Below are 144,179 nucleotides of genomic sequence, written 5' to 3' on the forward strand. Positions count from 1 at the left end.
GGCTGTCTTTTGTACTTCTTGGCATTCCCATCATTTAACACAGTGATAGGCACATACAGAGTAGGCACCTAATAAATGCCTATTGACTGACCAATGCCCTTACTAGTGATAGTGTGACAGACTTGGTAAACATCTAAAGCAAATCCTCCTCTAAGTCTCCCATATTGCAAGACCAGACAGTTCCCTAAGTAATAGGTTGTAGTATAACTAAGCTTTGCCAGGTCAGTGAGTATTTATATTTTCCCTGGTGTATGTGGGAAGCACTATTGAAGTCTGCTTTAGGATAAAATAATTGGGTTTACAAATATTCAGTTCTCTTGCATAGAGTGCCCACTAATTGGTGTTGGTTTTGGTACTGGCAGACTATTAAGGGGAAATGGTTGATCTTAACACCCTTGTGTAAATGATTTGTTTTTATTATTTTAAGTTGGGTACAAAATCCATAGCAGCATTTTTTAAACATACCATTAAGCAAACTTGTCCCTCCAACCTTATTTGGTTTTGTAACCCTGTCACTTTTTATTTAAATATATTTCTAGAACTCAAAATTATAGTCTATTCACTTCTTAAACAATTCATTCTGCATAGTAAACCCTCAACAAATATTTGTTTCTGGATGGGAAGAATTATTGAAGGCTACTTTGGGATACAGCCATTGGATTACAAATGAATGGAAGGCAGATCAGCCAATAAAAATCCACATTTTACTTTTCCTGATCCCTTTTATTTCTTCTCTCCCCTTACCACCAGCATAACCTCTCTTTATATTTGTTATACTGTGGTCTCTTTGAAATACACAAACCAGCTCTAATTAGAAATTGACTCAGATTTCACCCAGTACTAAAACTGAACTCAAAAAAGTACGTTTGAGGTGGGGCCAAGAACATCATTACTTACTTCAGCAAATCTTTTAGCATACACATATTTCCTAGTTACCAACAGAAGTGACAGCAGAAGTCCTAAAATATATCTAAGGAAAGGCTGCTCCCCAATGGCTATATCCTATATACCAAAAGGAAGGTCCAATATCATAGCAGTTGTGCCTGCTTGGAGAACTTACCATCATATCTCAAGGACATTTGGTGAGACTCAAATGTCCCAAATAGGATCCAAATTAACCATTTCACCTTCACCTTTTCTAGTGCATGAAACAAATGTCTTTCATTGGGAAACTAAATCCTAGATCCAGACTCTGTTAATAGCTAAATGGCTCCAGTTCAAAAAAAAAAAAGAATAGTTGAATGACCTCACTTTCAAGTCAAATCAGAAATGAAGAAGCAGCTCATTGCACATACTACTTAGCATTATTATGTGGTGCTGAAAGATTAAACCAGAAGCTGGTTTGCTTTAAAAGGTGTGTAAAATCCCAGCCCCTTAGACATTCCTGCAGCTATACTAATCATTGGGAGTAATTCCTCACAATAGTCTTTTGCAGAGGTTTTTTTTTTTTTTTTAATCTAAGTGCCTGTCATTTGTTTCACACCCATTTTGTTGGGAAAATGCAAACACAACTTAAGCCAGAAAGCCTCATCATGGAGGGAGATGCCAGGTGAAGCTCTAACCCTTTTAGCTACACAATACTTAGGGGATTAGTAAATCCATTGCTTGAACTCCCAACTACAGAATCTCTTCCTAAAAGTAAACTTAACTGAGCCCACTTTAAAATATTTACTTGAGTAGAACATTCACTGGTTTCAACATAATCTTGCTAAAGGAAATCATGGAGTTAGATAATTTATTAAGGAAGGCAGTGCAGTAGGATGGAAAGAGCCATGAATTACTAGTCATGAGATCTTGGTTCTAGAGCAGAGACATTATCATGTACACACACACACACACACACACACACACACACACATACACAATGTTAGGTCTAGAAAACCTCTAAAAATACATAAACCAGCTTTAGGCAAGAATTGACCTTTGATTTAACCACCAATAGGTACTGGTGCCTAATATCTTGTTTGATAATAAGAACCAGGTTACAACAATTACACACCCATTCCAATGGCTATGCAATCCACCCCATAACAGAGGATATTCTGAAGACATATCACATTCCTTGTGGTTCTCAGGAAGCTAGCTATAGCTGATCCCTAACTCCTCCCCTTTTGTGAGTAGCACGAATTAACTCATTAGTCTAGAGATAAGTAGTAGTGTAGATTTATCCAATTAGATTCTTATAGTTCATGTCTCCACTCTCAAAAAGATTCATTGGAAGGAATCGCATGAGCATGGCATAATGGAGTTGACCTCCCAAGCAAGATTTAACTAGATAGGTAGATAGATGAGGGATAGATGGATAGAAGGAAGATAGATAAATAGAAGGATAGATAGATAGATAGATAGATAGATAGATAGATAGATAATGTGCATATAAATACACATACACACACACACACAGAGTTCTTTACTCATAATCATGGACTCGAAAGGAAAAAAAATCAAATATACTAAAGCCAAACTATAAATCCACCCCAAAGTTCCACCAATAGACTTCAAGTGCTTATAGTTGGACCTCCATGTTAAAAGCTCCACCGAGAGTTATCAGGCATCTCCCAAAATGTCTAGCTCACAGTCAAATCTCCAGGACAATCAATGTCTATTAAATGCAGTTTTCAGAATCCAGGAAATTTCCCCATTACTTTTCCTCACTCACTGCTCTATTGCTACCAGTACTTCAGTGGTTAATACCCCAATATTATTTAACCTATTGATACTACATTTATCATCAATAAGCAATTAATATAAATTAGATTTTACAAAAGGATATTTTCTGAAAATATATAGAAAGAATCAAAGTACAAAAACATCCCTCCTCTCCCAAATAGGTCACACTCTCCTCTCTACCACCTCAGTCCCTAGGAAGAGTGAGCTCCAATTTCAAGTAGCTGTTACTGAACATTCACCCCACCAAGTTCATTTTTGGGTATGGCATTGCCACGGGATAAGTTGCTCCCTTGCCTGAAAGACGTAATGTCTCAATGTCCAAATAGAGTCACTGCTGGTCTAGATCAAGAAGGTGACTCTTCAATGTTGGAATGGCTCCTTATCCAACTTGGGTACAGCAGCCAGGATCATCTCTGCCATGAACTCCTGTTCCTGGACCTCTGGAGGTTTTTTTGATTTTTTAAAGGTCCCAAGATCACAGCCTGGTCTACATCTTGCTGTTTATTAACCTCAGCTCAAGAAACAACAAATGCAAAGAGATTGTTAAATAGAGATGCCATGTGGTCACAGTTATGTTGGCCCAATGGCAAGAATACAACAATTAAAACAGTCACCTCTCCCCAGACCCAGACATTTATAGCAATTCTTTGTCACTGGCCACCAGAGAATATACCTGTAGTTTTTCTACTGCAGACTTTTGTATGACTTCTCTATTCCAGCTCAGCTGCCAACTAAAAGGCATTTCCCCCCCCCCATAAACAGACAGAAAACATGCAAACAATACTTGTGCATGCTCTGAATGGAGGGCAGAACTCTTTATGTTATGTATCATCATGTACTTCCAGAAGGAGGATCACCAAGCCACCCACATGGATTGACAGCATTCAAAGCCCTTTCAGCCTATTCCAGAGTCTCACTAATGTCTGCTATCCAAAATACAGAGGGGATTGATAAATATAGGGACAAGAGTAATTCATAAATAAATAAATGGTCAAAGGATAAGAACAGTTTTCAAATGAAGGAATACTAACTTGCAACCATATATTATCCCAAACAATAAGGGAAACACAAATTAAAACTCTGAGTTTCTACCTTACCATCATCAAATTGTCAAAGATGGCCAAAAAAAAAAACCAAAAAGGAAAAGGAAAATGATGATTGATGGCAAAGCTGCAAAAAGACAGGCACACTAATTCACATTTGGTGGAACTATGAGTTGATGCAGCCATTCCAGAAAGCAATTTAGAACTAGAACCAAAAAGACATTCTTTGACCCAAGAATTACACTACCAGGCATATATCCCAAAGAGAAATGAAAAAGGGAAATAAGCCTTATGTGCAGAAATATTCATAACAGCACTTTTTATTATATCAGAGAACTAGAAATAAAATGAGTATCTGTAAATTGGGAAATTGCTAAACAAAGTATGGTATATGAGCATAATAGATTATTATTATACTGTAAGAAGTAATGAACAGGATAGATTCAGAGAAATCTTGGAAGAATGTACAAGTGGTTGGAATTACATTTTTTTCCCTAAACTATTCTTGGTTTAAACATACTTTTCAACTTCTTATCACTGTCCACATCCCAGGTTTGCACAGTCCTATCACTTGAAGAAGTAAAAAATTCTTCTTTTATTTTGGGATACCAGAAGCCAGTACTAAGCATTGTCCTGTGATGCTTGGTGTTGGCCATGTCTCAATATACTGGTCTCCTTTCACACATTCCATCATTAGGAGGCCATCTCTGTCAAGCACTTTGGCCTGAGAGTTTTCAGACACCACAAGAATCACATCTCTTGTGCTGCTGTACTGTAGTGACTTAATTTGATGACAATCACAGGGTTGAACAAAGGGAAACCTCCATCCCCGCAAAATCCCAAAATTTAACATCATAACCAAATTCTCCTGTTGCAAAATGGGCACCTGAAGGGTCTAGATCTAAGGCGAAAATTGTTTTACTGCCATGCTGCAGAATGATTTCATGAGAATCAGGAATTTTTTTGACAGGGTTTCAGTCATGTCCAACTCTTTGTGACCCCATTTGGAGTTTTCTTGGCAAAGATGCTGGCATGGTTTGCCATTTCCTTTTCCAATTCATTTGACAGAAAATAAAACTGAGGCAACAGGGTTAAGTGACTTGCCCAGGGTCACACAGATAGTAAGTGTCTAAGTCTGGATTTGAATTCAGGTCTTCCTAACTCAAGGCCCAGTGCCATAGCCACTGCACCACCCAGCTGCCCCTAAGTTTCACTGCCAAACAGAATATGGAAGCAAAGCCCAGGGTCAGAGTGCATGGCACTGTTCTGTAAAAAGAGTGAGGAACACTAGGGCTCAAAAAGAGCTGGATTTGGCAAGAGAGGCTAAGAATGACAGCAAGGGGGTTATTTTTAGCTGTACTGGAAGAAAGACAGGGTTAAAGAAGAGATGCTTCCTTTGCTTGGTATGGATGGGATGATGATGAAGCAGCAAGGCACCCTGAGGGACTTATAAATAAAAAGGCAGCCTGTGCCAGGCAAGTCAAACCGCTGCCACTACCTTGACCTCCATCTCCCTTCCAACTCAGATGGAGACAGCCTGGGACCCAGGCCCTAAGAGCCTTGGGAATATCAATGCTTCCAGCCTCATGTTCCACAGCCATCATCCCATGGAGCCTGGAACCTGCTCCTGTAGATGCTACAACTGAATCTACTGAAGACCCAAGAAAGAAAGTTCTTTCCACCAAAGTCCTTGGCACTATCAAATGGCTCTGCATCAAACACTGATATGATTGTATCAGTTGAAGTGAATTTGTAAAAGGCATTACCATCTGCTTTACTGATGCTTGCAAGGACTATGGGACCTTTCCATCTGACTTGCAGAAAAAACCTTCCTTATGGGCCTTTTTCATTAGAATGTGAGCTCTTTGAGATCAGGAACTGCCTTACTTTTCTATCTGTATCACCAATACTTAGACAATGTTTTGTACACAGTGAGACTTTACTCATTATTTACTTATTCACTTATTCACAGTAACTGTCAACAGAAAGAGGGATGAGCTACTTAGTTCACTTTTTGATTTAGAGTCAACAGACTTGGGTTTGAATCCCATTTCATACATTTACAAGCTTTGGTGAGCCAAAGTCAATTCTCCTTAGTTTTGTTTTCTATAAAGTGGAAGTGACAATATTTGAACTACTTAACTCAGAGTTTATGTGAAGAATATGTTTTGCAAGTCTTCAAGTGTCACATAAATGGAAATTGTTATTTTTGCTAATTAGTACACAGTTGTGAATGCAGGTGCAAAAGTGTATCAAAGTGTTTTATCTATTTCTATATGAAGGAAGTTCTCGCTGAATCATATCTTCAAAGATAATTGCTTTAGAAATGGCAAGACACCAGCCAAATCACCTTAGAATTGAAGAACTTTGAATTAAAAAGTTTTAGAACTTAAAGGAAATAGAGATATTGGTATAGATGTAGATGATATAGATAGGTATAGATATAAATGTTTGTATATGTAATTATAAACATGTTGTATATATACATATATAAGATATATATAAAAGTATATAGTGTGGGTATATGTATTGTGTGGATAGAGATATGTAGATTGATAGATAGACAGATAGATAGGTGACCAACAGATTTCTCTGTGAGTGCAGGCTTTATCTGTATAAGTGAGGAAGTAGCATTCATCCTTTGGAATTTGGAGTGTTTGCCCTAAGGCATGACCATTCTTCCCAGACCACACTTTCGTCCTCCCACCAGGTGAACCAAGGAAGTACTACATGCCCTTACCACAAGCTTCTACTTTACCCCTCACTCTGGAGGCTAGGGCTTCCCCGAGAAGCTTGCCAACCTAAGCCACCTGGAGTCTGGCTTATCAATGATTCCCTAGCCTAGAGGTAAACAATTCTGAGTCTTTGCTGCATCTGTCTCTGCTATTTAGGAGCTTAAAGGAGTTACTAATAAAGTTAAAAGCATAAGTTTCTCTCTCAATTGACTCAGGTCCCAGTTGTCTTTTTTTTCTTTTGCTCGGGAAGGGGAGAAAGGATTAGAAGAAAGAAAATAATGCCTTGCAGACAGAAAAGTTTCCCTCAGTCTTTTTTTCTCTACCACAATACTATTCAATGGCTCCCTCTATTATAATCTTCCTGTATGCAATTAATTAACACATGAATCACAAAGAAGTTATCATCAGTCTATTTTACACGTAACAAATCAGGAATTAAAAATGACTTAAAGAAATAAAGAAATCATACAAAATGCTTGCCAGGGGCATTGAAAAAGGGAGGAAAGGAATTAACCCTCTCATCCTTTTTTATAGATCTCAAAGATCTATAAAATGCCAGAAATCTCAATTTATCCCAGCCACCTCCATGAGCATTTGCTCCTAATGAGGAAGAGCTTGGGGGCCCACCATGAACTAAATAGTAATGGCCAGATTCTAGTCTCCAAAATCACATTACAAGGCACCTGAAGGGCTTCTGCCTCTCCTGCTGTCATTGAGTTCCAGCTGCTGTCATTGTGCCTCTCCAGATGCAAACTCCACTTGGATTCCTCATTCAACCCTGCATACCTTACTCCAGAGGTAGACCTCCTCAAAATTTTGCAGTTATCTCCTATGTCTGCCAAACAAACTGCTCCTCCTGCTCCTACAATGCTCAGTTCAAATTTTCCTGACATGACAGAGGTAAGCCCCAATACTCACACTCTCACAGTCATGACTGGTTCAGAGCTTTTCCTGGTAGAAAGAAAACTACTACCTGCCCATGACTGTGATGTCCAGAATTCATACAGGTAAGTTTCTGAGCTCTTCTAGGATCACAACGAAATTAGTCTGAATATGCAGTTATACGTAGAAAGCGACGTCCTTTGAGGTCTCTTCCTTCTCTTAAATTCAATAATTCTAAGGAATGAGCCGATTATCCTTTCCACACTTATGATTATTTGCTTCCATTTTTGTCTGGCTGGTTCTTTAAATGCCTACCTAGGTTTAACTGAAAAATAAATGGACTTTTCCATTAAATCCACACAGCTCAGATCCCACAGGAAAGTCATCAAATTATTTCCAAACCAATAAATCATTTGTGATCAGGTGAGTCATGGCAGTGTCCTGGCTACATGAAGGGCCACATTTCACAAGCTTAGGGTACTCAAATTCAATTCCTTTCCTGACAGCCTTTCTGAGTGAGTTTGTCATCCCATTTTTGCCTTAGCATTTGTGTGTACAGCCCCAGAACACCAGACTTTATCAGGAAAATCTAGAGTTCTAAAATAACCAAACCCTAGACATCTGTGCAGAATCTACTGATCTAAACATCTTCACAATTTAGGGAGTCCAGTGATTTGAGTAAGACTAGAGAAGCCAACAGACACCCAAATGTAACCTCAGGTGATCCATGACCAACCCATTTCACCCCCATTTAACTCCCAGTAATTCCTGGGAGTCATCTGTCATTTCTCTGCACCTCTTTCTGTCAGTCCATCTGGAGAACTGAGAGGTGAAAAGAAATTTGACCTCAGGGATAACCAGATGGGGCATCTGAGAGGGTGTTCCTAAAAACATGTCAGAATAAGTTATACATAAGCAGCTGGAAAAAGAGAGATTTTCTTTTAAGTGTGTTAAGAAAACAAATATTTGTAGAGCTGGCTGGATTTTGATTTTCTGCTAGTATCAAAGCTAAAGCTATCATGGTCCCATTTATGTTTAAAAAAATATTCCATATTTATGGACTTCTCCAATCCATTTCAGCCTGGAAATTGGCGTAGAATTCTAGCACAGTATCTTTCAAAAATATTCCCTTCATTGTTGCTCTTTGTAAGGCCAAAGTCCTAATTCAGGGGATGTTGGTTTAGCAAAAACAGGTTTTTTGGAATGCCACTTGTCAGAATAGAAATTTACCTGAACAAGAGCTAGTAGTGGTTAATGATAGCAGAGAGAAAGCATACCATAGTGGAACTGAATGAGATGCAATAAAATAGAAATGCATTTATTAAGTGCTTACTATATGCAGAGAGCATGGAATACAAATAGGAAAGCAAGATAGTCTTTGCCCTCAGAGAGATCACACTCCTGGAGAAGACAGCACATAAAAGAGAGATCAGTCGCCTTTAATTGGAAAGGCCTGGTGATACTTAGGTTCTGAAAGAGAAGGTGATGGGGTAGATGGCAAAGCCCCAAAGACCTTGAGAAGAGATGGAAGGGTAGTTACTCCTCCATCAAGAGAAGCATGAGTCCAAGGGAGAGAGGGAAGAGGAACTCTAAGATACCTTCAGCAGAGATGGGGATGGAGTACATTGTATAAAATACAAGTCTTAGTATCAGGAAAACCTGTGTTCTGGTTTCTGCCTCTGACAGTATATGACTCTGAGTAAGTGACTTAATGTCTCAGGCCCCCAGGCCTCCCTAATACTCTTAAGTTACAGAGCATCATGCTCTATGTTAGTGGAGGGACTTCCCTGAGTCAGTGAAACCCCTGGTCTAATTCAAGGGGAAAAAAATTGTTAAATTCACAGTCATAACTAGGGTAGGGTAACCGGAGCCTTCCTTAGGGCACCAAAATTTAGAGGGTGCTGATAGTTCTTATGCTTCTTTAGCTAACAAACTACTAGGCGTAGCACCTATTTGGCAAAAAAAAAAAAAAACCCTTCCCAGCTTTATGCAGCACTGATCTCCCACCCAGTACCAACTTCCCCACTGAGTCCAACCTGAGGTCTCCATTTACCTACCACAGCGCAGTGCACGGAGGCCTCTCCCCAATAGACCTTCCGTCCCAAGGTCTAAGGTTTCTTATGGTCACTTAGCATCCTGGCATATTGCTCGATGAATGTACAAGCTGAGGGTTGACAGGACATTGTAAAGCTAATCGATTATACCAAATGGTGAAAGACATTATGGATATACCATTGTCATAAAGGCTAGGAAAGCCCCAGAGACCACTTCTGTGATACAGATACAGGCAAGCCAAGAGACATGCTCTGTAGAATATTTACATTTGGTTTCCATGACTCTGTGGGTCCTTAATGCACCAAGGAGACTAGTTGAATCTAGAAACACCAGGAGTCAAAAAAAGAAGATTGCAATACCCAGAAAAAAATCACTCAAACTCCACATTTTCCTGGAAGTTTCATAGAACCAGGAGGCAAGTGAAGCCATGAGCAGAATATGTCCACTACCACTACACAACTAAAGTCCCTGCCAGGCCTACCACCATCTGCAAGCCAATAAATAGGTACACTTTAGGAGATCACTCAGTGGTTAGTCCACAATATTTAACATAAAAATATTTTCAGTACTTGACATATGTTTCTTCGTGTCTCTGTGAGTTGCATTTGGAAGCAGTAAACACACTGTCACCTTTCCTTTATGAAAAATAAATAAAGCAAAGAGTGTATGGAAATCGATGTGAAACATAAGTACACTTGAGTTTTCCTAGATATGTCATAAAAGTAAAATTAGTTAGGGGCAGCTAGGTGGCACAGTGAGTAGAGCACCAGCCCTGGAGTCAGGAGTACCTGAGTTCAAATCCAGCCTCAGACACTTGACTTGGGCAACTCACTTAACCCCAATTGCCCTACCAAAAAAAAAATGTGAAATTAGATGAGACTCAATCCAATTGGTTGTATAGGAAATATCTAAGGATATTAGTCCTATTGCTCACACCTTGAGACTGCAGTCATATCAACTTGGACAAACTGTTTTCCAACCTAAACCAAATTTACTTGTGCCTTAATAGTCACAGCTAGTAGGCAGCTAGGTGGCACAGTCGACAGAGCACCTGGCCTGAAGTCAGGATTTCAAATCTGGCCTCAGACATTAGCTGTGTGACACCAGACAAATCATTTAACCCTGTTCGCCTCAGTTTCCTCACCTGTAAAATGAGCCGGAGCAGGAAATGGCAAATCATTCCAATATCTTTGCTCAGAAAACCCCAAATGGGGTCACAAAAAGTTGGGCACAACTGAACAACGACACCACCACTAGTCACCACCTATGTCTCGTGGTACATTGGAAAGGGTTCTAAATTTGGAGTCAGAGATGGTAGGTTTAAATCTTGTCTCTGACACATTACTTAAGTAACATTGGGCAAGGCATTTAAATTCTGTGGACCTCAGTTTCCTTCTCTATAACATAAAGGGGTTGAATTATATGATCTCTGAGGTTTCTTCCAGTTCTAAATCTAGGGTTCTACAATTTTCTTTATTAAAGACAATCTTGAGTGATAACCAGCTAGTCTTATTAAGAATGAGGAAAGAAAGGGAGTGGAGACAGATCCAGGAGGAGGAGGGGAGGAAACAAAAAGTATATGGCCGATAAAAAGGAGATTGTAGGATAAATCGATTACCTAATAGCATATCCATCAATCAACAAGCATTTATTAAGTGCTTGCTATGTATCAGACACTTAAGTTACCCTACTATTCTCCTGATTTGAGGGAACATTTCACCACTACAATTAACATGCTTCCCAGATTAATAGAAAATCTTCATTCTAAATTTATGCTGTCATGTAGAATGCTTGAACGCATCCTCCAATGATGACTTTCAGGTTCCATCCCCAAAGTCTACCTTTCTTATGAGTTATGGCATGATTTTTAGAATAACCCACTACAGTACTTCCAATTGAAAAGCTTTATTGCACTAATTTTATAAATCTTCAGAATTCATTGCAAGAATAGGTTGGGGGAGGGGGGAACAGGAGAATAGTCCAGGGGAATAGAAGAGGAAAAGGCTATTCCTCTCTTCCTCAAAAGGAAAACAATCAGGGCCAATAATTAAATCCAATATTTGCATGACCAAAGACTATTCAGTGGCTTAGCAACCACCAGAAAACCAAGCACCTCATTAATATTTAATTATATTAATGGAAACAATAAATAGAGTCCCATTCAGGATTCCATGAGTATTTGAAACAAAAACTGCAGACTCCAGTCTCTCACACAATTGACATGCCTTTCATTCCAATTTTCAGAGCTTAAGGTGGGAAGGAATGAGGCAAAAGCAGGAGACGTTTCCAGACATGAGCACTCAAAAGTCCATTGCCAAGATGAAGGAGCAGCAGCTTAATGGGCAGATACACAAAGCTCAGCCCAAAAATGGTGTATGTAGTCATCCTTTTACCTGCAACTGCTTCCCCCTTAATCCAAAGCCCATGGAAAATTCAGCTCAATTCAAGGCTGGGCAAGGAGGAATTGCACAGAGGATGCTCAGAGATTCTCTGAGTGATTCTGGAAGAATGTAGCTATGTGATTCAGCTCTGTGAGGGCTTAATGCTTTATTAGAATTATATATCATAAGCATACTACCTTCCATGGACTGACAGACAGCAAATCCTCATACCACAAATATAAACCCCAAATTATCCTGGAGAATTCAACCAATAAATTGTACTGGAACCAAGCCATCATCACAACATACACTGAACCATTGCCCACAATCACCTGGATATAACGAGATTCATAAAAGACTAAAAATGGTTTTAAAAATTGGTGTTGCCATACCAAACGACATAAAACTCCTCACCTACATGAGACAAAAACCTATCAAAATATAGACCTAACAGAGAGGATCAAAGTCATTGAGAAGAGGATGAGGTGCACGTGCTATAGTCCTATATGCTACTAGAAGGATATCATGCTTTTGGTGAGTTTAGAGTTAATGAGCTTACATCCCAATACTTTTATTCAATTATAAAAATCAGATATTATATCCATTTGTGCAAAAGAGCATAGACCATTTGATATGAAGGAATAGTATCAGAATAACAACTTAACCCAGGATTGTTTCTATCCGAATGCTATCAAAAATTATGAGGAAAAAAAGGTGATGATAATGATGATTGATAACTGATGATCTCTAAGCTACACAGAACAAAAAGTTCTTGAGATACATAAATATAGCAGAAGATATCAAAATCATGGGGCAACAGGATGAATTACATCTCATCCTTGTCATTCCATCTGGTACTGGAGTTGTACAAAAGATACATTCAACAAACCTTTAGAAGATGAACTTACATCCTAATATAATATTTACCTATAAAAATACTTGTTTCTATCATTTTGTGCAATAGTCACTCAGTCAATAAATTTATTAAGCACCTCCTATGTGCCAGATATATACCAATAGTCCAGAGAACATTTAATATAAAAGAATGCTAGAATATCTACTTGTCCCAGAATTAATCCTGTCTGAACTCTATGGAAAAATATGAGAAACATTATTTTCCATAATCGCAATAATAAACAACTTAACCAGCTTCTTGTCTAATGAAAGTCTAATCCAATGGGTTTTTTTTAATTTTTGCATTAAATTGTATTTTTTCAGTCAACGGAAATCTACCTTCACTTACTCCCTCCTCCCCTACTCCCATTGGAAAAGATAAAAAGCCAGAACCCATGTTAAGACATGTACAGAAAAACAAACCGAATTCCCTCATTGGCCATGTCCAAAATATTTATGTCTCAATCTATATCCTGTGTCCATCACAACTCAGTCAGAAGATGGTTAGCTTGTATCATCATGAGTCCTCTGGAATTGTGGTTGAGCATTGCTTTGAACTTGTCTTTCTTAAGCAGAGGTATCTAATTTATTAACAAAAAAAATGATACTGCTAAGGACACAGATCAGTTATATATGTTTGTATTTTACATAGGGAATTTACAACTTGCATTGCTCAGAAAATTAATAAACATTTACTAGAATACAATAAATTAGCTGAGAAGCAAAAAGGGTTTGCCAAAAAGTCCCAGGGATGTAAAGAACAATTCATTAGAGAATCAACGACTACTGAATGAGCCATCCAAAAGCACCAAAACATTTCCACCACTTTTATGAATTATCATAAAACCTTTAATTTAGTCCCTCACTCATGGCTTAGTCATATGCTGCCAATATATAAAACAGAGCTAAGGTGAGTGAGAATACTAGAGAATTTAATGTCTACATGATAAAAATATTCTCTTTTTAAAATCAACCTCCACCACAATACTGTCTAAAAGAATTAACATAAAACAGGGCATCTTGCAGCAAGATAGTTTAAGCTTGATATGTTTGCTAGTCTTAAATCCATTATCATCATTGCAGAATAGACCTGAATATAGCTTTTATGTCAAAGAGGGGGTCGTTCCAAGACAGTATATCAATCAATTGATGTACATGGATGCCATCAAGTTATATTCTTCCACTGAAAAGCAAAATACCTTGATCTTTTCCCAGAAATCCAAACTGCCTAATGGGAAGAACACATTTAGGATAAATGACACCCATGTAACATACACATTTTGGAATGGATGTCTGATTTAGAAAGTATCAACATAAAAACGCACTTACTGTTATTGAAGTGCATCATCCCAAGACAGTTACATAAAAAAGGAGTGAGAAGGCAAATATATGCTCTCAGAGCACAAGATAAGCGGGTTAAAAATTCTAAAAATGTTTTTGATCAAATGTACCTCGTTTTGCAGACCAATAATAAATGGTGATCATGTGTTCACAAGATTTGTCAAATGTAATTACAACTGGGCTTATAGATTAATGCAGATTACGCAGAGAAATAATAGAAACTGTGAATATGTTACAAAAAATGCAATAATTTAGCATTGCCAAATACCTAACAAGACACAACCTGGTGGCCAGAATTACATGTCAAATATTTGTTATTTTCCATAAATTAAGAGATAATAAATTCCTGGGGCATCTGAGTGGCAGAGTGGATACGGTGCTGGGCTCGGAGAAAGGAAGAAGTGGTTTGCCATTTCCTTCTCCAGTTCATTTTACAGATGAGAAACCGAGGCAAACAGGATGAAGTGACTTGCCCAGGGTCACATAGCTAGTAAGTGTCTGAGGCCAGATTTGAACTGAGGAAGATCAGTCTTTCCGACTCCAGGCTGAGCACTCTATCCACTGAGCCACCTAACTGCCCTATAATAATACTAAGACAAATAATAATTGATTGATTGAAGACTACCAGTGAGTAGGAACCCACTACCTACTAAGGAAGCTCATTCCATTTCGGGACATCTCTTATATGGAGAGATTTTACTGACCACACCTAAATGTCCCTCTTTGCAACTTCTACCCTCTACTCCTACTTCTGACCTGTAGAACCAAGCTGAACAAACTGAATCCTTCTTCCATGTGATAGCCTTCAAACATTTACATAGAGCTCTCATGTTCCTCCTGAAGCCTCTCTTCTCCAAGCTAGCCATCCCCCATTCCTTCAACCAGTCTTCACATGACATGGACTCTTTACCATCCCAGTTACCCTCTTCTGGATACTCTACAGTTTATCAATGTCCTTCCTAAATAATTCCAACCAAACCAAGCAATCATCTGGATACAGAGACTAACACAGGATGTAGAAGGACTAGCACCTCCTTATTCCTGGCTCTTGCCATTCTGTCCAAGTTGAGACCACTGTACAACTTGACCTTGAACCACCAATGACTATCCTTTGGGTCTCATCATTCATAGAGAGCTTCAGAAGAGAAAGACAGATATGGGGAAAATGAAGAAGAGAAAGGCAGATATGGGGAAATGAAGAACTAGTGAAGAACATCAGATGTGGATTTTTTTTAAACTAGGGTTTAACATACTGTCATCTTGTCCAGGGTGGAATGATCATAACATGGTATTATGGATCAGTTTAGGGGGATGGTATTACCATATAGAGCATGGAGGGCGAATGTGAATTAAGTGACAAAACGCCATTGTTTCTAATCCTTTGAATTATTGTGTGCCTTGCCCTACCATTTTTTTCTCTGGGTTTGCTTACCTAACACAGGTGTACTTGTTTAATCTTTTCAATGTAAACAATGGGGATGAACAGGAAATTTATCGGCCAGCTAAGATTTTTTTAAAGACTCCCACAGAAAGAAAAGGGCAGGTACCTGAGGATGAACCAAAAAGAATGACACCAGTACATAAGAATGTCAGGAAAGCTAAAGTCTTCACCAAGCTGAGGCTTGAAATACAGGCTAATGACAACAAAAGGAGCTGTTGTAGCTATGTTGAAGTAAAGAACAGATCAGAGAAAAGATAGGGCTGCTTCTTTGGGTGGATGGGACAAGAGAAGGCAGAACTGTTCAACTTGGGTTTGGTTTTTGTTTTCTCTATCCAAAGGAATGGTCTTCAACCTGTTGAGAATACAATGAAATAAAAATGATTAATACTAACTGGTGACATTTATATACCTCCTTAAGGGATCTAGAACATTTTCCATCAATTATCTCATTTGCTCCTCATGACAACCCTGTGAGTTAAATGCTATTACCATCCAATTTTATATGTAAGAAAAGTGAGGTTCAGAAAGGTTGTGGCATCCTGAGTCAAAGTGCTAATACCTGTAAAAGGAAGGATTGAAATCTAAGCCTTTCTAACTCTACGTCCAGTATTCTATTAATGAATGAAGGCAAGAATGAACAAATCAATAGGTGAAAAAAACCACTTATTCAATGCTTCCTATGTGCAAAGCATTGTGCTAAGCCCAGAGAATGCAAATAGAAAAGTAAGACACTCCCTGCTCTCCAGGAGCTCACATTCTAATGAGGGAGACAACACACATAGAAGGTTTCATCTTCAAGTCAGGTGGAAAGGTCCCACGGTCTTGAGAGAACAGCAGCAAAGCAGAAGGTAAGTCCTCTTTTTTTAATGCCATTTCCATTGATAAAATCAGTTTTATTTAACAGGGCCAAGGACTTTGGTGGCAAGAACTTCTTTTCTGGGTTTTCAATAGCAGCCATAGCACCTACAGGAACTCATGCCAGGCTGCATCTCCATAAGACCAAGATGGCTGTGGACACTGAGCTAGAAGCACAGGGATGCCAAATAAAGCATATGAAAGTTTTCACACCTACCTTTTAAGTGCAGATGCATTGGCAAAGCTAGGAGGGGATTAACAGCCTTTTAAAAACCTGCATATTTCATCAGGCTCTTGAGTTTAGGGTCCTGGACTATTTCCATTGGAATCTGAGGGGCGATGGTATTCACAATGGTAGAGTTGGTTTGGCTCATGCTACTTCCTATCTCTCCCTCAGAGTGTCTTGCTGCTTAAGTGATGCTGATTTGCTTGCTCTGTGGGTGGTGTTGGTGGGGATAGCTGGCCCCTTTTCCCATAGGAGTTGCGTCCCCAGATGATTGCTGCTGGGGTTGATCTGGAACCAGGTCTGGTGGTTTGAGGGACATTGATGTTCCTGAGACTCTTGGGTTCAAGGTCCAAGGAGAGATAGTAGCCAAGGTGGTGGTAGCTTGACTTGACTGGTACATGCTGCCTCATTTTTTTCCTCAGGTTATCTAAGCAGAAAGAGCAAGACCCAAGGAATACAGATGGACAAATGTCCATCCTTCAAACTAAAGGTGCATGAGATTGTCTATTTCTAAAACATATTATTAAAGCAAAGCCTTGGGAACAGCAATCTCCAAAGTGGAGGCTATGTACCTGAAAGGGTTATGGGCATGGGAGTATGCAAACATCCAACAGAGGGTGAAAAGATGAGTCATATCCCAGTTTTCTTGCATTAGCCAATCATGGGGCTTGTCTCCAGTAGGGCCTACTACTTCCTATACCTATTATCACCCAACACTTCCCTCTCTTCCTCCCCCACACTGATCTCCCACCATTCTGCAAGCTCCCAAATGCCTCCGATTCAGGGCAGTTATAACCTAACCATGACCTGGGCTTTCACAGCAGCTACTTATAATCCTAAGAAAATCCCCTATCCTCCCAATCATACCCACGCACAGTTCCTGGATCAAGGTGTGGCTACAATAGTGTTGCAACAATCTGCTAGCAGCTGCTGTAGGGGTGTAAGACCCGGCAACAATCAGCACACAGAAGACTGCCAACACAGGTTCTTTTGATCTGCTTTACTAAGGAAAGCAACGTTAAAGAGTTGACAATCTTGCTTTAATCCAGCATGCAAATATCATTCACTTAGTTCAGGGGAAAAAGTCAGCACCCTGAACTTCAGAGCAAATACAAACAAATTACAAACATCAGACAGACCAAATACAATTCATAGTTACCAAGAAAACCATCAACATCTGAGTTCAGCCAGAAGCTCAACAATGGCTGGTCCAGAGTCATGCTATACTCCTGCTGTGAGTCAGAGCTCCAAAAAAAGAAAGCCCACCTCTGGTTTTATATCTTTTTCAGGGTCAAGGGTGAGTCACACATGCGACTCAGCCACATGACCTAAAATCGGCACAAAAATGTGACTTAAACCCATGTGGTCTAAAAGCCTCTAATATCACAAACGTGTCACTCAAACCCATGTAAACTAGGCTTTCTCTTGAGGCAAGGAGGTCATCAAGGACTTCTAATTTAATCAAGGAAATAAAGGCCAAATTCTTCAAGGGCACTTGGTTGAATTAAATGCTAAGAGCCCATTTTGATTGCCAATACAAGTAGCCGCTCCTAAGAGGGCTCTAGGATGAGCAGACAGAGAAGGGGCTGTAACCTGTATTTCAGATCTTGTTCTTTCATCCATAACCCACCTCTTCTTCTAAACTTTCCTATTTCTATTAAATGTATTACCACTTTTCTAGTTATCCAGGTTTACATCTTTGGTGTTCTCCTTACCTTCTGACCCTCATTCATTCCATATATCTTGTTATTTCTGTCTCCATAATATCTCTTACGTCTGTTCTCTTCTCAAACAGACACAATTCCCATCACTTCACCTACTGGGTCTTCCTACCTCAGGTCTCTCTGCCTCTCAGAAACCCTTGTTTCTTTCAAGAATCAGCTCCAACGCCACTATCTTCATGAAGCCCTCCAATAGCCATTCTCTTGTTCCCAGCTCCTAGTGCTCTCTTTAACTAATACTTACCTTGTATTTATTCTGTATACATTCTGTACATATAGAGATGGATGTGCATACATGTTCTCTCCATGATTAAATACAAGCTTCCTGAGGGCAGAAATTCATTTTTTTCTTTTTTCCTTCAATGGCTAGTGTAATATATAACCTATAATCATGAGGTTAAGAAATATATGTTGATTGATTATTGGAGAGAAATTCCAAATTGACAAAACTACAGATCAATCTGAATATTTGAGAGATTCTTCTACTTGGTTTCAACATCTATAAACTTAGTTGAATTCTCAAATTCATGAAATAAGCCCCAGGAAGAATAAGATGTATATTTTTCTGAAAAAAATTATAAGAGAAGAGACATCCAATACGTTGCAAAAAAAAAATTATACTCAAGTATTGGGGAAATGAAAAATGTTCACCATAAAGCATTTCTTTGGCAGATGTGAGCAAAAAAACAAAGCATCAAAAATGTTTCTCCACTCTTTCCCCTCAAGACTACGTATGCCAACATTTTAGCAACAAGGAGATTTGAGAGTTATCTCCTAACAAAATATTTAAGATAGTTGTTGAAATGAAAGCTATTATGCATTTTCCCTTTCCAAGAGACAAATGTCTGAAATTTGCTAACTTTTCTGTGATCACAAGTGGTTTGCATTATTATGCTCTCTATCAGCTATTTCGGAGTGGGAGAAATGAATACACAGTCTTCCCCATTAGAGGTAAAGGTGACTTTTTAAAAAATTGTTCATATCCATTGTTTTTCATCACTTTTTCAATATATAATTTCCATTTCCTCTATGTAAGAGCCATCCCTTTTAACCAAAAAAAAAAGAAAGAAATGTTCAGTGAAAGTAAATAATATATCAACCAAGTCTGACATGAAATTCTATGATCCATACCCACAGTCCCTCCCCTCCATCTGCCAAAAAAAGAATTCTCTTTCTAGCTTTCCTTTTGGGTTTCATTGTTTACAAATAGGAATCCTGATGACTTATATAGATTTATTTTATATGCTGCAAATTCACTGAATTGATTAATTATTTCAATTGTTTTTTGGTTTACTCTCTTCAGAGCCTGGGGAGTAGGAGGAACAGGTCTAGATTGTAACAGGTCCATGATCTTGGATAGGAGAAAAGAAACTTTTTTTTTATTTTCACTAACATCTAACTAGAATTTAGCATTTCCTTCCATTACGCATGTAGACAAAAACAAAAACAAAAACACCTTATTCTGAGGAGTTTTCTATAGGCTTCACCAGACTTCCAAAGAAATCCATGACATTAAAAAAAAGGTTAACACCTGATTTGAAGCTATAAATCCTTATTAAGGTATCTTTTCAAAAAAAAAGCTATTAAAACCAGACATAAAATGCTTAAGCACCCCACAGTCTTTAAGTATAAATATATACACGCATATAAGTATATATGCATATGTATATATGATATTGAGTTGGCTAAATTCTATTTATTCTTCTATTAATCTAAATATTTTATATTTTTGTTGATATTCACCCGTAGAGAGATGTGTGTTTATATATGTGTGTATTTACATACACACACACACACACACACACACACACATACACACAGCATCGGGGAGGTACGTTTAAGAACTTTTTTACTGATAGGAGACCCTTTAGAGAACACCTATTTAATGATCATAAGATTTAGAGCTGAACATGATCTTAGAAATCATCTGGTTCAATACCCTCAGTTTTACAGAATAAGAAAAAGAGGACCAAAAAGATGAATTGACTTATGCAATGTCACAAGTAGAAATTGCCAGAGCCAGCATTTATGCCCAGATACTCTTATTTCTTGTAGCCACTTAGAAACAAAACTAGTATCCTAAAAAAAGAAAAAACCAGGATGCATTTAAAATCTAGTCATGCCAGACTAACCTTGTTTCCCTTTTTAATATTTACTAGACTGCATATGCATGGAGCTGGTGGAGATAGTTAATGTATTGATTGGCAAAAATAGGATACAAAAATATGTGGCCTTCAGGGATCCTTATGTACAGGCCCCTGTTTCTATTTGAGTTTGGCACCATGGTTATATAGTGTGCGCATGCGTGCACGCACGCGCGCACACGCACACACGTATCTCTCCAAAGGCCATTTCCATGAGACTTCCCTTATTAATGAAGATGGATTATTCAATGATCTGTACCTATGGGAGGGGCAGAATTGGCAAGAGCTTGGGAGAAGAAGGATCCTAGTCTTCTGGCTTCCAGCTTCGAGAGAGAAAATGTGTGTTTCCAAATCCTCTTCAAGTCCCTGAAGGAGGAGAAAGACCCTAGGATTAAGCCAAGCTCGATATATGGACATTTTCGGGTTGTCAGCTCTTGTATATTTCATTTTCTTGCCCAGTTCTTCCTCTCCCGTCAAAGACCTAAAGAGATTCTGGAACTGCCAGCTTTCTCTCCCAAATTCACATCTCTTTTCTCCCCAGTGGTCACCAGCTCTGCCCTTCATGTTGGCAGGAACATTAAATAATCAATCTCTACCAATGAGAAGAGTCCAATACAAATGAGCTTTGAGGTGCACACATACACACACACACACACACGTATATATACACCAACACACCCTCACACATACATATGTGTATATGTATGTATAAGTATATAAATACATGTATATAATGCGTATATATACAGTATGCTTATAGCCTAACTAAACATTATCATAAAATAATTGGACTGTTTTATATTAAGGCATCTGAGAAAAATGTCTTGTCATATACATGTACATCTCTGTGTGTGTATACATACATATATATTTAAAAGAGAAATAGTTGATACTTGTATATTATTTTACATTTTGCATTTTATCTCATTTCATCTTACAGTCACTCCATAAACTCAGTCGTACAGATATTTTATAGGGAGACAAACCAAGACCCAGAGAGATAGGGTCCATTCGTCCACAATCATGCCTCTAATAAATGACAGAAGAAGGTCTCTCCTACCTTCAGCTACACTGCCCTTTCCACTGTATCCCCACTGCCTCTCCTATAACGAGTAATGGGGCCAGTTTTCTCATGTGACTTATGGGAATCAGTCTTATGACTTCATGGTAACACCTAGTACACAGGGAAGCCAAATAAAGCATATGAAAGTTTTCACACCTACCTTTTAAGTGCAGATGCATTGGCAAAGCTAGGAGGGGATTAACAGCCTTTTAAAAACCTGCATATTTCATCAGAAAGAAAAAGCAACTGGATTAGTGGAGTGTTTTCCACATTGCTGGCCAACACTGTATGTCTCTTTTCCATGCCAAATTATTTTTTTAGGGTGAGAAAGGGGGGCCATTTTCGAAGAAAAAAAATAATTAGGGATTTGTTTTGTAATTGTTTTGTTCTGCCATAATAGTTCAAGCAATGCTTTCCTTAATTCTAGGGTGAGAACTATTTTTCTCATTCACAAAACATGGAAATCTGTGCAAACTTTCAGCGCTGTGACTCAGCAGCTTGGTTAATCTTAGTAGACTCTAGCTATAGCTAGAGTGGAAGTTTCCACATGCTTGCTAATAGCCTAATCACCTTTTCCAGAAATAACAAATTAATCTGTATAGCTAGATTTAGAGCAAGAGCTGTGAGTTCCTCCCTAACCTTGTAGGGAGTCTCAACAAATTGTATGCCATATAATTGTATCCTACTCCTTTTAACTAACACTTCTTGAGATTCTACTGGGGGGAGGGAGGGAACTGTGGAACCTGATAGGGGGAAGCAAAGATAATTAGGGTAACAGCAAGAGCTAACCTTGCATAGAGTTTTAAAGTTTATAGAGCGGTGTATGTGTATGTGTATGTGTGTGTATATGTGTATGTATGTATAATCTTAGCTGATCCTCACAGTAACCCTAGGAAGTATATGCCATTAATACCCACCCCCCTTTACAGGTGAGGAAATTGGAACTGAGAGAGTTTAAATGATTTACCCTGAGTCACACAGCTAGTAACTAAGTCAGGATTTGAACAGTGTCCTTCCTCAACCCAAATTCAGCACCCCAGCCATTATGCTACCTATCTGTCTCCAAAATTCACCCTCTGACCTCAAGAAGTTTATAATCTACTATGGCAAAAGAAAAATAAGACATTATATACCTAAGCATGAAATGAAATAGAATGTGATATGTGTAGACAAAACCAAGTGATATGACCATTTTGTTAGAGGAAAGATTATTTTTGCCTAGAGAGGATCAGGAAAGGCTTTGTAATCCAAACGCCATTTAAGCTAATCCTTTAAAGATTAGAACTGGTAAACATGTGAGGAGAAGGCATTTATGGTACATGGAGTGGCATGGAGAAAGACTCAGAGGTCAAAATGTATGAGGTATAGGCAATGGTGTCTAACATTCATTGGACAATGGTACAATATTAATTAAGGTGGGACCTTTTTACTGTTTTAGAATGCTAAATTAATTAAGTGTCTTTGATTGAGTCTAACTAGATGCTAAACCCCAGGCCCAAACCCCTAATTACTAGGTGCTAAGCCAAATGGGCATGAAGCCCCCAGGACCCTAAGGGGAGTTGCTAAGACCAGAGCCAATACTACATGCCTAAGTTCTGGTCACTCGGATGACATTTACTGTATAAAAAGAGAGAACAGAGTTGTTTCCTTGAGGCTCTCGCTCCTGGAGGAGTGTTGATGTGGAGACTCTGGGCAGCTGCTCTAAGGGCCTCCCAACTCATCAACCCAGATGTTGATGGTTTCTTGGTAACTATGAATTGTGGTCTGGACTGTTTATATCGTGTATGTTTGTAACTTGTTTGTAATTGATCTGAAGTTCAGGTTGCTGGCTTTTCCTCCTGAAATACGTGAGTTTATATGTATATGTTGGATTAAAGTAGGATTGTTAACTCCTTAACATTGCTTTCCCTAGTGAAGCAGATCAAAAGAACCTGTGCTGACAGCGTTCTTGCTGTTGGGCTTGTATTGGTCTTTCACCCCTACAACAGCTGCTAGCTGAATTGCTGTAACAAATGGTGAGCCCTTGAATGATGAGTAAGGGGGGGTACATGATGAGGACTATACATTAGGATGCTTAATCTGGCAGGCATCATGTATAATGAATTGGCTGGGAGTAACAAGGAAACTGGTAAGGGAAAGACAAGATGAGCAGGTATTAGAAATAGTCCAGGTAATGAGGGCCTACACCAGGGTTTCTCAAACTTTTTCCACTCACAGGACCTCTTTAGCAATTCTTAAACTGTGGGTTGTCGCCCCATATAGACTAAAGGGGTAGCAGTTAGAGTGGAAAGATGATGAATACGAAAGAGATATTTCTGAGATATAATCAATAGATTATGGCGACTGAATGGATTTAGGGATGGAAGAAGGAGAACTGGAAAAGTTAATATTAAGGTATCAAGGAGTTCTGTATTACTAGCAAGAACAATGTTGAAATCATCAGGGGATCTGATTCAGTCAGGCCAGACTGGGTCCCTTTCCCCAAAGGCAGCAGAGGGGACTGGTAGACAGAAAGCTAGAATGATTAACATAGACCATGATTGTGCCCCACTGAACACCAAAAGAATCCTACCACATGCACTCACTCATATACCTTACTCATGGTTGGGTGATTCAAAAAGTGCCTAGGGTCTGCTTACACTAGATTGATGCATTTTAAAAAGATGTTAGCTCCCTTTGTCCTCCTAAGTTATAATATGATACCAGACCTAAGTGTTGAAGACTCTCAGATCTATCCTATGGTTCTGGATCCTGGAATAACCATACGCAGTCTTTCTCCCTTTAGAAACTAGAACCATCTAAGACTTGGGTAACCTGGCAAAGCTGCTTAACACATGTATCCAAGTATCCTTTTTGTATGTATGTAAATCTCAATGGTTGATATATTACCAATAACCCTCATAGCTAGATTTAAGGAATGTGGGGCTCTCTCTCTAGTCCTTGAAGTTTAGAGCCAGACTAAACAGGATCCAGGCTCTTGAAGGAGGTCAAAAGAGGTCATCCCATCATGGGTTAGATAACCTCCTTTCTTTGTGGTCATCTTCAAGAGGCAAGGGCATGGGGAGGAGGGAGGTCAGGAACACAAGAATTAGCCCTACAATCACTTTATTAAGTATGAAAGTGATGTGTTTTTTAATTTTTATCCAAATTAAGGGATGTAAGGGCAGAGACACTTGTTGACTGACAAATCTTATCTCTGGATCCAGCTGGGCTTGTGAAAATGGCAGCGTCAGCCAACACTGCACACGCACAGTTTCTGAGGTGCCTGCTGGCACCTGCTTTACAAAGAATTCCTGCTGTTCACAGGCCTTTCCAAGAGCTTTTACTAATCTCAGTTACGGCAATGTGGGCCTGTCAGCAGTCTTAGAGCTCTCCGTGTTCAATGAGTCAAATCAGACTGAGAAGGAGGGGTTTCCAGGGGAAATGGCCACAAATCTCTTTCTTTACTACAAGACACAGACTGGGATGGATAGGGGGGCAAGTTAACTTGATCACTTGAGCAGCTAAGTCTAAGTGGGCAGCATGAAATAGGCTGATGTCAGAGTAGAGCAAAAAGGGTGTTGACCTTAGAGTCCCAGGACTTGAGTTCAGATCGTAATCCTGCCTCTTGCTGTCTAAATGACCCTACATGCTATATAACCACTTTGAGCCTCCATTCCTTCATCTGTGCAATGAGGAGGTTAGACTAAATTACCTCTAAATTCCCTTCCTGCTCTGGAATTGTTATATATAAGCCAACAAAATTCCTTCGGAAACAGAGGAAATACCAGTAAAACACCTGCCCTTTTCCTCCCTACCCCCTACTCAGCCACAGAGGCAGTGTTTTCTGAGGCACAGGCGCTGCATACCAATGGATTGGAGAAAAGCTAACTAGCATATCCCTTACATTCAAGAAGAGATCTAGGAAAGCCTCTGAAGCCTTTTAAGTTGGGCTATAATAGGAGAGGAAAGACTGAGAACTCTCACCAGGGAAAGCTTGAGGCAACACCTACAGGACTGGGATAGGATAAACAATTGTCAGCATAAACTCAGAAAGGAAAGATTAAGCGTCTGACAAAGGGAAGCTTCAGACACAGAGCTCCTGGATTTGGAGGAACATTTTTAGAACATATAGTAATATAGGAAAAATAAAAGTCTCATATCATTAAGAATGACCTGGAAGGTTCAACACTTTACTTTTATCCCTCCTCCCCAAAAAAGCATTAGAAATCACATACTAACCCCTGTGATACTTAATGTTTTCTTTAAAGCTAACAAGTAAAAAAAATTTTCTATACTATATCTAGCAAGGGCAATAAAGAAGGAATAGAAATAGCAATCTGCTTCATCCCACAAATGACTGGAAAATTCAGTAAAATGACCATTTTTTAAAAAAAAATAAGCGAGGAAGGGGAAGGGGCGGAAAGAGATTAGAAACCAAGCTATATAGGAGATACTTAGCCTAAAGATGAAAAAATTTGGATCGAACACACTGTCTTCAAACATTTTAAGGGCTATCAAGGCAAAAATAAAGAGAGGAAGGAAAGGAGAAAAAAAGAGAGAAAGAAAGAGAAAAAGGGAGAGAGGGAGGGAGGAAAGAAAGGAAGAAAGAAAGGAAGAGAGAAAGAGAGAGAAAAAGAGAGAGAAAGAGAGAGAGAAAGAGAAAAAGAGAGAGGAAAAAAAGAGACAGACAGAGAGATAGACAGAGAGACAGAGACAGAGAGAGAGACAGACAGAGAGACAGAGAAAGAGAGACAGAGAAAGAGACAGAGACAGAGAGAGAGAAAGACAGAGAGACAGAGAGAGAAAAAGAAAGAGACAGACACAGAGAGACAGAAGGACAGACACAGACAGAGAGACAGAGAGACACACACAGAGAGACAGAGACAGACAGAGAGAGACAGAGACAGACAGAGAGAGACAGAGGGAGAGAAAGACAGAGACAAGGGAGGGAGGAAGGAAGGAAAGAAGGAAAGAAAGAAGGATAGAAAGAAAGAAGGAAAGAAGGAAAGAAAGAAAGCAGGAAAGAGAGAAAGAGTAAGAAAGAAAGAGAGAAAGAAAGAGAGGAAGAAAGGAGGAAAGAAAGAGAGAAAGGAAGAAAGAAAGGAAGAAAGAGAGAAAGGAAGAAAGAGAGAAAGGAAGAAAGAAAGAATCCCCCTAGGACAACTTGAGAGGACCTCAGAAAAGACTCCAGGGACTGAGATTTGGTCTGAATGAGTTGTGAACATCTCTAGGTCAATTCTACTGATTCAACAAACAGTGGGCTCTGAGAGAAGCAGACTAATCCTCAAGAAATTTCACCTCAACTTTCACATCATTCACAGCCTCAGGAACTTTCACCTCACCAGCCTTTACCTCACAAACTTTCATCTGATGAAGAGCAGACACTGAGTGAAGGAAGATGAAGGACCCCCTGCTGTTTCCGAAAGCCATGCCTAGCAGTGCTGACCAGATGTGATCCCAGGCCCTGGCTGTGGGCAAGGAGAAGCAGGCATAAGCCCAGGTGAGTGCCATACCACAGCTTGGCTGGGGCTTGGGGAGGAAGAGAGGAGTCTGTGAGGTTGAATTCCTGGACAGAATTTAGAAAACAACAGTAAAAAGGACTTGAGGTCTAGGGCAACATTACCCACAACTCGGGATTAAAACTTAATAATACTAATATTAAGCTGCTAAAAATAAAATAAGACAAATTAAAAATGAAATGAGTAAGCAAAGGAAAAAGAACTCAACCATTGATAGCTACTTTGGTGTAAAAGATGATCTAGGTTCATATTCAGAGGAAGATAGTGGAGTTAAAAAAAAGCCCCTCCCACCCTAAAGAGTCTAGATGTCACAAGCCCCAAAAGAAATTTTGGAAGAACTTAAAAGGGAATTTTAAAATCAAATAAGAGAAAATGAGGAAAAATTGGAAGAAAAAAAGCAATTCAAGAAAATTATGAAAAGAAAGTTAGCCAATTAGAAAAGGAGATACAAAAATTTAAGGAAGAAAATAACTCCTTGAAAACTGGAATTGAATGACTTTATAAAACACCAGGATATACCATATTTCCCCATGTATAGGACGTACCTTAATTTTGGGGCTCAAAATTTGAAAAAAAAAATGTATTACATAAAGTTACTGAACTCAAGTTTTATTCATCTGCTCATAGCTTTTAGGCATCTTTTGGGCAAGTCTGGTGCATGTATGCATGCTTAGTCCATCCCATTTCATGAACCTGAAGCACCAATTGTGTCCTCCTTTGAAATCAGTAACTTCTTTTTTATCAGCAATTCTTCTTGCCTCATGCTGAACCGTCTTTGTGGACACAGGTATTCCAATTTCCCTCTGCTCTTCAATCCATATCTTCAATTCCCTCTCTAAATCAGGCCATTTTGCAGACTTGACTCTCATGGCCTTCTTCTGCCATGGTGTTTTCAGTAGGGTTTCTTCTTCCTGTAGCCAGTCTCGGATTGTTTTCTCAGTTGGAGGAGGACCAAACTTATGTTCAGCAGCATGATTTCCATTCACTTTTGCAAACTGGATCACTTTTAACTCGAATTCAGCACTGTACAAAAATCTTTTCTTACCCATTTCTGGGCAGAACGTCACAAAACGTAACCTAATATGCCGGTAACAAATGGAAAACAATGAGCGCACAGACAAGTTGGAAAAAGTGGGAAATGCAAGTAAAAAAATTTACAACAATGAGTGCAAAAACAAGCACAAAAAAAGGGGGAAATGCAAGTAAAAAAATCTACAATCACTGTATAAGACACCCAGTTTTTAGACCACAAATTTTTCAAAAAAGGGTACATCTTATACATGGGGAAATATGGTACTAAAACTAGAAAAAAATAGAAGGGAATCTGAAACATCTCATTAGAAAAACGACTGATCTGGAGAACAGATCAAAGAGAGACCATATAAGAATTGTCAGTCTACCTGAAAGTTATGATCAAAAAAAAAGAATCTGTAACATACTATTACAAGAAATTATTTTTAAAAATTATCCTGAAGTTCGAGAAGAAGATGGTAAAGTAGAAATAGAAAGAATCCACTGATCATCACCTGAAAGAGATCCTAGGAAGAAAACTTATAGGAATGCCATAGCCAAGTTTCAAAACTCCCAGGTTAAAGAGAAAATATTGCAAGTAACAAGGAAAAAAAACAATTTAAATACTGCAGAAAAACAATCAGGATTTCACAAGACCTAGAAGCTTCTGCATAAAAGACCATAGGTCTTAGAATATTATATTTTGAAGAGCAAAGGAGCTGGGGTTGCATCCAAGAATAATTTCTTCAACAAAGTTGAGTATAATCCTGAAAAAAAATGGACATTTGATAAACTGAAAGACTTGTAGGTATTTGTAACAAAAAGACCAAAACAATGCAATATAAAAGATCCCTAAGACGTATGAGGAAATCATTAAAGACTAATTATGAGGCACTGATAAAGGTTAAACTGTTTACTTATGATATATGAAAATTTATCAGTATTCTTGAAACTGTCTTCATTACTAAGGTAGTTTGAAAGAAAGGTTGTGGCCAAGTTGTGCATGGTAAGTAATTCTAAAAAGCAAAATTGGGTAGGAAAAGGTTAAAAGGAGCAATTATCTCATAAAAACAGGGTATGAATAGAAGTATGTATAGAATAATGTTACATACATGTATGTGGATAGATAAATAATATACATGTAAAAGGATTTGTTCTGTGATGTTTGGATTCAAAGGGCCACACTTGAGGACCTAGAGAGCCACATGTGGCCTCGAAGCCACAGGTTCCCCACCCCAGTGGATACCATATACCTCAATCCATTATACAGATGAAGATGCTCTAGTTGAGATTCAAGTTTCAAAGCTAATTCATCATAGGATTATAGATTTTGAGCTGGAAGGGAATTCAGAAAGCATTTTGTCCAACTGTCTCATTTTACAGAGGAGAAACCTCAAAGCTAAGGATAGCTTTCCTAGAGCTAAAGATAGATTTTCTCAGAGTCACACAGCTACTAAGTATAAGCTAATAAGCAAGATAGGAACATAGGTCTTCCTGTCACCAGATGGAGAGCTCTATCCACTTGCCATGTTGTCACTAATTAAACCAGACGACTCCTAATATCCCTTTCAACTCATGGATTCTATAATTCAATGATCAATTTTATTTCCTAAGGAGAATTTCCTCCTAGAAGGAGCCATGTGCTGATCAATGAGCACCACTATTCTAGGATTTTTTTTTCAAATAGCTATATTTCTCATTTTATGATAATAAATTTGTATTTTATGTGAATCAATTTCCAGGAGCCTGATCACCTCTGAGAATATTGATAAAATCAAGTTTCTAAAGCAATGCATCTAAATCAGAGGTCATCATACAAAGACTGCTAGCCAGTGCCACTCCACTCTCTCATCTTATAATTGCAACATTCAGCATCAATCTATTTTTTAAACTAAATAAATAAAAATAAAAGATAAATATAAATAAATAGAGATTAGCTGAGTAATTTATCTTTTACTGTCAGTAGACACACCTTTAATACTTTAATACGAAATATTTATGTCCTTTAAATGAGGTAACAAGATTGGATTAGGTGAAAAGGGGAAAGAATGGGGCCATTTTCTTTTTTTTATCATCATCATTATTATTAATTTTGAGAGGCTATTTTCTCACCTTGGCACTCTTTATTAAATTTGAAACATTTTCAAAAGCCATTATATCCTACTTTAACAAAACTCTATTCTTACATATAAGAAGAATTTTCAAAAAAAAGTTCATAAATTAATTTTGATCTAGAGGTAAAAATGGCAATATATCAAAATACAAAGAAGCCCTTTCTCTCTTCTGAGACAGCATTTCTATCATGGTTTCTATCGGGAAGTGATTTATCCCTTGAGAATATTTTAATTTTATGAAACCAACCAAATGTTGAATCTAACCAGCTGCTTAATATGTCACAAATGTGCTATGCTGCCATAATAAATACTGATGGATAGTAATCAACCACTATTTAAGTAACCAAGAAAGAATGACTGCATAGATTTTCTTTTTTATTTGGTAATGTCATAGAAGTACAGAATCTCAGAGTTAGATTTGAAAGGAACTTTAGAGACCAAACCATGCCCAAATGGGGGCTCCCGCTAGAATATCATTGACAAGTGGTCATCCAAACCTCCACCTAAAAATGTCTGGTCACAGAGAATTCACTAACTTCCAAGGCAGCTGTGCCTACCTTTAGACAACCTTAATCATTGCTTCCTGTTATCTTCAGCATAAAATATAAATTTCTTTGTTTATGACTTAAAGCTAATTAAAACCTGGCCCCTTTCTACCTTCCCAGTCTTCTTATGCATTCCTCCTTTCCATGTACTCTACAATCTAGTCATCCCAGTTTATTTGTTCACACATGATGATCCATCTCCCATTTCTATACCTCTGAATTGACTGTCACCTAGACCTGAAATGTTATCCTTCTAACCTGCCACCTCTTAGAATCCCTGACTTCCTTCAAGACTCAGCCCATCTAAGACCCCCATCTAAGCAAGAGACTGTTCCTTATCCCCCTGGCACCTTGTCATCTAAGTTTACCTTCTTTCTACTAAACTTTAAGCTTAGCTTAAAACTATACTAAGACTTTAGGCTCTGTCTCTCTCTCTGTCTGTCTCTATATACGGGTGTGTGTGTGTGCATATATATAATATATATATATATGTATCTATTTTTATATGAGCCATCTTCCACATGACAATTTATCTCTCTTCTTTCTTGAATGCAATGAGCATCTCTCTCGTAATTCATTCCTAACTCATAGGATCATGGATTTAGAACTGAGGGACCTTAAGAGTCATCGATTCCAACCCCGTAACTTTACAGATAAGGAAACTGAGGCAAAGAAAGATTAAATGACTTTCCTAAGATGACATGGTTAATATCTAAAGGTAGAGTTTTAACTCAGGTCTTCTAGACTCCAAGCCCAGTGTCCTAACCATGAGACTACCTTGCCTCTCAAATGATCATCGTAGAGCATGTTCTCAAGTCACTTTGCCATATACACTGCTTCTCAATGGCTTTTATAAGCTTACTATCAGATCTGATTCCTTTAAGAAAACATCTCTGCATAGGGATTTTTGCAGTCTCATTTAATTTTCCTTGAAAACAATCATGTTTTTAGGGGAAAATAAAACTAATGTGAAACATGATGACACATCATAAAATTGAAATTAATACTCCAAACCATCATTGATGGAAAGCTGCTGCAAGAAGAAAATGCCCTCAATGTGTTACAAAAAATAAGCCCATGCAAAATGCAAACCATGTGTGGTGCAGTGCATTAAATGATGTCTTCAACCCAGATTGATTCCCTTGGGCTCTATTCAGACGGATGTTACACACCCCAAATGCATATTTAATTTTGTGGTCTGTGCCCTGAGGACCCATTTAGATGAAAATTGGCAGCTCTGAGAGAGTCTGTTCTAGACCCTTTGGCAGGAACTCAACTCAGGAGACTTCATAGGGTGGGGAATGGGGATGGTGGGGGAAGTAGGAGAAGGGAGAGACAAAGGCAAAGAAGTGGCACTTGTTGTCCCCATCCCTGTTTGCCCGTGGCAAAGTGAAGGAACATGGTCCAGAGGAAAATACAGCAACCTTCACGCTAAATCCAAAAGAGGCCCTGAAGGTAACAACATCCCAGTGGCCTAATTCTGCCATACTGAGATATAGGGCTGACCTGTCTCATAATGGTGAAGTAGGTGAAATCAGCCTCACCTCCTGTTTTCATGGGTCCTTTCTCCTGTCCAGATGTCCTCACTCCTTGAGGAGTGAACAAATCATTACTTGCTCTTAGTGATCGGCAAATACCCTGAAGATATATGAGCAAATAAAAGTTTAAATTATAATCTCTCAGGAGAACTTTTTTATTTTAAAGGAGGGCCTTTCAATGTTTCTACTGAGGATATTTTAATTTTAATAAAGGTTTTTTGAATACCAAAAATTCTTCCTTTGTTGTTGTTCAGTTGTTTCAGTCATATTGAACTTTTCCTGATCCCATTTGGAGTTTTCTTGACAAAGATACTAGAGTGGTTTGCCATTTCCTTCTCCAGCTCCTTTGACAGATGGAGGAAATTGAGGCAAACAGGATTAAGTAACTTTTCAAGGGTCACACAGCTAGTAATTGTCTGAGGCCAGATTTGAACTCAGAAAGATGAGTCTTCATGACTCCAGGCCTAGTGTTCTATCCATTGTGCCACCTACTTACCTGCTAACCCTGCTACAGGGGAAGCTGAGGCTGGTGGATCCCTTGAGCTCAGGAATGCCAAGCTGCAGTGGGCTAAAACAGTCTAGTTTGTCTACTAAATCCTGGGAAACAGAGTGGGTCAAAGCTTCTGTGCCAATAGAAATGCTATTCACTGTGAGTCATAGCTATACTTCCAACCCACTGGCAAGTCCCCCCAAAAAAAAATGCCAAAAAAGGCTCAAGGGAATAAATGTCTAATAACAGAAGTTCAGACATAATAATAAACAGTGGGGGAGATATTTGGAGGTGTGGGGGCAGGGGTGACTAGAAGGTCAGCCCCATGAGTTATACTTGCTCAGGTCAATACTAGCACTTTGAGCGATGAAGTATGGTAGGAAGAGTAGCATGCTAGGTGTCTGATCCCTGCTCTGCTCCTAAGGAACAACCCTGGGAAAGTCACCTAACCTCCTTGGAATTTGATCAACTATGAAATCAGGAAGCAGACTATAATGTTCCCTCCCAGTCTGATGGGGAAAATTGGGGGAAGGAGTACAGAGAGGAGTTGCAGGTTAGGATAAACATGACTTAGTCATCAACCAAAATATAGATTCTCTGACTCAATCCCTCACTGGCTTGACAGCAAAGATTCGGTTTGCCCTTGAGACTTAAATAGTAGCCTGTGCTTAGTGAGACAGTAGCTTTAAAGTAGATTCTTGCCCCCCACTTCCTATCCCCAGATGGTGAACTAGTTCTCTGGTCCGAGTGTGGGCTTGGCCTAGATTAGGGGCTCTTAATTTTTTGTGGGTGTCAAGGATCCCTTTGTCATCTGGTGAAGCCTATGGACTCCTCAGAATGATATTTTTAAGAGTGTATAAAATAAAATATTTAGGATTACAAAGGAAACCAGTTTTGCTGAAGTAGAGTTATCATTAAACTTTTTTTTTAAGTTTGCGGGCCTAGATCAAGACCATTTCAATAGACCCCCAGAACAGTCTCAGAGAAACCTGGGAAGCCTTATACGAACTGATGCAGATTAAAATAAGCAAAACTAAGAGAACAAGTTATACAATAACACCATTGTGAAGACAAACAACTTTGAAAGACTGAACTCTGATCAACACACTGACTAACCACGATTCCAAAGGACTCATGATGAAACATGCTACCCATTTCCAAACAGAAAGGTAATGGACTCAAAGAACAGATTGAGACATGTTTTATTTGGACATGGCCAATGTGGGAATTTGTTTTGCTTGACTATACATATTTGTAAAAAGGTTTCATTTTTCTTTCTTTCTCAATTGGGAAGATAGGAAAAGAAAAGATAGATTTTTATTTATTTTAAAAAATTAAAATTTAATTTAAAAATTTAAAACCAATACATCCCCAGAAGGCCAAATTAGTTCTCAGGGTACCATTTTTTTAAATGACAGAATCAAAAAATTTTATCAAATAATTTTCATTTAGCATACTTTCAAATGCCCTCAACAGCTGGTCTCTGGACATCCTCTAGCTTGTAAAAGTCCCTCCTAAAACATATCACCCAGAACTGAACAATGCTCTATAAGAGATCTGGCTGGGGGATGGGGGTGGAGAGAGTACAATGATACTGTCATCACTCTAGTTTTGGACAACTACATGTCTATTAATATAGTCTAAGATCACAGTAGTTTTTTCGCTCATTATATCAAACTAGTGACTCATATCGAATTTATATATCATTAAAACTTTCAGATCTTTTTCATACCAATGGCTATGTTCCCCCAAACTATTCTTAAAATAGTTTATTTTAACCTACTTTCATAATAATTATTCCTATCAAAGTTCATCTTATTAAATTTAGTTCATCATTCTAGCCTCTTGAGACCTTTTTGCATTCATAATCTGTCATCCGACATATTAGCTATTGCTTCTAACATCATACTATCCAAGTCCATGGTGTATTTTTATCCAAGTCATTGATAAAAATGTTAAACAGAAGAGGGTCATGGACTACCCCTATTACTTTAGTAAAAATTCCCTCCCTGTCTATATTGTGACAAGTCCTGAATAATTTCATATCAACATCAATCCATGAATTAACATTATGAATCTGATGATTCAGCCATTGCACACAAGATATAGGGGACTTTACTGGTTCAAATGCAGGCACATGATGTATATAGTGTTCCCTTTATCTACCATTTTAGTAACCCTACCAAAAAAGAAATGTTGATTTTAATGAACCCATTTGTGTTGTTATTGTTGAGTCGTTTCAGTCATAACCAACTTTTCACAACCCCATTTGGGGTTTTCTTGGCAAAGATACTAGAGCAGTTTACCATTTCCTTCTCCAACTCATTTTATGGAACTTAGGTAAACAGGGTTAAGTGACTTGCCCAGGGTCACACAACTAATAAGCGTCTGAGGCTGGATTGGAACTCAAGTCCTCTTGACTCCGGAACCAGTGCTCCATCCACTGTGCCACCTACTGCCTGTAATGAATCCACGCCTGCTCCTAATCAATTCCCTTTCCAAGTGCTCAAAAACCAGTCATTTAGAATTTTTCCAGGAATGAATGTCAATTTCACCAGCCTAAAGTTCTCAGAATCTACCTTCTACCCCTTTAGAAAACTGGTACTTACATAGCTCCAGTCCTGGGATCTCTCTCTAATTCCCTGTGATTTTTTAAAGGATCATGGCAGTTTAGCAATCACTTTTATAAGTTCCTTCAGTAGCCTTGAATGTAATCCCTTTGGGCCAGAAAGCTTTCATTTCTCTAGGTAAGATTTTTCTTACCATCGCTTTGTTTAGCTGGGGTTTTAATTCTCTCCTTAACCTTTTTGTTCTATCCTCTTTAGTTCGAGGATGGTTCTTGATAGAGAACAGAAACAAAATTGGAGTTGAATACCTCTGTCTTCTTTGAAACATCTGTTTCTGTCACTTCATTCACCCTAAATAGAGGGCCTACTTCACCTTGTCCCCAGGAGAGCACAAGAATACCTTTTTAATATCCTTAGCATTTTCCAAAAACCTCAGCTCCTAATGGGTTTTAGTCTTCCTGAGACTCATTCTCAGCTCTTTTGTATTCAGTACTTTATTATATTCCCTTTACTCCCATTTTTTAACATAACCTTTTGAAACTTGAGCCAGTTATAGAGTTCTTTATTCAGTCACATTGTTGTCTTTAAAGACTTCCATCTTCTCTTCTTTATCAGGATCATTTGCAACTATCTTATTTAGAATGGCTTTCTTGATAGCTACTGTTGCCATTTCTCTCGAACTGAATTTTAGACTCTCATACCATAGAATCTTACTTATCTTTTTTCTAGACTTTTTGGAAACCTGTTCTCCTGAAACCTGGAATGCCTGCCAAATTATGACACTCTAAGATGACATAGTTACTTCTAAATGAACTCTAAGATAACATGATTACTTCCTCTCAAGGTTCCCATTCTTTCCAATCAATTAATTAGTTGTTCCGTGGTCAGACCCAGGTCAAGAATAACAGTTCTCATCACTTCCTCTAGCTTCTGAAAAATACATTTCTCATCAAGGAAAGTTAAGAATTTATCAGCTGTTATGTTTTCAGCAGAACAAGAGACAAAGATTGGATCTGTGATTTCACTGATATGAGGAACTCAAGTTGAAGAAATTTCCTTTATCAATTCAAATCTACTCCATCTTTATAACTGATAGTCTTAAAGAGTGTCCTATAGAGCTAAGAGATTAAGCATTTTGCCTAGTGTCACACAACAGTAGATCACAGAGGCAAGATTTGAATCTAGGTATTCCTGCTTCCAAGGTCCAGACTATAGACTACACCACACTGGTGCCGACAAATTTATGAAACATTGGAGTCACACATCACAATAATATCTGCCTCTGTGTCACAAACTCATCAGTCTCTTACCACTGACCTATCAATCTATAGCACACTCCCACCATGTTATCACTTTTGTTTCTCATTTCTTTTCTCTTCCCCTTAATTCTCTCTATCACACTTCTCTCCTCAGCTCCATGGATGTATATATTTTCTTGACATAAAGTGCTATTTGACCATCCCATCTATTTAATCTGTTCTTTTTGAGGAAAGTATGCTCTTCCACTGACATATTCAAGTCATGAATCCCAACCCATCAAGTCACCATGATATCGGTGAGGCCATCCTTAATTCCCTATCTTAAGATCTCTAATTCTCTTCATTAATGCAATTAAATTGAACAGATTGTCCATACTCTGCACACTTTTGTATAGACACCTAAGGCTATGAGTATCATCACTGTCCCTCTTCTGAGATAGCTCCCTTTGACTTGGTGGGCTTCTCTTTCCATGGTACTTGGTTCAGCCTCTATACCTGGGTTCTTTCCTCCCTTCCCTTTCTATCTTCGATTTGAAATTTAAATTGGGCTGAGATGACTGCTTGTAAGCATAGTCAGAGCAAAAGGAATTGGATAATTTTAAGGTACATTGTTATCGTGCTAGAGTTGAAATCCCCCATCACAACAATATCCTGCCTTGGTGATAATTTGATCATCTGTGTCATTAACTCCCCATCAATTTCTTCAAGTTGACACAGCAATCTATAACATTCCCACCATAATAACACTCCTGGTTCTCCTTCCTTATCTCCCAGTATCACTTCTGTTTTTCATTCCTTTTCTCCTAATATCAATTCTATTTCTCATTCCTTTTTCCCTCCCCTTAATGCTCTCAGCAAACTCAACACAGGATGATATACCTATGCCTGTTCTAAGAATGTACCTGCCATGCAGTTCAGAACATTTGCAACAGTGGGTCAGAGTACTTCTCCCCTGTCTTGGTTGGAGAGACACTGACAAATTTTTATTCCCCAACTCTCCTTTTTAACCAGAAGTCTCTGATGTTAAATCACTTTCTAAATAATGACAATTTCCAAGATTGCAGTTTCCAACATTAGTCACATTTTAAATGAATGTTTCCCTCTTTAGCAAAGCTCTAGACCTCTGGCTGAGGTTTAAGAAGACCCCTGATCTTATCAGCAACACATTTACAAGCCATTTCTTAGAGAGGTTTATTTCTGCTATTGATTAATCTCATTCAGCATTAATTGATTCTTTTTAATGGCTGAGGTTGATTCTGACCTTGTTCCAAAATTGTAGGGACAATTCCTGTTTGGAGAGCATAAGATTAATAGGCATTAACTAAACCTGGCAGGCAAAAATAAAGCATACACAACTTCAGGATGAGTTTTCAAGTCACCACTTTTATTGTAGAATATAGGCTTTGGATTATCAGAGAAAAAAAATATTTAAAGAGTAAATACTAAAAAGGTACAGTTCATTTGTCTTCCTAAAAAAAAAAGGTTGATGAGTTTTAAAGGGAGGGAGGGAGACAAAGAAGGAGAAGGGAGAGGGTAGGGAGAAGGAGAGGAGGAGAGGGTGATAGGGAGAGAGGGAGAGAGGGAGAGGGGGGCAGAGAGGGAAGGGGGGGGAGAGAGGAGGAGGAGGAGAGAGGGGGGAGAGGGAGGGAGACAAAGAGGGAGAAGGGAGAGGGTGGGAAGAAGGAAAGGAGGAGAGGGTGAGAGGGAGAGGGGGGCAGAGAGGGGAGGGGGAGAGAGGGGGAGGGGGGAGGGGGGCAGGGGGGAGAAGAGATGGGGGGAGAGGGGGGAAGGGGGGAGGGACAGAGGGGGAGGGGGGAGGAGTGAGAGAGGGGGGAGGGGGGGAAGAGAGAGGGAGAGGGAGAGAGAGAGAGAGAGAGAGAGAGAGAGATTGAGATTTAGAAAAAAGAGCTTAATAATAAGGCTTGTTTCATGTCTAATTGATGGAAAACACAAGTATTTATTGAGAACCTATTATACCACTTAGCAACAAGTATGTTGCCATGCAGGATACATTAACAAAAACACAAGTATGGTCTCTGCCCTTAAGGAGTTAATTTACAATTTCATATGGGAGACACAAGACAAAGAAAGCAATAGCAAATATAATAGCTTACATTTATATTACATTTACTATGTGCCAAGCGCTTTATAACTGTCATCTCAATTTGACCCTCACAACAACTCTTGGAAGTAGGTGCCATTATTATTCCCATTTACAGGTGAGGAAACTGAGGTAAACAGAGGTTAAATGACTTGCCTAGGGTCACACAGCTATTAAGTGTCTGAGCTCAGATTTGAATTCAGATGTTCCTGACTCCAGGTCTGGTGCCCTATCAACTGTACCACTTAGCTGCCCCCTGATAGTACATAATATGTGTATATAATAATGTATATTAAGTGTGTGCCAAATTGTGGGGTATGGGTACTCAGAGTTATAGGGGTTTCAAAAACAGGGAAATCAGGGAGGGTTTGATCAACTGCCTCTTTAGAGGATGAGAAAAACCAGGGCCAGTGTAGAAGAGAAAGGAGAGAATACCAGCAGTGGGGAATAAGATGGATAGAAGCATGGAGATGGCAGTGACCGTGCTGTCTTCATGTGACAGCAAAGAAGCTGACTTGACTTGAATAGATGATGTCTGCTGAGCAACAGTGGGAAGTATGGTTGGTTGGGTTTGGAAGCCAACAGGAGTAATCTTGATCATCTGGAAGTGGTAGGGGCGGGGGCCAAAGGAAGATTTCCGAGCATGATAATGACTCTATTCCATGAACGTAGTATTTAAGGAAGGTTTATCTGAGAGGTAGCATGGAATAGTGGATAGAAAGCTACCCTCAAATTTTATTATTTTAATATTACTCATGGGGTTTTCCTGTCAAAGTTACTGTAGTGGTTTGCCATTTCCTTCTCCAGCTCATTTTACAGATAAAGAAACTGAAGCAAACGGGGTTAAGTGACTTGCCTAGGGTCACACAGCTACTAAGTGTCTGAGGCCAGATTTGAACTCAGGAAGATTAGTAGAGAGTATGTCCTGCTGCATGGCATAGCTTAAAGTTAAGCCTCTCTGCCACTACAAAGCAGTGACCCAGGAGGTATCTCTCACTATGCCAGCAAATTTGGAAAACTCAACAGTGGTCACTGGATTGGAAAAGATCAGTTTATGCCCAAATCTTAAAGAAGGGCAATGCTTAAGAATGCTCAAATTAACAAAAAATTGTACTCCTTTCACACACCAACAAGGTTATGTTTAAGATTCTGCAAGCTAGGCTTCAGCAATGTGAACCAAGAAATACCAGAAGAGCAGGCTGTTCTTCAAGGAGGCAGAGGAACTAGAAACCAAATTGCCAACATTCACTGGATTTTGGAAAAGGCAAGGGAGCTCCAGAAAAAAAACATATACTTCTGCTTCATTGACTACACTAAAGACTTTGACTGTGTGAATCACAACAAAATGTGGCAAGTCCTCAAAAAGATGGGAGTACCAAATCATCTTACTTGTCTCCTAAGAAACCTGCATGTGGGTCAAAAAGCAACAGTTGAAACAACTGACTGGTTTAAGATTGGAAAAGTAGTATGACAAGGCTGTATACTGTCACTTCATTTAATTAATTTATATGCTGAGTACATCATGCAAATTGCCAGGCTGGACTAATCAAATGATGGAATTAAGGAGAAATATCAACAGTCTCAGATATGCAGATGATACCCCTCTGAGGGCAGGAAGTGAAGAAGACTTAAGAAGCCTCTGGACAAGGGTGAAAGAGGAGCACATAAAGGTTGGCTTGAAGCTTAACATCGAAAACACTAAGATCTTGGCAACCAGACCCATCACTTCCTGCCAAATAGAGGGAATAGAAATGGAAACAGTATCAAATTTTATATTCTTGGGCTCAAAGATTACTGCAAATAGTAAATGCAGCTACCAAATTAAAAGACACTTGATCCTTGGAAGAAAAGCTATGGCAAATCTGGACAACGTATCAAAAACCTAAGACATCACCTTGCCAGCAAAGGTCACATAGTCAAAGCTATGGTTTTTCCAGTAGTAATGTATGGCTGTGAGTTAGATTGTAAGGAAAGCTGAGTGCCACAGAATCAATGCTTTCAAATTGTGGTGCTGCAGAAGACTTTTGAGAGTCCCTTGGACACCAGGGAGATCACATCAGTCAATACTTAAAGAAATTAATTCAGGCTGCTTATTGAAAGGTCAAATACTGAAGCTGCAGCTCAAATACTTTGGCCACATAATGAGAAGACAGGACTTATTGGAAAAGACTCTGATGTTGGGAAAGACTGAAGTCAAAAGTAAAAAGGGATGACAGAGGATTAGATGGATAGATAATGTCATGGAAGCAAAGAACGTGACCCTGGAAAGACTGGGAGATAGAGGAAGATAGAAGGGCCTGGTGTGCTATAGTTCTATAGGGTCATAAAGATTCGACACAACTGAATGACTGAATAAGAACAACTTAGTATCTCAGTGCCACAAGCCACTCTCTAAGACTATAAATTGCAGAACAGATGCCATGTTACATTGGTGGCCTTCCCTACACCAGTGAAATCACAAGCCTGCCAGAAAGCTGTCAATGATGCGTGGGATTGATTGGAAAGGGAAGAGCCCAGAGTCAGAGAGGCCAGGTAGGAGTCTATGGCAATAATCCAGATGTGAGGAAATAAAGGCCTGGACCAGTTAAGTCAGAATGGAGAGAAAAGGTCATAAACAGGGGGATTTTAAAGAAACATCAGCAGAACTAAATAATTAACCCAGTTTGGGGAATGAAAAAGGGAGATGAGTCAAAGATGACTCCAAAGTTTCAGGTTGAAGTGACTAAACTGAGGCTTATGGTATATTTCGATCCATGGTGCTTTTTTTTTTTTGTCTAAAAACTGACTCAACATAAAGACATTGAGCAACTCATAAAACTCCCCCAATGTCTGAGTTCTCTACATATTTTAAATAGAGATACAGTCAACTCTTGTTCATCAGTGGTAAAGGGAAACACAGAGCAATGACATCAGAGGAAAACCTAAGTCTTGGTCACTTCCTGGAAGGACCCTGGCCTTGAAAGAGAAGTTAAAAAGAACGTAACCCGAAACCGAGAATTGAATGTCAACTCTATGATTCAATTATTCAAAGATGATATTACACAGTCCAAGCCTCTATATTAGATTACTAATAACAAACGGGAAATCTGGGGATCTCGTTCGGCTCTTCCAAGGTAGCTCAGTGGATAGAGTGCCAGGCCTGGAGTCAGGAAGATTTATCTTCCTGTGCTCCAATCTGACCTCAGATACTTACTAGCCATATGACCCCAGGCAAGTCACTTAACCCTGTTTGCCTCAGTTTCCTCATCCGTAAAACGAACCATAGAAGAGAATGGCAAATCACTCTAGTATCTTTGCCAAGAAAACCCCAGATGGGGTCAGGAAGAGTCAGATCTGATTGAATAACAACAAAGGATCACGTAGCCTATTCTACCTAACAGCCCTGTTCCAGCCCTCCTTGATTCTCCTGTCTTAGGAAATTCTCCAGTACTGAAGGTCCATACCACGTGATTTAACACATACTCCAGGACCCCCTTTATTGGAGGAGTCATTACTTTCACCTTGATCATTCTAGTAACTGGGGGAGGTAGCAAGGAGTTAAGACCCATGATTTCATCACTATAGGGAACTCCCAATAAGGCAACTCCCTCTACTAATGCAGATCAGAAATTCTCTTTCAATTTGTGGTCTTAGAGAAAAATTTTGGTTACTGAGAGGTGGTTTGCACAAGGTTATGAACATGTATCAAAGGAAGGACCTGCACCCTGGTCACCATGATTCTGAGGCTGGTTTTCTACTACTCCACCACCAGGTTACCTTAATGATTAATCTGAATTTTGCTACTCAATAAACATTTATAGCCATGAGCTTTCTGTTCCTGAAAGCTCAGAGTTGGTACCCTGACATTATAATTGAATGGACCAGAGGGCACCGCTGAACCTCCCAGCAATGTAATAGAAAGCAGGGTTCATAGGACCACGGATTTAAAGCTGGAAGAGACCTCACATCTAGCTAAAACCTCTTATTTTCTAACTGAGGATGCTGAGTCCCAGAGAGGTTGTGAGTGTCTTGCACTGGTAGTAAAACTAATAGCTGATGGTTACAAATTTCTTCTTAAATCCTGTTTAATAGACAGTAACTACACTAATTTTGGTGTTTTAATATGTCTTATAAAAGATAGAGTGCATAGTTTTAACCAAGAAAGCTGTTGTTTGGGAGATCCAGTCCTTTTTTGGAAGTTGGAATAATGAGGCTATTTTTCATAGGCAAAATCTAATAAGGACATTAAACACTTCCAAAACTCTTTTTGTATAACGTGTTGACAAGGTCCAATTTAATCCCTTCCACATTAGGCCATCTTGGAGTCCCGGAGGAGTAACTGCAAACCATGCTAGGATTTTCCTATCCCTGCTCCATAGCAGGACCTGAAGTACAAGCATTGGTCTTTACACCTATAAATTTGTGTGCCCCATTGGCACTTATTAGTAGTAGCAACAGACTCAGTCCCAAAACATAATGAAAAACAACAGAATTCATTTAGAACACCTGTGTCAGGAGAAAGAAGCAATTCTTGTTTCAGACTTCATCCTATTGGATTTTTATAAAGTATCATTCATATACTTCAGGGTCAGATGTTGACCCAGGTTCGATTCAACTAGGCAGGACAGCAGAATTTGTGTAATGGTCACAGATATGGGGCAGTTAGGTGACACATTGGATAGAGCCCCAGGCCTGAAGTCAGGAAGACCTGAATTCAAATGTAGCTTTCAATATTTACTCGCAGAGCGACTGGGCAAGTTTCTCTTTGCCTCCATTTTCTCATCTGTAAAGTGGAGACAGTAATAGCACTGACCTGCAGGGTTGCTGTGAGGATCGAATGAGGTAATAATTGTAAAGTTCCCAGCACATAATATGTGCTATACAAATGTTAGTCACTACTACCACCACCACCACCACCACTGCTTCTGCCACCACCACCACCACTACTATTCCTACTCCTACCACTGCTGCTGCTACTACTACTACTACCACCACTACTATTACTACTACTACTAGTAGTATGATGTTTTTGTTGTTATATGGAGTTGGAAAAACTTTAGATATTTCCTTATCCAATCCCAAGTAGCTAGGTGGTGAAATGTATAGAGTCCTGGAGTCAGGAAGACTCATCTTCCCGAGTTCAAATATGGCCTCAGACGCTGACTAGCCGTGTGACCCTGGGCAAGTCACTTAACCCTGTTGGCCTCAGTTTCCTCATCTGTAAAATGAGCTGGAGCAAGAAATAGAAAACCTCTCCAGTAAAACCCCAAGTAGGGTCACAAAGAGTCAGACACAACTGAAAAATGACAGAACGATGACAATCCAACCACCTCAGTTTACAGATGAGAATCCTGAGTGCCAGAGAGGAGAAGTAATTTGCCCAAGGTCACACAGGTAGTAAGCAGCAGAGCAGGTCCTCTGACTCTGTATCTAGCACTTTCCACCTGCTTTATGTCATAAAGATGGCAAGACTAAGACCTCAACAGACACCCTGATAATGATTATCCAGGGTAATGAAGCCCTTTGAAGTCATTCACTTCTTTGAACGCCCGGCACCTAGCACCTTGCACATGGTAGGCCCTTAATAAGTACTTATAGAATCAAAGTAACAAAAAGTCATTTGCAAATTGTTGAATTAGAATTTAAATATAGTCTATTGTGTCACAAAGGCATGTGTTAGTTAAGTACAACACTATACTTTGATGCTGCATACATAAGCTGTTAAAACATTGACTGAACTTGTGAGGAAATACAAGTAAAATAAATTCTAATATAATTTTGGAAATTCTAATGCTTTCATTAATAGACCTTTATAATTCTAATAATGGTAGAAGACTTTAGTTCATACGAATTAGGAAATTAAGAATAGTAGAATTAACCATAGAAGTACAAACAGGAGTCTTATAAACTTACTAATTGCTTTCCTAGCTTTGGATATTAGCTGATAAATTTATCTATACTCTACAATAAACTGACTCCAAGTGGAACACCTTGAAGGTTTAGAACAATTATATTACAGGGATCCTTTCCTCCAGAGAGATAAAGGTAATAATTCACTTCTGGGATCCTGAAATCATTTATTTCGCCCCATCTTTCTGCAGCTATTCACTAACAAGAAGTGTTTGGCCTATCAAGCTTAAGTGAATTTAAACCATTACTACTTCATATCTCTGAGCCTTGGTCTTTTCATCTATAAAGAACGGGGATTGAACCAGAGATGTTCAAGATTTCTTCAAACTCTTAACATTCTATGGCTATGTGAATAAAGTGTCTCCAAAAATTGTGACAGATTGCCTATTTCAAAAGAAGCAACATAAGACCATAGATTTCTAGATTTAGATCTAGAAAGGAATTCAGAGGCCAGCAAGTCCATTTCCCTCATTTTACAAATTAGGAAACTGAGTCTGAGAGAGTTTAAGGGACTAGAACCAGGATCCCAAAGCTAGAAAGTGAGGATGTAAGTTCAGGTCTTCCTTGATTATCCATGATACCACCTGGCTAAAGAGTAGATAAGAAAGTGGCCTTGAACCCAGGACAATTTGAGTTTGAATTGTTTCTTAACACCTATTGGCTGTGTGACCCTGGGAAAGTCACTCAACCTCTCCATGGTGTAGGTAGGTCTCTAAAACTATACCTTGAAAAAATGATTCTGATTTCCATTAGTAGTGGGAGTTTCATCTTCTGGGAGTTCACTACATCAATAACATCAGGTCAGGTCCCCATCACTCTCAAGCTCAAATGCTCTCTCATCATTTGTTCCTTGCTGTTTGTTAATTGTTTTGAGACATTCTTAGGAGCTTATTTTTTCACTTACTGCAACTGAGACAAAATATACATATCTGATAAAAAAAACCATGCCTATCCTTGGATTTGTTGCAAATTCTGGGTAGCAGAAGGATTAGGAGAAAACTATGACTGTAGCCCCACTAGAGATAGTAAAACTAAAGAATGCAGCTCAGGAAGAGGGAGTTTGTGATTCACATTTACCCTATAGATAGCTTGCTTTGTATATATTTGTTTGCATGTTGTCTCCCCTATTAGACTGGAAGTTCCTGGAGGGCAAGGACTACCTTTTGCCTCTTTTTATATATCCTCAGACACTCAGCACAGTGCCTGGTCCATACTAGGCACTTAATAAATGTTTGATTGATTGATCCAAACAACTGGTGGGATATCCCCATAAATGCCTGAGTCTGATGAAGACGAAGATCCAGGCTTCAAGGAAGAATGGTGAGGGGAGACAGGGGGATAACGAAGGGGAATGATCACTTATTACCCAGATTCTGAAGCAAATGAGAGAATATTATTCTTCTAAAGGATGTATATTTATATCTCATTTGTATGCTCAAGGCACCAAGGGAAGCAGAGAAAATCTCCCAGCATATCAGGTAATCCTCTACAAGAAATTTACAGAAATACATGGTCAAGAATTGCACCAAAAGATAAAAAAGTAGAGAGCTGGCAATCTGCCCTGGCAAAAGGACTCTGGCCATTGACGAATCAGACACAGACCCAACCGAGGACCCTACAAAACAATCAAATCAATATGTCCTCAGAAAAACCACAAATTCCAGGGAACAAACCATAAAAGAGAATTAAACCAGGAAAATCTTCCATAAATTTACTGGAAGTCTTACAACCTTAAAGTCTCTCTCTGCAGCTGAAAATTCACTGCCTGGTCATTTGTTTCTTAACTGAGGGGCTATAAAACCCTGGTTGAAAGCAACAGCTTTTACTGATAGCTCAGCAGAGATTACATGGGGTCAGTAGGAAAATAAACAATGCTCTCCTTCCCTAGACCTCTGGGGCAGCTGGAACATTTATTATATTTAACCATTTGGCTAGGTAGTAGTGCCCAGAGCATATTGAGTCTGGCCCAAGTGCCACAAAAGTTATGTTAGAGAATCCCTGCCACGCCAGATTCTCAAAGGAATGTCTCTATAAAGTTACTCTTGGCTTGGACACATCCATTAAACTCTCTGCGCCTCAGTTTCTTTAGCTATAAAATGAGGGGGTTGAGCTGGATAATCTCTAAAGTCTTTTCTAGTTCTCTTGCCATGATACTACTGTGATCCTTAAGACACTTCCTTTTTCCCTTTCCCCAAATGTTTCCTAAGAGAATGAATCTATAGTCCCAAACCTACCCTACACCACTACCACAGTCACCAACCACCAATTTCCCTCCACCTTAAGTCTGGCTGGTGATGAAAGGAGAAAGTGGGAAAACAGAAGGAAAAGGGTGCACCCACAGTGCAAGGGGTAATGAAGAAGAAAAGAAAAAGCCTGAAGAAGCTTTTTGCCTTCAAGTTGTATTCTTCAATCAACAAGCATTTATTAAGCTTCTGCTCTGTGTCGGGCACTGTGCTGGGCCCCAGATATATTGTGTTAGGCTCCTGTACCAGATAGATGCTAACAAAGACTTGGATGTCAGATAGAGAGGGAGGTTTGAAGGGACGTGGAGACAGAGTGAGACAGACAGAAAGACAAGAGAGCTACCCACCCCCTTTTCCCCCCTCTTTGAAGAGCTGGCCAAGATAGGACTTGGGGGAGAGGGTCAGATGCTAGAGATTTCCATATATAGTAGCCTTGGAAGTAATAGTTAATCAAAGATTTGTTTGCTTTTCTAGTTTTTAATAAAATTTTATTCTGCAATATTGTGAACTACACACCTGTAAACAGAGAGTGGTCACATCAGCAGGGATGCTGGTAAATGTTTAACAACTAGCTCTCCGGGGGGGGGGGGGGGGGGGAAATGCACCACAAGACACGCTTTTAAGTTTAATTTGCATTATTGACATTTTCTCCATCACTTTCTTAAGTCAACAAAAAATAAATAAATAAATCTAGCCCCGATTCCTAACGTTTGCCAGTTTCGGAGAAATAAATGCTCACAATGAATTTACTTGCCCCAAGACTCCTGTCGTTCCTACTTCAGTCTCTCCTCTTTTGTCAAAATTTTGTCCAAAAAACACTTCCATGTTACCATGTTACCTCCTCTACCTTTTCAAGGATGAAATTGTTATTCAAGAAAGTTGCAAATTTATCAACCCCTCTATTTTGGGCAAGGTCTCAGCAGCAAATGTCCACGTAGTTGATCTTTCCCAACAATACGATATCTTTCTTCTGTGACAGGTTTATGACCTGTTTTCTAGCAAATTTTTAGAGGGCAAAGATCACACCATGCTTCATTGCATCCCCCACAACACCTAATGCAATCTTATGCACATAGTAGGTGCTAAGTAAATATTTGCTTTTGTAAAAAGGCATTTATTAAGTGCCTACTATGTTCCAATGCTTGAAGGTTTGCTTTACAAATAAATTTTATGCCATTTGATCCTCCCGACAACCTAGGGAGGTAGGTGCTATTTTTTATCCCGAATTTACAGATGAAGAAACTTGAGACGGGATTACTTGCCCAGGTCACACAGCTACTAAGTATCTGAGGCTGAATTTTAACTCAGGTTTTCATGCTTCCAAGTCCAGGGTTCTATCTATGGTACCACATGGCTGTTCAATTTTAAAAGCTTCTGTGTGACCTTAAACTAGTTATTAACTTAACCTAGCCTTAATGTCATTGGCAAAAATGGAAAGATTAACTCATTAAGATCCCTCCTGGTTCTAAATGTCTGTGTTCTATAATCTAGGTATAAATTAATCAAAATTAGTCAAAATCACCTAACAAATGGCCACTGTGTGCAGAAGTGTTCAGGAATTAGGAAATATTTAGTCTGGAGTAGAGGCAACTAAGAAATTTATTTTTAATTTATTATTTAATTTATTTATAAATATATTATAAACTATATTTAATTTATTATCAATAGTCTTTCAATTAGATGAAGAATCAGAGATTTAGAACTATGGAGAGGTTTACCAGTTATCTAACCTAACTCCCCCATGTTAAAGATGAAGAAACTGAGGTCCAGAGATTCATGTGAATTTCCTAAGGATACAATAGAATCAGGATTTGAACCCAGATCCAATGACTCCAAATACAATGTTCTTTCCACTGTACTTCACTATCTTCCAGAAAGAGTGAGCAGCCACTCTCTGCTTATCAAGGACAAAAGAAAACAGGCAGCATGAAGTAGATATAAGGGAGAACTTCCCTGAGGTGAGTCAGGCTTTAGAACACAGATGTCAGTACTTAATGCAGTGAGGAGACTGCCATCCCATAAAGTATTTTAAAACATTCTGGTTTGTGTAAGATGGTTTAAATATGATCCCATCTGAAGACAAGGGGATAGATGACATGACCATTCTAGGTCCCTCTCAATTCTGTGATTCTATGAGAAAAATCCCTTGGAGTACGCCATGTTGGGTCCTGAAACAGTCATCTGTACTTAAACCACATTGCCTTTCAAGAGATCCCACAGATAAAGTGCTCAGGCAGAGATCTGGGCTCCATTCCCAGCTCTATCACTGACTTTGCTGTGGGATACTGGGAATGTCATTTGATATCTCTGCGTCTCTGCCTCCCTATCTCTATATGAGGATAATGTCTCCCTTATAGACCTCACCTGGATATCAGGAAATACCAGCAGGTGATGAGGGGAATATGCTTTTAGCTCCTTTGAGAAAAACACAATGTAAATCTGTTTGTTTTTTTTCTCCTTTGTCCTCTTCTCAGGCTTAATTTTTTTTTTTGTATCTCCAAGTCAATCCATACTGGTGCCCGTCCCGCAAGAAACACTATTCTCAATTTTCAGGCTAGTCTTGGGAAAAATACCACAAACTGGTCTTTGAGCATCTCTATTCCAGAACAGAAGCCAATGTTCCCGTTTTTAAGATTATAGTTTTTAAATGGGGAACCAGAAGTGGAATTTCTCTGCTGGTTTGAAATGCATGGATTGTGTGAGACAAAAGAGTAGAGGAGGGAGGGAGGAGATCCAAGAACCTAAGCACTTTAAAATGGCTGTAAAATTCACCACCTGTAGCTCTGGGTTGTTTTCAGTAATAAAAACTGAAATTATCAACAGCCAAATAAGTTTGAGATTTTGATTGCTAAAGACGTGGAGATATTTTTTCCCTCCTTAACTGCACAAAGCCCTGTTTTAGACCCTGTAATGAGAAGTTCTCCCCATGTGTTAACAAAAAACCCAGGTTGAACCACCTGCATGATATACAGGCCTGGCTGCCTGGTTAGCACAGATGCTACCAACCCATCAGCTATTTTTTAGGGGTTTGTCACGTGGGACAAAACCCCTAACCATTTTTTTTAAAGAGACTCAGATTATGGAACCATAAAGGATAAAAAAAGATATTGGCCCTCAAATATGGGTAGGAAAATATGGACTTATAGTTATGCTACTACATATTTTAAAAACACACACACCAAAATCCTTCTAGAAATTTTAATTTAAACCCACACAGACATTAAACCTCACAGGTATCATTTCTAGCCTTAGCCTGCCACCTACTGGACAGTATGGGAACACTTTAGCTATAAGAAAAAATAGATTGGCTTAAATAATACACAATTCCTATTTCTATAGATACTTAAAGGTTTGCAGAGTAGTCAAAGCTCACAATTCTTTGAAGGAAGTAGTGTGCTTTGATCTCCATTTTACAGAGAAGAAAACCAATACTGCAAGAAAATAAATTCATAGAATCACAGCATTTTAGAGTTGGAAGAGACCTACTCCAGCAGTCCAACTCCTAGTGAAAGGAATCCCCGCAACAACATATCCAACCAGTGTTCATTCAGTCTATGCTTGAAGACTTCCAAGGAGGGGGAACCCATCACCTCTCATAGCAGCCCATTCCACCAATTTTTCTGACATCAATATTGAATGTCTCTCTTTGCAACTTCCACCTATTACTACTTTGACTCTGTCCTCCATGGAGAAAAAGGGAAGAAAGGAAAAGAGAAGGGGAAGGAAGGAAGGAAGGAAGGAAGGAAGGAAGGAAGGAAGGAAGGAAGGAAGGGAGAGAGGGGGAGGAGAGGGAGGAAGAAGAAGGAAGACATTTACTGGCTTATTAACTTTCATTGGACTTCTATGGACCTTAATATTCTTGACTAGGAGATTCCCTAGTAATTCTCCCAAAATGATAGGAAACTTCATTACAGACCTTTTGGGAGCATTATAACTCCATATGGTAGTGTTGAACACAGCTATTATTACTGATAATTCATCATTGGGCTCCCTCATGAGCTTCTCTTACCCAGGCTAAACATCTCCAGTTCTTCATATGAGGTTAACTCAAGGTCCTTCACCATACTGGCTGTCTCCCTTGGAACATTCTGTAGTGTATCAGTTTTTCTTAACCTTTTGCCTCAGAACTGAATACAGTACTCTAGACAGGCTGAGAAGGGCAAAATAAGGTATGACTATCACTGCCTTGGAGTTATCGTTCCCTTAATGCAACCCAAGATCCATCAGGTTTTTTTGGCTTCTGCAACCCATTGCTAACTCCTACCGAACTTGCCCCACCAGATCTTTCTCAAACTGCTATCTAGTCACATCCTGCCATTTTGTACTTGTTGAAGTTAATTTTTGTACCCAAGTGTAAACCTATATTTATTATTCCTATTGAGTTTCATCTTACTGGATTCAGCATAATGTTCTAGCCAAGGGTCCCCAACTAAAAACTAGGGTTTTTTTTTTACATTTTCAAATAAAGTTTTATTGTATTTTAAAATGTAAAAAACATTATTAGCTCTCGGGCTATTAAAAAACAAAACAAAGCCAGGCAGCAGACTGGATTTGGAATCCTGCTCTAGCCTCTCAAATCCTTTTGGCTCCTGAATCCTAGCTTTGCGTCATTTACAATAGTGATGAGTCTGCCATCTATGACTTTATCCAAGCATTGATAAAAATGTTAAACAGTACAGGGCCAAGCACAGCCTCCTGCCACATTGACAATGAACCATTAAGAACTATTCTTTGAGCTCAGCCATCCAAGCAGTTCTGATGGTATTATCATCAAGTGCACATCTCTCCAAGAGATTTTCTCCAAAATAATAGTATGAGATAAGAGTTTTGCAAAAATCTAGGTAAACTATTTCCCACAGCATTCCTCTCTTTTATTAGGCTACTAGTCCTATCCAGTAAAGGAACTGAAATTAGTCTGATGTGGCTCATTCTTGATGAAGCCCAAAGGCGCCCTTTGTCATCATGGCCTACGTAAGATGTTCACCACTTTTTAATGATCCATTCCAGAATTTTCTGAAGAATCAAAGTCAAGTTCACTGGCCTATAGTCTATAAACTATGCTTACTTCTCTTTTCTGGAAATTATAACCAGAACTGGAAATGTAAAGGAGTGTTTTCAGTTGCCTCTTAGTCAATTGGAGAATGGCTAAACCTTTTCTGATACATACATGAATATATCAGGATATTACTGTTTAATAAGAAATTGTAAAAGATGATTTTTTGGAATCTTGGAGAGTATGAACTGACATAAACTGAAGTAAGCAGAAGCAGGACAACAACACTAAAGAAAAACAACTTTGAAATACTTAGGAACTCTGAAAAGCAATAGTCAACCATGTCTCCAGAGGCCCTTTGCTGAATCATGTTACCCACCTTCTAACAGAAAGGTGATTAACACAAAGTACAGAGATATACATTTTTAGACATGGATGCTACATGAATTTGTTTTGCATGTCTGTGTTCATTTGTTAAAAAGAGGGTTTTTTTTTCTTTTCTTTTTCTTAGTCAATGGGGGAGAAGAGAAAGGAGGGTTAGCAAAAGTGGTGCCAAAAAAAAAAAGAGGGCCATTGTAAGATTTTTTTTTAAATGCACAAAGCAAACAGAAGTTTAGAAGAAGCCCAGACTAGCAGGATAGTTTTGAAGTTCTTAAGTCTTTCAAAGTGATTTTTCTGTATAATGTTTTTATTATTATATAAATTGTTACACAGGTTCTCATTTCACTCTGCCTCATCTCATTGAGGTCTTTTGAGGTTTCTCTGAAACCTTTCATTTCATCATTTCTTACAGTGTAGTAATAATCCTTCATTTATCATAATTTGTTTAGTCATTCTCCAATGGGTGGGTACCACCTTAGTTTCCAGTTCTTTCCTTCAACAAAAAGCACTGCTATAATTTTGGACAAGTGGGACCCTTTCTTCATTCTTTGATCTCTTTGGGGTATTGACTGATTAATAGTATTTCTAGGTCAAAGAGTATGCATGGTTTAGTCAAAATTTTTTGCACATAGTTCCAAACTGTATTCCAGAATGGCTAAACCAATTCACGGATCCATAAATGGTTCACTTGCTGGTCTGTTTTTGCACAGCCCCTCCAACATTTTTTGTTTTCCTTTTTTTGTTATCTTTAACAATCTAATAGCTAACATTTATATAGCACTTCCTATATGGAAGGCCCTGTGCTAAGTGCTTTACAATTATTATCTCATTTGGCCCTCACAACAACCCTGAGAGCTAAGTGCCTTTATCATCCCCATCTTGCAGCTGAGGAAACAGAAGCAGACCCAGGCCAAGTGACTTGCCCAGAGTCACACAGCTAGTGTGATGGGCATAATGTAGAATCTCAGAGTTGCTTTAATTTACATTTCTCTCATTACTATTGTTTAGAACATTTTTCCTGTGTGGATAGTTTGGACTTCTTCCTTTGAGAACATTCTGCTCATATCACTTAACTATTAGGGAATAACTATCATCCTTATATATTTAAAGCAGCTATTTATATATCTTAGATACCAGATTTTTATTAAAGAATCTTACTAAAAAGATTTTTTCCAGTAAGTTGTTTTCCTTCTAATTTTAGCTACATTAATTTTTCATGTGTAAAAACCTTTAAATTTTACGTAAGCATATATGCTCATTTTACCTCCTATGATTCTCTCTATCCCTTCTCTGGTCATTAGTTCAATAGAATCTTCCTTTATCCATAGTTGTAAAAGATGTTTTCTTCCTTGATCCTCTAATTTTTTAATACTATGACCTTTTATCTTGAGGTCATCTATCCCTATGGAGCTTACTGTGGTATTTGGTATGTGATATTTGTCTAAAAGTAATTCATTTTTTAATTTAATATTTTATTTTTCCCAATGCCATGTAAAAACATTAACATTCTTTTTTTCTTCTAATTTTGAGCTCTAAATTCTCTCCCTCCATCCCCTTCCACCTTATTGAGAAGGCAAGCAATTTTATATAGGTTATTGTTTCAACAATCCAGCTAGCAGCGGTTGTGGGGGTGGAAGACCAAGCCAAGCCCAACAACAAGAACGCAACCAGCAGGCTGCAAAAGCACAGATTCTTTTGATCTGCTTAACTAAGGAAAGCTACTTGAAGAGGTTGATGAGCTTACTTTAATTCAGCATACAAATATCATTCACTTAGTTCAGAGGAAGAAGCCAGCACCCTGAACTTCAGAACAAATACAAACAAATTACAAACATCAACAGACAGACCAAATACAGATTCATAGTTACCAACATCTAGGTTCAGCCCAGGAGCTCAGAACAAGGGCTGGCCCAGAGTCACGTGCGCCACCACTGCTGTGGTAAGAGCTCCAAGGAATAGAAGGCCAACCCCTGGTTTTATATCTTTTTCAGCATCAGGGGTGAGTCACACATGCGACTCACCCATGTGACCTAAAATCGTCACAAAGAGGTGACTTAAACTCACCTGGTCTAAGAGCCTCTAATGTCCCAAACCAATCACTCAAACTCATTTGTAAACTAGGCCCTCCCCTGAGTTAGCCCCACCTTGGGCCCCACCTTAGTTACCAATCCACACCCACATAGGTTTTACACCTAATTGGGGTTTGGGCCTGGGGCTTAGCACCTAGTAAGGCTCAATGAAATACACTGAATTACTCAAAGGAAACAAACCAAACTTTTCAAGGGCACTTGTTGAACTAAGTGCTGAGAGTCCATTTTGCTTACCAACACAGTTATACATGTGTAGTTATGCAAAATACATTTCCATGTAAGTCATTCTGTGAAAGAAAATACAGAAAAAAAAACAAGAAAAATAAAGCAAAGAAAAAGTATTTTTGATTTGTATTCATGTTCCATCAGTTCTTTCTCTGGAGATGGACAGCACCTTTCATCACAAATCCTACAAAATTGCCTTGGATCATTGCATTTCTGAGAATAGTTAAGTCATTCACAGTTGATCATCATACTGTATACAGTGTTCTCCTGGTTCTGCTCATTTTACTTTTCATTAGTTCATGTAAGTCTTTCCAGGTTTTTCTGAGAACACCCTGCTCACCATTTCTTATAGCACAATAGTATTCCATCACAATCATATACAACAACTTGTTCAGCCATTCCCCAACTGATGGACAACCCCTGAATTTCCAATTCTTTACCACCACTGAAAGAGCTTATATATATACATATATATATATATATATATATATTTGTACAAGTATGTCATTTTCCTTTTTATTTTTATCTCTTTGGGATATAGACCTAGTAGGGTATGCATAGTTTTATTTAGCCCTTTGGGCATAGTTTCAAATTGCTCTCCAGAATGGTTGAATCAGCATACAACTTCACTAACAGTGCATCAGAGTTTTAATTTTCCCACATCCCCTGCAACATTTGTCATTTTCCCTTTTTGTCACATTAGCCAATCTGATAGGTGTGGGGTGGTAGCTCAGAGTTGTTTTAATTTGCATTTCTCTGATCAATAGTGATTCAGAGCTCTTTTTTCATATGACTATGGATAGCTTTGATTACTTTGTCAGAAAACTGCCTGTTCATATCCTTTGACCATTTATCAATTGAGGAATGGCTCTTATTTCTTTAAATTTTACTCCATTTTCTATATATTTGAGAAATCAGAGAAACTTGCTGTAATAATAATTTTTCACAGTAATAATTACCAACTATGTATTTCCCTCTGTCTTATTTCCCCCCTATTTATCTTACTCTCTCCTATCACTCTGTCCATTCTGAAGTACCTAAATGTAATTTCTGCCAGAAAGCTTTCTAGTTTTTCCAAGAAGTTTTTGTGGGAACAGTAAGTGAGCTAGATAACACATGAGGTCCTTTTGAGCTCTTAGATTCTTTGGGTACTTTGTGGGTTAGCATCAGGGCTGTGGTGGAGCCAGCTCATACTTACTCATGAAAGCCTGATTGTTAAATTTTCAGCATAAGCGTTTTCACCTCACAAGTCAGTAAATAACACAATTCAAGTCTTGATTTATTGTTGTGTTGACTGCATAGTTTTTTTTAAAGTGATAGGGAAAGTATTAGTAATCAATGAATAGTCAATAAACATTTATTAAGTGTCTACTATGTGCCAGGCACTATGCTAAGTGTTAGGGAATACAAAGAAAGGCAAAAGACAATCCCTGCCCTCAAGGGGCTCTCGGTCTAATGAGGGAGACAACACATTAAGAAGCTACAAAGGTTGAAGGGGGGGAAGGGTGGGGGGTTAGCCAGGTGGAAAATGATGAAGTGGCTTCCCTGGGCCCCCTCCTTAAATGGAGGATCTGGGAGGAGCTCTCCAATGTCTACCCTCTCCAATCAGAAGGAGGGAGGGAGGAATGCCAGGGCCAAATGTCAGGGCCAGGGGGTACTTAAGCAGGTGCGAGTTTCAGAACTGATGCAGTCTTGCAGGAAGATGATTTACTGAAGACAATGATGAAGTCTAGAGATCAACCAAGTGGGAAATAATTCGGATAGTTTTAAAATGTTTTATACAAACATGGTTTGGGGTTTTACCAGCACAACTCTAGTCAGCCTTTTCTCTAAATCATAGTTCATTAGTTCCCATAATATGTTTACTTTCACTAGGCAGTCAGAGAACATGTAATTCACAACAACAGTATTTAATGAAATGACAGTTAAAAACAACAAAATATTCTCCCCATAAACCTTGAGCTCACTCTCTCCTACACACACACACACACACACACACATACACACACACCACATTCCACTCTAAGTTTGACCATGTATACTTTACATTTGCCCATATTCAATGGGGAAAATGGACCTGCAGAGGAACCATTTCATCCTGTTTGCCTCAGTCTCCTCATCTGTAAAATGAGCTGGAGAAGAAAATGGCAAACCCCTTCAGTATCTCTGCCAAAAAAAACCACAAAGAGGATCACAAAGAGTCAGACACAATTGAAACAGGAATCATATCAGAGGCATGGCCACCTGAACAGGCAACTCACATCTTCAACTCTGCAAAGCTGTCTTCTGATGATGTCGCTGCTTTTTACCGGACCTGATCCTCCCCCTAAGTGTTAAATCTGAGTTCCAACTAGTTGTCAGCAATCTATCTTCAGAGTGACTTAATACCCCATTCAACACACCTTACAGATGTGGACATGTGAGAGTAAGCTACTTTCTGCACAGAGGGTCACAGCTCTGATCCCCATCCATCATTCCCTAGAAAGTGCAATGGTTAATCAGCTTCTCCCCCTACAGCCTTTATAGCCTGCTTTTCTGCTTCAGTAACAGCCCTCAGCTGAAGTACTATCATCACTTCCACCTGCTGCTCTCTCCTCTGCAATTAATAAGCCTCATCCTTGGGAGAATGGTTCCAGCTCTCCTCAGTCAATCCCCTGGGTTAATGACTATGAAGTTTTTCAGGCCACTTCAGTTATTCCTGCTGACCAGTGACTACAAAGGTCTTCCCCTCAACCAGGTGGCACAAGAAGGTAACAAGCCAGGCTAAGGCCATGCCTGCTCTTTCACCCTTCTTAAAACCCTTCTGTTTTACTTTATAGGTCTTATCTTGCCCCTGTCTAAGCAAATACCAATTTCTCTACTTCCTCAAATTAAAAAAGTTGGGGGTTGAGTGTTACTGTGGTGAGGAAGCTGTTTTTAACCTCTCCTTCATCATGCTTCTATATTCTGTACAAGAAGTAACTATTGTAGGGCAGCTACATGATGCCGTGGATAGAGTACAGGACTTGAAGTCAGGAAGACTCATCTTCCTGAGTTCAAATCCAGCTTCAGACACTTACTCTCTGTGTGACCCTGGGCAAGCGATCTAACCCTGTTTACCTCAGTTTCCTCACCTGTAAAATGAGCTGGAGAAGAAAATGGCAAACCCTTCAGTATCTTTGCCAAGAAAACCCCAAATGGAGTCACCAAAAGTCAGACACGACAGAAAAACAACTGAAAATTACCATGCTAGGTACTGAAGGTTTTGTCTCACTTTCCCCCAGTCTGGTCTCTCTATATATGTTTTAAATTTCTTCTAACAAAGAATCAACTTTATTTTCATTTGAGAAAATGAGAAACTTCTTATATAGAAATAAAGGAGCAATTATCTCTATAGCAGAGGTTGTTGTTTGTACTTTGGTCTTGAAGAGGATCATGACATCAGGGAGATGATGCCATGACATGCAAGTGAATTGGATTTAAGTGAAGGAGGGCTGTGCAAAGTCACCAGCCTCACTTTCTCCTCTGGGGTCATCTGGGTCCAGTGGCAAGATATAGATCAGGATGACTAGAGATGGCCCTCCCTTCTATAGCAGGAATAGGGTCAAAGACCAGACCCGTGACTTCATTGGTTAGGGAACTCTCAGGTGAGGAATTCCTTCTGCTAGCACAGGTTAGCACCTTCCCTGAAACATTTAGTTTGGAAATGTACTTTTAGAATTATTATGTTCCAGTCTCTTATATAACTAACTCATAGTACTTGATAGTTTCTATTCTATTCCCAATGTAGTCATGTTTGGTAGTATGGTTTTGTAATTCCTAGTAGTTATACTCTGTGTATAAAAGGCTTCCCCTTTTCATAATGTACCTTTAACGTGATAGCTGTGAAATATAAAGATGAAAGAGGAAGTTGATAACGACAGCTATTAAACCTTTCTAAGATGAATAGTTTAAAAGGTTAATGCCAACAATTCTGATCTTACACAAAGAGCTTCTTAAGAAATAAATGAATGAAAACAGAAAAATTGAGCAGAACTGAATCTTAAAGAATGCCTGCTCTATGAACCACCAGTCTTAAGATCTTTCCATCTCTCAAAATCACAAGAAATTCATACTCTATCATCAGCCTATCCCCCTCCTCTGGCTTCCAGACAAGGAAGAAAACCTTACTCCTACAATCCTCATGTACAAGATAAGAATTTTACCTAAACAAGATCCAAAAGCCTGATCAATTGATCAACAAGCATTTATTAATATGTTTATTATTTCTTATAATAATTTCAGTATCCAGCACTGTGCTAGGCACTTGGAATACAAAGACAAAAGATGAAACTGATCCTGCCCTCAAGAAGCTTACATTTGATCAGTAATGCATAGATTTTCTGACCTAATTTTGGCTCTGTCCATACCGCATGTCTCACAACCAGGATTAGGACTAACTACAAAGAAGATATGTCATGGAAACTGTACTGAACAATTCCCCTTCCTAAAGCAGTGGTTACTGTGATCAAAGGGCTTTTCCTGAGCCTATAGTATACACAGAACCAACAACTAACATTTATTTCAATGAGTGTTCACCTGAGGGGGAGAGAAAAGAAAGAGTTCCCCATTCCAATAATTTGCATCAGTATTTAATCGAATTACGTACTGACAGTATTGTCTTGTGCATAGCCCACACTGGGATTCAATTTCTTCTGCCTTATGAATGATCTGTTTACTATCCACCTCCACAAAAAGAACTGACAGAATCTCAATGCAGACTTTTTTTTACTTTATTTTTCTTGAGGGGTTTTTTTTTGGGGGGGGGGTCTGCATTTTCTTTTGCAGCATGGATAATATGGAAATATGTTTTTCATGACAGCATATGTATAAATTATAATAAATTTCTTTTCTTTTTTTCTAAATAGAATTTCATTTTTTCCAATTACATGTAAAGATGATTTTTGACATTCATTTTTTATTTGGGGTTCCAAATTTTTCTCCCTCTCTCCCTTCCCAAGATGGCAAGCAATCTGATATAGGTTATACATGTGAAACCATGTATAACAATTTCTTGCCTTCTCAAGGGGTGGGACAGAGAGGAAGAGAGATAATTTGGAACTTAAAATTTTTATAAATGAAAGTCAATTTTTAAATTTTTCACACATACTTGAGAAAAATTTAATTTAATAAATGGATGAAAAAATAAATGAATGGATAGATTAATTAATGAATGAGTTAATGGCTGCTCTGTTTAGTCAAATGATATTTTTGGAACCATGTTCCACAGCAAGGATTCTAGATTTTCTTGCTGTCATTTTCAGGCCAAAATACACTGGATGGCTTTCGTTCTTCACTTTTTCAAATGAATGAGAAATTTAGCAATGAGCTAGAGAAGGTGGCGGGGATATCCAAATGGGCTTCATTTTATCACAGAATAAGATCATAACCTTGAAGCTGGACTAGACCTTGGAAGTCATCTAGTACAACGTCCTCATTTTACAGAAAAGGAATCTAAGGTTAAGGAGAGGTTAAGTAAGCTGCCCAGAGTCACGTATATAGAAAGAATCAAAGGCAAGGTTTGAACCCAGGTCCGCTAACTCCAAAGCCAATGTTCTTTCTACTGGAAACTGAGGAAGAGAAAGGTTCGGTGACTTGCCTATGGTCACAAAAGTAGTAAGTGACAGTTGGGTTATGAAAGTAGCTCCTCACCATTACCCAAGTGATAAATGATCAAAACACATGAACAGTTTTCAGATGAAGTATTCAAAGCTATCTATAGCCATTTTGAAAATGCTCTAAGTCACTACTGATTGGAGAAATGCAAATTAAAACAATTCTGAGGTACTACCTCATACCTATTAGATTGGCTAATTGGATAGAAAAGGAAAGTGACAAATGTTGGGGGGACATGGGAAAAATGAGACATTAATATACTATTGCTGCAGTTGTGACCTGATTCAACCATTCTGTAGAGTAATTTTGAACTATGCCCAAAGGGCTATAAAACCATGCATACCCTTTGACCTAGTAATACCACTACTAGGTCTGCATTCCAAAAGAGATAAAAAACAACTATTTATAACTGCTCTTTTCTGGGGGCAAAGAACAGGAAAATGAGGGGATACCTGTCAATTGGGGAATGGCTGAACAAATTGTGGTATGTGATTATGATGAAAACTATTGTGCTATAAGAAGTGATGATCAGGATGCTCTCAGAAAAACCTGAAAAGACTTACACAAGCTGATGCAAAGTAAAATGCCCTGTGTACAAAGTAACAGTAATATGAGGAAATGATCACCTCTGAATGACTAGTCTCAGCAATACAATAATCCAGGACAACTCTGAAGGACTTATGATGAAAAATACTATCCGTCCCCAGAGAAAGAACTGATAGTTTCTAAAAGCAGTTTGAAGGATACTTTTTTTTTTTACTTTATTTTTCTTGAGGGTTTTTTTGGGTCTATATTTTCTTTCACAACATAACTACCACGGAAAAGTTTTGCATGACTACACATGTATAACCTATATCAAATTGCTTGCCTTCCCAATGGGTGGGGAGAGGGAAGGGAGGAAGGGAGAGAATTTGGAACTCAAGGTTTTGAAAATGAATGTTGAGAAGTGGGAAAAAAATAAAATAATAAATAATTTTTAAAAGAAAAAAAAGCAAGTAGCTCCTCTGCAATACTGCTACTAGGCCTGTATTCCAAAGAGAGTAAAAACGAAAAGGGAAAGGTCCTATATGTACAAAAATATTCATAGCAGCTCTTTTTTTGGTAGTAAAGAGCTGGAAATTGAGGGGATGACTATCAATTAGGAGGTGGCTAAACAAGTTCTGGTATATGATTGCAGTGGGATATTATTGTGCTATAAGAAATAACGAGCAGGATGACTTCAGAAAAACCCGGCAAGACTTACATGAATTGATGCAAAGTGAAATGAGCAGAACCAGAAGAACACTATACACAGTAACAGCAACATTGTATGTTGATCAACTGTAAATGACTTAGCTATTCTCATTGATAAAATGATCCAAGGTAATTTCAAAGGAAATATGATGAAAAATGCTATCTGTCTCCAAAGAAAGAACTGATGATGTATGAATGAAGGTTGAACCATACTTTTTTTAAAATTTCTTCATTTTTCTTGTTGGGTTTTTTTTTTGGTGTGTGTGTGTTTTCTTTCACAACATGAGTAATATGGAATTATGTTTTACATAACTGTACATGTATAACCTATCTCAAACTGTGTGACTTATCAATTAGGGAAGAAGGGAGGAGGCAGAGAATTTGGAATTTAAAATTTTAAAAAGAATGTTAAAAACAGTTTTAGATATAATTGGGGGGGAAATAAAATATTAATTTAAAAAAATAAAATACAGGGGCAGCCAGGTGGGGCAGTGAGTAGAGCACTGGCCCTGGAGTCAGGAGGACCTGAGTTCAAATTTGGCCTCAGACACTGGACACACTTACTAGCTGTGTGACCTTGGGCAAGTCACTTAACCCCAATTGCCCTGCCTTCTACCCTCCAAAAAAATAAAATAAAAAATAGTAGCTGTTCATTAGGATGATGAACACAAGAGAAAATATTCCTAAGGACATTAAGAGCAATGTAGGGCAGCTAAGTGGTGCAGTGGATAGAGTGCCAGGCATGGAGACAGGAAGATTCCTCTTTGTAAGTTCAAATCCAGCCTCAGACACTTATTCTCCGTATAACCCTGGGCAAGCCACTTAACCCTGCTTACTTCAGTTTCCTCATCTATAAAATGAACTGGAGAAAGAAATAGCAAACCACTCCAGTCTCTTTGCCAAGTAAACCCCAAATGGTGTCATGAAGAGTCAGACATGAGTGGGAAATGACAACAAAGTATTTTTAAATTAATTTTAAAATTCTCATCTTTTCAAATAAAGTATTCTAAATTGAAGAAGACCAGTTGGTATGGAAACACTCCTCCCAGTAACCCTCACCTAGTATTCCCACATAAGTTTGTGACTGTGATATCATTTGCACTGTTTTCATTAATTTCTGTCTTTACTGTTTGAAGTTTGTTTGCTTGGACTTTGTTTTGCTTTCTGAGAGAGAGAGAGAGAGAGAGAGAGAGAGAGAGAGAGAGGAAGGAAGGAAGGAAGGAAGAAAAGGAAAGTCCTCTTTCTGCAAATTGCTGTCCACTGTACCAAATATCTTGTTTGCTTGGTTTTTGGTCTGGACCAGTAATTTCATTGATGTTGTGAACTCCCAGTGATGAAATCCCCTCTATCAACATAGAACAGCAATTATTCTTCAGCAAGTTGCCTGAGACAGTAAGAGATTGACTTGCCCACAATTACACAGCCAGGATATGTCAGGACTTCAATCCAAATCTTGACTGAAACTTGCCTTCATAATGGATACTTTTCCATCCTGTTTTTCCCTTATTAGCTTTTTGAGTATGTTAATATTCAGCAGACCTTTATGGAGTACCCACTATGAGGTATTCGGTTCGGTCCTGGGGGAGATACAAAAACAAATAACACACAGTCCTACTCTCCATGAGCCTACAATCTAGAAAGGGAAATATTAAATGTATATAAGTAGTAATAATACAATAAGGTAAAAACAAAATAACTTCACAAGAAGGTGCAAGGAAACAGAGGCTGAGATAGTTCATATGCCCAGGGTCACACAGCTAATAAATATCTGAGACAGATCTTGATCTCAGGTCTTCCTGACTCTAAGCCCAGCACTCTAGCCACTGTGCCACCTGGCAACCTGAAAGCAGGTGCACCCATTGTGGGATTCATGACCCAGAGATATAGTTTCATGCTTTACTGACTGAGCTGACAAAACCTATTTTGAATTACATGTAAAGTAATTTACATTGTATATGTTGTGTCTCAACAATCACAATCTGTGTAATTTTAAGCTATTAAGGCTTTAATGCTTTTTTCAACACAACCCTAGGAAGTAGGTTGTGCAAGGATTTATTATTTAATAGACACAAGAACAGAGGCTCATGGAAGTACCACGATTTGTCTCCGATTGGAGAGCAAGGTAGAGTCAGAGCAAGCTGCAACTTCAGGCTAGAGGTTTTCCCAAGCCTTCGTGAAGCATCATATAGTAGAAGGAATTTTGGATTTGGAGTCAAAAGGCCCAGCTTTGAATCCTGGCTCTGCTACCTACAGAATTACTGTGAATGAGTCACTTAACAGTTTCCTCACCTGTAAAATGAAAAAGTTGAGCTAAAAAACCTCTAAGTTCCCTTAGAGAACTAAATCCTAATCTGTCTTCCAACAGCATTAATGATTTAATCACCTCTGTGGCCAGTGTTAACCTAATACACATTATTGATTCAGTTTCACAACAAAATATAGTTCCCCAAAACTTCACAAAGTTTCTTTGAGATGAAAAAAACTAAAGTTATTTAGCCTGGAAGAGAGAAGATGATTTAGGAAGATGTAATAACTGTCTTCAAATATTCAAAGAGCCGTCAAACAGAAGGAAGATTAGATTTGTCCTGTTGTCCCTAGAAAGCTACACTAGAAATAATGGATAAAAGCAGAGAGAGAGCTCCAGGTTCAGCATAAGAGAAAATGTCCTAAGAATTAAAGTTGTCCAGAAGTGGACTGGGATCCCTTAGGAGGCATCACATTGCCTCCTCACAAGGAATGTTCAAGCAGAGATGCGGTAATAGCATTAAGGTTTGCAGAGCACTTTACAGATATTATCTCATTTTATCACAATGTGAGATAGGTGCCATTATCCCAATTTCACAGATGAGGAAACTGAGGCAAACAGCAGTTAAGTGATTTGCCCAGGGTCACACAGTTAAGTGCATGAAGCAAAATTTGAACTCAGATCTTCCTGATTCCATATCCAGCACTTTATCCACCTTTATTAGGGATAGGGAATTTCTATTCAAGAACAGAATGAAATGATGGCTTCTGTGGTCCCTACCCACTCTGAGATACCATGTCGTCAAGGGTTAGTGAGATTTTGAGTTCTTTGGGACAGGGATGGTTGATCATGGAGAAACTTTGTCCTGTGTGTACTTATGTATTTTCCCATGTACCCCCTAGTCCTTATTTTCATATAATTGTACTGTACTTGAATAAGGCAGACGGAAGCGGTATTTTGTGTCTGCCACTATTCATTTAAACTTAATTATCTAAGAACTTCCTCTCTTGGACCTCATTATAACCGACTCACTGATCCTTTAAGGAAGCCTTTTCTAGCACCTAGCAAGAAAGGCTGTGTGTGCCAGTAAGTACTATTTTGATAATGAAGTAATAACATGAGGTTTGTGATCCATCATAATACACTAATTCCACTGTAGCATTTGCCAACACAGGATTCCAATTTCACTGAAAGATTAGTCAGAACCAAGATCAAATGTCTGTCTGGAGGACAAAGCTGTTGGGTCTGCATTATTGAGTTGCTTGGAGCCAAACTGCTCTCTGACTAGAACCAATAAATGAATCAACAAACATTGATGAAGCAACATAGAAGGCTGAGCTGAAGGGAGTTGCTTAATGTCACAGACGGATCAAGTAACAGAATTGGGCGTCACACTCTGATCTTCTGAATATATATCAAGAAAGAGAGGGAGAGAAAATGCATGTGCATAATATATAATATTATAATGTATAATATAATTAGAATAATTATAAGTGCTATAATTATTCTAATTATAATATTCTAAAATATGCATTTAACATACATAAATATTCACTGCACCATGCTGCCCCTCCAGTTTATCAGTGACTTGAAGGAAGATACAGATAGCGTGCTTAGCAAATTTGCAGATGACAATAAGTTAGTAAATGAGGATTTGTTAACAGCTTATAGCGCCAGCACTATAAGCTAAGGTTAAGTGCTAGGGACACAAAGAAAGGAGAAAAAAACAACTAGTCTGTGATCTCAAGGAGCTTCCATTCTAATTGGGAGGCAATATGTAAATAATTAGGCATATAGAAGATTGTTGTTGTTAGTCATTTTTCAGTCATGTCCTACTCTTCATGACCCCATTTTAGGGTTTTCTTGGCCAAGATACTACAGTAGGTTGCCATTTCCTTCTCCAGCTCATTTTACAGATGAGGAAATCGAGGCAGCATTAAGTGACTTGCCCAAGGTCACACAGCCAGTGTCTGAGGCTGGAGTTCAACTCAATTCTCCCTAACTCCCAGTGCACTATCTACTACACACTTACACAGAAGGTGTATACAAAATAAATTAAGATAATCTGAAAGGGGAAGCTTGGAAAATATAGCTAACATTTTAGATAACTGAAAAAGAATCAAGCATGTGAGTAGAAACAGAGGAGGGGAATGGTGAGAGTAAACTAGGATTTGGAGAGGAATAAACATAAATAAAACAAAAATGCAAGGGATTCAAGAGTAGATTATAATATAGAGTTTAATTGGCTAACTATAGGGTTAATAATAATAATTGTTATTATTATTATAGCTAGAACTTTAAAGTTTGCAAAATGCTTTTACAAATATCTCATTTTATCCTCTCAAAAGTCCTGGGAGGTTGGTGCTATTATTCTCCCCATTTTACAGATGAGGAAAGTGAGGCAGTCAGAGGATAAGCGACATGCCCAGGACCACACAGCTAGCAGGTGTCTAACCTCACATCTTCCTGATTTCAGGTCCAGCAGTCTATGCACTGCATTACAGAACTGACTGTGAAGGGAAGCGAGGAGTGCAAGCACTGGAGGTTAAAGAATAGGTTTGGGAGGAGGGATGAGGCATGGAGAGAGATGGAATGATAGCCTCAGACATTTACTAGCTGTGCGACCCTCAGCAAATCACTTCACCCCATTTGCCTCAGTTTCCTCATCTGTAAAATGAGCCGGAGAAGAAAATGGCAAACCACTACAGAATATTTGCCCAAAAAACCCCAAATGGGGTCACAAAGGGTTAGATACAACTGAGCAACAACAAGAGGGGTGTCAGGCTTTTTGATCAAGGAAGCAGAACACTTCTGAGTAATGATGAGATACAGTGTGGCTGAGCAGATGTGATTTAAAGAGAATAAGGAAATAAAAGTCTAGGAAATTTGAGGGAACATCAGTAGAAATGTATCCCCAACTGGGATGGAGAAAGAGCTGGGTGGAAGGTGGTGAGCAAAAAGGTTGAGGACAAAGGGAAATAATCTGGAAGCAAGCCCACGACAGTTACCAGGAGTTGTATGAGATAGAAAGTAGATACTAGGTCGCTCCCGCCTGGCACATCATGGCTTGGGGAGGTAAAGCCACAATACTCCATCTCGACCCTTCCGGGAGTTCAGTGAAATTCATAGTTTTAATGAAACTGGAATAAGTGACAAGGAGAGACTATCCAGGACCAGCGTTTACCTCATTTTTGAAAGTTTGCTTCCTCATGGAAGGAGAAATAAAAAGAAAATACTTAGATAGGGATTTGGGGGAAGAACACCTAAAGAGGACACAGCTGATGCTAAAATTACCTTACCAGGAATTAAATAGCCTATAAGTTACTTGCCCAGAGTCACATAGTTAATGTCAGAGGCAGGACTTGAATCCAGGTCTTCCTCATTCCAAGGCCAGCTCTTCTGTGCTTGTGGTTATTGTTGTTCAGACGTGACCAACTCTCCGTGACCCCATTTGGGGTTTTCTTGGCAGAGATACTGGAGTGGTTTGACATTTCCTTCTCTGGTTCATTTTACAGATGAGGAAACTGAGGCAAACAGGGTAAAGTGACTTGCCAGGGTTACACAGCTAGGAAGTGTCTGAGGCTGGATTTGAACTCAGGTCTTCCCAACTTCAAACCGAGCACCTTATCCCCTGCACCACCTAGCTGCCCTTCACTATGCAACCTCTCTTTTAAATGTTCGTCCAATATTCAGAAAGTTTTTAGAAAAAATAATCCAAATAAGTTTGTTCATGTGATTTGGCCTCTGAGGTCCCTTTCTTCTCTAGACCCACTTTCCTACAATCTCAAATGAACTGGCAGCTAGGTGGCGCCATAGTGGATAGAGCACTAGGCCTGGAGTTAGGAAGAGCTGAGTTCAAACACGGCCTCAGGCATTTACTAGCTGTGTGACCTTGTATAAGTCACTCAACCTCTGTTTGCCTCAGTTTCCTCAACTATAAAATAGAGATAATAGCTTCTACTTCCCAAGGTTGTTATGAGGATTATATAAGATAATAAGTTGTAAAGCACTTAGCACAGTGCCTGGCACGTACTAGGTGCTATATATAAATGCTGGTCATTATTACTGATTGTCCTCGAAAGTTACAGAGAGTAATCTTGGATTTCCAAATGTACTATTCTTTCACTAATGCTATTATCCAGCAGCACTGTAAAAATGAATGATTTTGAAAGGCTTAAGATCAGTGCAATTTTCAAGCATGGTGGCATAGGTCCAATGATGAAGAGTGCTGCACAGAGTTGATGGGCCAAATATGCAAAAAAGACAAATTTTGGGACATGGCCAGTGGGAAATTTTGTTTTACTAGACTATGCATATTCATTACAAAGAAAAAAATAAATGCTTGATAATTGAAAATTAAAAATAAAACTTTAAAAAAGTAACAGGGGTGTTATTGTAATAACATTTCAGACTTCCTGAGTTGGAAGGGACCATATAGTCCCAAACTCTTCATTTTAAAGATGAGGGGATTGAGGACCAGAGATATTAACTTATTCATCTAAACTCACATAGTAAATTAGTAACAGAGCTGAGATGAGAACCCAAGTTCCTGACTTGGAACCTAATGTTCTTTTCCCTACACCATGATGTTCTGAAATTGCTGACTAATAATAGTCTCCCCACTCTTACAAAGGTGCTCACAAAACACCAATATAGCTGACTCCCCCTTGTAGGGATGCTCATATAATACAGCAGACCAACAGGCCAATCAGAGTCAATGGTTTCTTTTTTTAAATAATTTATTTATTTAATTTATTTAACATTTTTAGTTTTCAACATTGAGTTCCATAAGATTTTGAGTTACAAATTTTCTCCCCATTTGTACCCTCCCCCCACTCCAAGATGGCATATATTCTGATTGCCCCATTCCCCAGTCAGCCCTCCCTTCTGTCACCGCATCTCCCTGCCCAATCCCCCTTCCCCTTACTTTTTTGTAGGGCAAGATAGATTTCTATACCCTATTGTCTGTATATCTTATTTCCCAGTTGCATGCAAAAACAACTTTTTTTGAGCATCTGCTTTTAAAATTTTTAGTTCCAAATTGTCTCCCCTCTTCCCTTCCCACCCACCCTCCCTAAGAAGGCAAGCAATTCAACATAGGCCACACATGTATCAATATGCAAAACACTTCCACAGTAGTCATGTTGTGAAAGACTAACTGTATTTCCCTCCATCCTATCCTGTCTCCCTTTATTCAATTTTCTCCGTTGACCCTGTCTCTTTTCAGAAGTGTTTGCTTTTGATTACCTCCTCCCCTGATCTACCCTCCCTTCTATCATCCCCCCTTTCTTATCCCCTTCCCCCTACTTTCCTGTGGGATAAGATGCCCAATTGAATGTGTATGTTATTCCCTCCTCAAGTCAAATCCGAGGAAAGCAAGATTCCCTCATTCCCCCTCACCTGTCCCATCTTCCCTTCCAACAGAACTGCATTTTCTTGCCACTTTTATGAGATAATTTACCCTATTCTATCTCTCACTTTCTCCCTCTCTCAATATATTCCTCACTCATCCCTTAATTTTATTTTATTTTTTTAGATATCATCCCTTCATATTCAACTCACCCCATGCCCTCTGTCTTTATATCTATATATATCTATATCTATATCTATCTATCTATGTATATGTATATATATATATATATATGTATATGTATATTCCCTTTAACTACCCTAATACTGACAAAGGTCTCATGAATTATAAACATCATCTTTTCTCATAGAAATGTAAACAAAACAGTTCAACTTTAGTAAGTTCCTTACGATTTCTCTTTTTTCTTTGCCTTTTCATGCTCCTCTTGATTCTTGTATTTGAAAATCAAATTTTCTATTCAGCTCTGGTCTTTTCATAGAGAAAGCTTGAAAGTCCTCTATTTTATTGAAAATCACTATTTTGCCTTGGAGCATTATACTTAGTTTTGCAGGGTAGGTGATTCTTGGTTTTAATCCTAGCTCCTTTGACCACCAGAATATCATATTCCAAGCCCTTTGATCCCTTAATGTGGAAGCTGCTAGATCTTGTATTATCCTGATTATGTTTTCACAATACTCAAATACTCAACTTTCTGGCTGCTTGCAGTATTTTCTCCTTGACCCGAGAACTCTGAACTTTGGTGACAACATTCCTAGGAGTTTTCTTTTTGGGATCTTTTTCAGGAGGTGATCGATGGATTCTTTCAATTTCTATTTTATCCTCTGGTTCTAGAATATCAGGGCAGTTTTCCTTGATAATTTCTTGAAAGATGATATCTAGGCTCTTTTTTTATCATGACTTTCAGGTAGTCCAATAATTTTTAAATTATCTCTCCTGGATCTATTCTCCAGGTCAGTGGTTTTTCCAATGAGATATTTCACATTGTCTTCCATTTTTTCATTCCTTTGGTTCTGTTTTATAATATCTTGATTTCTCATAAAGTCACTGGCTTCCACTTGTTCTATTCTAATTTTTAAGGTGGTATTTTCTTCATTGGCCTCCTTTTCCATTTGGCTAATTCTGCCTTTTAAGGCATTCTTCTCCTCATTGGCTTTTTGGAGCTCTTTGGCCATTAGGTTAGTCTATTTTTAAGGTGTTATTTTCTTCAGTATTTTTGGGGTCTCCTTTATCAAGTTGTTGACTTGTTTTTCATGATTTTCTTGCATCACTCTCATTTCTCTTCCCAATTTTTCCTCTACTTCTCTTACTTGCCTTTCCAAATCCTTTTTGAGCTCTTCCATGGCCTGAGACCAATTCATATTTTTCTTGGAGGCTTTTGATGTAGGCTCTATGACTTTGTTGACTTCTTTTTGCTGTATGTTTTGATCTTCGTTGTCACCAAAAAAAAAGATTCTAAAGTCTGAGTCTGAGTCTGTTTTTGCTGCCAGTTCATGTTCTCAGTCAACTACTTGACCCTTCAGCTTTTTGTCAGTGTATGACTGCTTGTAGAGTAGAGAGTACTTTGTCCCAAGCTTTAGGGTCCAAGCACTGCTGTTTCTAGAGCTACTTCTACTGCACCATTGCCACAAGCTCTGCCACAGCAGTGTCCCCCCCACCACCACCAAGAACCACCAACCAGGACCACAACCCAGATCCAAGCAGGGTAAAGCACTCCCTGCACTCCCGCTCTGATCTGCCACTCGATTCCTCCCACCATGTGGGCCAGGGCCTCAGGAAGCAGCTGACGCTGGAGCTCTGGAAGCAGCCACAGAAGCTTCCTGCTGCTGCTGCCATACCACCTCCAGTGCCCCCAGGGCTGGGGCCAGACCATTCTCTCACCCCAATCCAGCAACTTTCCCACTAACCTGCTCCATGGTCTTTGGCATTTGTGGGTTGAGAAGTCTGGTAACTGCTACAGCTCAGTGGTTCATGGCCCTAAGGCCTGCTCTGGCTGACTCTAGGTCTGGTCTGTCCTGGCGTGTTGCCCTGCTCCCAGCACCATATGATAGACCCTTCCCAGTGATCAACCAGGCTGTCCTGGGCTGGAGACCTGCTTCCCTCTGCTATTTTGTGGGTTCCGCAGCTCTATAATTTGTTCAGAGCCATTTTTACAGGTGTTTGGAGGGATTTGGGGGAAAGCTTAAGAGTCCCTGCTTTCCAGCTGCCATCTTGGATCTGCCCCACCCCCACCCCGAGTCAATGGTTTCTAATACTGTCACACCTGAAAGAGCAGGAAAGGGCTCAAAAAGTGCCATCAATAATATAAAAATGGCACTCAATTTTGAGTCAGAAAATCTAGATTCAGAATCTAGCTTTGCCAACTGCTATGTGTATGACCTCACACAAGTCATTTCACTGCTCTGGGCTTTAGTTGTCCTGGGCTTATCTTTAAAATAAGGCAGATGAAAGATTGGTAGATTGGACTAAATGGAATGTCTCTTCCAGATCTAAACTCTATGGTTCTGTGGGAGAGGATCCCCAGAATTGTCAAACAGTCCCAGGTTAGAAACAGTTAGAATTCTCTTTTAGCACTAAACCGTATGATTCCGCTGCCTTGTGACTCAGAATCTTCACCGTCCAGTCTTTCTGCGGGGTATTCTGAGTCTAAAGCAGGACGCAGCTTCCAGCACAGCCAAACAAACAAGACTTTCCAGGGAATTATATGTGATAGAGAAAAGCAAAAAAACAGACCCCCAAAGAAAGCCACCCAGACTCCCCAGAGCCACACACCATTCTGCCATGTAGAGAGCTTGCATAGCTTTTTCTCCCATCTCTCCTGTCAATACATTCAGTTCTACAGTCGGATTATTAGGGTCACATTAGTTAAAACCTGCTTAGAAACAAAGGACAAACATTATTAAGTATCTATTATGTTCCTGAGTTGCAGAGTGCAACTCTGCTTCACCTGAATCCAATTCACGCGAAAGTCAAGACACAGCTGTCACCATAAGATAGCACCCATGCCATAGATCACAAGTAGCCATCGCGTTCTTTGCATGCAAACATCTGCTGGGTGAACTCTAGCACAGTCAAAGCACGGTACTGCTGGCTATCACAGCTAGTCAGTAGAGCGAAGCCAGGCATAAAGAAGTACAGAGGGAGAAAGGGGACCATGTTCATTGTCAGCTTATGCAAGTCAGTATTAAGCTGCCCTGGCAAGCATAAGCAGGAGGTGACACCACTCATGGTTCAGGTCACCAGACATGGGAATGGTCAGTTTCAGGGTTCTGAAACAGTTATCATAGAGGGCTTCATTATCAACACAATTGCATAAAACATAGCAAAATGCCATAAAATACCATACTAGAAATAGGGAGGTTAGGAAGAGGGATGGGTTTATGCGAAAAAGACAAGGAGTTCTCTTTCAGATATGTTGAGCTATAGATGTCAATATGGGAGTTTCCCATAGTCAGCCTCAGAGCAGGATAGCAGCAGGTGTTTTTGTTAGAACTATAAAACTAGTTACAACTATAGGCCAATGACTTCTTGACCCTTCAGCTCAATACCCTGCTTTTCTGGTTATAGTTATGCTATCCATGTAGGCTCTTTGTTTAAGAGCCACGTTAACCTAAGGGATAATGCCCGCTTTGGAAACTATTACCCAATAGTTTTTCAAAACAGTTTTCCAAAGTCCAAGAAATTTAGCCAGCTTCTTTACCATATAATCAATCTTTCCCTTCTTTGGCTTCAAGATAGAAACCAGATTCTCAAAATCAGGATGAGAACTTTGCCCAAATTAGATGTTTTGTGCCATCCGTGTCGTTCTAATTCTAATTCTGTCCCTCTCACATGGGTGCCCACCAGAACTAAGCATTAGAAGATAGTTCAGAGACAATTATGTGGCCTAATAGACAGAGTACTGGACCTGGAGTCAGGAGGAACTGAATTCAAATCCTGCTTCAGACATTTATTTGCTAAGTGACTCAAGAAAAGTCACTTAATCTCTCTATGCCTTAGTTTTCTCATCTGTAAAATGGGGATAATCACAGCACCTGCTTCACAGAGTTGTGATCAAATGAGGTAAAAAGCATTTTACAAGCTTATATATATATACATATATATATATATATACAAGCCTATATGTAGATATATATAATACTGATTAATTATATTAAGCTATATAAATAATAATTATTACGCCAAGAAGAGAATGGAAATGACAATGGAACTGTTTCTGGTTCATTTATAAGGAAATGTTTCCTAGACTTAGGGATAGTGACCAGACCTGTTATATATATTGATATGGATGAGTCAAGTTGCTCTGTCAATGAGGGTCAGCGCCTTCTCTGCAACTTTGGCTCCTAGAGCACTGAAAAATCACTCACCAGAGGAGCATAGTATATGTTCAGAGGTAGTACTTGAACCCAGGTCTTCCTGGCCCTGAGACCAGCTCATTCCACCATTGTCCTTTAGTTAACAGGCATTCATTAATCCTATTAAGCGTTCCTGTACAAAGCAGGACTTTTTGTGTTTCATCTATCAGTGATAGTGTGTTTTTATTTTCTGAAAAGGCATTAGGACATCCAACCCAGATTCACTGTTTCCAAAATATCCCTCCTAATCATCATATAGAACCCCTTCCTGCTGACTACACTCTTCTATACCGAGGAAAGGCAGGGGACTCAGATACATGTTTTGTAAATGAAAAATAGACAATCCTGGAGGAAGATCAAACACATTTCCATTTCACTGAATTTTTTTTTGGCAAATTTCCAATTGTCTTGTGTTTTTATAATAATCTCTTGGCATTTTGCTGCACTGGGGGCCTAGTAGGGATTTTGGTAGTAGTGATTTTTTTTTCAAAGCCAGTACATCAGTAGATAGATGCCTAATTGACCCTTCAGGATATTAAACTGGATACTTAGCCAAGGCAGCCAAGTCTGACACAGTGTCTCATAAAATAAGGGGCTGCTCCATGGTGCAATCCTTTAGAAGTCTTGTGCTCTAAAGCCTGACCAAGGTAAAAGCAGGAATCTGATAGCCAGCGCAATACCCTCTAGTTAATGGGTGCGTAACCCGAGAGCCACTGCCAGCCTGCATATCAGTTACTGTTCTACTTGGCTGCGCTGGGGACTCACTTTCAGTTCAAAGACCCACTTCATGCTGCTCTTGTCTCATGACAGGGCTGGTTGGAAGGTATCAATGGGACACATTCTACCTTGTACCGAAGGACCCATTGTTTTCTCCACTTGAAGGGAGAGGTTAAACTCTTTCTCCTGATGACCTTTCTTGGCCTTCCCCAATTCCCATCCCCCTCTAGGAGCTGTCACTCCTGGCCAGTCCACTTTTTCTCTCTCTTCATATGCCGTTGTTTGAAGTTGAGAGACCTGCAATTTGAAGCAAGGCTGTATATACCAAGTTCCAATTAAGGCTCCCTAGCATTAAAGCTCCCCGCCTCCTGCCCCCCACACCAGCACAATCACTTGTAGATCTGAAAACTACAGAGAGTTAGCCACAAAAGCTGAAGCACTCTCTTTCCAAGCCAAAGAAATAAAGAAAAACTGCATCTCTAGCTGCATCTTCTGAGGCAGAATTCTCCCGAGGACTTGCAAGGGAGTTCCTTTTCATGTCTATTAAGCACGTGGGTATTTTTGTCCAAGTTTTCAATAAACCAACAAGGCCATCAGCTGCCCGATTATCAGAAGCATCCCCTGTTTTTGTTCTCTAATTCTTTTCAGAGGCATTGGGGTGGAAATGTATCTCTCACTGCCCCTGGTAGGTTTCTGTTACATCAGCAGGAAGCCTAGAGGTGGGCAGATGCTGAACAGCTTCCCTCACCAGCCAGAGTATTAAATGAAGAATGTTCCCTAAGAAATAACCCCCAGAAAATGCTATCCACATCCAGAGAAAGAACTACAGAGTCTGAATGCCGATCGAAGCATGCTCTTTTCACTTTTTTTTTATTTTTTCTTTCTTGTGGCTTTTCTCTTTTGTTCAGATTCTTCTTTTACAACATGACTAATGTGGAAATATGTTTAACATGATTGTACATATGTAACCTATATCAGATTGCTTGCTGTCTGGGGAGGGAACAGGGGAAGGAGGGAGGGAGAAAAATTTGGAACTCAAAATCTTACCAAAAATAGATGCTGAAAACTATCTTTACATGTGATTGGATATCACAATAATCCCCAGGGTCAGATGGATTTACAAGTGAATTCTACCAAATGTTTAAAGAACAATTAATTCAGATATTATATAAACTATTTGAAAAAAAGGCAAAGGAGTCCCATCAAATTCCTTTTATGACATAAAAATGGTTCTGATACCTAAACTAGGAAGAACAAAAACAGGGGGAAAAAACCTATTGATCAAGTTTGCTAATGAATATTGATGCAAAAAAATTAAATAAAATACTAGCAAGGGGGTTACAGCAATATATCACAAGGATCATACACTGTGGATGAGGTGATATTTATGCTAAGAATGCAGGACTGGTTCAGTATTAGGAAAACTAAAAGCATAATTGACCATATCATTGAAAAAAATAACAAAAATCATCTCAATGGATTATCTCAATGGATGCAGAAAAAGCTTTTGACAAAATATAACATTCGTTCCTATTAAAACACTAGAAAGCATAGGAATAAATAGAACTTGCCTTAAAATGATAAGTAGTATTTACCTAAAATCATCATCAAGTATGGGGGTAAGCTAGAAGCCTTCCCAGTAAGATCAGAGATGAAGGAAGGATGCCCATTATCACGGCTATTGTTCAATATTGTACTAGAAATGCTAGCTATAGCAATGACAAGAAAAAGAAACTGAAGTGACTAAAACAGACAATGAGGAAATAATTATCATTTTTTGTAGATGATATGATAGGACACTTAGAGTACACTAGAGGATCAACTAAAAAGCTAGTGGAAAAAATTAACAACTTTAGCAAAGTTTCAGGATATAAAATAAACCCACATAAATCATCAGCACTTCTATATTACCAAAAAAGTCCAGCAGCGAGAGATAAAAAGATAAATTCCATTTAAAAAACTTCAGACAATATAAAACACCTGAGAGTCTTCCAGGATTATATGAACCCAATTAGAAAACACTTTACACACAAAAAAGGCATATATAAACAACTGGGAAAATATTAATTGCTCACGGGTAGTCCAAGCCAATTTAATAAAAATGACAATTCTATCTAAATTCATTTACTTATTCAGGACCATACCAATCAAGCTACTGAAGAAATGTTTTATAGAGCTAGAAGAAAAAATACTAACAAAATTTACCTGAAGAACAAAAGGTCAAGAATATCAAGAGAATCAGTGAAAAAGAATGTGAAGAAAGGTGGCCTAGCAGTATAGGAGCCAAACTATAACACAAAGTAGTAACCAACAAAACAATCTGGTACTGGCTAAGAAATAGAATGGTGGATCAGTGGAATAGATTAGGTACATAATACACAGTAGTAAATGACTATAGCAAACTAGTATTTGATAAACCCAAAGATTCAAGCTTTGGGAGCAAGAACTCTCTATTTGACAAAAATTACTTGGAAAACTGGAAAGCGTTTGGCAGAAACTAGGTACAGATCAACATTCACACCATACACCAAGATAAGTTCAAAATGGGTACACGATTTAAACATAAAATAAAAAAATTAAAGAAACATAGAAAATGTTACTTAGACCTGTGGATAAGGAAAGACTTTATGACCAAATAAGAGAGAGGGTAAAATAAATAATTTTGATTACATTAAATTAAAAAGGGTTTGCACAAATAAAACTAATGCAGCTAAGATTAGAAGGAAAGCAGAAAACTTGTGGGGGGAGGGGGTGTGTGGATTTTTACAGCAAGTTTCTCTGATAAATGTCTTATTTCTCAAATACATGGAGAACTGAGTCAAATTTATTTTTTTCCCCAATTGATAAATGGTCAAAGGATATAAACAGGCAGTTTTCAGAAGAAGAAATCAAAGCTATCCACACTCATATGACAAAATGATTTAAATCAGTATTGATTAGAAAAATACAAATGAAAACAACTCTGAGGTGCCATCTCATACCTGTAATATTGGTTAATATGATAGAAAAATGGAAATGACAGATGCAGAGGGAATGTGGGAAAATAGCACACTAATGTATTGTTGATGGAGTTGTGAACTCCAACAACCATTCTGGAGAACAATTTGGAACTATGTCCAAAGGGCTATAAAACTGCATACCCTTTGAGCCAGTAATACCACTAATAGATCTATATCCCAAAGAGATTAAAAAATAAAAAGGAACAGGATCCACATGTACAAAAATATTTATAGCAGCTCTTTTTTTGGTAGTAAAGAATTGGAAATCAATTAGGAGATGGCTAAACAAGTTCTGGTATATGATTGCAGTGGGATACTATTGTGCTATAAGAAATGACGAGCAGGATGATTTCAGAAAAACCTGGAAAGACTTACATGAACTGATACAAAGCAAAGTGAGCAGAACCAGGAAAACATTATACACAGTAACAGCAATATTATAGGGGTGATCAACTGTGAAAGATTTAGCTACTACGATCAATACAATGATCCAAGATCTAGTTCCAAAGGACTTATGATGAAAAATGTTACCCATCTCCAGAAAGAAAATTAATAAAGTGAGTGCAGATAGAAGCATAAATTTTTTCACTTTATTTTTCTTGGGGTTTTTTGCAACATGGCTAATTTGGAAATGTTTTGCATGATTCTACATGTATAATTGATATCATATTGTTTGCATTCTCAATGTGGGGAGAGAGGGGTGGGAGGGAAGAAGAGAACTCAAACTCAATTTTTAAAAAAATTGAATGTTAAAAATTAAGAAATAATCTAAGTTCCAGTCCTTGGGCAAGTCAGACTCTGTTTCTTAATCTGTAAAATGATGAAGTTGAACTAGAGCAGCAGTTCTTAATTTGAGATCTGTGAACACTTTAAAACTATTTTGATAACTATTTCAGTATAAATGGTTTCTTTTCTATCATGTACTAGCTCACATAGTTAAGTTTCATACTCTAGCTTCATTTTATGTATACTGCAACAGCAATAACATGCATTTAAAAACATTATCCTGAGAAGGGATTCATCAGCTTTATAAGACTGCCGAAGGGGCCATGACACAAAAAAAGTGAAGAAGCCCTGAATTTGGTCATCTTTAATATCTCTTCCACAGATAAATCTAAAGTTCTATAGGTCACTTAATATCCATGGATCTTAGTCACCTGATCTGTAAAATGGGGATAATATATCTTACCTTCCTAAAGGCAATAATAACAATAATACTTGACCTTCCTCAGCCAAATGGATTCAAGACCCTTTACAGCTCTCAGATCTATGAATCTCTCTTAGGTGCCTAAGTAACTTTTACTGAGCAAGTTCAATCCTGCTGGGGAAGGTTTTGGGTGTGTATGTCTGTCTGTGTCTGTGTCACACATACATTTTTTTAAGGGAAGGAAAACAAAGGTCCAAAGATAATAAATAGGGTTAACTTTGCCTCTGAAAGACAATGTGACTTAATATATGTAAAGGACCGTCCTTTTAGAGTCAGGAAAACCTAATTTCAGGTCCGACCTTTGAAACATAATATCTATGTGACCGTGGCCATGTCATTTAACTTCTCGGTGTCCCAGGCAATTCTTTAAGGTCCTAATTGAGAGACAAGGAATCAAAGGGAGTCCCTTTGATTGGGGAAGGACTGGAAGAATTGTAGTACATGAAAAACTTTATATAGCTTCAAGATATTTTTTGTTGTAAAGTGAGCCATTAGAAATAGCAGTAGAAGTATGGGAAATTTTATATGAATTGATATATAGTAAAGAGAACAGAACCAGGAAAAAGAACCATTGACTACAATAACATAAATTAAAACATTAAAAAGTAGTTGAACTCTGCTTGGTTATAATGACCCAGAGAGCTGATAACGAAATATGTCACTCTGTTCTCAGTAGCGATATTAGGGAATTATTATGGAATGTGGTACATGCAGTCAGATTCAATCATTTTGTCTATAGATATTATTTCTAACATTGAGGAACCACTGCTGGTCTCACAGGAACTGAAGTGTTGAGTCCACTGCTTTCCCCACTAAGGGAATACGTCTACTCATGACCCAGTCAGAGTTTAGTCCTGAGGAAGCCTGATCTCTAATGAGAGACGGGCTGTGCTTTTCCTCATGCTCTTTGGATCATTAAGTCTACCATCCTACTACCTCAGGAACAAACTATTTAAAGCTTTGGTTTAGGTTCACATCTAAGGTTTCTCCCAAAGAGGGAGAAGACAGTTACTCAAAGTAAAATAAGAATCAAGTATGGGACAGTTATTTATTTTCTACATATAAGAAAAAATGCTAAAACACAAAAGACTCTCACAAATTCATATCCATAATAAAATTAAAATAAACAAACATACCCAAATTAACTACAAAAAACCTATGAAGGAAGATGTTATCTGCATCTAGAGAAAGAACTGATAAATCAAAGTATGTATAGAATGATTTATATATATATATATATGTATATATATACATACACATAATTTTGTCTAATGGTAGCCATCTTTATGGTAGGTGTGGAAGGTGGAGGGAAGAAGAAAGAAAAAAAAATTAAAGTTAAATATTGACTTTATTATATACCTAAAAGGAATAGTAAGTTGTATGTAATAGATTTGCAGTTTTATGTACAATCTTTTTTTCCTATTCCACTACTTTATGGAAATGCTTGTTTTATTTAATTTCAGAATAAAACAAATAATTTTTAAAATAGATAAATAAATAAGCAGCAGTGCTAACTACTGTTATACAGAGTCAGGAAGTTTGTTGTTGTTTGTTTTGTTTTCACTTTTGTTTTTATTTGTTTGTTTGTTTTATCAAAGCCAACTAAACATGAAGAAGTTTGCAAGAGTGCCAGTTAGGCATTTTGTATTTTACCTTATCTCTGCCTCTCCAAACAACATGTCTTCTAGTATAATGGGACGAATTTAGGCCAATCCCCTTGTTGGTCATTATCTTCTCCAACACCACGGGAAGTTTTCTGGGACTCCTCCCTCTTGCTACCATTTTGTTTCAACCAAAAAGACCCAGAACCTCCAGACCTTTCTAACTCATAATAGCTCATCTCCATGCCTAGACATATCAATCTCGAGACAGATTCTTATTCACCTAATATCAGGAAAGGATACATGATGCAGAAATAGCCATAGCTCCAGGTACAAGCTCACATAGTTGAGTCTCATACTCTAGCTGCCTGGTGGACATAGTTACCATAATATCAGTATGATAAAAGACTTCAAGTCAAGACATGTATCCTTTATTAAACACCTAATGTGTGCCAAGGACTGCATTAAGCCCTGGAGGCGCAAAGAAAAGCAAAAGACAGTGTCTGCCCTCAAGGAGAATACAGTCTAATGAAGACGACAACATGAAAAAATGCGATGTTAAACAAGATATATACAGGATAAACAGGGAGTCTCAGAGGAAAGGAACTAAGATTAAAGAGGACAAGGAAAGACTTCTTGCAGAAGGTAGAATTTTAGCTGAGACATAAAGGAAGTGAGGGAAGCTAGGAGATGGAGATGAGAAAGGAGAGAGTTCAACATATGGCAGGCAACCACTGAAAATCCTTGGAGTCAGGAGACAGAATGTTATATACAACAAGAAAAAAGGAAGAGTACAAGAGTAAGGTGCAAGAAGCCTGGAAACATTGGAAAGGATCAGTTTTGAGTTACATGATGCCACCTGGAGGATTGAAGGAAAAACACCCCATGCCCCTAATGTCACAGAAAATGGGGAAGTACCAAGAACCCCCCGGGGCTTCCCATGTCAAACCCAATGCCAAGTCCTTTCCACAATGGCCAGAGGTAAACAGGGAACACTGCAAATACTCTGTACAATCCACAATGAATACTTAAATGTTTTTTCAACTAAAAAAACACCTTCCTAGCTAGAATGGCTGGGCCGGGGGGGGGGGGGGGGGGGGGAGAGATTAGATTATAACAGGGAAGGAATTGTTTAGATTTACAGAGGAACTTTCTCCCTAGAAAAATCTATATTAAAATAGATTATTTTAAATAAATTTTAAATTTACATTTAAATAATTTTAAATAAAAGAGGTTTTTGTATCATAATCTTTTTATTTTCTGGAATAGATTAATTTCCAGAACACATACAAACTTTAGCCTTCAAAATGCTTTGCAATCAGTTTTTGATTGACTTCTCTTAGCTCTATCTGGACAGAGATCTGTGTCATCTCTGTTTTACAACTAGGTGGGAAAGCTTAGGCAGCAGAGATGTGAAGGGCTTGCTCAAGGCCATACACACAGTCAAGGTGGAGCTATAATTAAAATTCCTGTTTTAATTTCTCACTTCTCCCACTGATCAGCACCTGCAGATGACTGGCAAAGGGCATGGAAACAAGGCTGTCCTTACAAACTAAAGTATTTGAGAGTTCCAACAGCCTCACAAATAGTCACTAGCCCAGGGCAAGAAACAATAGGGGCCAGAGGAAGAGAATATAAGGGTAAACCAATAATTGTGTTTGTCTGCAAACTGTGCCACAGGCTGGCGTCAGAGAGTACAGGTGAGATCAAAAATGCCCAAGACATCAATCTTTCTTTGTTTTAAGTTATGCTCTACATTGAGCTTAAGGCCAAAGACAGGTTCTTTTTTTATTTTATTTTTAATTTATGGAATAAAACAAGCATTTCCATAACATAGTACAATAAAAATGATGATTGTACATGAAACTGCAAATCTACCATGCACAACTTGCTCTTCCTTTCAAATATACAACAAAACCATAAATTTCTTGTTTTTCTTCCCTTTCCCCTCCCCCCATCCTAAAGATGGCTACTATTATGACAGTTCTCAATTCACCTAAATTCTCTATATTAATGCATCTCTGTTTTTAAGCAATTATAGCACTGGCATTTCTATATCCAATCAATTTTCATGTTTTTTTTTAGGGAAAATCCTCAGGGCTCAGGCTTAGCAAACAAGTCTAAACAATTTATAACAAGAGATCTTAAAACAAAATGTAGGTTTTTACCCCTTTGCCTCCTAGTCTCATATAGGTAGTTTTATTTAACATTTCAAAAGCCATTTATTCAGCCCTTACTATGTCCAATGCAGAGTTTTAGGTGTTGAGGAGATAAAGGTTATAGAGATAAATGCACTCTACCTTCAAGGAGTTTAAATATTGTGGAGATGTTAAGACATGTATATAACTGATTATAAAATTTTCTCCTTAAGCTTTCAAGAGAACTTAAATTAAAGAAGGAACTTAAGCTGCTGAAGTTTATATAATAGAACTATAAAAAATGCCAGAGACTGAATTTGGGAAGTGAAAATTTGATAGGATGTAAGAAAATTTTTAAGAAAGAGGAGGAGGAGGAGAAAAAGCAGAAAGTGGAGGAAAATGAGGAGGAAGAAGAAAAGAAAGAGGTGGAGGAGAAAAAGGGCTTGGGGGCTAAAGGCAAAGAAGATGAATTTAACCTGAAGGAATGATTTGAGAAGGAATAGATAATGGCTAGCATAATGACTAGAGGGAGATCAGAAGGAAAAGGTGAATGACTCAAGGAGAAAGAAAAGGGTTAAAGCTAAGGGGAAAGGAAAAAGAGAAAGATTTAAAGGAAGAGATGACATCAGAGAAAGAGAAAGATTTGGAGCAGCTAGATGGCACAGTGGATAGAGCACAGGAGAACCTGAGTTCAAATCTGGTCTCAGACACTTACAATCTGTGTGACCCTGGCAAGTCAGTTAATAACAGGTTCCCTCCAAAAGATCAAGAGAGAAACTCACAGAAAAGAAGGTAGTTGGCAAGACAAGATCATTGTTGTTTTTCCTTCATTCTCGAAGAGGACTATGACATCAAGGAGGTGATTCCATGACATGCAAGTGAATTGGATTTAAATGAGGGAGAGCTGGGCAACGTCACCAGCCTCACTTTCTCCTCTGGAGCCATCTGGGTCCAGTGGCCAGATATAGATCAGAATGACTAGAGATAGCCTTGGATGCAGTGGGAGACCTTGGCCTTTTTAAGCTAAGGTCTTGAACAGGTCTGTTTGACTGAGGCAGTGCCCATTCAGTGACTAAGGCCAGGTGAGAAATGAGACATAGAATGGCCTCCATTACATAGTTTAAAAAACAAAATCAATCTGGGAGGGGAAGACCCTCAAGGTTTCTAGCCAAAACAGAAACAATTGCTATTTACATTCACTCTGAGCCAATTGGGGCCCAAACTATGACCAAGTGGGGCTTGGCCTGGGACAAGGTAATGGGACAAGTTGGTAACACAAGTCAGCAAGAGGTCAGTGAGAAAAGGCAAAACAAATTGGCTATGGCCATAAAGGTGCTAACAATCTTGTTGTTGTGTTTGTAAACCTTGGTGTAGTGGGATGGATGGGGTAAAGAGTGTGTAACAATTGTAAGGTTGAAGATACAGAAGTCTCCAAAGGAGCTGTTATCACAAAAGAAAAAGACTAAGGATCTTGCTTCTAGCAAGCACAAGGAGCATGGTGAATTGCGGTAATATATGACATGAGCAATATTAGTACAGCCAAATAACCGTTAGCTATGCTTTGCTTGTCTTTCTCCTATGTGGGGAGGTAAAGGAGCTTGATGTATACCTCTATACCCTACACGTCTCCAAGGAAAATGATGGTTTTTTTAAAAAATGGAAGAATTTCATCGTGAAAACAAAAAAAGATCTAATGAGAAAGAAAGGATTCCTAACCTGTGTCAGAAAGGGAAAAAGAAAGACCACAGAACACTTGGAGCTGAGAAATAAATATGGTAGCCAAGATGGTAACTGAAGGGAAGGAAGACCTCTCAGTTCCCTCAGGCCTACTTCAGCATAACCCTGAAGTTTACACCAGACTGAATTATGTCCAGAAATACAATGAGGAATGCCAATAAGTGAATTTTTCCATTGCTAAACTGCAAAAGAGGTCAACCAGAAGTCAGAGTGTAAAAGCAGAGGGGTCTAGTATCAAATCTAGCACCAGTGTAGGGTGGCCTCCCCAACACAACCAAAGTTGAGCCAGGGAAATGTGTAGCCTTCGAGGATCTGTGTTTGGAGCTAAGAAGAGCAAAGGGCTCAGGATGGACAGAAAGCCCTAGAATATAGATCTTAGAACAATTAGAACAGGACAGAACTAGAATCCAACAGGGTGCCTTACGCTGCCTCTTAGACAACTGAGGAGGGGTTAAACAAATTGTGGTATACTGACATAATGGAACATTATTACACTATAAGAAATGATGGGAGATACTCTCAGAGAATTCTGGATAGTATAAATTATCTAAAGTGAAGTGAGCAGAACCAGGAGAACAATTTATACAAGACCATCAGCATTATCAAGAAACACTTTGCAAAACTTAATTCTGATCAATGCAATGACCAACCATGTCAGCAGAGGAGCTGTGATGAAGCATTTTTACCTACTTCCTGCCAGAGAAGTGACAGACAAAAGGTACAGAAAGAAATGGCTTTTTGGACAGCATGAATTTATTTCATTTGACTATGCTTATTTGATACAAGAGATTTTTTTTCTTTCTTTCAGTTTGTAATTTGGAGGAATGGCCAGGCATAGGAAAATCAGCAATAGTGATGGGGAGGTGGCGGGGGTTGGGGGTGGGGGTGGGGGGGCGTGAAGGGGCAACAAAACATTTTCAATGCCCAGAAGAGAACAGAAGGAAACACAAATAAGCAAGACAGTTTTGAAAGTAACATGGGACTTCTCAATGAGTGGGTGAAGGGCTATAGAAAGAATTTAAACTCAGTATTTTAAAAAAAGAATTTTAAATAAATAAATTTAAAAGAGAAAAAAAAGAAACATGGGAATTTATTATAAGTGTGTATATTCATTTGTTGTTATTGTTGTTGAGACAATTCAGTGGTGTCTGATTCTTTGTGACTCCATTTGGGGTTTTCTTGGCAAAGATACTGGAGTGGTTTGCCATTTCCTTCTCCAGCTCACTTTACAGATGAGGAAACTGAGGGCAACTGGGTTAAGTGACTTGCCCAGGGTCATGCAGCTAGTAAGTGTCTGAGGCCAGATTTGAACTCACGAAGATGAGTCTTTCTGACTCTAGGCCCAGCACTCTATCCACTGTGCCACCTAGACCTAGCTGTATACACATATATACATATACGTATACACACACACACATGTATATATACGTACATATATATGTATATATACATGTACATATGCATGTATATGCATATACATTTTAAAAGCAAGCAGAATGAAAGAGATTCATTTTATATAGAATCTATATATGTATATGTAATTTTATATATACATATATACATGTGTGTATATATACATTACATATATAAAATGAGAATACTCTCATTTTATGGAGATTTTATATAGAATACTCTGTATTCTTCTGTATACATGAAAATATTGTTTTTTAGTATTTAAGTTCAGAAAATAAAATCAAAACAAAATAGAATTTTTTTAAAAGAATGTAAGTTCTTTGAGGGCAGGGACTGTCTTGCTATTTGTGTTTCTATATCCACTGTTTAAGAACAGTGCCTAGCATATAGTAAGTACTTAAATCACTTAAATTCATTCATTAAAAATAGCAACAATAATAAACAAACAAACAAAAAAAGGTCAGGCTACCTTTTGACCCAGAAATCCCCACAATTCATATCATGTGGTAGTAGAAAAAACTTAAAGTTTCAAACTGAAGAACCTCGAACCCCAGAGCTATTTGGTAATTATTAGGTGAATAGCCATTACTTAGTTTGTAGTCTAACCTTCAGAGACTAAAATTCGGATGGGATGCTTACTACACATTAGGGTGAGGTCTCTGACAGAGGGACTTTAGTCCCTAGACCAAGCAAGACATGTATTTCATGTAAAAGACTAAATCTGAGAGCACTACATAGCTTGGAGAGCCTCAGCTTTTTCCTGTAAAGAACTGGGCACCTGGGGCTGAGACCTGCCTCCTGGAGTGATCAAAAGCCTAAGTAGCCAAGATTCTGTCTTTTCTAAAAGAGCTATAAATATCCCCAACCTTAAAGCTAAAAGAGCATGGCGGTGCCTACACTTCCCTTGAGGAAGAGATAGGCAAGAATGTCAGCTGAACCTGGAAACAGCAGAGTACACAGCAGTGATTACATGCCTAATCAAGTTTGGTGTAGTCTACAAATCCAGATGAGCAACGTCTGCCAGTAGTGTCCAACCAAACATTTCCCAAAAAAGACTATGAGACCAGCAGGAAACAGCTTAGTAACATAAGGAGAAGGTATCAGCGGCCTGACAACATTATCAGAGGCATGGCCTCTACCAGTACAAATTGGCCATGCATGTTCCTAGGATAGTTGTATACTCTTCTCACTGACATTGTGGGAGAGTATACCCCCAGGTTTATAAGGAAAATGTTTTGTTGCTACTTCTCTTACTTGAATATTTTTAATGGCCTTGCTTTATGAATAAATCGTGTCTTCTGGCTGAACATTAAGCATAAACAAATTGCTGGGAGCTCATGAGCTATGGTTTTAGGGGATGTAGATTTGCAGAGTACCTTAAATCTAGGTAGTCATTTCTTGTGGGGGTGGGAGAGGGCTCCCAGGAATTATATATAATTTCAATTCAATTAAACAAGAATTTTTAAAGTGCCTCTTATGTGTTAGGTGCTACATTAGGCATGAAGCCAAAAAACAAGATAATCCCTACCTTCAAAGTGTTTACAAGCTAGCAGTGTTTTATATTTGGGTTCAAGAAGTCAACCTCATAAATACAAAATGGGTAAAACATGGGTATACCAGCAGTTCAACTGGAAAGAGATCTGAGGGTTTTTCAGTGGATTACAAGCTTTATGTGAATTAGCAATGCAACACAGCGTCCTAAGAAAGTCCATGTAATCATAGGCAGCATTGAACAACATGGCATCCAGGAATTAGGAGGTAAAAATGCCTAGTCAGGAGATGGAGTGTCTTGGGTAAGAAATAACAAGGACTCCAGTATCTAGAGAGTAGGGTAAGTGGAGGGGAATATGGTATAAGAAGATTAAAAAGGAAAGAAAGGTATAGATTATGAAGGGGTTTAGAAGTCCAGAAGGGCCATTTTTTTTCCTCATCATCCTGTTAGCCTACTTCTGGGCAACTTATTCATGTCCTCCTTAATCTATGGTGCCCAGATTAGTAGAAACTTTCAGAATGCGTACTACAATAGCATAGCCTTTGAGAATCTGGAATCATCCTCCTCCCTGTCCTTCCTCCCTACACACATTATTGCAAAGTATCAGAATAAGACTTTAGTAGCAATCTAATTATGTAATTGATTAATGAATTAAAGATATCAAGTCTGTAAATCAAAATAGCTTAGATTGCTTAAAATATTTATTGTGCTCTTGGAACTCTCTGCCCATGAAAGCCATTAATTCCCAAAGAAATAACACGTATGTATGCATGTGTAAGTGAATATTCTGATAGATTGCTTTGCAGGCAGGGCAATGCCTGAAACCTTACCAAATTCTGGGGAATGTAGTCCAGCATTTTATTCACCTGTCCTGGGAAGGATGGAAAGCTCATGACAAAGGAGAGATGTGACAACAACATGAATGACAAGTCCAGGGATTTCTGAGTTCAGTTTTGGAGAGAGATAGGTGGAGGAGGACTGGGATGGTGAAGAAGCAAGCAAGTAAACCACATCGACGGAGTGGGGAGGGGGGTGCTTTAAATGGAGATTAACACTAGGGCATAGAGATAGTAACCTGAAAAGGCAAGCCACCTGCACCTATTCAAACCCCTGCTGAGAGATGTGGCTGGACTGTTTCTCTCTGAGGGATGGACTGCTTCAATTCCTTTCTTCCTTTCTATCCCTACCTCTGCCTACAAATACCAGGCATTTACTCCAAAGTTTCTCTTTTCTTTATGTCTGCTTATGACTCCTGTTTTAATTCATGTCTTAAAAGTGTCTTGCCTTAAATGTGAAAGACTTGGCTGCTCTGATCATTACAAAGATCCAAGACAATTCCAAAGGACTGAAGCAGAAAAAAATGCGATCCACCCCCAGAGAGGGAAGTGATGAACTCTGAGCACAAACTGAAGTATAATTTTCTCACTTTATTTTTCTGGCTTTTTTTTTTTACGGACAGTATGGAAATATGTTTTGTATGATTTCACATGGACAATTGATATCACATTGCTTGCCTTCTCAATGGGTATAGGAGGGAGTAAAAGGGAGGGAGGGAATTTGGAACTCAAAATTTAAGAAGAAAAGAATGTTAAGGGGTGGAGCCAAGATGGCGGCTGGAAAGCAGGGATTTCGTGAGCTCCCCCCACCAGGTCCCTCCAAACACCTATAAAAAAATGACTCTGAACAAATTCTAGAGCTGCAGAACCCATGAAATAGCAGAGGGAAGCAGGGCTCCAGCCCAGGACAGCCTGGATGGTTACTGGCAAGGGTCCATCCCATGGAGCTGGGAGAGGAGTGGAGCAGAGCCCAGTGTTGGGCTGCTGAACCAACCAGACCGGGAGCCAGGCAGAACATGCCCTGAATCAGTGAGCTGTGGCAGTTACCAGACCCACAAACACCAAAGACCACAGAGAAGGTTAGTGGGAAAAGCTGCTGGGACAGAGTGAAAGGAGTTCAGGCCACCATCCTGGGGGCAGCAGAGGAGGTGCAGCTACACAACTACAGCTGCAGTTGCTTCCAGCCCCAGGCCCACCTGGTGGAAGGAATTAAGCTGTGGATTACAGCAGGAGTGCAGAGCCTGCTTTGCCCTGCCTGATCTGGGCCACAATCCTGCTTGGTGGTTCTTGGGGGAGAAGGAGCACTGGTGTGGCACAGCTTGCTGTGTAGAAGTAGCACTGAAAATAGTAGCGCAGCCCCTCAAGCTTGGGACAAAGTACTCTCTACTCTACAAGCAGTCGTACCCTGACAAAAAGCTCAAGGGTCAAGTAGTTGGCTGGGAACATGAACAGGCAGCAAAAATGGTCTCAGATTCAGACTCAGACTTTGGAATCTATTTTGGGGACAAAGAAGACCAAAACATGCAGCCAGAAGAAGTCAACAAAGTCAAAGAGCCTACATCAAAAGCCTCCAAGAAAAATAGGAATTGGGCTCAGGCCATGGAAGAGCTCAAATAAGCACTTGGAAAAGCAAGTAAGAGAAGTAGAGGAAAAACTGGGAAGAGAAATGAGAGTGATGCAAGAAAACCATGAAAAACAAGTCAATGACTTGCTAAAAAAAGACCCCAAAAAATACTGAAAAAAAATAACACATTAAAAAACAGACTAACTCAAATGGCAAAAGAGCTCCAAAAAGCCAATGAGGAGAAAAATACCTTGAAAAGCAGAATTAGCCAAATGGAAAAGAAGGTCCAAAAGGCCACTGAAGAAAATACTACCTTAAAAATTAGACTGGAGCAAGTGGAAGCTAGTGACTTTATGAGAAATCAATATATTATAAAACAGAACTAAAGGAATGAAAAAATGGAAGACAATGTGAAATATCTCATTGGAAAAACCACTGATCTGGAGAATAGATCCAGGAGAGATAATTTAAAAATTATTGGACTACCTGAAAGCCATGATCAAAAAAAGAGCCTAGATATCATCTTTCAAGAAATTATCAAGAAAACCTGCCCTGATATTCTAGAGCCAGAGGGTAAAATAGAAATTGAAAGAATCCACCGATCACCTCCTCAAAAAGATCCCAAAAGAAAATTCCTAGGAATATTGTCGCCAAATTCCAGAGCTCCCAGATCAAGGAGAAAATACTGCAAGCAGCCAGAAAGAAACAATTTGAGTATTGTGGAAACACAATCAGGATAACACAAGACCTAGCAGCTTCTACATTAAGGAATCGAAGGACTTGGAATATGATATTCTGGAGGTCAATGGAGCTAGGATTAAAACCAAGGATCACCTACCCAGCAAAACTGAGTATCATGCTCCAAGGCAAAATATGGATTTTCAATAAAAATAGAGGACTTTTAAGCTTTCTCAGTGAAAAGACCAGAGCTGAATAGAAAATTTGACTTTCAAACACAAGAATCAAGAGAAGCATGAAAAGGTAAACAAGAAAGAGAAATCATAAGGGACTTACTAAAGTTGAACTGTTTTGTTTACATTCCTACATGGAAAGATGATATGTGTAATTCATGAGACCTCAGTATTAGGGTAGCTGAAGGGAATATATATATAGACAGAGGGGACAGGGTGAATTGAATATGAAGCAATGATATCTAAAAAAATAAAATCAAATTAAGGGACAAGTGAGGAATATATTGAGAGAGGGAGAAAGGGAGAGATACAATGGGGTAAATTATCTCACATAAAAGTGGCAAGAAAAAGCAGTTCTGTTGGGAGGGAAGAGGGGGCAGGTGAGGGGGAATGAGGGAATCTTGCTGTCCTCGGATTTGACTTGAGGAGGGAATAACAAAAACACTCAATTGGATATCTTACCCCACAGGAAAGAAGGAGGAAGGGGATAAAAAGGGGGGATGATAGAAGGGAGGGCAGATAGGGGGTAATCAAAAGCAAACTCATCTGAAAAGGGACAGGGTCAAGGGAGAAAACTGAATAAAGGGAGACAGGATAGGATGGAGGGAAATACAGTTAGTCTTTCATAATATGACTTTTGTGGAAGTGTTTGGCATATTGATACATGTGGGGCCTATGTTGAATTGCTTGCCTTCTTAAGGAGGGTGGGTGGGGAGGGAAGAGGGGAGAGAATTTGGAACTAAAAGTTTTAAAAGCAGATGTTCAAAAGAAAAGTTGTTTTTGCATGCAACTGGGAAATAGGATATATAGGCAATGGGGCATAGAAATCTATCTTGCCCTACAAGAAAGTAAGGGAAAAGAGGATGGGAAGGAGTGGGGTGACAGAAGGGAGGGGTGACTGGGGAATGGGGCAATCAGAATATGCCATCTTGAAGTTGCAGGCAGGGTAGAAATGGGGAGAAAATTTGTAATTCAAAGTCTTGGGGAAATCAATGCTGAAAACTAAAAATATTAAATAATAATAATAATACAATGTCAAAAAAAGAATGTTTAAAAACAAATATGTTTTTAAAAAATAAAAGTCTTTCCTTTGACATATAATTATGATCAATCATAACTTCTTTCTGATGCATGTGTGCATATTAATTACATAACAGGAGGGATTGCCATGGAGGAAGAAAGTTAATAGTGTGGTATACAGGACTAAATGGCTCAAAATTTCAAACTTCTGTCTAAAACATTAAAGTTTGTTTTATAAAAGTAGGGAGAATCTCAATAATCCTGTGCATAATTCTTGTGAACTATGAAATAAAGATAAGTGATCTACATAGTTCAGGACCCTTGTTCCTCTACCTTATGGAGTCATCTATTATCGAGCCAGATTCAGATGGCTAGAGTATATGTGCCTCAATAAAGTTCTAGTCTCTAAAGAGAAAGCAGAGGAGAGGTATGAACCAAGGGAGCAGAAAGGCACAGTTTCCTTTGGTGGGAGGAAAATGGAAGAGTGACTCTTCCTTTAACTTTGGCTTTCTACCCTAAATTTCCAAATCTTGCAGATGGCGACCCCAGTTTGTTCTATATGTATGTGTTCACGTGCTTAATATTAGTGATCTTACTTAGACAGATGAGATCTCAATGAAATCTGAATTGTTGATTGACTCAAGCTCTCATGTGGACCATACACATAGGAATGGTTTTCTTTCTTGGTTTTATTAGCAGGAGGTTGTTGGAGAGGGAGTGGCATTCCCAACATCCTAGCAAATAAAAGGGCACTTAGGTAGTACAGTGGATAGAGTGCTGTTCCTGGACTCAGGAAGTTGTTGCTGTTATTCAGTTGTGTCGAACACTTCATGACCTCATTTGGGGTTTTCTTAGCAAAGACTAGAGTGTTTTCTGATTTCCTTCTCCTGATCATTTTATAGATGAGGAAGCTGAAGCAAACAGGGTTAAGTGATTTATCCAGGGTAACAGAGCTAGTAAATGTCTGAGGCCACATTTGAACTCAGGGAGACGAGTTTGATTTCAAGCCCAGGTCTCTATCCACTGTGCCACTTAGCTACCAAGAAGTTCTGAGTTCAAATACAGCCTCAGACACTTAGTAGCTGTGTGACCTTGGACAAGTCACCTAACCCCTAATGACCTCAGTTCCACTTCTGAAAAATGGGGTCATACCAGAGAAGGAAATGACAACCACTACAGTATCTTTACCAAGAAAACCCCCGTGGACCAGAGGCAGACGCAACTGAACAACAACTAGCAAACAAACCGGGAGAAGCAGCATCTAAAATTTTGAATCAAGCTTCCAAGCTTTGGATTTTCCTCTTTGTAAGGTAAAATCATGACAGGAAGCAGCATTTTGGACCTTCATTCAATACTAGCATGTCCTTGCAATATATTGATGGGAGAATCCCTAGGGCTTTAGTTCCCCTTTGACAGGTTAGTACCATGATTGCAGCAGACCTCACATCAAGCTACTTCTTCCTTCCACGAGTTCTCAGCTACCTCTCCGAAAAAAAAAAAAAATCCCACCAGGATTTTTTCTCCTCTCTTCCCTGTACAAAGGTTACAGTACTGTGCACTGAGCTAGCATTGCCTTTTCATTCCAAAATTCTCACTAGGAAGGAAGAAAATGTACAGAGAATTCTTTAGAAAGCAAATTGACCTCAAGAAGCTCGTGACTATCTTCTGTCAGTATTTCATTACTTCAAAAGATCTGAGATTTCATCAGAGTGAATGCCCCTCCCATCCCTCCCTACCTCTGTAAAAAAGACTTCAAGGCTCGTCGGAGCTCCCCACCCCTAAATTAGCATGGAGCAGAGCCATCCTCAAAACCTTTCCAGTTAGGTAGGACTTGCAGGCACTTGTGTTCCATTGGCAGACCTTCAAAAATTCAGCATCTGCACTAATAAAGGATGAGGCTTCCTGATTCGACTTATGAGCAGTTATCTTCCTTCAGGACAATGTAATGAGACTTTGGTAGGACGTTAAGTGACTTATCCATGGTTATAGAACTAGTGTTTGTGGTAGGATTTGAACCCAAGTCTTCCCAATCCTAAGACCAGTGCACCCATCCGTCCCACTACACCAAGATTTATAAAGTATTTTCCTCATAACAACCCTGTGAGACAGGCAGGGCAAGCATAATTATTCCCATTTTGACACCTAAAGAAACTGAGGCTCAGAGAGACTATGTGACTTGTTCAGAATAAGTAGCAGAGTCAGGATTCAAATTCGGACATCCTGAGTCAAGATCTGTAATCAGCCACCAGGGACCATCCCTTCTACCTCATTACCTCAGGGAGAAGGTATGCTCTTCCCACCAGGCCCTTCCACTGTAGGTATGGCTGAAAATAGTCTAGGATAATTTGAATAATCCCCTGTTGCCTCAGAAATCCTTTGGAAATTATAAGCAATAGTTAGGAATCCAGTCCAACCACCTTATTTTACCAATGAAAACACTAAGGAAGTCGTGCGCATCAAAGGTGAGATTTGAACTCAAGTACTCTGATATAAGAGTCCAGGCTCTTTCCACTGTCCTGTCTTGCCTCTTTACCAGCCGCTAAATAAGTAAGAAGTACTCACTCAGATCAGAGTGTCTGAGGAAGAAAAGACAAAGAAGATCTGTAGTCACCATAGGTGAGTCTAAAGATGGAGCCTGGGACACTTGGCAATGAAGAGTAATGGGGTCCCTGATCTCTGGGCAAGCTTCTGGGGGACCTAAGGTCAGCATAAGTGGTAGCAAATGGGAACAGCCTCAGTGAGAATGAGGCCCACAGATGAGACTTCATTACTTAGAGCTCTGATGCAGGAACAAGGCTTTCCTCTGCCAGATAGGGAAAAAAAAAACAAAAAACAAAACAAAACTGGAGGTCCTCCCCTCTGTACTGGACAAAGACAGTGGCCGATGGAGAAATTCTTGGGTTCGGTGAAGGGCTGGGCAGGCCTAAGAACCAGTCATTGTTACTACCTTATCGTGATTCCTCCAATCTGCAAGAGTATGAAGGGGTTGGGGTGAGGGATGCGGCCAGATGTCTGATACCCTAGAGACGCTGCTGATCTACAGAAGGTACGTTCGCTGGGGAAACTGCCTGGTCATGACTGCAAATGACTCGTGTATTTAAAAAAGCATGTGCAAAACAGACAAAGTAAGTGGGGTAACAGGTGGATAAACCCCTCAACTTGAGAGTCAGGAAGACCTAAGTTAGAATGTTGCCTCAGACACTCACTAGCTGTGTGCCCCTTGTCATGTCACTGCATCTCGGGGTCACAGTCCATAAGAGGGGGATAAATACCAGTATCTACATGATAGGGCTTCTGGGAGGATCAAGAGAAATGACATATATAAAGCACTTTGCCAACCTCAAGGCACTATAGAAATGTGAACTATTAATAATATTATATGACACATTAATTCTATATTAATATTTTATACTAATAACATGTTGTTCAGTCATCTTCAGTTGTGTCCTACTCTTTATGACCCCATTTCGAGTTTTCTTGGCAAAGATACTGGAGTGCTCTGCCATTTCCTTCTCCAGCTCATTTTGCAGATGAAGAAACTGAGGCAAACAGCGTTAAGTGACTTGCCCAGTGTCACACAGCTAGTATGTGTCTGAGGCTGGATTTGAACTCAGAAAGATGAGTCTTCCAGTCTCCAGGCCCAACACTCTATCCGCTGCACCATCTAGCTGCCCCAATATGGTATATTAGCAATAAATAATACTATATAAAATTAATATTTAATATAATAATAAAAGCTAGGATTTTATAGTGCTTTCAAGTTTGCAAAGCCTCTTACAAATATTGTCTCATTTTATCCTCACAATTACCCTGAGAGGTAAGTGCTATTACTATCATCCCCATTTTAAACCGAGGCAGACAGAAGTCAAGAGATTTACTCACGATCTATGTCTATGACCTCAGGCTGAGGGCAGATTTGAACTCAGATCATCTTCACTCTAAGTCCAGTGTTTTATCTATTATATAGCATTTATTAAACCCAAATAAATCTTGGCACAAGGAGAAGACACTAATAGCTGGGGGAATCAGGAAATGGTGTTAATATCACTAACTGCCCCCTTATAAATGAGAAGTCAGCCCCTTTACGTCAGGGGACTTGACACATACATTTTCCCAGATTTCCCAGACAGGAGCTATGAGCCAAGGAAACAAGAAAATCCCTCTAGGTATAGTTAACATCTTACAGCGCATGGCTATAACATAAGGGGCTACAACATGATCTTAAAAGCATCTGCACAGCCAGATGACTGACATTAACATGATGCCGGCTGCAACTCAGACCCTCTGGTATGAAGACAAGTGGCCAAAGAGTAGCCAACAACCCAAAATGGAAGCCCATTCTTCACAAGGAAACAGGTGAGGTGCACAGCCTACATGGTGCAGCAGACAGAGCACCAGGCTGGAATCAGGAACACTCATCTTCCTGAGTCCAAATCTGGCCTCAGACACTTACTAGCTGTGTGACCCTGGGCAAGGCACTTAGCCCTGTTTGCCTCAGTTTCCGCATCCATAAAAAAGTGAGCTGGAGAAGGAAATGGCAAACCACTCAGGTGTCTCTGCCAAGAAAACTCCAAATGGGGTCATGAAGAGTCAGACACAACTGCAAAATGACTGAACAGGTGGTGTAGGCTGGAAAATCAATTCCAGAAGGACACTTTGTCAAATGATTTGCATGGTCCTGGGCTGCTAAAACACACACACACACACACACACACACACACACACACACACACACACACTGGAACACACAGATCAGCTAGTTGTATATGTATGATAAACAAAGAGGCTTTTTTTGCTATGAGCTTAAGAGGCAGATTCTTCTGGGTTTTGCAAGTAGGAGCTGCCAATGACCACAAACGTCAGCTGAGTAGGAAAAAATGCTGACCTCACACCAGTCTTTTCTGCTAGAAAATTTGAGCTCTGGAGAGCAGTAATACAAGTGCCATACAAAATATATATGTGTGTGTGTGTGTGTGTGTGTGTGTGTGTGTGTGTCTAGGTATATGTATGTATAGGTATATGTATATGTGTATGTATGTATATGTACTGTGTATGTGTGTGTGTGTATTTTATGTGTGTGTACATCTGTGAGAAGCAGAATAGAAAGAGTACTAGATCTGGAAGTAGAGAAGCTTGGGTTCAAATCCTACCTTTGACATTTACTAGCTGAGTGACCACCGGTAAATCACCTAACCTCTCTGAGCCTCAGTTTCCTCATCTACAAATTAGGGAAAATAATACCTAGAGTAACTGCTTCAAGGGTTGCTGTCAGCCTCAAATTAAATAAAGTATTATATAAATATCAGCTCTTGTGCAGACTGGTAGATTGTAAACCTTGCAGGTTTGAGTAAATGATAGGGGTGGAGACAGAGAGGGAGAGGGAGAGGTAGAGAGAGAGAGAGAGAGAGAGAGAGAGAGAGAAGGAGGGAAAGAGAGGGGGAGAAGGAGAGAGGGAGAGGGAGAGGAGGGACAGGGGACAGGGAGAGGGAGAGGCGAGAGAGAAGGGAGAGGGAGGGGGGGGAGGGAGAGGGAGAAGAAGGGGAGAGAGGAGGGAGAGGGGGAAGGGGAGGGGGAGGAGAGGGGGATAGGGAGAGAGAGGAGAGGGAGAGGAGGGGGAGAAAGAGAGAAGGAGGTAGAGGAGGAGGAGGGAGGAGGAGGGAGACACAAAGACAGAGAGAGGGAAGGAGGGAGGGAGAGGGAGAGAATAAGAGAGAGGGGGAAAGAAGAAAGAGGGAAATAGAATGAGGATGAGAATGAGATAAAGGGGAAGAGAGAGAAAAGGAGAGAGAGAGCTGTGATGCAGCAACAACATTGTCCTCTGCCAGACAAGAAAAAACTGGAGGCCCCTTCCCTGCACTGGGCAAACATAGTGCCCAACAGAGAGGAATTTGTTATAGTAAAAGGTGGTGCAGGTATTCAAACCAGTATCACCTTACGGAAGCTGCGGAGATCTGCGGGAGAATAAAGGAATGAGAATGCAGATGCTCCGGCTAAAGGGGGCACCTTCAGTAAGGCCCACGGTGATGACTCAATGTAGTGTGGAAATGATCCTGAATTGTTGAGGACTCTGTCAGTGGAATGGAAGCTTTGGTAGGCCCTACCGTGCTGCTTTCTTAAAGATATTTTAATATTGTGGAATCAAGACCTTAGGACCATCTTACTGTGCTGTGCTTCTAAAAAGACTGACAATCACTACAAAGGCCTGTGATTAGACTAGGCATTACTAACAAGAAGAAATAATGGGGAAATGCGTTCCAATGTGAAAAAAAAAATGCTGTCCCTAGGCAGGTTAATGGAAACAAATTGCTCTTATTCCTAGAATGTTCCAAACATAGCTTGGCCACTGTATCCCAAGTCAGTCAATCCTTCCTCACTCTTCTAAGTTTGCACACCCACTTCTCAGCATTTTACTGCCTTCCGTTCACCTTTAAATTCTATACCACTCCCAATTTATTCCTTGTCTCCTCAACCCAGGAGTAAGATTATAAATTGGCCAATCACTTTCTCCTCGGGAAATAACTAAGAGATCTGCTTGGGTAGCCATGGTCCCATTTCCCCCGGCATACAAATAATGGAAATTCCTTGGATAAGGCCAAAAAACAAACAAACAAAAAACAAACCTTTAACAATTCAAATAGAAAGAGTACTAGATTTAGAAAATGAGGACCTAAATTCCATTCTAGATTATGCTATTAACTACCTATGTGACCTTGGATAAGTCACTTAATCTCTCTAGGGCTCAGTTTCTTTTGTTTGTTTTTTTTTTAATATACCCCAGGCAATACTCTAAGACTAAGTTATAAAGGAGTAGCAATCTCTAAGTTAATGAAATCATAGCTGTGGATCAAAATAGTAATAGCAATGATATTCTCTATAGCTACATAATTACTAAAAAGATACAAAGAAATCAAAATCTTACTGTTTGTTTTTGTTGATTATAAGAAAGATACATGATTTGATGAAAAATATATTAAAAACTTAGAGATAAAAAGAGAGAAAGAGATGAGAGAGAAAGAGAGAGAGAAATCATGCCCTGTCAACTTTTTCCTATGTGTGATCAGTGGGCTGATTATCTGAGTAACAATAAAGGGCAGCACAGTCCAGATCTATATGTCTATAAGTCATTTTGTTCCAAACTCAGACTGTAGGTCAAACCATTGCTGTTCCTATTCAGGGAGCCATCTTGATTGTTCTTTTCCCTATACCCTATTACAGAACTGTAGAAAACCAGAGCTAGAAAAGACTGTCTTTGTTCAGCCGTTTTTCAATCTTGTCTGACTCTTCATGACTCCATTTGTGAGTTTTATTGGCAAAGATACTGGAGTGGTTTGCCATTTCCTTCTCCAGATCATTTTACAGATGAGGAAACTGAGGCAGACAGGATTAAGTGACTTGCCTGAAGTCACACAGCTAGCAATTGTCTGAGGCCAAATTTGAACTCACAAAGATGAATCTTGCTGATTCCAGGCCTTCACTCAATGCACTGCATGGTCTAATCCAACCTTTTTTATTTTACAGAAGAGAAAATAGAGGCCTAAGAGGTTATATTTTACCCCAGGTTACACAATTTAGTTGATTTAGTGGTAAAACCAGACCAAGAACCTAGGTCTCCCAAATCCCAGTCCTGGGTGCTTTTTAAATTTGTTTCCTTTTCTGTTTTTTGGTGTTATCTTTTAGGATACAGCGTTCAAAAATCATCTTTCAAATGCTCTTTGGAAGAAAACACAAATCCTCAGGTCATTTTATGTTATGAAGACAAAAGTCAATTTTCTCTTTCCTTTCTAATTTACATTCTGAACAATCAGGTCCTACCTGGCTGTCCTTCCTTGAAATGCCCATCTAATGGGAACCCCTGAGAATATGACTGCTCCGCAAATAGCCCAAAGCTGCAGGCTTTCCAAATGACCACAAGGTGGCAGTGTTGAATTGGCAGAAATTAACAGTAAGCCAGGCAGCTGCCAGCAGACTTCTTTACGTTCTAAACCAAGACTGAACATTATAGGAAATATTTTCATCGAAAGGCTCTGAACTTCACCCAAGGCTGGGAACGCGACAAGGAGCTTCAGTTTTTACAGGTTTCAGCCGACCTTAGCAACAGGTTCATTTTCATTTTGCCAAACTGGGAGTTTGTCTGAAGTCAAGAAACCAGCAACAAACGTCAGGAGTGAAAAGATGCCAACCCAGGTGTGCTGGATCAAAGGCAGACTATCTGATTTAAAGAAGGGTTGGCAAACATTTCACAAATGCAAACTTGCTGTGCATATTCTCAATAATTAGACTCCTCTGTGGTGACTTGGAGAGGTGGAGGAAAGTCAGAGAGAATTAGTGTTTCTTGGAAATAAATTTCTTATTCCTATAAGGTGATCTAATTTATCCCACCAGCCCCCCATCCCCCTCAGGAAATATCATAGTTTGGGGAAATTTTTCAGAGAACCAGTGGTGGAATTGGGCCCTTTTCTGTCCCCAGAACTGCTCGTTGTTTGAAGGGGAAAACCTGAGGAAAGGTTAGAGAAACAAGTCACCACTGGCAGGGGCCAAAGGGCAGATATGGTTTATCAGGTTTTACCCTTCCAATTACAAAATCTTAAGAAACACGGAAGCAAATTAGATGCCAGATTCACCAGGCCCCAGTAGACCTGCTGCCTTTGAAGATGCCAAAAAGCATGAGTAGGGGAAAGGATGACAAAGGGCATAGGTGGGGGCTTCTCCAGCTCTTTCACCCTGTTCATACCATGGCACACCTGATCAGCCTAGCCATGTGCCCAATGGAAGTGACTTAAAGAGCCTCAGATGCCCCCAAAGGCCGATCAAGTCAACTCAAGAAGCAATAAATAAGTGCCTACACAGTACTGGGCACTATGCCAGATGTTGGTGATAAAAAAGATATAAAGGAAACAGTCACTACCCTCCAGAGGCTTACATTTTATTAGGAAAAAAATATATACACATACGCATATGCGAAGTAATCTATGTATCCCATGTTCCATGGGGCAAATTAGATAATCTTACCATTTCTAGACATTTTAACCTAAATCATGGAGGGGCTTTTTGTTGTTTTATTGAAGGCGAAGGGTTTTTTGGGTGGTGAGTCATGTCCACAGGAAGATTTTATGTTCACATATCAAAAAAAAAAAAAGAAGAATTCATCATTCTTATGCCAAATTATATTTTCATTGTTAATTTCCTAATACACCAAAGTATACATGACTAGTTCACCACCGCTCCTGTATCCTGCAAAAAAAAAAAAATCTTAGCCTACCAGCTTAGCATTATGAAGATTTGCCTCGTCTGCATCATAGAAGCTATCTAATCCTGATCTCTGGCTATTGTGAGAGTCAGCAAAAGTGGCTGCAGTACCATCTGCTGCCAAAATTTAACCCAAACAGTCTTGGAAATTCAGAGCCACCATGACTACATTTCCAAATTTTTAAGAGTTAACCCTAGGGGAAAAAGAAGTAGTTTCAAGTGTCTCCATTTTTAAAGTGAGGGGGTTGGGCTAGATGATGTTTAAAGCCCCTTCTGATTCTAAACCCTATCCTGTAAGTGTTGAACTGTCCGAGTCATTTCTACATAAACATTAACCTTTGGTCCAAACCTACCACTGAAACGTTCAAAGCTGATAAAAAAAAATTCCATACACCAAAATCAGCATTATTGATAATAAAATAATTGATAATAAATAATTGAAGATAAAATAAAAAAAGGAAAGTTATTTAATTCTAGGAGTTTTGCTGTTGTTGCTCTTAATCAGACCACTGAATATCATCACTTGGTCCTGAAGTTTATCCAGGTTGGTTCACCCCATCATTCCTCTTCTGCCCTTCCTTCTTGTGACCATTCCGCCATTCTGATTTGCTGGTGCTATTAACCTACTGATCACCAACATTGTAGGCATTTACACTTTTGTTCTATAACATCCCATGGTTATAGACAGTGGCTTTAATAATCCACATCAACAAACAAAAAGAATATAAGCATTTGTTAACAGAATCCAGTGTAAAATTTATCATAATACCCATATATAAAATCTAGCAGGAAGAGGGGTCAGAGGAGTCCAAGGGGAGTAGTTAAGGGTAATTTTTATGTAATGGGTACATATACAATTCTGAAAATGTTCTCTCAAAAGGCACCAGGGATAATTAACACAAATATATAAGAACAAGAGACATTCTCCAAAAGATGTGGTCAAAGGATATGTAAAATGTTCAGTAAAATTGCAAACTATCAATGACCAAATGAAAACAAGCAGTAATAATAAGAGAAAATTAAAATGAAAACAACCTGGATATTTGTTCACAACTGAAAATAGTTAAAGATGACCCAAAAAATGGGAAAAGCCTATTTTGGTAGGGTTGTGGGAAGATAGGCACTTGAATACATGTTTGGTAGAGTTATAAATTGTGTTTTAATTCAATTTTATTTTATTTTCAGTTTGAAATTCTCTCCATCCCCCACTCATTGAAAGCTATAAATTACTCCAACCATTCTGGAAAAAAATTGGAATTATGCAAGGAAAGTCACTAGACTGTTCATGCCCTTTGAGGAGGAAGGAGGAGAGGGAGGGAAGAAAGAAGTAAGGGAGATAAGGAAGAAGGAACAGAGCAAGGGAGCAAGGAAGGAAGGAAGGAAGGGAGGAATGAAGGAAGGAAGCTGCAGGAGGAATTAATATTTACCACAACATTCATAGCAGCATTTTTGTGGTAGCCAAGGGTGGGAAACAAAATGGGCGCTCTTCAATCGGTCAATGGCTAAGCAAACTTCTATAGTTGGATATTATTGTGCAGTAAGAAGGGATGAGTATGAACTATTTAGAAAAAACATGGGAAGATTTGTATGAACTGATGGAGAGTAAACAGAACAGTCCCAGAAGCATAATATATACAGAGTATCACAATATAAATGAAATGGTCACAGAGAGGAAGCTGAGCTCCTAAGTAACTGAAAGCCGATAATGAACTTGGAAAACAGATATTGACACACACCTCTCTCCATCAGGCAAAGAGGTGGAAGACTCCAAAAGCAGTAAATATATGCATTTTTAGATGAGGTCATTGTATCTCTTGTTTTTTATTTAACTTATTCTCTGTTACCATAGAGGGTTCAGTTTGGTGTGAGGGGCCTGGGAAATGACTCTGATGGAACAGCAAAAGACATTAATACTTTTTCAAATCACCGAAAGTATTTCTGACCAAATCCAAGAATGCTTTCTCAGTTTTCATCCTCCCTGCACCATTTTGACATTTAACCTCACATACATATATATACTTTTTGAAGTTGTTTCCTCTCTAAGTTTATATTACCTTTATGTAGTTGAAGGCGTAATAGGTATGGGGTCACAGAAATTGCATTTAAATCCCTGATTTCCTATTTATTACCTCTATGACCTTAAGTGAATCATATTTAGATTATAAGCTCTTTGAGGGTAAGGGCTGTCTTTTGCCTCTTTTTGTATACCCAGTGCTAAGCATAGAGCCTGGCACATAGAAGGCACTTAATAAATGCTTATTGATTGACTTAACTTTTTTAGGACTCAAGTTTCCTTTCAATTCTATGAAATCAGGAAATTGGACTAAAATATATCTAAGATTGCTCTCAGTTCTTTATCTGTGATCCTATGATTTTTTTGTCAATTGCCCTTAATCTTCTGTCTGCCAATGATCATTATCAATATTTCTTAATACTGTTTCCTCCTAACCTCCAATCGTTGGTGTTCCCCAAAGTTCCATTCTTGTTCTCCTGGTTTCTTTTCCATGCCTTCATTCCCAAAGAGAACTAACCCGTTCTCACATTTTCAACTACCACCTCACTGCAGATCACTCCCAAATCTGTATGTCTAGCCCTTGCATCTTCTCTGTGTTCTAATCCCATTTTGAAATGCAGAGAATTGTACCAGGAAAAGAACACTGGACTTTGAGCCAGGAGATCTAGGTTATAGTCCTCCATCTTCCACCAAATAGCTATGTGACCTTGAGCATCATTTTAAACCCTCTGTGCCACATCTCTCCCTAAGTATAACCATATACTTGACAGATTTCATAATATTCCTCTGCTAAAAAATCTTCAGTGGCTTCCTATGAACTACTGAATAAAGTTCAAACTTCTCTCCATGGAATTTCAGGCTTTCCACCATCTGGCACCAACCTCTCTTTCCAGCCTTATCTCACATTATTCTCTCCACCCTCATGCACTCTATAATAATGATAGCTAACATCCATAAAGCACTTTAAGGTTTACAGAATACTTTGCATACATTATCTCATTTGGTTTATGCTCTAACAAGAAAAATTCAGCTCCTCAAACAAGTCCTTTGCTCACACCTCCCTCCAAATCTTTGTTCCACTATTCCTGAAATGCTTTCCCTCCTTATCTTTACCCGATGAATCCCTCCTTATCCTTTAAGCCAAACTCAAATGCCAGTCTCCTTCATGAAGCCTTCCTTGATCCACACTAGTCTGTATCATCCTTCACTGTCAAATCACTTGGCCCTATATTTTACAATACTTTAGTGTGCTTATGGAATATTGTGGATTGTTGGTATTTGCTTCTGTCTTATTTCCCTACTGGACTCTAAGTTTGATAACAGCAGGGGATGTGTCTTATCCAAACTTTGTTTCAGCATATAGTAGTAGCTTCATTAGTATCTATTAGACGAATGCATGAATGAATGAATCTGTATAACAAGGAGAGACTGGACTAGAATAATCTCTAAAATACCCCCCAGCTCTTAAAACTATGGATTCTATAAATTCCAATTAAACACAGTCTTTCTCCACTAACATGCCTGCAGTCACTTAGTACAGAACTGGCCAAAATAAAACTTTATCATCTACACACACACACACACACACACACACACACACACACCTCCCCGAAAAAAAAACCTCCCAGAATATGTATTAAAGAAAAACAACTTTCAGATAGTCTTTGAGCAGTTCTGGACAGAAAATAAACAGTGTTGTAAATGTAAAGACTTATATCACCTTGTAAAATATGTGAGACCTTATTTCTATGAGAAGAGTTTAGTGGTTTAACAGGATCAAAAAAAGAACTTTCGTTTATTAAAAAATTAGAAAAAGATGAATATGAAGAATCATGATTCAAAGACACAAAATGAAATGGAAAACCATGTTTAAAATATAAGAGCTAAAGGCCACTGGTTCCTGGTTCCACTGATCTCCCTTCCCTCCTCTAGGGACATACCACTTGTGTAGTTAACCATTCTCTCTCTTAGGATGCTGCTTTAGGATTTCCATGGTCCCTTGGATCTTACTAAGCCCATGACACCACCTGCTCAGAAACCTCCAGAAGGTTATAATAATGGCGATTAATCTTTTTGTAAAGATTTTAAATTTTAAATGGCTACTTTTTTAAAATAAGATTTATCCTAAACAGAGGCCATGTGGCCCTTTGTTTTTAGGGTGTCCCCAAAGTCTTAGTGAAGTTTTAATCTATTAAAGTTTAATAATATACTTTATTGTACTATATCATAAGTAACACACATTATTAATAATTAATAACATATATTACCATATTATAATCATGCTATTAAAGCTTTAAACTGTACTAAAACTTTGGGGATACCCCATATATATAAAATGTATAACTTTTATGACTAAAGAGGATAAAATTTTTAAATGAGAACTCATATAATTATTTGGAGATTGAGGCATGATTTTTAAAGGGGAAATTTGTCTAGTTGTTACCTTTTAAATGAAAGGTAACTCCTGGCATCTGGGAGTCTCTGATTTAAAGCAGCAAAAGAGATAGAGGAGACAAAGGCTGAGGAAGGGGAAGATTGAAGAAACAGCCGGAAATCAAAAGCAGTTTCTCAGGGTCAGCTAATAACAAAGCTTTGGTTCCTAGTTGACTCAGCCACATTGGGCCAAAGCTTCAGGTCCACATATTGCTCTTCAGCACCCCCTAGAGCTTGAGAGAGGTGAAGCTTCTCGAGTACATGTTGCTCTTGGCTGCCCTTTCTAATTTGAAAGAGAAAAGTAGAAAGGGGAAAGACAGGTACTGTTACTGTTTTGCTGTGTAAGACCAGGCTTGTCTTGACCAGAGAGCTAACCTGAGCTGTCTGTTGTGTGACTGTATTCTGATTGCACAATGCAGCACCCTGGTAAGTAAAAGAGCTGTCTGGGTCTAGATAGACAATAGCCTCATGAGCTTTGCTGTTCTTTGATTTAAATGCAACTGCTATTCTCATTAAGTTTCTAAACACTCTTTAGGGTGAGTATAAATTGAAAGAACTTATACATGCTACATTTGAGTATAGAAGAGAAGAAAATTTGTCCACTTGTAGAGCAATGAGGATCAACAGACAGGCAGTTAGCAAAAAAACAGCTTCATATGTCAGATGTTCCTGAATATCAATCAAGAAACATTTATTAAGCACCTACTATGTGCCAGGCATTATGCGCACCAAACCTCAAAGTCCCAAGCTGTGAATTACCCTGAATATCTGGGTTTTCTCCCTCATCTGCTTCCCTTGCAGGTTCCTGTGTATGCCCACTTTCCTCATCATTTATTAAGTGCAGTGATGGGTGAGTGTGACTGAAGTTCATGTGCACATTGCAATATATTATTATTCACATACATTTTAAAATATATAAATAACTGTGATGTGATTGTTTCTTTTGCCTTCTTGTTAATTAAATTTTAAGATCTAGAAATATCATCGTTATAAGTGGCTGATTTGTATTCATAGAAATACAGCAGTGGGAACTCAAGAGCCAGAATGGTAAGTATTCCTCTCAACAAGATTACCCCCTGGAACCCTACGAGAATTTTAATGTAATCACACACCAGTCTTTCTCTGAGAATCTAGACCTGCCCCGAGTTAAAGTGAGCCAAACCAGAGTGAGCAGGTGTCTACATACCTAACACACAAGACCCCTGTCCAGCGTGGGTGACCACTCTATCAAACATTATGACAATGTATTCATTAATTCTTTCTGCGAAATCTCTCCTCAATGTTCTATTTCCTTTCTATCCAATCCCACACTAGGATTTTTGTAACAGCTTCCTAATCATTATTAAACACACACACCAGCTTGAGAACCTCCAATGAAAGGAATGATAGACTTGAAGTCTCAAGCATGATTTAGAGTCCCTGATCTACCATTTATTAGCTGTATATTCTTGGTCAAGTCATTTAACATCACTGAGCCTCAGTTTCCATATCGATAAAATGGTTATCATAATACTCATACTAGCTACATCAAATTCTTGCCATGAAAACAAAATAAAATGCACATAAAGTACTTAATAGTCATAAAAAAGGTTTAATAATGCAAGCTATTTTCATTGCTTGAAGTGCCATGTGGTCTGGTATATACAGAGTTGTCTTTAAAGACAGGAAGACCTAGATTCAAATCCTGCCAACCACATACTGGACATCTGACTCCATCCTTAAAAAAAAAAAAACCAAGCTACAAGTAATAGAGATTCATGGTTTTATATGCAATGCCTCTTTTTCTGTTCTTTGAATCTGGAAGTGTTTGCTTTTGTTATTTGGTATAACAAAAAAAATTAAAAACAAACTAAAAAGGAGTAGAGGGGGAAACACACTATCATTACTTTGTTGGGCTTTTCTTGTTGGCACTTGCCAGCTTCCTCCCTTCATACCCATCCCTGTGATATCAGGAAACTTACCTCCTTCCTCATCAAGATCCTGCTAATTGTCTTTTTTGACTATAAGGGCTCAAATCTTGACTGTCCACCTTACATTAAGATGGGAACTTTTGGACACCTATAGTATCTTTTATTCTGAATATACTAATTCATGCCAACTATGGGCAACTGAGTCTTCTGTATCCATTGTTGGATTCTGATTTCATATACATTTGTACAAAAATATTCATAGTGGCACTCTCTATTGTAGCAAAGAGCCAGAAATTAAGGGAGTACTCATGAATTGGGGAATGACTGAACAAACTGTGGTGGGCGCACTTAAGGGCAACTAGGTGGCACACTGGCTAGAGTTCTGGGCCTGCAGTCAGGAAGACTCATATTCCTGAATTCAAATCTCGCCTCAGATACTTCCTGGCTGTGTGATCCTGGGCAAGTCTCTTAACCCTCTTTGCCTCAGTTTCCTCATCTATAAAATGAGCTAGAGAAGGAAATGGCAAATCACTCCAGCATCTTTGCCAAGAAAACCCCCAATGGAATCATAAAGAGTCTGATATGACTGAACAACCACAAAAATATGCACTTAATAGAATATTATTACACCGCAATAAAGAACAAAATTAGTGGATTCAGAGAAACCTGAGGACTCATACAAACTGATGCAGAGGGTATCCCATTGTGCCATGATCATAGAAACGCAGATTTAGAACTAAAAGGAAACTTACAAGATGCCATGTCCAAATTGTGCTGACAAATGTTTAAAAACCAGCTCTCCTCCCAAAATATGTGAGCAGGACACACATTTAAATTTAATCTGAATTATTAATATATTCTCTATCACTTTCTTAACTCTAGATAATCAACAAGACATATCTAACAAGCCCTGATTTATAGCATTTGTACATTTCAAAAGTGTAAATGATCTCGTTGAAAATTTAACTACCTTCCCCCATTTTGGAGATGAGAAAACTGAGGCACAGAGAGTTTAAATGACTTGCCAGTAAGTCAACTAATAAGTTTTGGGGGGTATAATTTGAACCCAGGTACTCCTGACTCCAAATCCAATGCACTGTGTCATGCAGCTTTTCCTACCTTGTATACTCCATCCAGAGAAAGAACTGATAAATAGAAGTATGTATAAAATAATTTATATATATACATATATATGTATATATATACAGCTATTTGCATCTAACAGTGGCCATATCTGTGTGGCACAGATTTATGAATTAAAGAATTAAAGCAGAGGTGTCTCAAGGTGAAAGTAGAAAGGAAATTTTATTACGATCCCACAGGAAAGGGCAGCTCAGGCACCAAGAGCACCAAGGGTCCTCTCAGTGTCAGAGCGCGCTGGACACAGAAAATTTGGGTGTTTACATAGGTCCCTAACCACAATTCCCCCTCCCAACCTCCTTCCTCTCGGCTTGAAGACACAAGCTTTGAGGGTACAATCTGGAACATGATAAATCTACCCGGTGACAATGACAAAGAACAAATGGTATGGTTATTTTTGATAAGCAGGTGACATACCATTCTTACATCTTAAGTGATAAATCTACCTCAGTGACAATGACAATGAACAAATGGTTTGATTATCTGTGACAAGCAGAAGCCAGTTGTTGGTTACCTCATCTTCACATCTATGGCAAACTAGCCTTTCCCACCATTCCTGCCTCTGCAACGGATGCCATCCATCACCGTTACACCTGTGACGGATATCCCCCTGCACCCTCTCATCATTCTTACACCTAACTGGTCTTTCCAACCCAGGTCTTACATGGCCACATTGCACCTGGCTTTCCAGCTTTTCATCCATTTCTCTTCCAGGAGCCCCTTGCCCTTAGGTAAATACACAGGATGTCCTATTTTTATTCTCGGGGGATCCTACGGTTACTAACTTGTCTTCCCACGGTCACTAACTTGTCTTACAGAAAAACTTAAGTAGAAAGCTGAAGTTTAGATTTCATGAGAGGCCTTACTATCTTACTTATTCCTATTTATTCAATTTGTCCTTTTTATGAGAGGTCTTCACTTGTTTCACTCATATCTAAGGCGAGGAAGGGAGGAAAGAAGGGAAAAAAAAGAAAAAAAGAAATTTACATGATAATTTTGTTGTATATTTAAAAGGAACAGCAAGTTGTACATAGTAGATTTGCAGTTTCATGTGCAATTTTTTTTATTATACTGTTATGGAAATCTTTGTTTTATTCCATAAATGTAAAAAGAAAGAATCTGTTTTTAAAAAGAAAAAGAAAATAAATAAATAAAAAGCATTCTCACTCAGGCCCAGCTTCTTTCTGTTCTTAACTTTCATTTATAGCTATGTTTGACTAGGATTTTTGCTAGGGCAGAAGGGGAATTCAGACAGGTAGACTATATCGTACTATGTTCAGGGAGTTCTTTTTGTTTTTCCCAACTCCCATTGCTTTTCAAGTCATTCCTCCCTGAAATTCACCCGACAAACTAGTGGAACCCATGGGGATGAAGGAGTAGGTTGGAGCTGAATTCATTCAATTTTCGTTTGTATGTGTCAGAACCTGTTATTTCCTTGGCATGGCAAATACCTGAATAGGAAATTCCCCCTGCCAATTTAAATTGGCTACTGCTCTCCAATTGCATTCTTTGAGAATTGCCTGGGCACTAGGACATTAAGTGATTTACCAAATCACCCAGCCAGAATGGGTGAGGGATAAGACTTGAACCTAGGCCTTCCTGATTCTTACAGCTGTTCTCTAGTCCTGAAACCAGGCTGCTTTTCATGGCACTGGCACCCATGGGAATGGAGGAGTAAGCTGGGGCTGTATTCACTCAGCAACATTCAACAGATGTCCATCATGTACCTCCTCTATGCAAAGGACTGTGACAGCAATCAGAAAGAAAGGGGAATGAAAAGTCTCTTGGCTGCTAAGGAATTTGTGATCTAGTAGAGGGAAAATTAAGACCTGGACCCAATAACTATAATACCAAGCAGAGTGTGATGGGTTTTGAGGGGTACCAGGTTAACTATTGTACGTATGAATAGACCCAAAGGAAGAATAATAATGAAGCAGAAGCCTGGCCTCCCTGCAAAGCTTCAAGGCCATTGAGGAGGTTAAAAAAGAATCAGGTGTGGCCTGTTAACAGCCTGGAGCTTTTGACTTTTAATCCAGACTCTGAGGAAAGCCTGTCTCCCATTCTGGCTGTGGCCCAAAGCAAGTCTCTGCCCGTCTCCCTTCTAGCATCCCTTTACATCACTGAGGTTTACATAAGGGTTAATTATTTTGTGTCTATAAAGTACTTTGAAGATGAAACACTAATGAATATTATCTCTGTTGCATACTGAGAGCTAATGGTGCCCAATTGCAGTTAACTAACTTCCTTGAGAGAAGTAACCTGAGTGACCAGGTCCCAGCGAAGGTCCCAATGACCTTGGCTTGTCTACCTAGGGAAACAATTTTGTAGCGTGTTGCAAAAAAGGCACAACACTCTCCAAACACACACACACACACACACACACACACACACACACATACACACACACAGTATAAGATACAGTGAGTCACAGGCAGCAGTCAAAGAAAAGGCTATTTTCCTTGAGAGTTAATGAAAGGAAAGCTGTGCCGATGGCTGGTCTTTCAGAAAGGCAGTAATTTAGATTTTCTATCCTGTTATCAAACTGACCATCACTTTCAGTGTATAGCAGTTTTTCAGTCTGTGTTCAGTAACTTTTTCCAGAAGGTAATTTAAATCTCCCTCTGTGATCCAAAGACCTCTTTCTTTGGGTCACCTCTTGGGACTCTTGCTTAGAAGATGTTACTGCTGCTCCTTAAACTGAGGGGAGTCTTTTCCCTGATCACCAGGTTCCCAGAGGTACAGAACACATGACCCAAACCCTTTCATTGTACCTTGGCTGGTTTCCAAGAATCATCTTGCCACATCTCTTAAAGCCTCTCTAGGGGGACAGAGCCAAGATGGCGGCTGGTAAGCAGGGACTAGCGTGAGCTCCCCGCCGAATCCCTCCAAAAACCTATAAAAAATGGCTCTGAACCAATTCTAGAACAGCAGAACCCACAAAACAGCAGAGGGAAGCAGGGCTCCAGCCCAGGACAGCCTGGATGGTCTCTGGGTGAGGTCTATCCCACACATAGCTGGGAGCTGGGAGCGGAGCAGAGAAGAGCCCAGCGTGAGCGGCTGGGACCAACCAGACCAGGAGCCGGGCGGAGCAGGCCCTAGCACACTGAATCAGTGAGCTTCGGCAGTTACCAGACTTCTCAACCCACAAACACCAAAGACAGCAGAGAAGATTAGTGGGAAAAGCTGCGGGAGTGGAAGGAGTTCTCGGTTCGGCCACCACCCCCGGGGCAGCAGAGGTGGGGCAGCCATAGCTGCTGTTGCTTCCACCCCAGACCCACCTGGTGGGAGGAATTGGGTGGCGGATCAGAGCAGGAGCGCACAGCCTGCTGGAGATCTGAGCCCAGTCTGGGTTGGGGTTTCTTGGGGAAGGAGGAGTGCTGGTGTGGCAGAGCTGGCGCATTCCCCCCAAATGTGGAACATAGAACTCTTTAGTCTACAAGCAGTTATACCCCAATGAAAAACTCAAGGGTCAAGTTAGTTGTTTGGGAATATGGCTAGGCAGCAAAAACACACCTAGATTCAGTCTCAGACTTTGGATTCTGTCTTTGGTGACAAAGAAGACCAAAGAAGTCTACAAAGTGCAAGAGCCTACACCAAAAGCCTCCAAGAAAAACAGGAACTGGTCCCAGGCCATGGAAGGGCTCAAAAAGGATTTGGAAAAGCAAGTTAGAGAAGTAGAGGAAAAATTGGGAAAAGAAATGAGAAGGATGTGAGAAAACCATGAAAAACAAGTCAATGACTTGCTAAAGGAGACCCAAAAAAATACTGAAAAATACACTGAAGAAAACAACACCTTAATAAATAGACTAACTCAAATGGCAAAGGAGCTTCAAAAAGCCAATGAGGAGAAGAATGCCTTGAAAGGCAGAATTAGCCAAATGGAAAAGGAGGTCCAATGGACCACTGAAGAAAATACTACCTTAAAAATTAGATTGGAGCAAGTGGAAGCTAGTGATTTTATGAGAAATCAAGATATTATAAAACAAAACCAAAGGCATGAAAAAATGGAAGACAATGTAAAATATCTCATTGGAAAAACCACTGACCTGGAAAATAGATCCAGGAGAGATAATTTAAAAATTATTGGACTACCTGAAAGCCATGATCAAAAAAAGAGCCTAGATATCATCTTTCAAGAAATTATCAAGGAGAACTGCCCTGATATTCTAGAGCCACAGGGCAAAATAGAAATTGAAAGAATCCACCGATCACCTCCTCAAATAGATCCCAAAAAGAAATCTCCTAGGAATATTGTCGCCAAATTCCAGAGCTCCCAGATCAAGAAGAAAATACTGCAAGCAGCCAGAAAGAAACAATTTGAGTATTGTGGAAACACAATCAGAATAACACAATATCTAGCAGCTTCTACATTAAGAGATCGAAAGGCTTGGAATACGATATTCTGGAGGTCAATGGAGCTAGGATTTAAACCTAGAATCACCTACCCAGCAAAACTGAGTATCATGCTCCAAGGCAAAATATTGACTCTCAATAAAATAGAGGACTTTCAAGCTTTCTCAGTGAAAAGACCAGAACTGAATAGAAAATTTGACTTTCAAACACAAGAATCAAGAGAAGCATGAAAAGGTAATCAAGAAAGAGAAATCATAAGGGACTTACTAAAGTTGAACTGTTTTGTTTACATTCCTACATGGAAAGATGATGTGTATGATTCATGAGACCTCAGTATCATAGTAGCTGAAAGGAATATGCATATATATATATATACATATATATATATGTTTATGTATGTATATATATATATAAGTGAATGCGCATGTATGTATATATATAAGTGAATGCGCATGTATGTGTATATATATGTATATGTGTATATATATATATATGGAGAGAGAGAACAGACACAGGGTGAGTTGAAGATGAAGGGAAGATATCTAAAAGAAATAAAATCAAATTAAGGGATGAGAGAGGAATATATTGAGAGAGGGAGATAGGGAGAGATAGAATGGGGTGGATTATCTCGCATAAAGGTGGCAAGAGGAAGCAGTTCTGTGGGAGGAGGGGAGAGGGCAGGTGAGGGGGGAATGAGTGAATCTTGCTCTCATCAAATTTGGCCTGAGGAGGGAATACCATACATACTCAATTGGGTATCTTACCCCACAGGAAAGAAGAGGGAAGAATATAAAAAAAGGGAGGGCAGATGGGGGTGGAGGTAATCAAAAACAAACACTTTGGAAAGGGGACAGGGTCAAGGGAGAAAATTCAATAAAGGGGGATGGGTTGGGAAGGAGCAAATTATAGTTAGTCTTTCACAGCATGAGTATTGTGGAAGGGTTATACATAATGATACACATGTGGCCTATGTTGAATTGCTTGACTTCTTAGGGAGGGTGGGTGGGAAGGGAAGAGGGGAGAGAATTTGGAACTCAAAGTTTTAAAAACAGATGTTCAAAAACAACAAAAAAAGTTTTTGCATGCAACTAGAAAATAAGATACACAGGCAATGGGGCGTAGAAATTTATCTTGCCCTACAAGAAAGGAAGGGAAAAGGGGATGGGAGGGGAGTGGGGTGACAGAAGGGAGGGCTGAATGGGGAACAGGGCAACCAGAATATACGTCATCTTGGAGTGGGGGGGAGGGTAGAAATGGGGAGAAAATTTGTAATTCAAACTCTTGTGAAAATCAATGCTGAAAACTAAATATGTTAAATAAACAAATTTTTTTTTAAAAAGTCTCTCTACGTAACTGCTTATGATGTCTCAAATGGAAAAAAGGCAGGAAATGAAGCTTTCTCTTCACTGTGAGGTCCTAGGCAGAAAAAGAACCCTCCTAGCTCATTCATTCAACAAACTCTTTGGCAGGGGTTGTTAACAATGAGACTTAAAATGAAGTTGGAAAGAATGGAAAAATAAATGTCTGGTAGATTCCTACATGGCTTAACAGACAGACAGACAGACATACACACACACACACACATCACATACATACTCACCGCTCCCCCTTTCAGATTTTGGGTTTTCCATATCAAGGCCAATTTAATTATACTAAAAATTGGCTTTTAAGATTAGGTCCAGTTAGAGATCATTGAGTCAAACCCTCTCATTTTATACATAAAGAAACTGAAGCTGAGAGCTTAAGTGACTTTCCCAGGGGTCACTCAATTAACAAGCATCTGAAGCAAAATTTGAACTCAAGTCTTCCTACCTCTAAGCCCTAAATTCTATCCAGGGAAACTCCTGTATTAAGGATCCAGGAGTTCTAGAGACTAGTCTCAGTTATACAACTGACTAGCTCTGTGACCGTGGGGAAGCTTGTTTAACTGCTTCATTTTCCTATGACCCAAAGAAAAGGGGACCTTTAAGTCCCTTCCATCTTTAAATCTGTAATCCCATAAATATCTTTAATTTTTGTAAAATATTCTCACTGGAACATAGAAGGTACAGATTGCTGTTTTCTTAACTAAACTTTGGTTTTGTTTTTCAAAAAAAAAAGATTAGGTCCAACTAATTAAAAGAGCAGAAGTGATCTACATTCAAGAAAGATCTGCAACTCAACTGGTTTTGTTAACTAACCACTTTGTAAATGTGGCTCGACTTTTAAAACCATTAAAATCTGAAAAGCCTCTTTCATAAGTGTACAATCTAATTTGGAGTTAAGATCTCTGTCTTGAGTCTTAAGCATGGGAGAAGCTGAATTCTGTGGCATATGCTGCTCATCTTATTCATCTGAAACTCATGTCTTCTCTGTCTTCATTCTAAGGGTGCAGATACATGTTGAGAGCTGCTCATAAATCTCACTGGCTCATCTGCCCCTACCTAGGGAAAACTTGGGGATATCAGTACCTGGCACTTCCCACAGTGTGGCCATCAGCTCACTACTCATACTAATTAACCTAGCTCATCTGCTCCTGCCCAAGTAGTACTTGGGGATGTTAACATATGGCACTTCCCCCAAAGGGTAGCCATATGTTCCCCAAATGTGAGTGCTCCAACTCACATGGAATCAAACAGAATAGGTTTTATTTAGCAGTATAAAGAACACAGAAAGCACTTATACTCAAGCCCACAAATAGTCTAGAAATCTACATTTCCTTTATAGTGGGCTTCCACCTTTTCACAGGGACTACAGAGCTTTCTAAATTTGTGCTATTCTGGGAGCTCTGCCCCCAAAGAGAAAGAACTCAAGACCCAGCTCTAAATCTATAAGCCTATGAAGAAATCAAAAAATACCTTGCCTTTCAGAGGGCCAACCTTCTCCAGGGTAGTACACAGTCCCATAACTTAGAGTTCTGCTCTAGCAGGGGATCCAGTAAAAGGCACCGGCTCTCCTTTTCCCCTCACAGTTCCATTGCTCCAGCATTCTGACCTCTCACTACATCTCATCAAAATTCAATGTCAAGTGCTACTATCATCTCTTCCCAGAATGGGTGGAGGGCTGTCTCAAGAGCTATTCAGCTCTTCTTTCTCAAATGCTCACTTCAATGATTCCCACTGGGTCAGTATCTCACATCAATGATACCCAAATCTCCTGGCCCTTCCCAGTTCCCATGTTCTTTTGTTGAAGCTTGGATAGGTCATGCAATTTCTGCTACACATTTATTCAAAAAGTGTTTCTTTTTTTAATCCAATGAAATGTTTCCAATTATGTGTAAAAACAAATTTAAACATTTTTTTTTTAAATTTTGAGTTCTGAATTCTCTCCCTCTCTCCCTTCCCTTCCCCCTCATTAAGAAGGCAAGCAACTTGATAGAGGTTATACATGTGCGGTCATGCAAAACATTTCCATATTAGTCATGTTGTGAAAGAAAACAGAGACCCAAAAAAAACCCCAAGAAAAAGAAAGAAAAAAAATTTTAAGTATGTTTTGATCTGCATTCAAACTCCATCAGTTCTTTTTCTGGAGGTTTCGTTGCTTCCCCTCTTCTTGGATCATCTTCCATCATGAGTCCTTCAGAATTATCTTAGACCATTGTATTGCTGAGAAGAGCTAAGTCTTTCACAGTTGATTATTGTACAATATTTCTGTTATTGTGTACACTGTTCTCCTGGTTCTTCTCACTTTACTTTGCATCAGTCCATGTAAGTATTTCCAGGTGTCAAAAGTATTTCTAATCTGGGGCAGCTAAGTGATGAAGTGAGTAGAGCACCAGCCCTGGAGTCAGGAGAACCTGAGTTCAAATCCAGCCTCAGACACTTGACACACTTACTAGCTGTGTGATCTTGGGCAAGTCACTTAACCCCAATTGCCCTGCCTTCCCTCCTCCAAAAAAAAAATTTCTAATCCTCATCAACTATGTGCTATACAGGATTTGACATCAGAGGACTTACAGGGATCTAAACACAAGCTTTGTTACCTACTACCTGTCTAACCTTGAGTAAATCATTTAACTTATCTAAGTATCAGTTTTCTCATTTTTAAAATGAAGGGATTAGATTAGATGAGCTCTGATGTCCCTTCTCACTCTACGACTGTGGTCCTGTGGTATTATAGAAAGAGAAGTCACAGACTAATATAAGCTCCTTTATAGTACTGCTGAGGAGGCAAGAATCTGAAATATGAAACAACTCGAGTTTAAATCTAAAGCAATAAACGCAGGGTATCCCAAAAGTCTTATTGCAATTTTTAGCTATTAAAATTTTAAAATGCACTGACTCATTTTCATCCTGTTACCTGCCCTTGCTTCTACATGCCTTTTAAAAATGGAAGTCAGTTCAGTATCTCCATATATATGAGGTAGAGAGGTCATGGAACTGTCCCCCAGCTCTCTCCAGGATCTCTCTTCCTTGGGCCAGGGCTGGTTCTCTCACCTCCATGAATCCATGCTTTCAGGTCAAGGTAGTTCTTCAAAGAAGAATCATATTACTACAACTCAGTCTCAAGGACTTAGGGAAACCCCTAGGAAAGAGGAAAAAAGGGGAAACACTTTCTCACTACCTGCCACTTTGTATTTCCCCCAGTGTCTGCACACAGTCGGAGCTAAATCAATAAATCTATGAACAAGAGTAGAGAGCCAGAGCTGACACTTGGGGATGATTATCTTATCTAAGTTGTGGGTGGTAATGTTCTAGTTGGTGTAAAATGAATGCAAGAAAGTAAGAAATTGTTTCAATTTTGTAAATTTTTTAAATTAGCCCTGCCACCTATTTTGTTAAGCTAGAACTGCCAGAGACTTGTCTGAGACCACTTTATACAAGTTTGTACTTGTACAATTTCATGAAGATTGATGGGATAACTTCTAGTTACATTATCTTGGGTTTGAGTTATGAATTCATTAAAATGGGAGACTGTAAGTGGCTAGTACTTTAAGACAGGATCTTAAAACTACAAAGGCAAATTAATAACTAATAAGAATGTAAACATATCTTCAAAATGTTACATTTATTTTAGAAATTTAGAGGCAGTGCAGGTAATAGATAGAGTGCTGGTCTTGAAGTCTGGGTTCAAATCTTACCTCTGACAGTTACTTGTTCTGCGACCCTGGACCGGTAGCCTAGGATTTCTCTACTAAGACACAAATGGTAGGAATTTTTTTGTTTTGCCATGTTTTAAAATTTTCATTTCATTCATCATTGATTGCAAAACAGTAATAGTCCATTTCATTCATGTCCTACCATCTCTTCAACCATTTCCCAATCAAAGGGCATCTGCTTTGCTTCCAATTCTTTGCTATCACAAAGAATGATGCCATAAATTTTCTGATGTACATGAGGACTTTCTTCTTATCAATGACCTCTTTAGGAACCTCTGGGTGAAAGGAGACAAACTTTTTTAGTCGTTTTATTCACACGATACCAGATTGCTTTCAAAATGATTACACTAATACAAAACTCCACCAACAATGCACTGGGGTACCTATCTTCCCACAAACCCACCAGCATTGACTGTTCCCACCTTTTCTAATCTTTGCCAACTTGTAGTGTAAGAGGTGAAACTTCAGGGTTGTTTTTATTTCCATTTCTCTTATTATTAGTGATTTGGAACATTCTTTCATATGGTTGTTGTTGCTGTTTGGTCATTTCAGTCATGTCCAACTCTTTGTGAGTTTTCTTGGCAAAGATACTAGAATGGTTCACCATCCCCTTCTCCAGCTCATTTTACAGATGAGGAACTGAGGCAAACAGGGTTAAGTGACTTGCCCGGGATCACACAACTAGCAAGTGTCTGAGGCCAGATCTGAACTCATAAAGGTGAGTCGTCCTGACTCCTGGCCAGCCCAGCACTCTATTCACTGTGCCACCTAGCTGCCCTCATATAGTTGTTAATAGCTCGAAATTCTTCTTTTGAGAACTATTTGTTCATATTCTTTAACCACTTATCTATTGAGAAATGACTTCTGGTTTTACATATCTGTTAATGATTTACATATCTTGGATGCCAAATTCATTTTAGAAAAATCTGATACAAAGATTTTTTTCTGATAAGGATCTTTTGATGGAAGAGATTCCCACATCAGAGTAAAAAAAAAATGTAAACCACTGTCTAAGGAAATCACAAGTCATTTTTTTCAGAAACATGTACAAAAATGGTGCCATACTTCATATTACAGAAACCAAGTACTACCTATTCACACACAGTAACAAATATATGTAATACTATAACCATCGACTATCATTTGATTGACAAAAACCACAAATTTTCTCATATTGAATCTCACATATGTTATAAATTAGTGAAGCCAAGGGAAAAAATAAAAGCTCACTTTAGTTGTTAGTTCTTGGTCCCACATGGGGCTAGAGGGTAGGGAGGTAAAAGGGAAGGTTTTTAACATCTCCATAAGAAAAGTCTACAGATTTCAGCTGAGACATATATGCCTCATTTTATTTCTCCTAGTTATCTTCTGAATTAAATGAAGAAAACTAAATCCATATAGTTGCCATGAGTGTCTCTATCTTTTCACTAGGGGAAGACCAGCAATTAAAATTAAATGTGGCTATGTTAAAAAAATTTTAACAGATTCTATTACTCACAACTTCAATATTGAATCTTTTTAGGGTTGATGATTTTCACCATGCATTTTTTTTTACATTTTATTTATTTCCTACAATAGTTACTGCTTGGAAAATAGGATTTTCTAGTCTTCTGGGGAAATGAGAACTATTAGAAATGTTCCCTCATCTACAAAAAGGGGAGAGGAGGAAATGAACTCTAAAATTCCTTCTAATCCAAGTACCATCTGCTGCATGAAAACTTTCCTGTTTCCCCAACTGCTAATGCCCTCCCTACCTTGTATTTAACTAGTTGGTAGATATTTGTGTTTATTAGTTTTATATATACATTCACACACACACACACACACACACACACATATATATATATATGTTGTATACATAAAATACACATGTGCATATATATGTACACCTATATGTGTGTATATGTTTGTGTGTATACACATATGTGTTTGGATAAAGACTATACATGTTCATCTACCCCCATGAGAATGTAAACTCCCTGGCAAGTAAAGATTGTTTATATTCCATTTATGCCAGTGCCTGGCAATAGTTGCCACTTAATAAATGCTTAACAATTGATAAGAAATAATCCTTGTGAAAAAGGAGACGTGTAAAGGAGTTGGTCCTTGAAAGCCCAAGGACTGAATCATAGACAGGATGCTGAAAACCAGGTGTTAAACTAATTGTAAAGATAGAGCCAGTGATCCCTTTATATGGCATGAACAGATCTCTTGAGTGAATTGCAAAAGGAGTAATAGGATAGGATGAACAATGATGGGCCACTCTCTGGAGTTAACTTGAGAGGTCACCGAAGTGGAAGACAACCAGATGGCAGGGGGAGGGGGGAAACAGTGCTTGAACCTAGGAAATAGAAGCAAATCCCTCCGTCTACCTCCAAAAATAATTTTCCTAAACATTTTCTAATAAGAGTTGGAGTAGAAAGAAGACAGTAGCAAGTAGAGGACCCAGATTTTTAACCACAAGGTTCTCATTTTTTTTCCCAAGTGCTCTTACAATATGCAATCAAGTTTTCAGTAGTCTATTTTAATACCTGCATATTGTATTGGAAATCAAAATGGGCTCTTAGCACTCAGTTCAACCAAGTGCCCTTGAAGAGTTTGGCCCTTGTTTCCTTGATTAGATTGGGAGTCCTTGGTGACCTCCTCGCCTCAGGGGAGGGCCTAATTTACACGGGTTTGAGTGGCATGTTTGGGACATCAGAGGCTTTTAGACCACATGGGTTTAAGTCGCCTCTTTGTGACAATTTTAGGTCACATGGATGAGTTGCATGTATGACTCACCCTTGATCCTGAAAAAGATATAAAACCAGGGGTTGGTTTTCTCTTTCTTGGAGCTCTTATCCACAGCCAGGGTGGCGCACGTGACTCTGGGCCAGCCCTTGTTATGAGCTCCCAGGCTGAACTTAGATGTTGGTAACTATGAATTGTATTTGGTCTGCCTGTCGAAGTTTGTAATTTGTTTGTATTTGCTCTGAAGTTCAGGGTGTTGGCTTTTTCCCCTGAACTAAGTGAATGGTATTTGTATGCTGAACTAAAGTGAAATTGTCAACCCCTTAACGTTGCTTTCCTTAGTATAGCAGATTAAAAGAACCTGGGCTTTGGCAGCATTCTTGTTGTTGGGCTTGTGTTGGTCTTTCACCCCCCACAACAGCTGCTAGCCGGATTGTTGAAACACATATACAGACTCCACTTTTACCTCCTGCATAAATAAGCTCTAAGCAGAGGTTCCTAACATGGGGTCTGTGAAAATTGGATTTCAGTATATTTGCTTTCCTTTGTAATCCTATGTATTTATTTTACGCATTTAAAAGCATTATTTTGAGCAAGGATCCATAGACTTCACCAGATATCAAAGGAGTTCCACAACACAAAAATGATTAAAAATTCCTACTCTAGTGTTTTGGGGGGTTTTCTTCCTCCACCTTCCAGGTTAATTCCCTTGTTGGTGCTGGGATTCTCCCCAGTGAATAACTAAAGGAGACCCTAGGCATTCTTTAAACAGTCTTTGGGGAAGCAAGTACTTTTAGGTTTCTAGTCTGCACATGAAAGAAAAATCATTGGACTAGAAGAAAATTAAATAGAGTGGGAATGAAAGAATTGAACCTTGGAGAGCTAAGGAGAAGAAAATAGTAAGAAGGAAGGATGGAAGGAGAAAGAGAGGGAAACAGAAAGAAAGAAAGAAAGAAAGAAAGAAAGAAAGAAAGAAAGAAAGAAAGAAAGAAAGAAAGAAAGAAAGAAAGAAAAGGAAGGAAGGAAGGAGGAAGAAAAAGAGGGAAAGAAAGAAGGAAGGAGAAAGAGAGGGAAAGAGCAAAAGAAAGAGAGAAAGAAAGCAGGAAGGAAGGAAGGAAGACCTGAATGCAGGGGACTTGAGAATAATGATGGGCTGGGGCAAACAAGAAGGCTTTCGGAGGAAGGAGCATTATTCATCATCTCATACTAAGGAAGCGAGAGAATGTCATTTAAAAGGGAGAGCTCATGTGTAAAAAGCTGCTTCTTCCACCTCCTGCAGAGAGAATGAGGTTACTGGGAAAAAAGCTGAGTGAAAATGAGAAATGGGATCTGATTGAAATCTGGACAGCAGCTGTGTGTGCTCTTGGAATGGGCCAACTGTTCAGTGCTCCTGCATCTCTTTGTATCTTAAACTATTACTTTTTTGTTGTTGTTAGGAAAATGAGCTAAGTGCTCCCCTTTGCTTGCCATGGCTGTTTTCTTAGTCTCTAAGTGGCAAAAATTTATATTCACCTGGAGGGGGAAATGACAAACCAGAGATCATTTGAACCTGGGATCTACTATACACAAATGGAACTCGCCTTTAGCTATGATTGCTAGCTAGGTGGCCCAGTGAGAACTTGGAGTTAGAAAGACCTGAGTTCAAATTCATCCTCAGACACATTAGCTGTTAGTCCCTGGGGAAATCGATTAACCTTTGTCAGCCTCATTTTCTTCATTTTTAAAATGGGGAAAATAACAGCACCTATTCCCCAAGGTTGTCATGAAAATACTATCGGTAAAGTCCTTTGGAAACCTTCAAGTTCCATATACATGTTATTAGTATTATTAATTATTATTCAGTAAGGCTCTGTGTATACAGGCTAAAATAATCTCCCACCTCACTCTGTAATTTGCTCCTCCCTTTTTCATTCCAAAGTACAATCAACCAGGCAAGTTGCCTGATTTGATTTCTTACTACAGGCATACCTCAGAGATATTGCTGGTTTGGTTCCAGACTACTGCAATAAAGTGAATATTACAATAAAGCAAGTCACACGAATATTTTTTGGTTTCCCAGTGAATATAAAAGTTATGTTTACACTATACTGTAATTTATCAAGTGTGCAATAGCATTATGTCTAAAAAATGTATATACCTTAATTAAAAAATACGTTATTGCTAAAAAGTGCTAACCATCATCTGAGCCTTCTGTGGATTGTAATCTTTTTGCTGGTGGAGGGTCTTGCCTGGATATTGATGACTGCGGACTGATGAGAGTGGTAGGATGGTGAAGGTTGAGGGGGCTATGGTAATTTCTTACTATAAGACAACAATGAAGTTTGCCCCATCTACTGACTCTCCCTTTCACTTGAACTCTTAGACGCCATTGTAGGTTTATTAATTGGCCTAATTTCAATATTGCTGTGTCTCGGGGAATAGGGAGACCCCAGAAGAGGGAGAGAGTCAGGGAATGGCAGGTTGGTGGAGCAGTGAGAACGCACACGGTATTTAAGTTTGCCATCTTGTATGAGCCAATTCCTGGAACCCCAAAACAATTACAACAGCAACATCAAAGATCACTGATGGCAGACATCATAACAGATACAGTAATGATGAAAAGGTTTGAAATATTGTGAGGATTAGCAAAATGTGATACAGAGGCATGGTGTGATCACAGGCTGTTGGAAAAAAAATGGCCCCAGTAGACTTGCTTAACCCAGGGTTACCACAAACCTTCAATTTGTAAAAACGAACAAACAAACAAAAAAAACACATAGAGGGATAAAGTGAAGCACAATAAAAAGGGTATGCCTGTATGACTTCCTTTCAATCCAAAATCATTTTTACCCAGTATTTTCTTCTCCTAATACCCACTCAGGGATCTCCATCTGTTACCCATCCTGCGGTCATTGGCTGCTGGGGGACATAGGAGAGGTGCAACCTGAGAAAACAAAGTGGATGGTTTGGATGTTAGGGGTAGGGGGTGGGATGGTCTTTCTCTCAAAGGCAAGAGGGGGAAGGAGCTCATTTTGTGTCTAGGTGGCTGGTCTATTCAGCTCCTGGCAATTTCTGTCTCAGTCCCTCAGCCCTTATTAGCATCATCCACAAATGTAAACTGCAAGAGTTCCAACATTCTGAGGATACAAGGTGTCAAGAGGTCATCTCGTGCCAGAGCTTCAGTGTGGTTTGGCAAAGTAGATTCTTTCTGTGGTGTGCTTCTCCTTTTCTGGCTTCCACCTTCTCTCCCCACCCCACCCCCAAGATTCTTCTAGGATGATCAAAAATCAAAACAGACCCTAAAACCTGGGAATCCGGGCAGAATCATCTGTCCAGAAGTTCATTTCCTTCCCCCAGGTCTCTGCTCGATCTGATTGTAGCCAAAGGCAGGTGCGTGCATATGTGTGTATGCATATGTATAGATGTGAGTTGTGTGTTTGTGTATACACGGTGTGTACATACAGATACACTGTGTATGTATACATACACAGTGTTCCAAAAGTCTTAGTGCAGTTTTAAGCTAGGTGGCTCAGAGGGTAGAGTGTTGGTCCTGGAGTCAGGAAGACCTAACTTCACGTCTGACTTCACACATTTACTAGCAGGGTGACCCTAGGCAAGTCACTGAAATTCTTTGCCTCAGTTTCCTCACCTGTAAAAGAGGATGAGAATAGCACCAGCTCCTAGGGTTGTTGTGAGGACTGAATGAGATAATAATTGTAAAGCACTTAGCATAGTGCGTTATACACCGTATGTACTAATATAAATGTTAGTTATTAAGTATATATTCACACATATATGTGTATATACACATGTCGGTGTGTATATGTATTTGTGTATATACATGCGTGTATGTGACAGGGGGTCACCTTTTCTCCAATCCTTCCTTAGAAATAGACCTAATAGACCTGATATGATCTGCAAGTGAAAACAGAAGAATTCCTTTTAAAAGGTTCACTGAGCCAGGAGCATTTCCTGCTTAGTGGCCAATAAAGGGATTGTTTTGTCATCCCTAAAGTTCCTGAATCATTCACCAAAGTCTAGAAGCAGGCAGAGCGGCTCTGTGCATGCTCCATGATACCCAAGGCAGCTGGGTGGTACAGTGGATAGAGCCCAGGTCTAGAGTCAGTAAGACCTGAGTTCAAATCTAGCTCCAGACACTCATTAGCTATGTGAGCCTGGGCAAGTCACTTAACCTCTGTTTCCTCAACTGTGAAATGGGCATAATGATAACCTCAAGGGGTTATTGTGAGGGTCAAATGAGATAATAACTATCAAGCACTTAGCACAGTGCCTGGCACATAGTAGGTGCTATACAAATGCTGGCTATTATTGCTATTATTAATTTCATATACATATGAATATATCATTTATTAAATACATTCAACATGCTGAAGACTAATAACTTCTAAATAATCAGTCTTTTCAGCTCACTCATGTTTTAAGATTCACCTTAAATTATTTTATAGGTAAATAAGAAATTATTTTATGGGTAAAGAAACTTACATTTGGAAGGTAACTGGCCTTAAAGAGAAGTCCTTTGCAAGTTATAAGAAAGATTTTTTTAAAAAATCTTTGCATCTTAGAGTTGGAAGAAATCTCAGAAATTTTCTATTCCAACCTCCAATTCCATATAAAAATCACCTCTGTAACATCCCTGGAAGAATGTCAGCTAGCCACTACTTGAATATCTTCAATGATTGAAAGCTTACTTTATTTAGAAAAGTAGCATATTCCCCTTTGGAAAAGTTTATTAGCAAAGTCTTCTTATAGTAAGCCAAAAATGTCAAGTTCTAGTCCAACACCTCATTATGGAGCATAGATGATCCTGGGTTCATAGTGCCATAGAACCACAAAACATTGGTTATATTCTTCTTATTTTACAGATAAGAAAACTGAGACCAAGAGAGTATAAGTGACTTTCCCAAGGTCACATAGCTAGTAATTTTCTGAGGTTCTTGAAGGCTTTACTGATAGAGACAAGTCCTAGCAAAATCCACCATGTTGGAAAGGTTTTGAGTGTGGCTAACTGACACAAATGTATAAAAAGGAATAAAAATGAGAAAAAAAATATATGATGAGTAAAGAAAACAACCAGCCTGACCTACTTATTGATGTCAAAAATGGAAAGTGGATGGAAGAAAGGCCATCCGTATTAATTATAACAACATCTTACAGATTAACCAATGTAAATAAATTGCTTTAACAAGGAGAGGGAGAACAAAAGAAGCCAAAAACCACTTTAGTCAGCAAGCGCTTGATTGACTTGCCAAATGGAGTGAGAAGGCAGCCAAGGGCAATACTCACTCAAAATATAAACTCATATCTTACAGAGAAAGATTATAGAACCTCATAAGCAGTACTCACTCATAACATGATGAAATGCAATGCTGGGAGAGGAAAATTTAAAGAAGGCTTGACAAAGAGACTCTGCTAAGCAAGGTCATCCTGAGAACATTTAAGGACGATAATAGAAGGAGGATAGCAAACAAAAGATAGAAAAGGTGTTTGGATGGGAGTGGTATTTTCACCCTAAAGGACAGTGGAGGTCGCCATGTTGAGCCTCTAAAGACCATCATCCCAAATGTGCTTATAAAGGAAAGAGAAGTGGTGATGAAAAAACAGTAGCTAGACGCCATACACAGAGTAAAAATATCCACAGCAGTAGACACTAGAGGCAATACAATGGTTAGAGTGTTGAGAGTTTAATGCTCAGGGTAGCTAAAGGAAAGAAAGATTAAAAAAAAAAAGGCATAGGGTAAAAAATCTTTGATCTAATTACTACCCCCCAAAAAGGTGATTAAAAAGAGTATCCATGATTATTAACCTACATGCCTACATTCCCAACTTTATAAAAACTTTTAAGAATAATATTCCATACGCCAAGTTGATGAAAGCATTGGAAGCAGATAGGAAGGCTTCAGAAGCAAAGTGATATTCTTTAGTAACTTTACCATCACACAATTTGCTGATAAATACAGATAATGCAAGACCCCACTGTGTTTATTGACTATTAAAAATCAACTGATTTAATTGAGCAAAATAGTACCATAAATGCTATCCTCCAATAAGATGTCTACCATGTGTCAACTGGACAGAACCAGCCTCTAACCTGTGGGTACCTGAAGCCAAACAGAGCAGGCTAGAGACAGCAGAGTCAAGAATCAAGCAGATATTTAATTTCAAAGTGAGGGAAACAGCTTGCAAGCAAGGACACATGTGCTGGAGTCCTACTCCTAGTGGGGGGACCCACTTTAGTGTAGGCAGATCTCAATACTTATACCCATGGCTGCACAGTGAGCTGCAGCCCTGACAATGAGGGGTAACAGCAATAATGAAACAAGTTTGATTCACAGCAGGACTTCATGAGTGGAACATGGGTACTCGACTGAGCTTGTCCAGTGCTTGTCCAAGTGCAGAGAACAGTAAGTAGGTGCTGGCCAATTTTATGATTTTGCCAGAGGGTGAGATCATCCAGAGGGTGAGCGCAAAGGGCTATTGTTATGCCAAGCTCAGAGCACAGCTTACTTGCTGGGCCTTATAAGGCTCTGGGAAACAGGGTGTCTCCTAATATCTTGACAAACGCATATATCAAAATCATGTATGATCCCTTGAAAGCTGTAACAATGGATATAATCTTTTTCAATAATGTTAATATCGATCAAAGAATAAGACAGGGAGATAGATGCTCACCAAAATCATTTGCCACTGCCATCAAGAAATTCAGCAGGGTCCAAAATGAGAAGATACTCTCTATAGATAATAAAACCTTCCACATATTCCTACTTGTGGGTGGCACTGCACTCATTACATCAAGTCCTAAAAATTGCAAATCCTCCTAAATGAGGTCCATTATTGCTCTAAAAGAGTTTTATTTATACATGGTCAAAGGATATGAACAGGCAGTTTTCAGAGAAAGAAATTAAAGCTATCTATGGTGATATGAAAAAATGCTTTAAATTACTATTGATTAGAGAGATGCAAATCAAAACAACTCTGAGGTACCACATCATACCTATCAGATTGGCTAACATGACAAAACAGGAAAATGATAAATGTTGGAGAAGATGTGGGAAAGGTAGAACACTAATTCATTATTGGTGGAGCTGTGAGCTGATCCAACCATTCCAGAGAGCAATTTAGAATTATGCCTAAAGGGCTATAAAAATGTGCATACCCTTTGACCCAGCAATACCGCTTGTAGGGCGGTATCCCAAAGACATCATAAAAATGGGAAAAGGACCCACATATACAAAAATACTTATAGCAGCATTTTTTGTGGTGGACAAGAACTGGACATCAAGGGGATATCCATTAATTGGGGAATGCCTGAACAAGTTGTGGTATATGAATGTAATGGAATACTATTATGCTATAAGAAATGATGAACAGGTGGACTTTAGAAAAACCTGGAAAGACTTATATGAACTGATGCTGAGTGAAGTGAGCAGAACCAGGAGAACACTGTACACAGTAACAACCACAGTGAGCGAGGACTGATTTTGATAGACTTAGCCCTTCTCAGCAATGCAAGGACCTAAAACTTTTCCAAAGGACTCATGATGGCAAAGACCATCCACATCCAGAGAAAGAACTATGGAGTCAGAATGCAGACTGAAATAGACTCTTTTCTCTTTTGTTTTTTTTCTTTCTCATGGTTTCTCCCATTTGTTATAATTTTTCTATGCAACATGACTAATGTAAAATGTGTTTAACAGGAATGTATCTGTAGAGCCCATATTAGACTGCATGCCATCTTGGGGAGGGAGGTGAGAGGGAAGGGGAGAAAATTTAAAACTTATGGAGGTGAATGTTGAATACTGAAAATAAATAAATTAAATATTTTTAAAAGTTTAATTTAACTAAGCAAACAGGAAAAAACAAGTGATCAAAGAACGTCCATTGTCCAGACTGTGATTTATATCTGGAAGGTCAATCTTTAGCATTCACCCCTCAGTGTAGATATCTTGGGTAGACATGGACAATGAGCTGGGCCCAGAAGAAGTCAGAAGGAGATGGTTGTATGACGGCTTTTGAGAAATCACAGACTTCTTTGAATGACCACAAGATTCTCCCTGAAACAAAGATCTAGCTTTGAAATACTAGTATTTTTCCAGGGTAGAGATGGTGTGATGCAGAGGCAAGAAGAGGTAGGTTCAAGTCCATCAGGCAACTCTCTAAAGCTGTAAGTACAGAACAGTGATCTGCATTAATGAGAGTTTCCTTGCTGGAAGTTCTCAATACAGATGAAATTGCAGATCTGACCTCAAAAAAAATTTTGCCCAAGATCTGCCTTTCATAACTTCAAATCATATTAATTTACTTCTTCCCTCTAGAATTACACAAAATGCCTTGTTTCTATTCCACATGACAGCCTTTAAATATTTAAAGGCAGTGATCATATTCCCACCTGAATCTTCTCCAGGCCAACTTTAGTCTTACACTTCTATTGGCTTTAGCTTCACAGTAAGGGAAAACATGAAGTCAAAACTAATCCAGTGAGGCGGAAATGAGTCTGAACTGTCTAAACAATATGACTTTACAAAGAGGGATTTTTTTTTTCTCCGCCAATAGTATCCCTTACAATACAATGCCTGAAATAAGCAGAGAGGGAGAGGGAAAGAGAGAGAGAGGGAGGGACATAGGGAGAGAGGGGAAAGAGAGGGAGGGAGGGAGAGAGGGAGAGAGAGAGGAAGGGAGAGAGAGAGAGAGAGAGAGAGAGAGAGAGAGAGTCAGGGGTGTTTGGTCTTAGTTTCCACTGAAGATTACTCTGTCAGCTTAGAAGGAAGATGAACCAAGACCCTCTAAGAAACCTGAATTGGTTTCACATGCTTAGTTTGAGTTAGCCATTTTTCATGTTAATAGTATATAGGTATTGGGGTCAAAAAGAGGAATTGGTGGTCCCTGCAGAGTTATTACTTTCACCTAGAAGCAGTCAGAGAAGGATGTTGGGTTTTTGTTGTTCTTTTTTCTCATAAGTAACCCTTCCATTTACTCTAAACTGTGTTTTCCTGTAGGCCTCCCAGCTAAACATTACATAAGCCAAACATGACTTAACTTGTGAGATGTAATGAGATCACATCACAAGAAGATATACTGGTAAGTAGTGTAATTACTATGTATTTTTTCATTTTCTTTTACCGAATTGCACCTTGCTCTAGTCTGTATTAGAGAATATGTTTCTCTCCTTTCCACTCAAATTCCCCACGCATATTTTTTAAATATTGGTGCTATGGTAACCCTCAGTGGCCTTAGACTACTGTTAATGCTGTAAAGCAGTAGTGAAGATTCCAAGAAGGAAAAAGACTAAGGAACAATTTTTCTTGTGCAGCTTAGCTGCATTGGGGCCAGGATACACAGCGCATGTGTGTACAAGTGTTAATTGAAGGAAGCAGGTTAGCAGGGAGCTAGGGACATGGTGTTGTGACACCATTCAGAAAAGGATTACCCAAAGCAGCTCCCAAGGTGAGAAAGAACACATACAGGAGTTGCTCCAAAGTTACAAAGGAAATCATCGGCTCTCTACTTTCACCCTTTCTTCTCAGGGCCAGCCCACTATGACTACCACAGCTCTAATTTAAAGCCAGTGTCTGACTTCTAACTTTAAAATGAGCCCCAGGGGCTTTCCACTCCCTGACCTGTTCACTAGTAACTCTTAAATTTTAATCATGACAATAATTATTATTAAATCTTCTCCCTCCACGTTTTTCTTTTGCTTTCTTTGTTGAATCTTTATAAATCATTTATTGTTTCTGCATAGTACCTGCATGAATGCTCCTCTATTGACTTGAACTAAATAGTCCTTCCAAGAAAGAGGAGTCTTCCTCCAAGCCTCTTTGTCCCTGAATTTCTCCATAGCACTGAATTTCTTGTTGACATCAGTGTCTCTGTTTCTTTATATTCATTGCTGGAGAATTCTGGGTTTTCTCCCTGCCATCCTTCAGGATTCTCTCCTTTAGATCTCTCCCCTGCCCTGGTTATCTTTTTCCCGGACTACCCTAACCATGCTCTTCAATGGCCTCCCGGCTTTCTGTCCCTTCTCGCCAACCATTCTGCAGCTGGATCCATATTTGTCACTCATCTTTTAAGGAGGGCAGCTCCCCTCCTTGAAATTCACAACTTGCTTTTCATATCCTTCACATTCTCTTATGATTTGTTTGAACCCCTTCGCCCCACCGCTAAAAGAAAAAAAAATTTACTCATGATTATATCATCTCCTCTCTTCTTTCCTGCTCATTCTCTGAGGTCCAGTCAAATACTTAAATTTATACTTAAATTAAATAATTGAATTCTTAGCTTTCTACAGATACCTCTTTTTTCCCAATATAACAATATTAAAATAATAATATAATAGTTAAAATATAATATTAGAATAATAATTTTAAAATAATATTAATAGCTGATATATGTATAGAAACTAAGATTTATAATCAACAATCAATCAGTTAGAACTTATCAAGCCCCTATTATGTACCAGGTACTGTGCTAGATATTAAAGATACAAATACAAAAACAAAACAGTCTCTGCCCTCAAGAAGCTTACTTCCTATTAGGAAAAACAACACACATAGAAGTCAATAAAAAACACATGCAAGATAAATTCAAAGTAAATTCAGGGGACACCAGTGGTGGGGAGAGGGTGGCCCAGGAAAAGCCTCACACAGGAAACAGCACTTACATTAAGCTATGAAGGGAGCTAGGGAATCTCTGAGGCAGAAGTGAGGAGGACATGTTCCAAGAGGAGGAGACAGCCTATGCAAAGGCAGAAATGTCACATATGATGAAAAACAAGTGGCTCAGTGTGGCCAGAAAGGGGGATTACGTGAAGGGGAGTAATGGATAAGAATCCCCAAAAAGTTAAGAGGGGACTAGATTGTGAAGGGTTTTCGATGCCAAGGAGAGGAATCTGCATTTTATACAAAGGACAAGAAGGACCCGCTGGTATCATCTGAGCAGGGCAGTGACACGGGCCAGGCCTGTGCCCTCACAATATCACATTGGCAGTGGTGCGGAATATGGATTGGACAAGGAAGAGACTTAACAAGAAGACTAATTAATAAGGAGGTTATTGTGATAGTCTGGGTGATGAGAGACTGAACTATGGAGGTGGCTGTGTGAATAAAGAGAAGGGTACATCCTTAAGTAAACCCTACTTGGATACATATTGTATGCATTTAGACTCCTCTTTCACATCCTAGTACAGGGGTGGGGAACCTGTCACCTCAAGGCCACACGTGGCCTTCTAGGTCCTCAAGTGTAGCCCTTTTACTAAATCCAAACTTCACAGAACAAATCCCCTTAAAAAAAATTTGGACTCAATCAAAGGGCTGCACCCAAAGACCTAGAAGGCCATATGTGGCCTCAAGGCCACAGGTTCCCCACCCCTGTGGGCATAATGGCAACATTTATTATCTAACCATTTAACAAACATTTGCTACTAAATGTAGAGGATAAGAAGGATAATAGTGTTAAATTCTCTACCTTCTAAAATTAGCTCCACAAAAACTGGGACACTAATGCATTTTTGGTGGAGTTGTGAACTGAGCCAACCATTCAGGAGAGCAATTTGGAACTATACCCCAAAGGCCATAAAACTGTACATACCCTTTGATCCAGCAATACCATTACTAGGTCTGTATCCCAAAGAAATAGTGGCGAGGAGGGGGAAGGAGGAAAAGGACCTATTTGTAAGAAAATATTTATAGCAGCTCATTTTGTGGTGGCAAAGAATTGGAAATTGAGAGGATGCCCATCAACTGGGGAATGGCAGAACAAGTCGTAACATATGATTGTAATGGAATATTATTGTGCTATAAGAAATGACAAGCAGGGTGTTTTCAGAAAAACCTGAAAAGACTTACATGAACCAATACAAGGTGAAGTGAGCAGAACCAGGAGAAAATTATACAGTAACGGCAATATTATGTGATGATAAACTGTGAATGACTTAGCTATTCTCAGCAATACAATGACCCATGACAATTCTGAAGACTTATGATAAAAAATGCTATCCACTTCCAGAGAAAGAACTGACAAAGTCTGAATGCAAAGCAAAGCATATTATTTTAAACTTTATTTTTCTTGAGTTTTTTTTGGGGGGGTGGTCTGTGTTTTCTTTCACAACATGACTAATATGGAAATGTTTTGCATGACTGCACATGTATAACCTACATCAAATTGCTTGCCTTCTCAATAATGAGAAAGGGGAAGGAGAGAGAGAGAATTTGGAACTCAAAGAAGTTTTTAAATGAATGTTAAAAATTGTTTTTACATGTAATGGGGACAGGGGGGTTAAACAAATAAAATTAGCCCTACTAACTTAAGATACATGCCTAGGTTTACCTAGGATATCTAGGATACGGAAATCTCTGTGGGGTCTCAAAATAACTCTGGGTAGATACTATCTCAATTTTATACTTCAGGAAACTGAAGTTAAGTGACTCCTCTGCCCATGGTCACACAGTAAGTGACAGAAGAAGTATTTCACACAATCTCCTAAACACCACAGTTTGAGTTCAGCACTCCCTCTCTCACTGGGTGACTCATGTCAAAGTTACCTTGAGAAAAAAGTCATGTAATTATGAGGAAAGAACTACTTTATTAAATAAAGTAATCAGCAGAGCAAGATTCTAGGGAAACAGGTGATGTAGAGACCAGTCACCATGGAAGATGGGGTAGAGCTACGGTGATGAAACTGCCAACATCAGACTCTAGGCCAGTAGGACTACTGAGTAGATGCTGGTTTTACTGACCAGGCAGCAAGGCAGTGCAATGGATAGAACACTGAGTCAGGAAGAACTATCAGACACTTCCTAGGTGTATGACTCTGGGCAAGTCACTTAACCTCCATCTGCCTTAATTTACTATACTGTAAAAATGGGGATAATAACAGCTACATCACAGGGTTGTTGTGAGGATCAAGTAAGATAATAATTTAAAGTGCTTTCCACAGTGCCTGGAATATAGTAGCTGTTTAATAAATACTTATTTTACTTTTCCTCATCTAGAGGGACAGATAACACCAAAGCGGGGATTCTATTTCCTCTGTTCTCTCTGCATCTCTAAATTAGCATATATTTGTGCCAAAATGTCTGTTTCATTCATTTTTATCCTTAACATAGCTGAGAGGCCATAAATGGTAAAGCATACAAAAGAAAAGATAGTTTAAAAAAACTCCAATATATACTCACCAGACATAAATCACATTTCTCTCCAATCACTAGGACCTTCTTAGCTGGGAGAGCAAGCTGAACAAAAGAGAATTATTAATTCACATTTTTATAGCCTCTCAAAATCAGGGGACATATAGGCATGGATTCCATTAGGCAAAGGAGAAAACAGCTGGTGAAGGGAATGTTTGTAAATAAGCTGAAGATAGGCTTTCTAAGGCAATCATCTCTTTTCCTTGTCTCCCTAAGGCAAATTTGACAAGAAAACCATTAGAGAGGCACACTAATGCATTGCTGGTAGAACTGCAAATTGGTCCAACCATTTTGGAAAGGAATTTGGAATTATACAAACAAAATTACTAAAATGTTCAGCCCCTTTGACCCAGAGATTCCACTCCACTGTTAGGCATATACCCCTAAGAGGGTCATTGACAAAAAGAAAGGCTCCATATAAATCAAAATATTTATAGCAATGCTTTTTGTGGTTACAACGAAGTAGAAACAAAATAGATGCCCACGGATAGGGAATGGCTAAACAACTAAAAACATTGTGATATATACATGTAATGAATATCACCATATTTTAAGAAACAGTGAGCATGATGAATAAAGAGAAGCATGAAAAGAGAGGAACTGATGCAAAGTGAAGTAAACACATCAAGGAAAGCAATATGTACATTGACTACAACAATGCAAATCAAAAGAACAACCACAAAGCAATTGAAACTGAATGTAGCAAAATCATAAAGAACAAAGCTGGCCCCAAAGAAGAGATATGAGAAATCGCTTCTCCCCAAACCCTATCCTTTGCAGACATCAGCGTCGATGAGTATGGAATATTGTAGATGACAGATTTTTTTCAATGTGTCCATAGGTTTTACTAGATTTTTTTCTCTTCTTTTTCTTTAAAAAAAATCTTTAGTATAAGGGATGATTCTGTAGGTGGGGAAAGGTGAGAGATACAGGGGGAGAATTGGGTGACGTAAAAACAAAAAATGTCAAACAAAATCTACTTAAAAAAAGAAAAGGAAAGAAAGGAAAAGCATTCATCTAAGGGATGGAGCTGAGAAAGTTGACTAGAGAGAAAATCAAACCTGAAGGAAGGAGTTGAGAAAGGCTGGCCCCACTCAAATGAGGGTGGAGGTGAGCCATGAAGGAGTAACTGGCTCTGCATGGTCTCAAAGCACATCCTACCCCCACATAACTATTAGAGTAGCTAACTCATTCTCAAAACAATTCTCCAAACCTAAGAAATGGTAAGCAAAAAAGACTTTGGCTAACAATGTAGGACTTCTCTAAAACTTGGAGATGCCAAAGTTGTTTTTTTTTTCCCTAAATTATTCTTTGTTTCTTCCCACTGACTCCTTAGTTTCTTGCTCTATCAGGTCTCCTGACCTACTCAAACATTGGGCCAAAGAACTTTTCTTTGGTCTTTAAGGGTGGGATAGCATTTTCTTAGAGCCTATCCTTTCTCGTTCTTTTTGGCTAGGAAGGATAACTTAGGAATCAGTAAAGTAATATTCTTATCTTCCTGCTCCTTAAGTGTTCCTTAAGCTATAGTCTTATGTGTTTCCAGTTAGCTAATCCTTATGAGGTTTCCTCTGCACAGATCAAACAAAGTCCAGTGATTAGTTCATAATACTTAATAACAAACCCTGAGTAGCCCCTGGGTGCCAGTCTCAAGTCCCAAGACAGAGAAAAACAAAGAAAAGCCAACATTCAAAAATATCATTTTTTATGTTTATGAACATTTTCCCTTCTGTGTCTTCTTCAGATATTTATGAATCTAATGCATTAGCTAATGATGAAAAATACATTCACAATGAGGTCTCTAATCACCCGAAGGAATGAGCTGAATTTACTTGAGATAAGCAAAATGTATGGCTATATCATAGAAGAGAGTTCCCCATACTCTCATACATATATTAACAAATATAATCTAGATACCTTATCCCTAACATTTGTACCTGACAAGGCAATATTAGTGCTGGTTTCCTTTCCAATACAGGTATTGGTTTCCAAAAGCATGACGAGAAGCAAAACAGGATTAGACCATTTAATTTGTAACTTGAGCAATCAGTGGCACAAAATTAGAGAGGGGTTTCATGATGTTTTGGTGAGGTTTATTTATAATACATTAAAAGAACCATATTGACTGAGGAAACAGATGGCATATGCCTTATAGAGTATACCCTGACAAAGGGTCTCTGGAAGCCAGAGTCCTGTTTGCTTAATTCTTTGCTCTAATTTACTTCAAATGCTTGTTTCTACACAACAGACTTGCTTTGGGTAAATAAATACATTAGTAGTAAAACTGTAAAGGTCCCAAAAATACCATAGAGGTTCATTCTAAACGCCTAGAATGAGCCTAAGGGGTTTCAATTACAAACCTGTTGTCCCTTAGAATTTATTTCTAGTATCTTAAATAAGAACCATTGAGAAGAAGCAGAGTTATCACTAGCCTGAGGCAAAGCCTCACAGAGACCACTGTCTGTGGGCTTGCCTCATGGTTCTTCACTGGCCTATGTCCCAAAAGTCTTGAAACTTACCCTCTCTCTTGGACCACCTTCCTCTCAACCCCATAAGGGAAAAAGTCAGGATCAGTCCGTCTTTTCTCATGGCTACACAATTGGCCATACTGCCTTCTGCTCAGAAACTGCCATCCCAGCCCCAAACAATCTTCATCTGCTCAACCCAACCCCCACAAGTGAAAAAAAACCCTCTAAGTATGATCTTAATAAGAAAAAAGACTGCTACACACAACATTAGCCAGTCTTATTTTACTTTCATTCTCATATTCATGGGTTATAGGGTGAGTTGGAATGAGAAGCCTTGGGTTTAAATCTGGATTCTGTCATTTACTAGGCATGCAGCTTCACCTATTTGAGCCTCAATGTTCTCATTTGTAAAATGGAGATCAGCACACTTCACAGAGTTGTTGTAAGGATCAAATAAAAGTGATTCATGATAATAAGATACTAAATAAATATGAATTAATTTTTATTCAGCACTTTGTTTCTTGAAGTACTAGGTCTTCATCATCAAATCCCTGTAATTTATACAGAATTTAGAAATGAAGTGTATTGAGAAATTACTCCACCAAGGTTCACACTGCCCAATTATTCTCTGCTGTGTCCCCAAGACATTCCAATTTAAGAGGAGGTTTTGACAATGCTGCCTACTAATGAAGTTCTTCAAAGTGCCTCTCAAAGGTACTTTGAATGACTATGAGCCAGAGGCCAGGATGGTAGAAGTAATCCCTTAGAAATAACTGGGACAAATACACTACCAACCTGCAATGCTTCCAAACTTAATCCCAAATACTCCTGGTGCCTGAGAGGCACCAGAGCATGAATGCTAGTATGTACAAAACAATTCTGTTTTCTCCAATGTATAAACCTAAGGAATGCTTTTTCTACAGGCTTCTACTAGCTCTGTCTTGTATCTGAGAAAAGGAGATTGGTATTATTAGCTTGAAGACCAGCAAATAGTCAACATTCAAGTAGTATTTTACAAAATAATCTTCTAGGCCCAAAGGTACTAAATGGAGTGCTGAAAACCCAATCTATCAATCAATGAATCAATAATAAACATATATATTAATGTGCCAGGCACCATGCTACATAATCTATCTGTTGCCAATCAATGTTCCAAACTAAGTCAAATGTACAAAAATTAATGCCATTCCCTAACTGATATATGATCAAAAGATATGAATAGGCAGTTTTCAGAAGAAGAAATCAAAGATATCATTGGCCATACAAAAATGCTCTAAATCACTAATAATTAGAGAAATGCAAATTAAAACAGTCCTGATCTACCACCTCACACCAATCAGATTGGCTAAGATCACAAATACTGGAAAGGATATGGGAAAACTGACACACTAATGCATTGTTGGTAGAGCTAGTCTAAAAGGATTTGGCACAGCAATTCATAACTATGTCTAAGGGCTATTAACTGCAAATTACCTTTGACCCAGCAATACCACTTACTAGAGCTATACCTCCAAGGAAATTTTTAAAAAAGAAGAAAAGGACCTATACAACCAAAAAATATTATAGCAGCTATTTTTGTAGTGGTAAAGAATTGGAAACTTGGGGGATGTCCATCAATTGGGGAATGTCTGAACAAGTTATAGTATATGAATGTGACAGAATACTATTGTGCTATAAGGAATGGTGAAGGGTTTTTCAGAAAAACCTGGGAAGATTTCTATGAACTGTTGCAAAGTCAAGTGCACAGAACAAGGAGAACAAGCTACACAGTAATAGCAATACTGTAAGATAATCTACTTTAAAATACTTAGTAAACCTACCTGCCGCCAGTGGCTGTGGCATCAAAATGGCCAGAGATGGCCGAATGCCATGGAGAGTGAAAAGAAAACACGGGCCAGGCAAGAGAGTAAAGAACAGCTCTATTTATTTAACTGAGGGAAAGGGCTTATATACCTTTTAGGCAAGCAGAATCAACATGACTTCCTCGTGCTTTTGTTCCCCTTTTGCCATAAACAATATTGTGTTAATAGCCCACAGGTGGTATTTAGCACGCATGTGATGTGGGGGGTTTTGGAGAGAGCACATATATACCAAGGAGGCTTGAAGAGCCTTCGTCCTGAGCAGCACATGTATGCCCAGGGAGGGATGGAGAGCCCATATGCCGAGTTATCAGCCCAAGGGCAAGAACAGGCCTCTGGCTTGTATCTTATCCCAGAATGGACTTTCTCAGAGCTGGCCCTCTACACCTACCCAGCAAAACTTAGTATAATCTATGAGGGGTGGAAATGCCCATTTAATGACATAAAAGAATTTCAAGCATTCTTGAGAAAAGACCAGAGCTGAATAGAATATTTGACTTTTAAATATAAGACTCAAGAGAAGCATAAAAAGGTAAACAGGAAAGAGAAATCATAAAAGACTTATTAAAGTTAAACTGTTTACATTTCTGTATGGGAAAATGATATTTGTGACTCATAAGACCTTTATCGATATTAGAAGGAATACATGTAGACAGAGGACACATGTGTAAGTTGAATATGAAGGGATGATATCTAAAAAGTAAAATTAAGTGGTGAGAGAGGAATGTACTGGGAGAAAGAGAAAGGGAGAGGTATGGAATGGGGTAGATTATCTCATATAAAAGAGGCAAGAAAATGCTTTTACAATGGAGGGAAAGAGAGGGGAGGTGGGGGGAGTGAGTGAACCTTACCCTCATCAGAATTGGTTCAAAGAAGGAATAACACACACTCAATTGGGTATAAAAATCTATCTTACCCTACAGGAAAGTAGGGAGGAAGGGGATAAGAGAAGGGGGGTGATAGAAGAGAGGGCAGATTAGGGGAAGGGGTAGTCAGAAGCAAAACACTTTTGAGGAGGGACAGGATGAAAGGAGAGAGAGGATAGAATAAATGGAGGGAGGGGGAATAGGATAGAGAGAAATACAGATAGTAATAGTAACTGTGAAAAAATTTGGAAGCAAGTTTCTCTGATAAAGGTCTCAATTTCTCAAACATAGAGAACTGAGTCAAATTTATAAAAATGAGAGCTATTCCTCAATTGATAAATGATCAAAAGATATGATCAGTTTTCAGGTGAAGTAATCAAAGCTATCTATAGCCATATAAAAAAATATTCTAACTCACTATTAATTAGAGAAATACAGATTAAAACAATTCTGAGGTACTATCTCATACTTAGTAGATTGGCAAATAGGACATCAAAGGTAAATGACAAATGTTAGAGGGGATGTGGGGAAAATGAGATACTAATGTACTGTTGGTGTTGTGAACTGATTTAATCATTCTGTAGAGCAATTTGGAACTATGCCCAAAGGGCTATAAACCCATGCATACCCTTTGATCTAGTAATACCACTACTAGGTCTGTATCCCAAAAGAAATATAAAAAAAGGAAAAGGACCTATATGTACAAAATATTCATAGCTGCCCTTTTCTGGGGGCAAAGAATTAGACACTGAGGGGATGCCCATCAATTGGGGAATGGCTGAACAAATTGTGGTATGTAATTATGAGTGTACTATAGGAAATGATGAGCAGGATGCTCTCAGAGAAACCTGGAAAGACTTGTATAAGCTGATGCTAAGTGAAATGTGCTGTGTACAAAGTAACAGCAATATTGTAGGGTGATCAGCTGTGAATGACTTAGCTATTCTCAGCAATACAACGATCCAAGACAACTCTGAAGGCCTTATGATGAAAAAATGCTATCCATCTCCAGACAACGAATTGATGGTGTTTGAATGAAGATTGAAGCATACTTTTTTTTTAACTTTATTCTTGAGGGTTTTGTCTATGTTTTCTTTCACAACATGACTATTATGGAAGTGTTTTGCATGACTACACATGTATAACCTATATTGAACTGCTTATCTTCTCGATGGGGGAGGGAAGGAAGGAAGAAGGAAGAGAATTTGGAACTCAAAGTTTTAAAAATGAATGTTCAAAATTGTTTTAACATGTAACTGGGGGGAAAATAAAATATTAAATAAATTTTTAAAATAAATATAATAAAATACTTCCATAACTCTGATCAACACAATGACCTACTACAGTTCCAAAAGACTCACAATAAAACATGCTAACTTCCATATAGAAAAATGACTGCTGTATATTTTTTCTTTCTTTTTTAGGGAAAGGGGGAAAACATGGCTAGTGTGGAAATTTGTTTTGTATGACCATATATATTTGTAACAGGCTTTGTTTTTCTTGGGTGGAAGAGGAGGTAGGGGAGGGAGAGAATTTGGAACCAAAAAAACAAAGAATAAAAAAAAAAGTCTGCACTTTAATAACAAACAGTCACTGTCCTTCTGCCAATCTTCTTCTCTGATGAAAAAACTACCCTTGCCAATCAGCTCCACTGCTGATTTTCCAGACCTCTCAGATTTATATGGTCACCTCCAAACCTGGACAGATACACTTGAAAATTCCATTTGATCCCCTACTCAAGAAAGGAAGAGGGAATAGCACCTATGAATATAATGTTTTGGAAAGAGATAGGGCTGTGTCTTAATGAATATACACTTCTGTATTTTCCAGAAGTGATATAGGAGATTAATCAGGGAACCCCTACATTAAAGATTCCATTTTAGAGACCAGCTTAAAGGGGATGGCTTCTCCCACAACAATTCATCTCATAATAGTCTAGAGTCAAACAGTTCATCCTCATTCCCTGAGACCCATCATCCATGATGCCAAAAGGAATGTCTACTTCCTCCATCGGAGGACATAGTCAAAAGTATTTTGACATGGTCAAAAGGCTCTCTGCCTTGTAAGGTAATCAGGTTGTTCCAGGCATGATGTATCCCCCATAGTTAGAATTGCAGCAACCTGGGCACTATAAAATTAATCTTTGCAGCTGCTAGCCCAAGCTATGTGGGTCAGTAAAGTGCTTAGATAAATCCAAGTTTTCCCTGTGTTATTACACACTCTGGTCACAACAGAGGGAGAGCCAGGAGAAACAAGAGTAAATGCAGGGAGTCATGGGAATGTAGCCACAACCTGTGGTGTGCTAATTGTTTAGGTGAGTAATTAGTATGATTCATTTCCCTGAGATTGTCTCTTGCCTGGGTTACACCCTCTAAACTCTTAAAGAGCTATAATTATTTAATTAAATATGCACGGGAATTATCAGCTCATCATGAACCCAAGCTGTATAGTCAGTGAAGTCAGTGAAGTAAGAAAGGTGTGCCCCTCTTCTGAAAGGCAGGCACATTTTATGCACCATCTTTCCTAGCAGACCTGTCCTTTTCTCTTGAATAGAATTTTCCTCTTCCTATCAATTTTCCATGAGAAAGACCAGACAATGCCAGGGAACTTGATGGACCTGAGGTTTGGAAGAGATTATATAAGGTAAAGGCACACTTCCTGCCTGATGAAAGCAGTATTAGGCTGCATTAAAAAACAAAGTTGTTTCAATATTGTTTTAAAATGTTCTGAGCAAAGAATTACAAACTTAAAAAAAAAACAGCTTCTAAAAGGGTTTGTGTCAAGGATAGTTTAAGAAGCAAATGATTACAAAGCTGGTTACACCCAATTCCAACTCATGGCGTTTCATTGTATGGCGAAGTAAGTCAAATACCTAATGGAAAGGAATAAATAAAAACAGGTCAAGGCAGGCTGGCAAAGAATCATCATAATTGAGAGAAAACAGTCAGTCAGGAGATGTTTTTCTTGCTTCAGAGACTACTCAAAGGAGAGCATTCTTTCCTTCCATCTTCTGCCAGTAAGAAGGAAGGAAAGGATGCCAGGGAAGATGAAACCATTAACTATTTCAGTGGCAAACTGTAACAAAAAAAAAGTCTTAATTTTAAACTAAGATATCCATAACTGGTAGCTGTAAGAAACTCTTAAGGCCTTGGGTTGCCAATATAACTTGAAGTTCCAGAACTATAGCAACCACAATAGGGATTTGAATCCAAGATAAGATTCTTATGGGTGAATAAGAATGGACACGTTAAACAGAGTTTAAGAAAAAACTTGGGTTAGATTAAACTGTGATTTATAGCACTCATATTAATGAATAATCAAAAGGGCTTTCAAATCAGAAGGAAGAGAGAACCGATTATGTATATCCACTGTGCTATCTACCTCTTAGAGTAGCTACAATGTGGGGGGAAAAACAGGTTTTGAACAGAAGTTCACTAATAGAAGGAGACCCAAAAAAAAAAGGATCGAAGAATAAGATCCATGGCCTCAGAGATCTGCATATAAATGAACAAAGTTTAGCTAACAAGCAAGATGGTTGGATTTCCTGACATAAAGAGGCCAATTTGATCTCATAATTATCATTGAGGCTATGTAGGATGGGACTAATGACTGGAATATAGCTCCGGAAGGGTGAAGCTTGAAGGGAAAAAACAGAGGGGATAGGAAGAGCAGGGCTAGGGGACAGGCTAAGACAATCAACTCCTGTCAAGAAATCCAGGAACCATAATGGGAGAATCATGGTAGACATTTGGGCAAATATTAATGGAATCATTAACCAAAGCAATATTGTCATTAGGATAGATAGATAGATAGATAGATAGATAGACAGACTACAGATCACCTGGGCAGAAAAAGAAATAGCTGAGGAATTCACAAAATGGATAGATCGCAAGTCTGATGCAGAAACCTGATCATAGTACTGATGAGGGATTTCAATCATTCAGGCATCTTTTAGGCCTTTCTCTTTGCCAAAAGCAGAGCAACTAACATTTTATTGCCTTGGTTTAACGACAATTTATGTTTTTAATGTTTTACTGATGTCATTTTACATCACAATTTCCCAATATGCTCTCCCACTGGATAATCTCTCGTAATAAAGAAAAACAGCTAAGCCAAATCAACTTATAAAAAGACTCTATCTGGCAGTGAATCTAACACTTGACATCTATATTCACACCTATCTACCAAGAGGAATGACAGTTGTTTTGTCATTCATTCTTCAGAACCAAGATTGGCCATCATGATTAATCTGAATTTAGTTACCTTTTAATGCTGTTTTTATTTCTAGTATTGTAGTCATTGTGTATGCTATTCTACTGGTTCTGCTTTCTTCATTCTGCATCAATTCATACAAGTCTTACCACATATCTCTGAACTCTTCACATTTTCTGTCTCTTACAATCTATCAATCTACAAATATTTATTAAGCACCTCCTATGAACCAGGCACTGTGTTAGACACTGCGGATTTATATACAAAGAATGAAACAATCCCTACTCACAGTGAACTTACATTCTAATAGTAGTAAGTCTATTATATATACCACAATTCGGTCGGCTATTCCTCAGTCCCACTCAGTGTCTAGTTTTTAAATATCACAAAATGTGCTTCTATGAATAAGGGCTCTTTCCCTCAGACTTTGACTTCCTTGAGATTAATACTCAACAATGGTATGATAGTTCAAAGAGTATGGCCCTTACAATAAATAGTAAAACATCCACTGTTCATCTGTGTGTCTGTAACTTCTCCTAGACCCAGTTAGGCCCCCAACAATATATAGACCACCTAGAACCCAAGAATTCTAGGGAAAACAGAACTTGGTTTATTTAGTTGCCCAAAGTTTTTCTCTTAGAGTGGAGTAGAAAGGAGTGGAGACTATATGACACAGTTTTCAACTTAGATCCAACTCATACTTTCAGGAGGGCCAGTTTTTATGGGTGAGCTCAGCAGTATCTTGGTTCTTCCTTGAGCATGAAGCACTGAATGAAGCCTGTGGTTTTCTGTTGTATGTATTGTCAGTGGCAAGGACCTCTGACTGCTTCTTATGTCAATTAGTTTATCACTCATGGAACAAGGGGAATGGACTCAACAGTAGGTTCTTCTTCACCAGGAATGAAAAAGGATATGGAAGTCATTGGCTGGATAGCACAGTGGATAGAGTGTTGGGACTCGAATCTAGAAGATCTGAGTTCAAATCTAGCCTTAGACACTTTCTAGCTGTGTGACCCTAGGCAAGCCTCTTAACCATTCTCTGACTCAGTTTTCCAATATATAAAATGGGGATAATAACAGCACCTACCACCCAGGGTTGTTGTGAGGATCAAATGAAATAATATTTGTAAAGTTATTAGAATAGTGCCTGACACATGTAGGTGCCTAACAAATACTTGTTCCCCTCTCTTCCCTATCATAAAGGATATTTGTGAGTTCAGTGAGGACTTTGGAAAGGACAGAAGGTGCAGATTGCCTTGGTCTCTTGATATTCCATAGGATTATACGTTTTGAGATATGAGATCATAGAGATCACCTAATCCAACCCCCTCGTTTTATAGATGGGAAAATTAAGCCCCAAGAGAGATGAAGAAACTTGCCTTTAGGGACACACAGGGAGTAGCCAAGCTGGGATTCAAACTCAGCTCTCGTGACTACAAATTAATGCTGCCTCCCAGATAAAAGCATGCAGTGGGTGCCCTTTAGGCATTTGCTCATCCTGAAGAAGATGCCAATCAGACACACTCTATCTCTCAATTTTACTTACAACATGCCCTCTGTGGGTGTTCACTCTTCGGTCTGGCTGTTGCCAAAACCTGGAGAAGGTGCTAAGAAAGCATTTTACCCAGACTGGGTCCAAACTCCTCAGGACTAGCTCACGAAGGCATCGAGCTGTGGGTTACCATCCAGACGGTGGAGATCATTTGTTACCAGCTATATAAGGAGACCAGGAGGGCATGCTAAGATGATCTTTTTCCCTTTCCCTGTGTGATTTTAAAACTATAATGCTTAGAGTTACATGAGACAAGAATTATATTCATAAAGCTTT

The sequence above is a fragment of the Trichosurus vulpecula genome, chromosome 7, assembly GCF_011100635.1.
Source record: "Trichosurus vulpecula isolate mTriVul1 chromosome 7, mTriVul1.pri, whole genome shotgun sequence".
In the NCBI taxonomy this organism is placed as follows: domain Eukaryota; kingdom Metazoa; phylum Chordata; class Mammalia; order Diprotodontia; family Phalangeridae; genus Trichosurus; species Trichosurus vulpecula.